The following is a 144,179-nucleotide window of genomic DNA, read 5'->3' on the forward strand; positions in this document are numbered from 1 at the left end:
CCCCTCCACTTTCAGGGACACACATGCTTAGCTTAGCACAGAAAAACTCTGGATGACAGAGCTTCACTAGAATCCCCATGATGGTAACAGGGTGCATGAGTTGTGCTGTAATTGGTCTTCCTGCCTCAAGACTCTCCTCTCCGACCTATTTCTATACAGCTGCCAAGCTGATTTTCTTAAAGCACATGTCTGCTGACTTAATTCCCTTTTTATTAAACGCCAAGGGCTCTCTTCTTCATATTACTCTCTTCCACATACAGTCTAGCCAAATTTGCCTTCTTGCTGTTCTTCACACAGGGCGTTCTATCTCCTGGAGACTTTGTATATCTCCCATACATGGAATACTTTTCCTCCTCACCTCTGTCTCTCAGAATTCCTAACTAAAAGCATAATCATTTTTCAAGTTGGCAATTGGAGAGGTTAATTCTGATATTAGGAGGAAGTCAAGGCTTCCCCACTCAGGAGTAATTTTCCCTCACAATTCCTGGTACTGGGTGGAGTCTCTGATATGACCCCATGCGCCCCCTGGTGGTCTCATGACCTGAAGCAACAATTTACTGTAAGCAAGGAAGATAATTGTGTATGCATATACATGAGCAGGTGTGTGTGCATTTAGCAGTCCTTCTGTCTTCTCTCCTCAGTAACTTTTGTAATCCCACTGGGCTTATACTAAGGCAGATAGGAATCCTTTTTCAGCATTTCTGTTATTTGTTACTTCTCGGTGCTTCTTTCTCTCTCCCCTTGACTAACCTACTTCTCAATTAAAAACTGAGAAAAAGAAAGAGAAATAAAAACTCTTGTAATGGATCAACATAGTCAAGCAAAATAAATATACCCAGTGGCCACATACAAAAATGTATGTGTCTGTCTTGCATTTTGTTCAAGATGTGGGTTCCATGCTTCATCATAGGTGATTAAGGTTAGACATTGCATTCATCAGAGTGCTTAAGTCTTTCAAAGTTGTTTGTTTTGTTTTGTTTTGTTTTTGCAATGTTGTCATCTTTTTTTATAAATTGTTCTCCTGGTTCTGTTTACTTTATTTTGCATCAGTTCATACTACCCCAGGATTGTCTGAGATAACTTCCTTTGTCATTTCTTATGGCGCAATAATCTTCCATTGCATTTTTTTTTGCCATAATTTGTTCTGCAAAGCAATCTAAGCCACCATCTTAGATTCTAATTCTTATCTCTCCTCTTCCTTCCTTCCTTTTTATTTCCCTCTTCAGGACTGAGAAGTTTGTTTTGCTTGTGGTAATTCCCTTCCCTGTATTATCCTCCCTCTTAACATTTCCCCTCCAGATCTTTCCAGATATTTCTACACTGAACTCTTGAGTCTTTTTAACACTCCTTAGTCTGTTTCAAGTGAAAATGAGGTTTATCTGATCTCCACTCCCTCCATTCTTCTCTCCTTGTTTACATATTATTCTTCTCATATACTCTAATTATAAAAATTAGCAAGTTCCACTCCCATCTTCTTCCTTTCTTTACTTGTGTATTTCTCCTTTTACCATCTCTTCACTTAAAACACTCAGAACAGAACTAATTCACTGCCAGGTCCTCTTTTTTTTTTTAACTTCCTCCATACCTTTCAAAGACATTAAGGTCCTAAAGGGACACATTTCTTCTCCTTCCATTAGAATGTTGGCATAACATCATCAAATGGCTCTTTCCAATTGCTGAAATAAATTAAATATCTTTGTAAGTTTCTCTGGGCTCTTGTGTTTGAATTCTAAAGTTCCTGCTCAGCCCTGATCTTTCCATCAGAAGTTCTGAAAGGTCCTCTATTACATTAAAGATCTATTTTTTTTTCTTTAGGATGATCATACTCAGCTTTCCAGAGTGAGTCATTTTTGGTTGTAACCCTATTTCTTCTGCCTTTCAGAATATTGTATTCCGAGATCTCTTCTAGTTTATAGCTTTAGAAGTGCTAGATCTTAAATGATCCTAACTGCAGTTTCTTAATATTTAACTGCTTCTTTCTAGATGCTTATATTATTATTCCTTGGACATGGGAGCTCTGAATTTTGGCTGTATTGTTTCTGGAGCTTTTCTTTTTAGGATTCCTTTCAGAAGGGGATTGGTAGAGTCTTTCTATCTTTACTTCACCATCTAGTTCTAAAAGATCTAGATAGTTTTCCTTTATGAGTTCTTGAATAACAGTGTCCAGACTTTTTTTTTTAATTATGGTTTTCAGGTAGCAAAATGATTCCTAAATTATTTCCTTCTTGACCTGTTTTCTAGGTCAATTGCTTTTAATATTAGATATCTTACATTTTCATCTATCTTTTCCATCTTTTGATCTTAGTCTAAAATTTCTTAATGTCTCATGAAATCAATGATTTCTGTTTGGTCTAGCCTAGTTTTCAGGGAGTCCTTTTCTTAGGTAAGGTTGATGACTATACCTTCTAAGCTACTTATTCTCCTTCCAATTCTTTCCTCCAGAGTTTTAATTTCATTTTTAAATTTTTATTTTTAGTTTATGGAATAAGACAAGCATTTCCATAACAGTATATGTTATGTTTAAAAAAGATGATTGCATATGAAACAGCAAACTATTATGTACAACTTGCTATTCCTTTTAAATATAAAATAAAGTTATCAAGTAAATTTTTTTGTTTTCCCCCTTGTTTTCTCCCTCCCCCACTCCGCCCTAGAGATGTCTACCATTAAATACAAATATGTACACACACATACACACACACATATATGTAAAATCATTCTATACATACTTCTTTTATCAGTTCTTTCTCGTGATGCAGATAATACCTTCATATGTCCTTTGTAGTTAACTTGGATATTTATAATAGTCAAAATGACTTATTTCCGCAAAGTTGTTCTTAAAACAATAGTGTTGTTAATGTATATAACATTTTCTTGGCTCTGAATTTTTCTTAATTTCATTAAAAAAAACTCTATTCATTTCTTCTAGGTATACTCATAGTACTTGTGGACTGCTGATTATGGACTTATATATACAATAATTTTATTCTGGTTGGTGTTTTCTTTGATTTCCTCAATTCACCAGCTTTAGTTTCTGAATTGGGGCTTTGTACCAGGGCCATCCTCTGCTCTTGTTGCAGTTTTGGTTGGGGCGATCTTCCCTGCTTGGTCTCAACCTAAGTCCCTTGGCTTGTTGGCCTAACTTCCACTTCCCAGGGTTAGAGTACCCTAGAACTTTCAGCTTCACAGCATTGGATATACGGGGCCCTTTCTATGATCTCAGGACAGAATGTTAGAGACCTTAAAGCCCATTGGCTTCGATTGCCCTTGTCTGAGTGCCCTAGTTCCACATTGGTCAGTATCTCACAGGTGGGAGATTCTAACTTCCCCGCCCTGAAGCTTTTTGACAACCCTGGGACTTTTTCAGAAGAGCCCTCTGCTGTTGCTCCCTCAGCAAAGAGTTTTTCAGGCTATATGTGCCTAGGCATCTCTCCCCCTGCTTTATTGTTAACAATTTTCCCTTCAACCTAGCCTGAAGTGGTTGGTTTGCTATAATAGTAGACAAGATAGGCAGATTCATGCTGGGAGAACCTGAGGAGAGGATGAAGTTGATGAGAACAGAAATGGAAACAAGATTGAGGACACGGGCTAATTTGGGCCTTCCTAGTTATTGTCATAATACTCCATGAACCAGGGCAATGAGGATTGAAGACACAGAATATCTTGCTATCATAGACAATGGATCTCAAATGATAATCATCTTCTGGTCATTTATGAAAAACTGTTGCAGAATATACCTCTATAGCTTATGCAGAGGCTAGGTTTCTGTGGATTGATGAGTATGTCTAGCCATGCTTCCATGATCACATAGTGAGCTTGGATTTTCCGGAAAGTTGTGAGGAGTCAGCAAGAAGGTAGATACCACAGTCCTTCTGTGTCCAGATCTGGCAAATGTTTCTGGGGTTTCAGCATTGATCAGAACAGCTTCAGCCTTTTTAAAGCACTGGCAAAGTATTATAGGCAGCAAGTTGGAGTTCAGTAGACAACCCATATCTCCCTTGCAGAAACTTCTACTAAGATAGAGAACACTGTTGGCAGAGAGCACCACTGAAGCACTAAAAAATTCCAGCTCAGGGGCAGCTAGGTGGTGCAGTGGATAGAGCTCCTGCCTTGGAATCAGGAGGACCTGAGTTCAAATCCAGCCTCAGACACTTGACACTAGCTGTGTGACCCTAGGCAAATCACTTAACCCCAATTGCCTAAGCCAAAAAGAAAAACCCTCCAGTTCAGGGATGAATACAGAAAAGTTCAATCCTTGAAGAATGGAAGGACTATCTAACTCACTGTGTAGGTCTTTGTGCTCTTACTACATGAGTATAACCTCATCATTCTTTTTTTTTTTTTGGTTAGGTAATTGTAGTTAAGTGACTTGCCCGGTGTCACACAGCTAGTAAGTGTCAAGTGTTTGGTCTGAGGCCAGATTTGAACTCAGGTACTCCTGACTTCAGGCCTGGTGCTCTATCCTCTGTGCCATCTAGCTGCCCCCTTCATCATTCTTTAAGATCTCATTAGTCTTGGTACTTCACCTTGTCACTACCCTCACTGATTGGAGGTTGGGGCCATGAACTGCAAACCTACAATTAAGGAGAGAGCTCAGCACATACATCTCATTTCTTACCTAGCTACACTATGGGGGGGGGCAGCTAGGTGGCATAGTGAGTTGTTGTTGTTTGTCCTTCATCCCCAAAGAGTACTATGACATCAGGATGGTGATGCCATGACTGCAAGTGAATTGGGTTTAAGTGGAGGGAGGGCTGTGCAAGGTCACCAGCTTCACTTTCTCCTCCAGAGCCATCTGGGTCCAGTGGCAAGATATAGATCAGGATGACTGGAGCTGGCCCCAGATGCAATGGGAGACCTTGGTCTTTTAAAGTTAAAGTTTTTCCCAGGTCTCAGTTTGATTGCAACAACACCTATTCAGCAATTAAGGCTAGGTAAAATAAGGCAAAGAATGGTCTCTTTTACCTGGTCAAAAAAAATCATCCTGGGAGGGGAAGACCCTTAGGGTTTCTGGCCAAAACAGAAATCATTGCTCTTACACTCACTCTGAGCCATCAGGGTCCAAACAATGACCAAGTGAGGCTTGGGCTGGGACCTATTGGCCAATCAATGAGTGCCAGAGTGATTTGGGTTTAAGGCATGGTCCTTAAGGAAGAAATCTAGCCTGTAAACCCCAAGATATCTTGAGAGGTTTCAGTGATCAAAATTTATATTCCTTTGGGCAGAGCACCCACAGGTAAGGGTATCATGCCCTATGTAAACAGGAGAGGAGGAAGGGAGAGAAGAAGGGGAGGTGGAGAAGAAAAGAAGGAAGGAAGGAAGGAAGAAAGGAAGGAAGGAAGGAAGGAAGGAAGGAAGGAAGGAAGGAAGGAGGGGACTGTGTTGCCCAACTGGAACTGACTAGTTGGGTCCCCAGTGGGACAGCTACTACTACTCACAGGTTGTTATTTGTACTTCTTCTCGAAAAAGACCATAACATCAGGAAAGTGACGCCATGACTGCAAGTGAATTGGGTTTAAGTGAAGGAGGTCTGTGCAAAGTCACCAGCCTCACTCTCTCCTCTGGAGCCATCTGGGTCCAGTGACAAGATATAGATCAGGAGAACTGAAGATGCCCTTTCCACTCCCCTTCCCTCACCCCCTACACTGTGCATAGAGTGCTGGTCCTAGAGTCAGGAAGATAAGTTCAAATCTGGCCTCAGATACTTACTAGCTATGTGACCCTGTGCAAGTCATTTTACCCTGTTTGCTTCAGTTCCTTCATCTATAAAATGAACTGAAGAAGGAAATAGCAAACCAATCCAGTATCTTTGCCAAAAAAAATCCCAAATGGGGTCACAAAGAGTCAGACACAACTGAAAACGACTGAACAATACATCACTTGAGGACTTTTGTGACTGACTTCAACACACCTCCCTGTCTGGGTGCCTTATCCTACTTTCCCTACCCTACCCTCTTCCTTTTGTGTGTTTCCTTCCCTGTCAGATTATAATGTCTTCCCTGTTAGACATAATAGGCATTTAATAAATGTTGATAGATTGATTGATATTCATATCCCCAGTGGTTAGCACGGCCCCCAGAACATAGTAGGTGCTTAATAAATGTTTATTGACCATGTGGGACATGTCCAAGTAATAGCCCACACAATCCATCATCATGACATCTGATTTTTTTCCAGAGCCATCTTGGAAAATTATACTCAGAATTTAGGGAAACTTGGAGAGACATGTGCACTAATGCAGAACAATGAAAGGAGAACAGTTTACATAATAATATAAAGGGAAAGAACACTGAAAGACATCAGAGCTTCAATCAATGCTGTAGCCAATTGTGACTCCAGAGAACTGCCAGGGAATTATGCCTCTTTTCTCCTCAGTGAAGTGGTGGAGAAATAGGTGAGGATTCATACATTTGCTGTCAGACGTGGAGAATATGATTATTCTGCTTAACTGTACATCTTTGTCACAAAGGAGAGTTACATTGGTGGGGAGAAGGGAATGGGAAGAATTATTAAAAGTAACTGTGATGTGAAAAACAACACAGAGGAAATTGATCTCAGAGATGAGACAGTTAAAATGTAAACTATCTTCTACCTTGGAATCCCTTGTGGCCTTTTCCTATAGCCAATTATACTCTGACAAACAGTAACCCAGGGTTACACCTATACTCCAACTTCTACATTCCCATTTACTTGCTGCTAAACAAACAAACAAACAAACAAATAAATAAATAAATAAATAAATAAATAAATAAATAAATAAATAAATAAGCAAACAAACAAATAAATAAATTATTATTATTAATAGAGGCTAGGTCTAAAGAGTTTTGCCAAGATTCATAGAAAACTCACCAACTAGCTCTGATTTAAAAAAAAAACCAGAACATACAAGCTACTAGATGTTTTAATTTCTTCTAGTCTAACTGATATGCTGTTTTATCAAAGACTCACAGAATATGACCAAATTTCTTCAATCCAAACACACTTTTTATGTATTATCACTCTAGTTCATCCACTGGCCTTTAAAGACACTTAAAGAATTCAAGTATTTTTTCATGCTTTATCTAAAACCTATAATTGATTTGAGAAATATTTTCATCTGGTTAAAGTATAAGGATGTAGAATCTTGATACTTTCCTTAAGTGGAGTGGGGTGATTATCTATGCTGAGCCCTACCCTTGCAAGTATAGAGTGGGGTGGGGTTACAAAAGAATAATTTCAGTAGCTGGGAATAGCAAAGAAAGCTAAGGATAATTAAAAGGGGGAATATTTAAATTGTTATTCCTTTCTCCTTATCACTTTCTCATCCTTAACATTTCCTTGCCAATTGTTTATATGCCACCTACAAACATGCCAACGTTTCTCCTATATTTAATAAACTCTTCAGTTGACCCTGCTATTATACCCTGAACTAATTCTAAATCTCTTTTTTTCACTACTTAACTCCTAAAATGAGTATTCTACACTCATTGCCTCTATTTCTTCACTTTCTACTCATATTTCAATCCTTTTCAATCTGCTTTTTGATCCCACCCATTCATGGAACCTTTATTCTCCCCAAGGTTATCAAGAACCTTTTAACTACTAAATACAAGGATCCTTTCTAATCCATTCTACTTAATTCTGCAACTTTTGACACTCTCCCTCACCCTCTCATCTTGGATACTCTTTTCTCTAGTCTTCTATGACACACTTCTCTCCTTATTCTTTTACCTATGTGACATCTCTTTTGAAGGATTCTCCTGAAATATCCTCATCCACCTTCTACCCACTAACTGTGAGTATCCCCCAAACAGCTGTCCTGATCTCTCTTCTCTCACTTTCTCTTAAATTCGACCTTTTATTTCCTCTTTCTGTGCCTCTGTACAAGCGTTGCTTGACCCATGACCAAAAGGTGCTCCTTTCTTACCTCTCTAAGAATTCCTAAGTTCCTTTGGGGTTCAGTTTGGGTTTCAACTCACTTTCTTGGTCCAAAATATTGATACTGCTCCTCTTCCTGAAATTATCTTGTCCTTATTTATCTGTGTACATGGTATTCCTCTTGTGAAATATGAGCTTTTTGAGGGGTAGGCATTCTTTGATTCTTATTTCACTTTGCATTACTAGCACTTTACATAGTACCTTACACATAGCAGGCAATTAATAAATATTTGAATAGCATAATATGACAATGGGAATTAACCATGATGATACTCAGTTCTAAAGGGAAAAATAGGTTAAATGTTGTTCAGTCTCTATTAAGACAGGGAAGTATAAAATACCTTTGTAAAAAAGTCCTTTCAAAAATTCTGGCAATCAATTGACAAGTATTTATTAAGCACCTTCTATGTGCTAGGCGAAGATCTAAGCACTGGAAATACAGACAAAAACAAAAACAAAATAGTTCCTGCCCTCAGTAAGCTTACATGTCATTGGGGAAAATATATACATATATTAACTGGCTTCACTATCCTTGAACAAGATAAGGTTCTAGGGGTATCCGGGAGGGTTGGGGATTTCTATCAGCTTGAACCCAATCCATTGTGTTTCCTTCCACCAATAACTAACCAGGTCTTCAGTTCCATTTAACCACTTAAGATGAATTGTTTTTTTAGAAAGGGATATTTACTTCAAAGCTGTAGCAAGGACAAAAGTGCAAACACTTCTACCCCTTGGGGGGAGAAGGGGTTACACTCTTCCATATATTATCTCGGTCTCTCAAACACAGACTCAGACTTAGCACAACTTTTACATAGTGTTAGTCTCACCTAGTTCATATCCAAATGTAGCCTGACTTCTGGAGGAGCCCTTATTTCAGCTACCTCTGGACCTGGTCCCTAAAGTCCTCATTCCTCTGGGTGTTGATGCTGAATTGACTACATATCCTGGCACTGATTCCTATTCTGGACTCCCGGAGACCACTCTCCTGACCTTTAGAAACTCCAAATGAATCTCCTTGATCTGAAACAAAAGAAAAAACGATGAGGCAAAAGACCAACCTCCATTTTCCCAGGGCCACATGTTAGTCTCAGCACTCTCACCAGATGCTCTCTGTGAAGGAGTCAAATCAAGAGAAATCTAGCTAGAGAGAGCAGTTGGGGAGAATGTCCAAGACTCTCATCAACTGGTGCCTTTTGAAGGCACCGGGTTCCACTGACAGAACCAAAAGATAAAGCTTCTTCTTACCACATTATTAATAGACTGAACATATGCTCAAAAATCTCTCCAAGGCACTCCATTACAAGACAGACACCCCAGCCTCTTCTACATGGGGAATAGGAAGTGCTCTGTGCCTGCTTGGTGTGTTGTATTATCCACAATAAATACCTTTACTTGATTTGGAGATAGCCTGAGAGAATTCTTTCAAGATGATCTTGCACCCCAACATTTTGGGGTGCTCCCCTGAACCTCATCACAAAGACATGGAGACAGGAGGAGGAATGTATTGTACCAGTGATGGGGTATGGGCCCTGGAAGCCCACATCCTGACCTTTCCTTGAACTTTCCCACATGGCCAAGTCTCTGGCATTCACCTGAGGCATCGATTCATCCCAGTAATGCTTTCAACTGGCCTTTCATTATGTCCCCACACCCAAACCTTCAATTCTCTGTTACCTCTAACCTCACCTCCAGACCACCATCTTTTCTTAATTCCATCTAGATCCCTTCTGTCACCTCCCAGTCACCTCAAGCTATTGGCCACATAATAAAAAGCTCAGTTTCATCTACCAAATTGCTTAGATTTCTCAAGTCTGGCCTGGTTATATTGGCATCACAAAGAATCAGATTCTTAAGATTTGACTCACTAGGAAACTCACTCACCCCAAACGGTGTTTTAATAAACTTTGTCTCTGACTAAAAGAAGGCTCGAGTTGAATTCTTTTGAGGCATGACCCGCATTTTCTGCCCATGAATTTCAGGGTTCCCAGCACCCCTAGAATGCAACATCAGGAAGAAAAAGAATGCCAGAGTGGTAGGACTGCAGAATATATGAAGTAGAGTGATACAGTTACTAAATGTAGTGATACATAGAGGTAGTGGTAACCAGATTGTAAAGGACTCTAAAGGCTGAACAGAGGAGTTCAGATTGGATCCTAAAAGCAATAGAAACTCACTGGAGCTTCTTGAGTGGGAGAGTGACATGGTCAAACCTGTACTTTAGGAATATCACTTTATAAACTATTTAGTATATGGACTGAAGAAAGGAGAGACTTGAGGCAGTGACCAAATGGGAAGTTACTACAATAGTTAACACAAGAGGTAACCAGGGCCTGAACTAGAGCGGTGGTTGTATAAATGAAGAGGAGATGAATTAGAGAGATGTCGTGGAAATAGAATTGACAGGAGCTAGCAACTAATTAGATATGAGGAGTGAGAAACAGTGTGGGATTAAAAATAATGTCATGCTCGCAAACGCAACTATTCTAGGGGCAATGGGCAACCACTGGAGCTTTTTGAAGAGAGTAGTGATATAGTAGGACCTAGGCTTTGGGAAGATATTTTGACCATTTTGTGGAGGACGGATTAGAGAGGAGAGAATGGAGGCAGGGAAATCACAGCACAGCTTTCGTAAGTGCTCCTCCTGCTTTCATTCAGCCTCCTATGCAGAGCTTTAAATTCAGATTATAGAAAGCCTTCTACTGGAAGGGTACCCTCCCTACTCAGTGCCCTTGGCACTTTGAAGGGCCAGGTCTGAAGCATCTTGAAGTTTCTCTTGCTCACAGCTCTCATTTCCCAAGAATGCTTAAATAAGACAAGTTGGAGTCATTTCCTTTCATTAAAAAAAGGAGGCACGGAACATTCTCTATAATTGGCTTCACATTGTAGCTGCTAACTGGAGAAATAACTATGCAGTACAGTGAAGGACCTGACTAATTTTTGACTTAAAAAAAAACTTCCAGAAGGCCTAGGTACATTAAGTGGTATTTAATTGGTACAGATGACTAATGAAATTCATCACTCATAGCACAGCACAGAAGGGCAATACAGGTGTCTCATCCTTCACAGAAATAGATAATAGTGAGGCTGGAGTCTTATAAGATGAAGTCCTTGGCGGGGTTTGCTTGGCCCTTCTCTTTGGCAAATAAGCAGGAAAATGTGTCCTCGGCTTCCTTATCCCCAAAACGTGGAGACCTACCACACACTGCTATGGGAAAATGAAGCATACATTACTCCTGATTGGCTGAGAGACATCTGAGCTTGCAACAACATGAACCTGCATAATTGGAAAAGGAACTTTATCCATATTTGGAGAGATTGCTGGGAGAAGTGGGGAGACAGAGACAGAGAGGACAAAGAGAAAGAGGGATGAAGGAGAAGGGTAGGGGAGAGGAGAGAGACAGAGACAGAGGCAGAGAGAGAGAGAGATTAGTAGATCTCCCTTGAGCTGCAGATGTGTAGGAAGGCTAGAAACTAAGAGCAGACTCCTGGTGAAGTACTTCTCTCTCTTTAGAAGGTGATATGTTATCTTGGTCCAGAAGAACTTCTCTACCCTTTTTTTACACTTACATCTACTCTAATCTGCAGAATTTAACCAATTTCTGTTACTGCTTATTTTGACAAAGAGGCGTATGCTAGCTCTTTGAGATTGTTGTGTGTGTATTTATGTGGGTTTGTGCGTGTGTGTACCAAAAATGTTTGGTGGGAGAGAGTTAGGTTGACAAGAGTGAGCTAACTGTTTCTGTCTGATAAAAGGCATTTAGGAAAAGTAGCTTTTATTCTGAGCCTTTTATCATGCCCCTAGACTAGAGTTATTTGATGCATGGCAGAGAGACATTCTATTGATGTTCAGTCATTTCAGTCATGTCCAATGCTTCATGACCCAATTTGGGGTTTTCTTGGCAAAGATATTGGATATTTCCTTCTCCAGCTCATTTTATAAATGAGGAAACTGAGGCAAACGGGATTAAATGACTTGCCCATGGTCACACAGCTAGTAAGTATCTGAGGCCATATTTGAACTCAAAAAGATGAGTCTTTCTGACTCCAGGACTGGCACTCTGTCCAATATGCCACCTAACTGCCCATATAGTGGAAAGCTACCACTTATACACACGTACAATATTTGTAAGCCCAACAACTAAGAGAGTGCTTGCACTTAATGTTTCGTGGGTACCTATCCATGATGAACTTACTAATAAAAGATAATTCTTACATGTCAATACATCAAGGACTTGTGATTTCCTTGGTGTGGGAAATAACATGGACAGAAAGAAATCCATCCATAACAAAGCTCTCAACAGGAGAGGCAGAAGAGAATCTAAATTTTCCTGATGCTCTTTCCATTGTCACCCATAATACCTCCCAAAGATTTATAGATGTGAAATAACTTAATAGAGATAAAAGGATTTGTATAGTTAGAGTTCTACTAGAGATCCCAGTTCCCATGCCTTAAAATCTCAATCAACCCTGACCTGTCCCCTGAGAAGTTATTTCCAACTACCCACTGGGTCTCCTCCTTAGACTTAACCATGTTTAAAACTGAACTCATCATTTCTCCCACAAAATCTATTCTTTCAGCCCTCCTTATCTTTCTATGACACCATCATCTCCCAGTCACAAATTATTATAGCCTTATGTTTTTTATGCATTATGTTTGACTGCTCCCTCTCCTTTGTCCCACATCAGTTATTAAATCCTGTTGATTCTACACCTGTGACTATTGTTTCCATTAATCTCATCCTTATCCCTCCCATTGACATCATTCTAGTTCACGCCCTCCTAGCAACAGATTAATAAATATAATATAATAATAATTCACATAGTGCTTACTATGTGCCAGGCACTATACTAAGTGCTTTGTGATTTTTATTTTTTAATTTGATCCTCACAATAAACTTTGAGAGGTGAGTGCTATTATTAGCTATTGCTATTTTACCAATGAGGAAACTGAGGCAAACAGGGTTTAAGTGACTTGCTTAGGGTCACACAGCTAGTAAGTGTCTGAGGCCAGATTCAAACTCAGGTCTTCCCGACTCAAGGCCTAGCACTCTATCCACTGTCCCACCCAGCTGTAGACATATAAATTAATAAGCATTTATTAAGCATTTACTATGTGCAAACACAATGCTAAGCAATGTGCTACAAAGAGATAAGTAAGACAGTCCCTGCTCTCAAGGAGCTTGGATTCCAATAGGGAGACAACACATATGTAAGGTTTTGGCTGCAAGTCAAATGGAAAAGTCCTATAATCCTTAGGGTGCAACCAAAACAGATTGTATCTTCTTTAATGTCATTTCCACTGATAAATCCCATCAGTTTCTGATGTTGAACCATTTGATAATGCCAAAGATTTTCTTTTCAAGGTCTTCAGTAGCTGGGGCTGCAGCACCAGCAGGAGTAGTAATCAGGCTGCATCTTCACAGGGGTTACTTCACAGAATGATGTCTAAAGGAACTGGGCTGGAAGCATTGCTATCCCCAAGGTTCTTGGGTTCAGGTCTTGGGCTGTTCCTATTAGTGTCTGAGGGGAGATGGTGGTCAAGACGGCACATGTTGCCTGGTATATGTTGCCTCCTGTCTCTCCCTCAAGGTGACCTATCGATTCAGCTAGGCTGCCCTTGTGTGTCAACTGGTTGCCTGGTTGGTGGCAATAGTCAGCCCCTTCTCCACAGGAGTTGCTTCTCTGGATGATGGTTGCAGGGGCTGGACACAGAAATAGGTATGGTGGTCTGGTGGATGCTGCTACTCCCAGGGTTCCTGGGCCAAAAAAAAAAAAGGCAATACAGTTTGGCATTCAATTTTTGTCCATTCCAATACTACAACTTCTAATTCATTCTATTTTTAAGTTTCATTCATACCTTCTACTTTTAAATCACATTTATTTCCAAATATACTCCTCCACAATCCCCCACCTAGTGAGCTTTCCCTTGTAACAAGATTAAAAATAAAAACAAAAACAGTTTAGCAAAATCAACCAATACATTGATAATATATGGCAGCACATGCAACATTCTATCCTCAAAGTGTATCACTTCTTCAACAAGGGAAGAGAGAGGTTTATTTTTTTGTCTTCTCAGAAGCTAAGCTTGTTCTTTATATTTACATAACACATAGCTCTTTACATTTGTGGTCATCTGCATTGTAGTTATCTTGTGTGCCTTTTTCCTGGTGGATTGCTTATTTCACTCATATGTCTTTCCACATATCTCTGAATTCTTCATGCTCCCCTTTTTTTTCTTATGGTACACTAGTATTCCATTACATTCCTATACAACAATTTGTTTATCCATTTCCTAATTGATGGGCATCTACTTTGTCCCCAGTTTTCTGCTACCATGAAAAGTGTTGCTATGAATATTTGGGCACCTATATAACTTTTTTCTTTCTTTGACTTACCAGGAGTATAAAAATCCTCAGTAATGGGATCTCTAGGTCAAAGAGTATGAACATTTTAGTCACTTTTTCCTGTCATAAATCCAAGGAGGCAATGTGGTATGCCAGAAAAAGCTTGGACTAAGGAGTTAGAGGATTTGAATTCAAATCCCACTTCTGACACTAATTACCTGTGTGATCTTAGGATAATCATTTAACCTCTCTGGATCTTAGTTTCCTCATCTAAGAAATTAAGGGATTGAACTAGGTGACTTCAAAGTTCCCTTCTTACTCTAAATATATGATCCTATGCTATCATCATCAGCAACAAAAGTAATAAACTGGAGACTGGATTAAGAACTATGCCATGAGACTACATTTTTGATGAAAGAATTTTATTCTGTTAATTTGATAAGTACTAATTAAATGACTAGTACAGCTGAGGTCCCGTGTGTGGGATTTGCACTGAGTCTTGAAGGAAGCCAGGGAAGCCAGGAAGTGGTGGTGAAGAGGGAGAGCATTCCAGGCATGGGAAGACAACCAGCAAAAAGGCAGAGAAAAAAAAGATGGAATGTCTGGTGCTAAAAACATAAAGGAGTCCATTGTCCCTGTGTAATCCTTGGGGGGAGAAAGTATAAGAAGAGAGAGGGAGGAAGGGGCCAGGTTGTGAGCTTTAAAAGAAAAAAGATTTTATATTTGAAAATATTGTTGCTGTCATTGTTGTTCAGTCATTCAGTTATATCTGACTCTATGTGACCCTGTGGACATTGTCCATGGGATTTTCTTGGCAAAGATGCTGAAGTGGTTTGCCATTTACTTCTCTAGTGCATCTCCATTTTACAGATGAGGAACTGAGGCAAATAGGGGTTAAGTGACTTGCCCAAGGTCACAGAGCTAGTAATTGTCTGAAGTCAAATTTGAACTCAGATCTTCCTGACTCCAGGCCCACTGCTCAATTCACCACATTCCCTAGCTGCCTCATTTGATAATATAACACATGATAAAAAACAAAAGCTATTACAAACTATTCCTCTATACCTCAGACATCCCCCCACTCTTAGTGAAAGACCTAGACTCCACAGAAAACTGTGGCCATCTATCATTATTAGTTCTTCATCTCCCCCACTCCATACCTCAAACCTCCCCTTATATTTCATTATCAAATATTCATACATTATTCAATGTCATAACATACATATAAAGCTTATAAACCTTTCGATACTACATAAATCAGCCATTTATAATTATTATGTGAAACAGGTTAGTGTCTCAGTGGATAGAGAACAGGGCTGGGAATCAGAAAGACATGAGTTCAAATGTGGTCTCGGAAACTCACTGGCTGTGTTACCTTGGGTAAGTCACTTAACCTCTGTTTGCCTCAATTTCCTCAACTGAAAAATGAGGATAATCATAACACCTACCTCCCAGAGTTGTTGTGAGGACCAAATGAGATAATATTTTAAAGTACTTAACACAGTGCCTAGCACATGGTAAGCACTTTATAAATACTTTTATATTATATTGTATTGTATTATATTACATTACATTATTTTACATTGTGTTGTGGTTGTAATGTTATGTTACGTTATGTTGTTATGTTATCATATTGTAACATATGGTATACCATATCGTATATTATCACCCACTCTCTTTTCCCTTGCTCCAGCCTCAGGGAAAGATATGGCCCTTCTCCTTTTGAAGACCAGAGGGCTACTTATGCCCTTGATCCTTAATGAGCTTAGCCTTTCTTTGCTTATTATTCCAAATAATTTATTTAACATCAGAATCAGTGGATCTTTAAATGTTTGGTGGAATTCACTTGTAAATCTATCTGGTCCTGATGCTTTTTTTCCTAGGAAGCTCATTTCTGGCCTGTTCAATTTCTTTTTCTAAAATAGGTTTATTTAGATATTCTGTTTCCTCTTCTGTTAATCTAGGCAGTTTATATTTTTGTAAGTATTCTTTCATTTCACTTAGATTAAATTTATAGGCATATAATTGGGCAAAATAACTCCTAATAATTGTTTTGGTTTCATTTTTATTAGTGGTACATTTACCCTTTTCATTTTTGATACTAGTGATTTGGTTTTCTTCCCTTTTTTTTTATTAACCAATGGTTTATCTATTTTATTGGTTTTCACATAAAACCAACTCCTAGTTTTATTTATTAATTCAATGGTTTTCTTACATTTAATTTTATTAATCTCACCTTTAATTTTTAGGATTTCCAATTTGGTGTTTAATTGGGGATTTTTAATTCATTCTTTTTCTAGTTTTTTTTAATTGCATACCCAATTCATTGATCTACTCTTTCTCTTTTATTTTTTTTTATTGATGCATTTAGTTACATAAAGTTTCCTCTGATTAGTGCTTTTGCTGTGTCCCATAGGTTTTGGTATGTTGTCTCATTATTATCATTCTCTTTAATAAAATAATTTATTGTTTCTGTGAATTGTTCTTTAACCCACTCATACTTTGAGATTAGGTTATTTAATCTCTAATTAATTTTTAGCCTGTTTCCATGGTCCCTTATTAAATATAATTTTATTGCATTATGATCTGAAAAGGGTGCATTTAATATTTCTGCTTTTCTACATTCAACTATAAAGTTTTTATGCTCTAATATGTGGTCAATTTTTGTAAAGGTATATTCCTTTCTATTCCCATTCAATTTTCTCTGATATCATGGTATTTTGTCCTGATCTTATGTACTTACATTCTCATTTATATTTGTTTGCATTCACGTCTATTAGATTATAAAGTCCTTCAGATTGAGAATCTCTCTCTAGCTCTTGCTCTCATTCTGTGTGTCATAATCATACCATCTCAGACTCTCAAAGTTGTAAGAAATCTCAGGGGTTATCTAGTCCAGAATTCTCTTTAAAATTCCTGACAAGTAGTTATTCAAGTTCCATCTGAAGACTGCCAATGTTGGGGAACCCATAATCTCCTAAGGCAGATCATTCCAATTGGGGTAGTTCTAATTGTGAAGATTTTTCTCCCTTACATCGAAATGAAATCTTGTTCCTACTTCTACCCTCTGAGATTAACTACTTTAGAACAAACCTAATTGCTCTTCCACATGAAAGTGCTTCAAGTACTTAAAGGTGACTATCATGAATTTTCCCCACTACCCAAGTCTCTCAGACCTTTCAGTCAGCTCTTGCATGGTATAATTTAAAAGCCCTTACCATCCTGGTCACTGTCCTTTAGACATGTGCCACCTTATCAATAATCTATCTAAAATGTGGTACTCAGAAGTAAATATCATTCTCCAGATATGGTCCAACAAAGATAAAATACAGCAGGAGTTTTAGCTTCTTCCTTCTAGACACTACGATTCTATTAATGCAACCTGATTACATTGGCTTTTTTGGCTACCATTTTTCTCATGTGAGTCATTGTTATTAATATACTACAACCTACTTACACCTAGCAGATATCTTTCCACTGCCCTTCAGGTCATCTGCAATTCTTATTGTTCTGAGAACATGATGTCCCATGATTAGGACTTATACAGCATTACTAGGAAAAAAATATTAGTATTAAAAAGATGAGCTTTTGTGGAGAGAAGCAACTTAGAATCATTGAAAGGATCTCATAATTTCCCACATTCAATGTAGCTCTCTCTCCTCCTATTAAATTCTAGACCCCCAATGTGTGTTATTTATTTGTACTAACCATTCTAAAAAAAATACTGATAGATTAATTCAATAGGTTGTTCATCTAACTGCATGTCACAATTTGGGTAATACGCATTTTTTCAGCCACTTCTAACAATTCTTTGTATATTATTAGAACAATTCCTTTAAAAATGTGTCTTATTGTTGCCTTTTGTTTTTATTCTTCAGTCATGTATGTTTATATTGTACCACCCACACACACTGAGCCCCTCTCTATAAGAAAGAAAAATTTTAAGCAAAAATAACCATGACAGTAACTGTGGTAATGTATGGAACATTAGAAAGCAATAGTCCTCCACTGTTTTTTGTTTTTGTTTTTGTTTTTTTTCAAAAGGAAGATTTGGATAGAGCACTGGCCCTGGACTTCAGGTGCAGGAGGACCTGAGTTCAAATCCAGCCTCAGACACTTACTAGCTGTGTGTCCCTGGGCAAGTCACTTAACCCTGATTGCCTCAAAAAAAATTTTTTTTAAAAGAAGGTTTATCCCATTTTCTGCTATCTGGGCCTTTTTTTTTTTGAGGGACATGGATCTGATTGAGGGGACCTTGTAGTATGTTTATTACAATCATAACAATGTCATACATAGACAGGAGAATCTAAAGAATTTTACCATCTTTAGGAATGCCTCTTCAATTTAGTCATTCAGGATATCCCATTCAGTTTAGTTTAACTTAGTTGTGTTTCTGATATTCTCTAAAACATCAGTGAACTCCTGTGGCTAGCATTGATTCTTCTGAGGGTTGTCCATGATTTGCAGTCATAAAGCAAATGTAGTCAAGTTATATATCTTGTTTGCTAGAGGTAATCATTGAACAAGTTATCTTTGTGGTTACATCTCACTTCCCTTCCAGTCACCCAGGTTTGTTATCTCAGGCAAACCCTGACTCTCTCCTCTCTTCATCTTTAATATTTAAGCAGTTGCCAAGTCTCCTGACATCTGCCTCCATAGTATACCTCACTTCTGACTCCTTTTCTCCACTCACAGAGTCATGGCCTTCATCATTTCCCACATCAACAATGGAAAGAACCTCTCTCCCTACTTCCAGTTTCTCTTCTCTCCAATCCATTCTCCACAAAGCTGATAAATTGATACCCTTAAAACATTGATCTGACCACATTATTTCCCTGCTCAAGAAGTTATAGTGGGGATCGGTCATGCCTTTAGGGTAAAATACAAATTCCTGTTTGTCTTTCAAAGTCCTTTACACTATAGTTCTTTCCTACAATTCTGTATCATGCACTTTATGTTCCAACCAAACCACCCCACTTGCTGTTCCCCAGCATTCCATCTTCTATGTCTGATTCCATTCCTGGGCACACATTATTACCGCCTCCACTCCTCAGCCTCCACCCCTCAGCCTCATGTCTGCCTCATAGAATCCCTAGCTTCCTTCAAAGCTCAGCCAGACTGGCACCTAACCAATCTCCCACTCCCCTTGCTAGCTAATGTCCCTCCTCAGGAATTACTTTGTATCTACATTATAGATATTCTATATTCAACATTGTAGATATTCTGTAATTTAATGTTCTTTTTACATGTTGTTTTTCCTCTCTGCCTCCCCCTCCCTCCCACCCCAGGAGAATCCCAGCAGAGGTCTGACACTTAGGAGTACAAAATAAAGACTTGTTGAATAAATTAATGATTTTCCTCCATAATCTTTTTTTTAACTTTTTGGTGAGGCAATCAGGGTCACACACCTAGTATCAAGTATCTGAGGCCACATTTGAACTCAGGTCCTCCTTACTGCAAAGCCAGAGCTCTATCCACTGCACCACCTAGCTGCACCCATAATATCTTTCCAATGAGCCTATATTCTAAACTACTGTGTTACCTTTTCTAAATGTTTGGGGGCTGAGACACATTACCTCTTCTTTGAACTTCCTTGCTTTGGTGACTATTTCATGTTGGTTAAACTTCTCACGTGGGTGTTCCTTGGAAGGAGGAAATCACAGGTCCAGTCCATATTCTGATACTGAAACTCTTCTAAGAAATGGTGATAATCAGTCTATGGTTTTACTTTTATCCTATTCACCATTCCAGTAACTTTCCAGAATGCAGTGCCCCTCCCTGGTTACTAGTTCCCTATGTGTGTTCTTTCTGTCTATATTAGAATGTAAACTTCTTGAGGGCAGGGACTGGCTTGCTATTGTATTTGTATCCCTAGTGCTTAGTACGGTGTTCAGTACATAGTAAATGCTTAATAAGTGATTTTCGTTCATCAATCCATTTCTCGTTTTTTTCAGTCAACAACTTAATTAAATGGGTCAAGTTGAAGCTGTTGCAACTGTAACCTAAGGACAAATCCATACCACAGGGAGACAAGATTATTGAGGATCTTGGTATGGTTATCATCAATTAACTAGAATATTTGATTAACCACAATCCCTTTCCCATTACATTCTTATGCCGTACTGCATAAGAGAACTAACTGTAATAGACTGCCTTCATTCGACCCTTAAAATATCTTTTATTGATCTTTTAGGTTGTGTCTGACAATTCAATCTATCTGGGCAAACTAGGTAGAATCTGAACTCTTCCAGGATAGGCTGAATTCTTGTTTTTTTTTTTTAGTATCATTTAGGATGGCCTGAAAAAAGGGCACGGTTACTTAACAGTGTATGTTAATGTGATCTCTTAAAATGAATATTCAATCAAGGACCAGTAAAGGCACTTCCTATGGGCTGTCTCACCTCTGGGAGTCTGTACTTGTAGTCTGTTGTGAGTCTGCAGCATTTATCTCATCCCTGAGAAGAGACCTAAGTGGACAAGCCCCATTCACCTTTTTTCCTTGCAAGTTCATTTGCAAGTTCACTTCACTTTCTAACCCATTGAATAATCTCCAAAGGCCCACTGAGACCCAAGCATAAAATTGGTGCAGACAAGCCTCTTTATTGGGCAGGTGATTTAACAACTGTTCTTTTCCTCCCCTTTATTGAAACAGCCTTGTAAGTATTTGCAATATCAACCCACAAACAGTTAGTCTGTGCCTTGAAACCAGCTAGCTCATCGAAATTCCTGGCTCATCAAAATTTTCTTTTAAAAAAAGTAAAATTGTAATATCCTGTTGTGGGAGTTATTCTGTTTACAGCAACAAAAGAACAACATGGTTTCACTGGAACACCAATAACCTTTGCTTTGGGCAACATTAATAATCTTGAATACAACGCTATTCATTCTCTAAAAGCAATTAGCTTTCTACATTTTACCCTTCTGAAAACGGAAGAAGTATCTTTGGAGCGTATATTGAGGTGGGATCTTATAGACTCTCAGATTTCTTCTTTCGAGGGTCACGAGAGTTGGTTTTTAAAAAAAAAAAACAAACTGGAACAGTCTTCCTGGCTGGCATGGGTACGTGAAGATCTCATGCTGTTTTACTTAACAAATGAAGCCCTTAATAACATGAGTAAAGTATGCTTCACACAACCAGCTCTCTTTAACCATCTCAAGAGGCAGTTGGGACAGAAGACAGGAAAGAGGAAAGAAGGTTAAAGGGGAAGAAGAGCTGAAGGAGGTAAGGAGGGAGAAGGAAAGAAGAAAGGAAAGGTTGCTAAAGACAGGCAGCCAGGAAAGGAGAGACGACTAGGAAAAAAGAAGAGAAATAAACAAGTAAGGCAGTGGAAATGCTAAATGGTAAGCAAAGAGAAGAGTAAGAGATATATATGTACGTGGGTCCGAGGATGTGAGTGATTGCAGAGGGGTGGCAGGGGTGTGTGTGTATGTGTCACGGTTTGTCGGGGGGGCGGGAAGGGGGCTAAGGCAGAAGAGCATTTCAGTTATTTTTGGAAGGGCTTTAGTTTCATACCACTTCTCCCACTCTTCTCTCCCTCCAGTCTCTGAAAAGGGGGTAAGAAAGCCATTCCAATTTCAAATTCCCCAGTTAAAGCCCCCCTGAAACGGAACGGACATGAAAGAAGAGGAGCAGAAGGAAAGAGAGAGGAGTGAAAGAAGACGAAAGCGAACATAAGCGAGGATACTTCAAGAGCAGGAAAAGAGAGGAGGAGGAGGAGGAGGAGGAGGAGAGGAGGAGGAGGGAAGAAGGAGGGAGCGTAGAAAGAGAAGAAGGGGGAGTAAGAGGAGGAGGAGGAGCAAGGGGAGGAGCAAGGGGGAGGATCGAGGAGGAGTAAGGGGAGGAGGGTAGAGGAGGAAGGAAGAGGAGGAGAAGGAGGAGGAAGAGGAGGAGGAGGGAAGAACAGAGGGAATAAGGAAGGAGGAGGGAAGAGCAGGGGGAGTAAGGGAGGAGGAGGAGGAGAGACGAAGAGGCAGGGAGAGGACGTAGAGTGGACTACATCTCCCAGGGTGCACGGGACCGGTGGAGCCTGCGCAGTGAGAGCAGCGGCGGCGGGTCTGTTCTCCGCCGAGGAGGAGCCGGGCAGAGGAGGGGAGACAGTGGGTGAGAGTTCAGAGTTCAGCAGCAGCAGCCCGAGCCCATGATTCCCATATGCCCTGTAGTTTCCTTCACCTATGGTGAGTATAATTTACCCCCACCGTGAGCCCCCGTCGCCCCTAGCCCTCCTGACGGGGATGGCGAGATGAGGGGGGGTGGGGAGGCGGGGAGGGGAGGAGGCCTCGGGGTGTGTGTGAGGCGGGAGGAGGGAGGAGGCGGCGGCTGCTGCGGCGGCGGTCTGGGCCCCGCGGGCGAGGGCGGCTTCTCACCGAGCGTGTCTCTCTCTCTCTCTCTCCCCCTCCTCCCGCTCCCGCCTCCCTCCCCTCCACCGTCCCCTGTCCGGTGGCTGCGCTCTTCCGTGTCTCCCTCCTCCCGCCATGGGACCCGACTCTCCGCGGCGCCCGCCGCAGTGCCCAGCCGGCTGGGGGAAGATGCCAAAATGGCGACCGGCAACTACTTTGGATTCACCCACAGCGGGGCGGCGGCGGCGGCGGCTGCGGCCCAGTATAGGTAACGGCCCCCTCGTCGTGCTGCGCCCCTGCCCCGGCCTGCCCTCCCCTGCCCCCGCCCCCGCCCCCGAGTGGCCGAGGCCGAGGAGGAGGAGGAGGAGGGAGAGCGACCGCCGGCTCGGGCCTCCGTCCGCCGCCCCCCCCCCCCGGCCGCCCGGGCTCGGGGAGACCCGAGGCGAGAGAGGCCCCGGAGGAGGCGGAGGACTGAGCCGCCGCTGCAGGCCTGCAAACTAAGATGGCCTCCCGAGGCCTGGGCCGGAGCGCGGAGCCGGCGAGCGGCGGCCGGCCGGGAGGAAGCGCAGGCTGAGCCCTCCTGCCGCCAGTCTCCTCCTCCGCCTCCTCCCCTCTCTCCTCCTCTTCCTCTGCATCCTCTCCTCCGCCCCTCCTCTTCTCCTCTTCCTCCTCCCTCTCTTCGTCCCTTCCTCCCCATCCCCTCTACTTTCTCCCCGGCATCCTTTCCCCACTTCTCTTCCTTTGCATCCTGTCCTCTGCTCCTCCTCTTCCCTTCCTCCTCTGCTCTTCTCATTCCTTTCTCTCCTTCTCCTCCACTTTCTTCTCACTATCCCATCCATCCCTCTTTTTCTCTTCTTTCTCCTTTCCTCTCTATCCCCTCCACTTTCTCCTCTGTATCCTTTCCTCACTTCTCTTCTTCTTCACCCGTTCCTCTGCTTCTTTCTCTTCTTCCGTTCTTCTCTATCCTCTGCTCCTTTTCATCCATTCCTCTGCATCCTCTCGTCTGCTCCTCCTCTTTTCCTCTCCCTCCTTCTCTTCATCCATTTCTCTCTATCTCCTCTTCTCTTCCTCCTCTGCTGTCCTCATTCTTTTCTCTCCATCCCCTCTACTTTCTCCTCTTCATCCTTTCCTCACTTCTCTTCCTCTTCACCCCTTCCTCTGCTTCTTTCTATTCTTCCCCTCCTCTCCATCCTCTTCTCTTCACCCCTTCCTCTGCATCCTCTCCTCTTTCCTCTCCCTCCTTCTTTTCATCTCTTCTTCACCCCTTCCTCACCTCCTTTTTTGTTTTCCTCCTCCTCTCCTCTCTTCATTACTTCCTCTCCATCCCCTCTACTTTCTCCTCTTCATCCCCTTCTCCCCTCTCTTCTTTTTCCTCTTCCTCTTCTCCCCTCTTCTCTTCTTCATCCCTTTTCTCATCTTTTCTACTTTCTCATCTCTGTTCTCTCCTCCCCCTCTTCCTCTTTATCCCTTCTTCTACTCTTCTTCCTCTTTTCCCCCTTCTCTTCTTCATCTCTTCCCTTCCATTTTCTTCTCTACATCCTCTTATCCCCTTTCTCTTTCTCTTGATCCCTTACTCTGCTCCTTCACTTTTCCCCCTTAATCTCTTCTCTATTCCCTCCTCTCCTTTTCTTCTTACCTCTCTATCCCCTTTTCTTTAAGTGGAGAGGACTTTGGGTTAAGGCACCTTGGAAGGTGACCCAGATCACCCACCAGCCCTCTATAAAGAATGGGAGGAGAATGGTGTTAAATTTCTCTTAAAACAGTACCTACCTCTCTGCTTTCACCCTCCCCCCAACTTCCCCTTGCCTTGCCATCCTCTTGTGGTGTTGGGGGGGGGGTGGGTGGGAATCTGTTGTTTTCCCTGAGGCATTTTTTCCGTCTTTGGAAGCTACTTTGGTGGCCAACTTAACTCTCAGGATAGTAAGACTCGGTGTTAGTTAAGTTCCCTGCCAACTTGAGGCATTTAGGCATCAATTTAGACCAATGGAATTGTTATCCTGAGAAGTACACACACACCGGAAGTGTTAGGGTCCACTAAACCTATAAGGCACCTGTATTATAGCAGGTGAGTTTCCAGATAGGATAAGAATCTCTCTTAGTCTTACTGTCTTACCATCTTATTAAATATGTATAGTGCAAGCATTATAGTACTGAGTCATTGAGATGCATCTAGCATTGTCTATTATTTTAGGAAGATACTTTTAAAGTTTCAGCAGCTACAAATAAGGAAATCTGCCTCAGAAAATAAATGAGTAGGCCTTAGTGTAAAATCACTAAGGGTTAGGGATTCAACCTGTGGTTTCATTGGTATTGGGAACTCTCCTGAAAGAAAAGCAAATATTGGTTTCTAAAGTTTGTCCTAACCTTTGTGTACTTTTATCTTAGCAAAGATCATCAAAAACCTAGGACTGATTTCCATCTTTACCTTTGGATTAATCTTAAAACTTGTTTTTAAAACTCTTAAAACTTGTCTTTAAAATATTTTTAAAATTCCATTTGAGTATTAGCTACAAAAAAAAACCGAGAAGACAGTTTTTTCATTAAACTTTTTCAGATAAACTCAAATATAGAGAGGCAGTATAGTAGTGGGAGAGTTGACATGGAAGTCAAGAAGACTCACATTCTGGTGTGACACATACTGGCTTTATAATGCTGAGCAGGTCTCTAAGATTGGAGGTTGCAAGTGCCGGTTTGTTTTGGTAGAGGAAGTTCCTTGCTAAGAGAACTCTACAAAGATTCAGTTTTTTTTTAAACTAATGACATAAAATGTAAATATTTGTCAAACATTATAAAGGCCCATGACACTGTGTTAACCTCTTCACCTAACTGCAATCTGAGGAGTGGTAGGAGATTTTAAAAACCCAACAACTTGAACATGTTACACTATAACAAGTTCTTTCTTTTGTGTCATCAGCATTTAAAAACTAGCAAAAGTTGCATTTGATGTTAACTGTTGAGTACCGAGATGTTGCTTGGATGGAAATTTTCAAGACATATTTGGAACTTCCAATATCCTTAACTACCAAAAAGGTTGCAGATGAGAATCTGTATCAGGAATCAAACTACCAAGTACTGAGTGTTCTAAAAGAGGAGGGGATGACTCTTTTATGGACTTGTATAAAGAAAAAGGCCACTTTTTTCTGGTGCCTTAACTCATTAGGTGCTAATTCCATTGGAATTCTAATTGTTAATTGATCCACTTGTTTGTGTGTGAGAGAGGAACTTTTAAAAATAGATTTTTCTAAAAAGTTTCGAACTGGAAATATGCAGCATGGGAAGAAATTTCACTTAGGATGTACTTAGTCATTATTTATCTTTGGATATGTTTACAGACATATAACTGTCTCCTAAGATGTTAAACTAATTCTTTAGAGACCCTCATATGGAATATGTTGCTATGACCTTGAAGAATTAAAAAGATGTGATTAAAATTTACCAGCCATTTCACATATTTGTGAATATTTCACAAAAACAGTACCTTAAATTGTACTTAGGTTTGTTCACATTATCAAAAATAGTTAAGACAGCTTGACTTTGTAATCCCACAATAAGGTAAACTACAAGGCGCAAAGGAAAGCGTGCCAAATTTAGAGTCAGAAAAACCTAGGTTCGAAACTCAGCTCTGCCACATGTGTGGGTGTGACCTTGGGCAAGTAACTTAATTTCTCCAGACCTCTGTTTACTTAACATATAAAATAGTGGGGATTGCATTAGAGGACCTTTAAAGGTCCTTTTTAGCTCTAAATATGCTGAACCTACATAAAATGAAAATTGCTTGTACTCCACAAGTATTTTTAAACTAAACAGTTAATGAAATGCATTTTTATATCAGGAAGCTTGACTAAATATTTTCTTGGCAGGAAGACTAAAATAATTTGGCCTTAAGAATAGAATTGTACAAATCACAGTTAATACATTTAATAATTGTTCTTCCCTGACATTAATGCCATTATGAGGCTGTAGAAATAGTAGATGTTCGTACATTCACCTCTTGTCCAACAAGATCAAATCACGGGGTGGGGGGATAGAGGGAATGTAAGCTATTCATATGTTCCTTAAGATATCTTTGCATAAAGGATTTAAATATAAACTTTCAAAGCTGAGTATTCACATACCTTACATAGAAACATAGACCACTTATTCATGCTATTATCCTGAAGGACTTTAACTTTGCAAAGTAAAAATACGGAGGGTCCCAAAAATCTTAGTGCAGTTTTAAGCTTCAACAGTTTTTGGAACTTCCATTATAGGTATAGCTTTCTTTTGGGGGGGTGGGGGGGAAGTGGGGAGATAACAATATGGTCGCAGATAAGTAAATACAGGATACATGCAGAATAGATATATGGTGATATGGTTTAAGGGGAAGGTGATCAGTAACAACTAGGAGAATCAAGAAAGGTCTCTTTGAGGATGTTGGCGTTTGAGCTAAGCCTTGAAGGCACTAAGGAGTTGGGTTCTAAGAGTAGAGAGTGAAGACGGGAAAACATTTTAGGCCCAGGGCTCAGATAGGTTGCCATTCTGGGTAATTAGAAAAATAGTAATACCTTCAACAGAAACAAGGAATTTAGGAGGGATAGGGATAGGTATAGAGGAAAGATGAAATCTGTTTTGAATATGTTGATTTTGAGATGCCTGTGGGATATATAGGTGGAAATTTTTAGTAGGCAATTGGACATAACAGGAGAGTAAAAATTTTATTCTATTTGTCACACCTATTTTTGATGAACATTACATGGTAATTAAAGGCAATCTTGGACATATTTTACTCATTTATGACCTCTATTTTTGTAATATTTAAGCCAATGTATTAAGCTACTTCACATCCTCAGGTGCTGAGAAAATTATTTCATGTTTTTGCTGATATAACAGTTGCCACCATCAGTGACATGAAATAATCATGGAGAACAGGAGAGGAAACCAAAGGACTGAAGAAGAAAAATATCTCTAAAGTTTTAGAAGGGAATAGTCAGAATCTTTAAACTATCAAGATCAGGGGTGGGGAAACTGCAGCCTGGAGGCCACATGTAGCCCTCTAGGTCCTCGGTTGTGGTCCTTTGACTGAATCCAAACTTCATAGAACAAATCCCCTTAATACAAGGATTTGTTCTGTAAAACTTGGACTCAGTCAAAAGGACCTAGGAGACCACTCCTGCACCAAGGAGCTTGACTGTGATTCCTGGGGAAATTCTAGAATAGATATTAAAGAAAAGGTTAGTGAACAGCTGGAAAAATAAAGCGGGGATTACAGAAAATCAGTATGGCTTTATCAAGAACAGGTCATGCTAGACTAACTTTGTTTTCTGTTTTGATGGAGTTACTAAATTAGTGGATGTGGAGTGCTGTGGATACAGTTTTTTCTAGGTTTAAGCAAAGCAAGTGTTAAAGTGTACTTATTCTTATGGATCAATGACATCAAATTAGTTTCAGAACTGGTTGAATGATTGAACTCAGGGTAGTCATTAATGTTCTATGTTAACTTGACAGAAGATCTTCAGGGGAGTGCCTCAGGGACTTGTGCTTTGTTTTCTGCTGTTTTAATACTTATATATTTTTATTCATGACTTCACTAAAGGCCTAGGTGGCACACTCCTCAAGTTTGTAGAAGACAAAATTCTGGAGAAAGCATACATATAACTGGATGACAGTCAAAATCCAGAAAGATCTTGACAGTGTAGAGAAGGGGTTCTTAACTTTTTAATGAGTCATATGGACCCCTTTGGAAGTCTGGTGAAGCCTGTGGACTCCTTCTCAGAGCAATATTTTGAAATGCATATGATACAAAGGAAACCAATTATGTTGAAATTCAGTTATCAATATATTTTAAAAAGCAAAACAAATTCATGTACTTGAGGTAAGAACCCCTGGGCTAGAGCTACAGGCTAAATCTTGTAAAATGAAATTCAGTAGGGTTAAAAATAAAGTCTTACACTTGGGTTCAGAAATAAGCTTCGTAAGTTCAGGTCAGGAGAAGCCATAGTTAGTACTTTGAGTGAAAAAGATCTGATGGTTTTAGTATACTTCAGGCCTAGTATAAGTCAGCTGTTCATTGTGGCGGCCCCGAAAGTTAAATTAAATCTTGGGGTACCATTTTTGGACTCATAACTTATAGGAATGCAGAGGTAATAATATGTCCTTTAAGCAAGACCATAGCCAGACCACTTCTAAAGCATCATGTTCAGGTCTGGGGACCACAGTTTAAAAAGAACATTGGTAAACTGAAGAGCATCTAGAGGAGTGCAACCAAAACAGTTAAATAACTTGAGTACATACCATGAGAATGAGTAAATGGATTGGGGTGGTTTAGTGTGGAAAAAAGAAGACTCAGGGAAGATATTATAACTTTCTTCCAAGTAATTAAATCACCCCACTTTGAAAGAGGAATTGAGCTTGGGGTTTTATTGGGTGAAGGAGTAGGAGTGATAGAAGCTGAAGGCTAATGGGCTTAGTTGTCAGGAAAAACTTCTCAACAAGTAGAAAATTGAATGGACAATCTTAAGGTGGGGGAGAGGGTGTTCCTCATCATTGGAGTTCTTTGGACAGAGGCTGGTTGACCACTTATTAGTTATATTGAAGATTCCTTTCAGGTATGAATTGGACAAATGACTAATGAGGTCCCTTCCAACACTAAAATTCTGTGACTTCCAGTTCATTTTTTTTCCCTTTCTAAAATTAAAAGCCAACTTTTTTGAGGGAAATTCCTTTACATTCACATTTTTATTTTGAAGCCCATTAAAAATAGTGAGGACTATTTGACAAAAATATTGAGAAAACTGGGTGGCAGTCTGCTAGAAATTAAGTGTAGACCAACACTTCACATTATACACCAATGCACACATGACCAAGATATGTGAGGTCACATCATAAATTATAGGAGTAAGCAAAAAATTACCTTTTGGGTCTATGGATAGGGAAGAGTTAATTACCATCCATTTGATAGAAAGGATCACACAGGATTAAATGGATTTATATAAATTATAAAAGATTTTGTACAAACAAACCTAATGTAGTAAAAATGAGAAGGGAAACAGATAACTGGAAAAAATCTTTGCATCAAGTTGTGATAAAGGTCTCTTATTCAAGATTGATAAGGAACTGATTCAAATTTATAAGACTAAGCCATTTCACAATATACATGATCAAAGGAATAGGCAGGTTTCATATTTCTTTTTCTTTAAAAAAAAATTTTTTTAAATTTTATTGATTTATTTTGATTTATCAACAATCACTTCCATATGCTTTTGAGTTACAATTTTCCTCCTGCTTCCTCCCCACCACCCTCCCCAAGACCACGCACAATCTCATATAAGTTATACATTTACATTCCTATTAAGCATATTTTCACATTAGTGAAGTTGTAAGTAAAATTTAAAACCAATAGGAGGAACCATTAGAAAAAGGAAACAAAATTCAACAGAAGAGGGAAAAAAAAATGAAAGTGATTCAACTTCCATAGTTCTTTCTTTGGATGTGGATAGCATTTTCCATCACAGGGCCTCTGGAGATGTCTTAGAACCTTGTATTGCTGAGAAGGGTTAAGTTTATCAGTATTAGTCATCACACAACGTGGCTGTTATTGTGTACAACGTTCTCTTGGTTCTGCTCACTTCACTCAGCATCAGACCATACAAGTCTTTCCACTTTTTTCTGAAGTCAGCCTGTTCATCATTTCTTACAGCACAATAGTATTCCATTACATTCATATACCACAACTTGCTCAGTCGTTCCCCAATTGATGGGCATCCTCTCAATTTCCAATTCTTTGCCACCACAAAAAGAGCTGCTATGAATATTTTTGTACATGTGGGTCCTTTTCCCATTTGTATGATCTTGTTGGGATATAGCCTTAGAAGTGCTATTGGAATAGTTTCCCTGTCAGATTTATGGAGAACGAACAGGAGACAGAGAACATTATGAAATGCAAAATGAATAACTCTGATTACATTAAAGTGAAAAGTTTTTGCACAAAGCCAGTGCAACTAAGATTAGAAGGAAGGTAGAAAATTGGGAAAGAATTTTTACAACCAGTCTCTCTGATAAGGGCCTCGTTTCTAAAATATATAGACAATTAAGACAAATTTATAAGACTACAACCCCAATTGATAAATGGTCAAAGGATATGAACAGACAGTTCTCAGATGAAGAAATTAAAGCCATCTATAGTCATATGAAAAAGTTCTCTAAATCATTGTTGATTAGAGAAATGAAAATCAAAACAACTCTGAGGTACCACATCACACCTATCAGATTGGCCAACATGACAAAACAGGAAAATGATAAATGTTGGAGAAGATGTGGGAAAATTGGAACACTAATGCATTGTTGGTGGAGTTGTGAAATGATCCAACCATTTTGGAGAACAATTTGGAACTATGCCCAAAGGGCTATAAAAATGTGCATACCCTTTGACCCAGCAATAGCACTATAGGGCTATATCCTAAAGAGATCATGCAAATGGGAAAAGGACCCACATGTACAAAAGTATTCATAGCAGCTCTTTTTGTGGTGGCAAAGAATTAGAAATTGAGAGGATGCCCATCAATTGGGGAATGACTGAACAAGTTGTGGTATATGAATGTAATGGAATACTACTGTACTATAAGAAATGATGAACAGGCTGACATCAAAAAAACATGGAAAGACTTATATGGTCTAATGCTCAGTAAAGTGAGCAGAACCAAGAGAACGTTGTACACAATAACAGCCACGTTGTGTGATGACTAATATTGATAAACTTAACCCTTCTCAGCAATACAAGGTTCTAAGACATCTCCAGAGGCCCTGTGATGGAAAATACTATCCACATCCAAAGAGAAAACTATGGAAGTTGAATCACTATCATTTTTTTCTCTTCCATTGAGTTTTGTTTCCTCTTTCTAGTGGTTCCTCCTATTGGTTTTAATTTTTACTTACAATTTCACTAATGTGAAAATATGTTTAATAGGAATGTAAATGTATAGCCTATATGAGATTGTGCGTGGTCTTGGGAAGGGTGGTGGGGAGGAAGGGGGAGAAAAATTTTAAACTCAAAAGCATATGGAAGTGATTGTTGATAAATCAAAATAAATTAATAAAATTTTTAAAATGAAAATAAAAAAGACAGTAGCCAATGACTATAGTAATCTACTATTTGATAAACTGAAAGTTGGCAGTTTTCAGAGGGAAGAAATCTAGGCTATGAAAATACTCCAGATCACTAATAATTTTGAAATGCAAATTAAAGCAGTGTTGGCTCTCACTTCATACCTATTAGACTGACAAAGATGCAGAAGAGAAAAATGACAAATGTTGCGGCTGTGGTTAAGTGCATGAATGCGCTATTGGTGGTGCTATGATGTGGTCTAGGTGTTCTGGAAAGCAATCTGGAACTATATCCAAAAAGTTAAAGTATATTATACTTATTTTGTGCTTATGGCTGTATCACTATTAGGCCTGTACTCCAAACAACTCAAAGAAAGAGGAAGCAAATCTATATGTAGAAAAATATTTATAGCAGCTCTTTTTGAAGCCAAAAATTGGAAAGGGATTTTCCTCCTTTTGGGGAATGTGTCTGAGCAAATTGTGAAACGTGAATGTAAGGAATATTATTATGCCATTAGAAATTATGAAATGGGCAGTTTCAAAGGGAAAAGGGAAGACAATTATGAGCTGATACAGAAATAGAATAGTGATCACATAGAGAAAAAACAACTTTGAAAAACTGTAGAACTCATAAATGCAATGACAAACCACCAGTCGCAAAGAATGAAATGAAACAGCTTACTTGCTGTGATGAACTTAAAATGCAGAAGAGAAAAACATGCCTTTTTGGACTTGGCCAATGTACTTTGTAGGGCTTATACTGTGTTGAGGCCTTTTTTTTCTTCCAGTTATTAAATAAGAAATTGTTCAATTGAGATGGGGGAGTATATTGAAAAGAATAGATTAATAAACAAATAATTCTTAATTGAAAAAATAAAGATAAACAATTTTTTAAAATCAAACATACAGAGAAATAGCTTTGTATAGTGAATAGAGAGCTATCCTTGATGGGAAGACCTGGATTCAAGTTCCTATGCTGACATGTTGACTGTGTAAATGTGGGCTAGCCACTTTAACTTTCAGTTGTCTAAGTCAAAGTAAATGCGGCAAATGTGGTTGGCAACACTGCCAAATGGGAGTGTGACTTGAACCAGGTTAAAATATAATTAGGACATATTTAACAAATAAATATTAATAGTAGGATATAATGTTAATATGTAATTTTCTAAGTCAATATGCAGATCGATAGGATTCCTTATGTACTGTGAGGGGGCCTGTGATTTCTACTTAAGTTTGACATGACTGGTTTAGGCAACTCCCTGAAACTATTAAATTGCCGGAAAGATGCACACTTCATTTGGTTGATAGAGAGAATTTTCTTACCCTGGATTTGCCTATACCAGTGAAGTCACGGATGCAGTCATTATCCCCATAAAAACATCTTTCTGGGAGTGCAGTAGTTTTTGTTTGTGGGTGAATTGCATAGTTCTGAGGAACAAATCTCAGTGATGTAAAATGAAAAGCTTTTTTTTATAACAGGTCTAATTCATTTCTAATAATGGGTTTTAGAAAATGAACTCAGAGGGTACAAAGTGTTCTAGAAGTTTAGATAACCAGTAGAGACAGTCCTACATAGAAAAGGATAATTCTAAGTAGGGGGAAAATTAGCTTTAATTTGAGTGCCCTGTTAGGGCCAGCATTTTGCTTTGCAATGACAGCATAAATGGTCTGGTTTCAAATCCTAGCTCTTCTACTTAACACTTGCAGAATCATAAGGGAGGTCATTTACTCTCTCTAGGCCTCAGTTTCCTTATCTATATATAAAATTGGAGGTTTGGACTAAATGACCTTTAAAGTCTTTTCTAATTCTAGCACAAATTCCATAGATCCTAAGTTTGTTCTTTTGTCTCACACATAATAATTCAGTATGAATATTACTGCCTTTTCAAATGTACACTTTCAAGAAAGTTGTCTTTTAAAAATTATTTCTTGGCAGGAATTTTAACTTTTTACATTACCTTGAATGTGCTCTGATTGGCCCATAATGAAATGTGTTAGATGACTTTTTACTTTGAGTGGATTTTATTTTTTGTGGTCATCACTTGAAATCCAGTCCAGCCTGCTGAAACTAGACATTTGTTGATTCTTCTGATACCTGTAAAGGACAAAATGTGTTTCAGCTTTCCAATGGAACTCTGAGTTACTCAGATCCAGTGAGTTTAGTTGTGTTGATTAGTGAATGGGCTCTTTTTTTTTTTAGATGATGTAAGGGTTTTTAACAGTAAAGAATAAGGGTAAGGTGAGTAAGATCATTTTGTAAACTTGATTGTTAACTTTGAAATTGACAAAACCAGGTAAACTGGTTTGGGAAACCATGGTGATGGAAATTTACTGGCTTTACAGATGATTTAAAAGTACTTCTAGTTACAGCAGTTGTTTTATTTATTGAATTCCAGGATCTTAGGTACAAATTGTGTAGAAACTTTTGCAATAATTTATCAAAATTTTAAGTTTCTTCTTTGGTATTAATATTAATAATATTAATAAAATTAATTCTTTGGTAGAAATGTTGTGCCTTGTGAGAGACCTTCCAGAGAAGGGAAAGATAGATCGTTTCTGTGTCTTTTAGTTTTACTTTTCATATGTAAGACCTCATCTACAAAGTGGAGTTCTGAACTGTACAAGACTTTTAGGAAAACTCTGAAGTTTGAGGAATGCTAAACATAGTTTTCATAATCACAAAATTAATAATATGTTAAATGTACATTGTTTGAGACCTAGTTGGTATGATCTGTTGCCATTAATTTTTTCATTTGAAGAAGTATTTTCCTTAAAAAGCAAGTAAACCTGGTTCTCAATCTTGAGTCAGCCTATCAAAGTAATAAGACAGAGCCATAGCAAACTTCTACTTGTCTTACTATAGTAGTTAATATAAATAGTTTCCAGGAGATTTTAAATGAATTCGTGGATGCTAATCATAGCAGGTGATTAGGAACACTTTAATCATCAGTAATGCACTTTCTGTGGTTGTCCACAAATTGTCCTTTGATACTAGAGTTAAGAGGGAGAATGAAGGACTGCATTTACTTTATGTTTGTATGTCTGAGTATATTTCTGAGTCTCATGGATGTCACATAAAATTCACTTTGCAGAGACCAACCAAATAAAATTTAAAGCATCATTTCATATTTACCTTAAATTTAATGTCTTCTCGTGTGTGCTGTATGATACATGTACAATATATGTATAATCAATTCTGTGAGGTCAAAGGTTTTATAGATCTGTTTTATAGATTAAATACAGTTAAATATTATAGTTGATAAAAATTAGAACTTTTAAAGACAGGAAAGTTAGGAGGAATTTTTTAAATTCTAAAATTATTGACCTACAGGTTTGATTTAAGTAGCTTTCCTGATATATTTAAGTTTTTATTTAAAGGTAGGAAAGGTTAGCCTTCTTTAAATTTCTACACTGGTGCTTCATGGAGGTGACTTTAAATTTTGAAGGCTGTGCTAGTGGAGTATGGGTTCTGGTAGATCCTACCAAGATAGAAAGCCATTGACTCCAGATTGGGTGTTAGAACTGATATGCCTGTCTCCAGAGGATGATCCTGTCTGATTTTGGAAAAGCTCATCATTAGGTTGGCCTCAGGACGATTTTTATGTTGTGTACCAGAGGTATCAATATTGTGACCCACAACACTCCTGAGTGTGGTCCAAGCTGGTTAAAAATACAATTGGGAAAGTAATAAATATGTGAGTTTCTAAGTCAGTATGAGGACCACAGATTTCCTTATCTGTGGTTTAGTGGCCCCTAATTCTATTTAAATTTGATACCACTGATGTATACTATGAAGAAGTAAATTTTATTTTTTTAGGCTTATGGTAACCTCCCCAGAAAAAAAAAGTTGTATATATGTATTTAGGAAAAGTCAGAGTTATGGGTTTCTGAGTAAGAAACAGGTTTTTCTGTTGAAACACAGTAGTGTTGTAATGGACCTTATGCAAAAAATGGTAGACATCTGATCTTTTTGAGTTTACCTGACAAAATAACACATTCAGCGCACACTTTGCTATTTCAGTTTTTTAAAAACTGTCCTGTACTTTGTAATTAATTTGGAATGGGATGGTTTCTGTATTCAAAGCTTTTTCATTTGAACAGATCCATAAGAACTGATATATATAAATAGTTAAAGCAGGCTGAAGGCAGTCTTCTGTAAAATATTAATCATTGACTATGTGATACCTTGTTAACAGCATGGGCTAAAATTTTGATGTTAAATTAGAAGCTGTGGCATAGTTGATAGAGAGCTGGCCTCAGAGCCAGGAAGACCTGGGTTTAAGTATTGCCTCTGAAACATTGGCAGCGTGATCTGGGGCAAGTTGCTTCCTTCTTATTGAGCCATCGTGTAGTCTTGGCAGTTCTCGCTAAGACTATAAGTTGTAGAGAAGATGCCTGCCTGTTTTAGTAAGCATTCCTCATCTCAGAGTTACCTATTTCAATAAAATCACAGATTGAGCTTTAACTCAATATAATTTGTAATGTTTTAATTTATATAGTCAATTAACAAGCATCTATCAAGTGCTTACTGTGTGCCAGGTGCCATTATAGGTGCTAATAATATGAAGATAAAAGGCAAATTATCTCTACCCTCCAGAAGCCTACATGCTATCAAGGGAAACAACATGAACATGTATAAATAGAAACAAAACTATATACATAGACTACATACATACTTATATACATACTATATACATATACACTAAATATATGCTATATAAGTAGAAACCAAATATATACCAAAAAAATACAAAGGGAGTGAAGTTAACATAAGCTAGGAGGGCCAGTTAAAGTCTCATGTAGGACTTGGACTGAACTTTGAAGTAATCTGGGTACTCTGAGAAGTGGAGATGTGAAGGTTAATTCTGTGTATAGGCCTGAGCAAAGCCACAGATTCTATTTTGGCTGGACTATATATAATAAGTTTGGAAAGATAAGCTGGACCCAGCTTGTTAAGGATTTTTAATGTAGGAGGGGTTTGTTATTTGATCGTAGAGGCAAATGAGAGCCATTGGAACAGAGGAGTAACATCAGACCTGTGCTTTAGGAAATGATGGATGCTTATGTGAAGTATGATTAGAAAGGCAAAGAGTCCAATTAGGATATGGTTGCAGTAGTTTAGGAGAGAGGTGATGAGGGCCTGAATTAAGAGTGGTGGTGACTGTGAGAGTGAGAGAGAAGAATATAGGGTAGGGGGTGAGTAGTGAGGGGTTGTTGTTATTGTTTGTCCTTCATTCTTGAAGAGGACCATGATATCAGGAATATGATGCCATGACTTGTAAATGAATTGGATTTAAGTGAGGGAGGGCTGTGCAAAGTCACTTGCCTCACTTTCTCCTCTGGAGCCATCCAATGGCATGGTATAGATCAGGATGGCTGGAGATGACCCTAGTGAGGGATAGTGAATATTCAAAGATGACTGGTTGTGAACCTTGGATACTGGAAAGAGTTATGCTTTGGACTCGTTGAATTTAAGATGTTTCTGAGATATGCAATTGGATATAACCAATAAGAGTTGATGATGTAGAACTTATAATTGAACTCAAGGGAGCTGATGAGATCATAGAGAGAACATAGCCTCAACCCACAATTAGGGAGTAGGATCAGTGGTCTGATAGGCAGGAGAAAAACTGCCAGAGGAGAGGATGGTCAACAGTGTCAAATGCTAACAAAGGATGACTGAGAAAAAGCCATTGGATCTAGTTATTAAAATATCATTATTAACTTTGGAGAGAACAGTTTTCAGTTGAGTAAAGTTGAAGCTACATTTCAAGGAGTTGAGAAATGAAAGCAGAGGAAGTAAATGCAACTGAATGGAGTTTGTCTGTGAAAGGGAAGAGACATGGATGTGGGATGTTGGGAGAGGAAATGGGACCAAGTAAGGTTTTTATAAAGCTAGACGAGACTTGGGTATATTTTAGATAGCAGGGAATTGACAGATAGGGAAAAGTTGAAGATGACAACTTAATTCAGTTGTAATGATATGAGAGGAAGTTCTGTACTTTGCGGGAATAACCAGAGAGCTGAGGAAATTGGGTCTTTAAATACTTCAGTCTAATGTACTGTCTGCTTTTGCTTTCCACAGTTATCTCTTTTAGACTAGTAATGATACTCCATCTAACAAAGATAGTTGAAAAATTGTTATTTTGCAGTGGTGATAGAACTCCTTTCAGTATAATGCATTGTCTAAAGAGAGGAGAGTCTCTCACTTGCAACCCTTCTGTCCTCATTTACTTGCAAGTTTCAACAGTATGTACAGAATAGGTTCAGTTCAGAAAACAGTTATTAAACAGTTATTATTTATAAGGCCTGTATTAGGCCTCTAGAGACTAAGAAAAAAAATAAATAAGTAGTCCTTGCCACCACGGAGCTTACATTTTACTTGGAGTTTGAAGTAGGTATTATTGTGAATAAGTACAAAACATTTCAGGATAGAGCTTGCAATAAAAAGGAGGAGGAGGGAGTATTAGGGAAAACTTTATAGGGAGAGGTAAATCTGAGATGTCAGCCTTGCCAGAAGATAAAGCTTTTAAGGGGAAAGATGAAATAAGATTGTATTCCAGGAATAGAAGATGACTTATATGAATGTGGGTGGTGAGGTATGGAATGTCACATTCAGGGAATAGAGTCCAGTTTACTTGGAATATGTATAAAGAGGAGTAATGTGAAATAAGGCTGGAGTTATATTTATTAGTAGAGGGACCTAAAACTAAGTTTTGTTAGTTTGAGAACCATTCGCAAACATAAAAAATTAAACATATTCTAAAACTTGTGCAGTTAGAGCTCAACAAATTTCCCCGTAAAAATAAATAGCTAAGTTCTCAGGATAAGAAGCGTATGGTGTTACAGTCAGTATATTTATAAGGAAAAAAATTTGAGTGCTTTCCTCCTGCCATGTTGGGAATGAAAAAATTCTTAGCAACAACAGAAATTTATTGTTTCCTGCTGTAGTAGCTGTCTAGCCCACTACAACACAAGAATATTTGCTCTCTGAAGAAAGCTAGCTCATGGGACAGACCAGATACATGGGACATGTGTAAGTGAGATTAGTGGAATACAGACGACAGCCAAGAGTAGGGGGCAAAGAAGAGGACTGAAAGCAAGGCCCAGGACTGAGAATTAGTTAGATCCATTAAAGCCAGATGTAAGATTTAGAGCTAGATTCATAGGTCTGAAAGGAGGGTATTGATAGGGTTCAGTTACTTTTCCTGGGTGTAGGAGTCCTATTCTGGGGCTTTTCCATCTTTACCATTCTGCCTCATACATTGGTACTTATAATAATAATTTGTTTTGTAATTGACAGTTAAATACTTGGCGTGTAAACTTAGAATGAGCTGAGGTTGAAGAGTAAAAGGTAAGGACAAAAAAAAAAGGATTTTTGCAGGGTTTTTAAAAGCTGCATTTAGGGGAAAGAAGAGGACTAAGGAAGGGATAGGAGCCAATCAAAGTGAAATGGTTAATGAAAGGAGAACTAAAGCTGCCCAAGACAGAACTCAAGGTAGATGGGACCACAGTAAGAAATCACCAGTGTGCCCTCAATGAATTCATATCCCAGGATACTGAAAGAATTGGTGGAATGTCTTTGCAGAGCTTTAGTTAGTGATCTTGGAAAGAATGTGATGGAAGTGCTGCAGAACTGGTGCAAATAACCTTTTTTTTTTTTTAAGGGAATAGTGAATCTGCCAGAGAACTTGAGTTCAATTTCTGGCAAAGTTCTAGAAAATCTGCATTACGGGGATGCATAGTGAATATGTAGAAGAGAGGCAGTGATCATAAAAAGCCAGTGTAGGGTGGTCACAAACAGACCATCTGGATTAATCTCATTTTCCTTTTTGACAAAGATTACTAAACCAGCAAATCAGAGAAATTGTAGAAATAGTTTACTTAGATTTTAGCAAAGCATATGACAAATCTTCCATATTTTTTTATGGGTAAGATAAAGATGTGGCACAGATAATAATGCAGTTTGGTATGTTTGGAAACGGTGTAATAGCCTGACCCATAAAGGAGTCATCGACTGCTAGATGTCAACTTTGAAGGAGTCTTTAGTGGAATGCCCCAGGACACTGAGCTTGTTACTGTGCTAGCATTACTATTATTGCCTGGGGGGAAAAGTATTGGATTGGTTGGCATGTTTATCAGATTTGTATATGACACAAAGTTGGGAAGGATAGCCAACATATTGACATTTGGATGGTGAAATCAGAATCAAAACTATTTCAGAGCCAAAACCAGTAAATTAACTCTTAATAAAAATGAAATTAAACAAGGGCAAATGTAAAAATCTCACTCTTGGTTGTCTTCATATTCCTAGTACTTAGCACAATGCCTGACACATGGTATGAGCTAATAAATGTTTATTGAAATAAATTAGGTTCTGAAAAAATAAACTTCAAGAACAAGATGGCAGAAGAGTGACTAGGCAATATTTTATAATATCAAAGACTAAGGAGGTAATAATCTTTACATAGATAAACTGTAGTTTGTCTAGAGAAAGGAAACTAGAATAGTGTAAGAACTGGAAAATGTGCCTTAAGAGAATTGGTTAAAGTAATTGGGAATATTTGGCTGGAACAAAAAAAGATGATTTTGGGAGGGGACACGATTGATAGTTACCTTGAGTATTTGAAAAGCCAGCCCACATGGCTTGCTCTGCTGGGCAGAACTAGATAGAAACAATATGTTGAAGTCTCTTGAGAAGTGGAATCAGCCTTGATATAAGGGAAAACATAACTATTAGAACTGACCAAAAGCTAAAGACCTTCTAGCAAAGATTTTATAACACCTATCTAGTATATTGTGGAGTAAATGAGTTGAACCTGATGGCCTTAGAGGTTTCCTCTAACTCATATTCTGTGACTTACCTAAGGGAGGAAGAAAGTGAATTTACTTACTCTTCTACACCCAAGGGTCATTGTTTAAACTTATGCTGTCATTAAGGTTATTGTGAATATCATAAGGTTTGCTTGGTTTGGTGTTTTTTTTTTTAAATGGGAGTCATGCTAATATTATAATTAATGAAAATGCCTGATTTTAAATAATTCAGCATAAGCAATATGACAAGTACAATTAATGATTTTGCTCATTGAACTTAGGAAAAGCTTGTAAAAGTCAGTAATGGTATAGATATTTAAATTAAGAGATAATGAGGTTGGGCTCAGAGAAATTTGTCACAGAAAATGAGGCCTAAACACTCTACTATTCCAGATGTCTGCCTGAGTTGTGTTAGTAGTTCCACCCCCATTGCATTTAATGACGACAGAGAAGACTTCAAATTGTTCTTAGGCCAGCATGGAGCTAGGGAACGCTGTCAGAGCTGGCTTCAGGAAGGTTTTTTTAGTGTTCTAATATGTTCTAGCTCTTGAAATATTTCCTCATTTTACTACAAGATACAGTAAAACCTTTCCCATTATTCTCCAGGCTATCTAGAGACCTTATGGGCTAGGACCAGAGAAAAAAGTATTTTTTTAAAAAAATCTGAACCAGAAGCAATCTGGTTCGAATTGACTGCCTTATGCCCACTGTTTCCATTCTGCTATCTTCATACTCTCCTTTTTGTCCCAGGACTAATAACTGCTTCTAGCTCTGGATCTTGCTATTATAGACAATGGCAAGTATTGGGAAAGAGACATGGAAGTTTAGCAGCAATACCAAGAATCTTAACCTATCTGAACCACTGTGTCGCATGCAATCCAGAAGAGACACTGCTGAAAAACTAAAAAACTACCTAGGATATTAAATATTTTGTTTTATTTTTTGTGCCTTTAGAATTAGTGGAGCTTTTATTAAATAGCCAAGAAAAGTATTTTCAACCTCAAATTTCCTCCATATATTGCATTTAATTTGTTAATCCTAATTTCTTGGTATGGATTTTCTCACTCCATTATCAGAGGAGGATGCATCTTAATGAAAATTGCATTAAATTACTGTGTGACCTAAAGCATTATATGAGTTGAACTTGGTAAAGGTTCTAGAACAGTAAGTGGTGTTTTATAGTATAACACCACATTCCTATATTTTGTCTTTATGATTCATGACACTGTTTTTCTTAAATGTGTTGAGGTGAAGAATTAATATTAAATGGGGTTAAATTTATTTTTCCATTCTGTAACATAGCCAGCAGCCAGCTTCGGGTGTAGCCTACTCTCATCCAACTACAGTTGCTAGCTACACTGTCCATCAGGCTCCAGTAGCTGCTCATACAGTTACTGCTGCCTATGCACCAGCAGCCGCCACAGTTGCAGTTGCCAGGCCTGCTCCAGTAGCTGTTGCAGCTGCTGCAACAGCTGCTGCTTATGGAGGTTACCCCACCGCTCACACGGCAACAGACTATGGTTATACCCAGAGGCAACAAGAAGCTCCACCTCCACCACCTCCAGCCACTACACAGAATTACCAGGTAAGAAAACTGATGCTTTTGAATCATGGACAAGAAGAATTGGAAAGGGCCTTAACTAGGATAACTAGTTAAGCTCCAAGGCCTATTGTCTTCAGAATCATTAGGGATATAAACCGTGGAAGCCATTGGAGAGGTTTTGTGTAAAAACCTGTTCTGCTTTAATTTAAGGACAGTGTTCAATCTTATGTGTACATAAAGAACAGTTCATGAAAATCTTTCATGTATTTGAAAATAAATAACCAGGTTGCCACTTAGCCTACTGTTTAACATAAGCAAAACCCAAACCCCTTGAATATCTTTTTTGTAAGATTAATTTTTCATATCTTGGATAATTTTGATCTCTCATCTAGACCTCTCCTACTTCAGTATCCTTTTTAAAGTGTGGTATAAGAAATATGTCAATCATCCATTATATTTGCCATCAGGTATTTGAAAATATACTGTTAATAACTAATTTTTCATTTCCATGCACAGGTTTGTTTATTGTTTAGTTTGTGAAGCTATAGTCTGATATGCCCAAAACATAAATTTTAAAAAATCACAAAAGGAACTTTGCCAAAAATAGCCATAATAAGGATCTCAAAGAGTTTTATACATTCTGGAAAGGAATATTAGATTGTGGTGGGGGAGTGTGGAGGAAGAGTGAGGACTGCATATGCTTTAGAAAAGTGATTTGCATTTGCATCATTAGATAAACAGCAAAAAAAATTGTAGATTGCTCACAAATCTTCATTGTATATGTTTCTATAGGAGATGATTTAAATTGTTTATGAATAGATCTGTAGTCTAATTCGTGTATACTGAATAGGCAAATTTGACTTTTAATGTAGTCATTTTGTTTTTTCCGTGACCAAATCTCATTGATAGGACCTATATTGATGGACTTCGTGATGAATTCAGTTCCAGGTGTTATAATGAGTTCTTGTGTGTACTCATTCTGATTTTGTTTTCTTTTATCAACGTTTTCTGGTAAACTTTGCTCTTTGCTTTGTCACCACCTTTTGAATATTTTCTTGTGACAAGATTTTCTCATATTCATTTTTAAAGGACTCATACTCATATGTGAGATCTACTGCCCCTGCTGTGGCTTATGATAGTAAGCAGTACTATCAACAACCAACAGCAACTGCCGCTGCTGTAGCTGCTGCTGCTCAGCCTCAGCCTTCTGTTGCTGAATCCTACTACCAGACAGGTGGGTTGGGTTAAAATAACTTTCTTAATGTAAAGCATTGTACTATGTACAATTTGTTGGGGGCTCCAACTTTATCTGTGAAGAGATCTGATTTTTAATGCTATGAAGATCCCTTATTTTTGACTTCTATCACAGAAGAGATGACTTGAATTTCATAGAAGGTCCAAATTGGCAACTTCTAATCATACTCATCATACCTCTATAAATGTCTCAGATATAAAAAGGGGACAATGTCTTTGACTTTTAGCCATGCCCTTTTTTCTTGCTAGAAGTAAATCTATAAGAGTAACAGCTGAAATATTAGCTGTTCCTGTGCTTAGTTATTTAGGGACCCCTTTGGTAATATTTTGTTGGTTCCTACTTTATGAATCTCTTGCTTTCAGTTATTTTTTCTCCCCAAAACTCAGTTTTACTCAAATTCCAAATACAGTTCTAGTGGTTTATATTACTGTCCACAGCAGAAACTGTCTCCAAATGAGTGTGCCTGTCTGGAAATTGGAAAGTAGGATTTGTCTAAATGCAGAGAAATTTGGTTTATGTTTTTAAAGACATTGGTGTTAACTTTCAGACTTTTTTTTTTTGAGCTCACAATGATATAAGCAGTGAAATCAATACTTAGGGTTTTCTTCTGAATATAACAAATTGATAAGATAAAGTTTCTTAAAAACATAGTTTATCTGACTTTTCTAGTATTGACAGTTCAGTTAACTTTTATTTTGCTACAATGTTCTGTTGCAAAATGATACCATTTCTAATGATAATATTTGTATAGCTGTGATATTACAGAGCCTGAGTTGGTAGATTCTACCTATGCTATTTATGTATCTAGTCCAACCTGTACTTGGAAGAGAAATTTCCAATAGGTGTATCTCAAACTTTTTGCTTAAAGGCCTCTTTTGAGGCTGCATCCTTTACTTTTGGAGCAGCCCATTATACTTTTGACGTAGCTCTAGTGGTTAGAACTTTTTCCTGAAATGGAACCTTAAAGTTACCTTCTGCAACTTCTACTCCTTCCCAGTTCTTCTCTCAGGGGCCAAGCAAATCAAGTCTTTTTTCTTTTTCTTTTTTTTTTTTGGTGAATTAATCGGGGTTTAGTGACTTCCCCAGGGTCACATGGCTAGTAAATGTCAAGTGTCTGAAGCCTGATTTGAACTTAGGTCTTCTTGGCTCCAAGGCCAGGGCTCTATCCACTGCGCCACCTAGCTGCCCCCAAATCAAATCTTAATTCCTTTTCCACATGACAGCCTTTCAAATACATGGTCAAAGCTGTCACATCCCCTAAAAATTTTTTCTAAGCTAAATATTCCAGGTGCTTCAAGTTACTCTTATTTAACATGGTTATTTGCTTCCTTACCATCCTAGTCACTTTATTCTGTACTCATACCAGTTTGCCAAAGTATCCTTCCTGAAATGTGCCTTGAATAGTACTTAAGAGGCAGAGTATATATAGATATATAGTAAGGCTATAATTTCCTTTGTTGTGGTCATTCTCCTGATTGAGCCTAATACTGTATTACGCTTTTTACTTATTTTTAATTCACATTTTAGATGGTATATAAAGAAGGATTTTGCCTCTTGTGGTATCATAAAATCTCTTAATTGTTATGAGCATGCTCATGTTTTTGTACTTGTAGTGATAAAGGTTTTTTTCTTCTATTTAATGGTTTATCTAATATCTAATATCCCCCCTTTCCCCTTCTGTTCAGCTCCTAAAGCAGGGTATAGCCAAGGTGCAACTCAGTATACTCAAGCCCAGCAAACTCGGCAAGTGACAGCCATAAAACCAGCCACACCAAGTCCAGCAACAACTACTTTCTCCATATATCCTGTATCGTCCACTGTACAACCAGTAGCAGCTGCAGCTACTGTAGTGCCATCCTATACCCAGAGTGCTACTTATAGTACCACTGCAGTCACTTATTCTGGTAAGTATGATATATGGTCGTTTTAAATTAATGGTTAAACAAATTAAAATCTTTTGTTGTCACAAATATAAGTTTGTTCATGACATCGTGTTCTGCTATACAAATCAAATAGTAAAGATAACTATTATACTCTATAAATATAAGATGTTAGTGGTAATGTTGTAAATTGTGACAGAACATAACTCTTCCCAGTAAGAGAAAAGTTCAGAGACTTTGTATATGGTGACTAGATATCAAAAACTTGCTTTTGTTGTCGTTCTGTCCTTTATGAATGGTAGACAGCTACATAGATTTGGAAAAATGGGACAACAAAAACTTAACCTATTGTGTTGCCAATAAGGGAAAGCTATTTAAAAGGAGAGTAGCTGTCATTTTAGGGGAAAGGAAGTAGAAACTAGGTGGTGAGTAGATGAAATAATGTAAGAATGTGAGATAATTACCAACTTACACCAGCCTTGTATCTAGACTTTGGATATCTTGCTTTACTATGCTCATTCATCCTATTTTACTTATGCCTAACCTGGGCATCTAGGTGGGGCGGTGGATAGAGTGCCAGGCCTAGAGACAGGAAGACCTGAGTTCAGATTTGGCTGTAGACACTTGCTATAGCTGTTTGATCCTGGGCAAGTCACTTCATCTTGTTGGCCTTAGTTTCCTCATCTGTAATATGAGCTGGAAAAGGAAATGGCAAAACCATTCCCGATATCTTTGCCAAGAAAGCCTCAAATGGAGTCACAAAGAGTTAAACACGATTAAAACAATTGAACAACCACCACCACCTTTGGTTAGCATCACAAGGTCTTAGACTTGGCTGAGACTTCAAAGGCTTTCTAGTCTAATCGGACCAAACTAAGAATACTCTAATATGGTCATTGAGTCCCTGACCCAAATCCCTCAAATAAGGTGGTGAAGCAGCTTCTTTCATTTTGGAAAGTTCTATTTGTTAGGAAGTTTTTCCTTATATCTAATCTAAATTTGGTGATCTGGAATTTCCATTCATTGTTTCTGGTTTTGCCAAGTAAAATAAGTCTAATCCTAATCCCTCTTCCAAGACAATTATTTGCACATTTGAAGACATCTATCATTGTATTCCCTAAATTTTGTCTCCTCAGTCTAAATATGCCCAGTTCTTTCACTTAGTTAACAAAGGGCATGTTCTTTACTCCTTTCACAATCCTAGGAGCCCTCTTTGGACATGATTCGGACTATCTTTGTTAAAATGGAATGACCAATACTAAACAGAAGGTTCCATTGTGTCCTAACAAGGTCAAAATATATCAAAACTATTGCTTCCTTTATTCTGGTAACTATACCTCTCAGTTCACTAGCTTTTTTTGGCTGCCATGTCAAAGATTGCTATTCACTAAAACTCCCTGAATCCTTTTCCAGATGTATTATTCCCTAGCAATGCCTCTACCATAGTGTAGTTGGGAGGTTAACCGAAGTATAGAACTTTGCATTTATCCTTGTTAGATGTTTGATTTAGCTTAGTCCATCACTATTTTTTTTTAATTAACTCATTCATATCTTAGCTATCACTCCACATTTTGTCATCTGTAAATTTAATAACTGTGTCATTTGTCTTCAGATCGTTGATAAAGCTGTTAGATAGTACAAAGGATCCATGTCTGTCTCCTTTCAACCAGTTTTAAATCTAACTTTGCTGTATGCTGTCATCTAGCCTATGTCTCTTCCTCATCCACAAACATAACAGATGAGGCAAATATGCAAATCTACAGCATTCCACCAGCATAGTTAATCTCCCCAAAAAAGAAATTGGTAAATTTAGTGTAACCCAACCCATAATGGCTTTTAGTGATTACTACTTCTCTAAGTATTCACATGTAATTTCCATAGTAATGTGATGTAAAATTTTTTTAGGAATAGAAATTCTAAGCTCCTTTGTAGTTTTCAGAGTCATCCTCTTCCCTTATTTGAACATTAGGATATTTGCCCTTCTGTAGTCCCATGGCATGTCTTTTTATCTCCAAGGTCTTGCAGATATCAGCAGCAGCACTGCATTTGCCTTCTGGAATATCATATTCCATGCTCCTCCATCCTTAATGCAGAAGCTGCTAAATCCTGTGTAATCCTAACTGTGACTCCATGCTGTTTGAATTATTTCTTTCCGACTGCTTTCTCCTTGACCTGGTAGTTCTGGAATTTGGCTATAGTGTTCCTGGAGGTTTTCATTTTGGGATCTCTTTTAGAAAGTGTGATCAGTGGCTTCTTTCAGTGTCTCTTTTACCCTTTGGGTCTAGGATATTAGGCAGTTTTCTTTGATAATTTCTTGAAGTAAAATTTCTGCATCCTTTTTTTGATCATGGCTTTCAGGTAGTCCAGTAATTCTTAAATTATCTCTCCTGGATCTATTTTCCAGGTCAGTTGTTTTTCCTCTGAGATAGCTTACATTTTCTTTATTTTTTTTTCATTCTGTTTGTTTTATTTGATTGATTCTTGATATTCTCATGTAGTCATTAGCTTTCACTTGTTTAGTTCTAATTTTTAAGGAGTTATTTTCTTTTTGTTTGTTTGTTTGTTTTTTGGCTAGGCAGTTGGGGTTAAGTGACTTGCCCAGGATCACACTGCTAGTAAGTACCAAGTGTCTGAGGCTGGATTTGAACTCAGGTCTTCCTGACTCCAGGGTCAGTCCTCTATTCACTGCGCCACCTAACTGCTCCAGGAGGTATTTTCTTCGGTTAGATTTTTTACCTCCTTTTCCATTTGATCAGTTCTGCTTTTTAAGGAATTCCCCCCTCCCCCCCAAGTAAATTTTTGTACATCTTTTTCTATTTTTTGGTTGTTCCTTCGTCAAAATGTTGAGTCTTTTTTCATGATTCTCTTGCATCATTCTTATTTCTTTTCTCAATTTTTCTTCTTTCTCTTTTATTTGATTTTTAAAGTCCTCTTTGAGTTCTTCCAGGAGTTCTTTTTGGGCCCAAGATTAATTCTCCTTTTCACTTGAGGCTTTGAATGTAGTTATTTTAACATTGTTGTCCTCTTCTGAATCTGTGTTTTATCTTCCCTGTCAGCATAATTACTTTCAGGTTCTTTTTTAATTTTTTTTGTTCATTTTTTCCAGCCTATTTTATTACTTTTAAAGTTGAGCTCCTAGGATGGAGGGGCTGCTGTCCCAAGCTCCTCATGCCTGGGGCTGCAGGCCTGGCTGTTAGTCTGCTATTGTGTAGGTGCCACAGGGGGCTGGTGCTGTGTCAGGGCCACATGGGGCCTAACCACTTGCCTGGTGCTGTGGTCTGTGGCAGGGCTCATGGGGGGCTTGGTGCTGCTCTTAAGATTGCCGGGAGCAGGGATGGGGGGATGGGACTGGCCTCTCACCTGCTGCTGTACCAGGGCCACAGGGCCTTCTTCACTGACTTACATTGGGGCTCAGGACCTCTCAGGACCTTTCTGAGGCAGGGCCTGTAGCTGGCTTGCCTGGATGTTTCCTGCTTTGGACTGTGCTCTCCTTTTACCTTAGTGAAACAGACCTTTCCTGTTGATCTTCCAAGTTGTCTTGGGCTGGAAAAATCACCCTATCTTTTTGTTGGTTCTTCTTTTGCAGAATTCATTTTGAAACTGTATTTTATAATTGTCAGAGGTGAATTTGGGAGAATTCAGGTGATTTCCTGCTTACTCCACCATCTTGCCTTCTGGAAGTCTATCAGCAGAACTTCAGCACTTATATCTGCTATTTTTTTCAATATTCTAGAGTGTTATTTGTCTAGACCTACTAATTAGAACTCATTGAAGGCATCTATATGTTGCCAGACCATGTCAATTTATTTGCGACTATTTTTGTTGTGTCTTACCCAATCCAAAGATTATTCTCCTTGGTAGAAACACTTGAAGCAGTGGCTTTCTCATTACCATCAGCCTCAGGGAGTAGTCCCATCCTTTCTTTATTCTGCCTCTTCCCCTAATGTAGATCTTTTTAAAACTACCTTTTAATTGTCTATGTAATTTATTAGAGCAACATGGTTTTAAATAAGGTTTTAGTGGCGCAGTGGATAAAGCACTGAGCTTAGTGTCAGAGACCCATCTTCAAGTCTAACCTCAAACACTCTCTAGCTGTGTGACCTTGGGCAGGTCACCAAAAAATAAACAAACAACAACAAAAATATCAATCTCTATTTGCCTCAGTTTCCTCACCTGTAAAATGGGGATAATAATAGCATCAACCTCACAGGGTTATTGTGAGGATCAGACTAGATAATGATTGTGAAGCACTTTGCACAATATCTGACAAACAATAGGCACTATAAAAATGCTTATTCCCTCCCCTTGGAGTCAGGAAGACCTCAGTTCAAATTTGACCTCAAATACTTGTTAGCTGTGTGATTCTGAGCAAATCATTTAACCTCACTTAGCCTAAATCTCCTGTTCTGTATAATGGAGATAATAGATAACCTACCTCCAAGGATTGTTGTGAGGATAAAATGAGATAAAATTTGTAAAGTGCTTAGCACAGTTGACTGGTACATAATAGATGCTATGAAATATTGGTCATCATTAATATTTATTATTATTATTAGTGTCATTATTACTGTTACCACCTTTAGCTGATTCTGGGCATGAGTGTTCATTACATTTTTAGTTGCTGTCTTCTGTTTTTTTATATAACCTACATTTTCCAGTGTGTCTCTCTACCCTTTTCCTCCCAGAGACCCATCTATAACAAAGAATGAAAAAGACTTAAACTTTTTTTTCATATGAAGTCCAAACTTATATGCTATATTCCATATTCTTAGTCCCCCACCTCTGTGAAGAATGGCATGTGGTTGTCTTCTCATCTCTTCTGTGGAGTCAAGATTGGTTATTATAATGTCACACCATCTAGTTTCACCTTCATTTCCATTTATGTTGTAGTCATTGTGTGTGTTGTTTTCTTGATTCTGCTCTTTTCACTTTGCATCATTTATATGTCTTCCCATTACATTTCTGTTCTTCATACAACACAGTTAATATTCCTTTATATTCATGTACAATAATTTTTAATCCTGACACAATTCTGCCATCTACTCCTGTATTCAATCTGACATTTGCCCTCCTATTTTTTATATAAGTTTTTTTTAATTTGAATTAATTTAAAAGTATTTATTTATAACTCCTACCCTAGGTGCTAAAGATAAAATATAAAGACTATTACAATTTCTACTCTCAAGTAACTTATATTCTAAGTGGGAGACAACAGGTACATATTTAAGTATGTAGTGTAAACATATAAAAACAAATGCAAATCAGTAGAAAATAGGGAGGGAAGGTTCTTGCATTTAGAGGTGGGGGAATGATTTCAGCAGAGGTTTCATGTAGAAGTGGGGCTTGAGCTCAGTCTTGAAAGAAGAGAGGAATTCTATATGTGTAGTTGTTTTTCCTCAGAATCATTTCTTGGTGTGTTTAGTATTTTGTTCCCAAAAGATTCTCGTCTTTATTGAACCAACTTCCCTACAAAATATTAGTCCATTTCTACCTACCTTTTTTTCCAACCTCCCCAAATTTAGTGTGCATGTTGATCTATATATGGCTTGCTTCTTCTGTTCTATAAAGAACTCTGTGGTAGTCACTGTCACCCTTCATTTCTTACTATTTTCTTAGTCAGAATTAGGTTCAAAATAAGTTCCCTTTGTTGTTTTCTTATTTTTATTTTTATGCTAAGTTTAACCACCCAAAAAGTATTTCTATATAAACGGCATAACACAAAAAGAAGATTAAATAGGAGACCTTGAATTGTCATTTCATGCAGCTTTTTTTTTGCCAGGGAGGAAGGGGGTGGAGGGTATAAATTCCACATATTACTGTCAGAACCGTTATTTGTGCTTCCTTCTACTCTTCTGTGCATTTAAAAAAAAGTTTTAGTGGCCTTTTTGGATGTTTTGCTGTTGCTAAGTGCTTCTCTTTCTTCCAGGCACCTCCCCTCATTAAAAACTAAGAGAAAGGGGGGAAAACTACCTGGTAAGAAGTAGCATAATCAAGTAAAATGAATTCCGCACAGTGGCCATATCCACCATGTACGATTCTTTTTACGCTTTGAGTCCATCTTCTTTCTCTGGAGATATAATTGGTCATTACATTGATCAGTTTTGGGGTTTTTCCACAGTTGTTTTTTAGGCAAAATGGTGGAGTAGAGGAAGCATTTAAGCCGAACTCTCCCAACATTCTCCTTCAGACCACTCTAAAATAATGCCTCAAATTGAATTCTGAAGCAGCATAGCCAATAAAAGGTCAGGGTGAGACATTTTTCTAATCCAAGACAACTTAGAAAGTCAGGAGAGATCTGTGACACTGGAATGGGAACTGGCCAGGAGCACAACCAGCAGTAATACCAACTATACAGCTTGGAGGTGGTGGTAGTAACTGCACTTTGGGGAGCTCTTGCTGCCCAGAGACAGTAAGGAGATTGGACAACTGGTCAGAAAGAGATCACAGGGTACTCCTGTCCTGGCACTGGGCACAGGACCGGAAGCTGTTTAGCAACTCTATTGCCCATTACCCTGTTCCAGGTCACAGTTCTGGGGTGTAGAGGAATGTGTGCAGTCACAGCAGAGTAGACTTTGATTGCAGTTCCAGATCAAAGGGAGGGGTGCTAGCACTTGTGGTTTCAAGGGAACAGGGCCTCTACCTGGACCTGAGTGCAGATGAGGAGAGAAGTAACCACACCTCTCCCTGGATCACATCACCTTGAAAGCAATGAAAACTTATAGACAACCTCCCTCCCTCCCAGAACTAGCTTTGAAAGCAGGTCAAAAAAGCCTGAAGCTAGGGGTAGTGGTCAGCGCCTACCCCAAGTAAGCAGAGCCCAACTTTAGCATAAAATTCAGCATCAAGAAATAAGCTGGAAAGATGTACAAAAAACCAACAAAATGGGAACCTGATCATAAAAAGCTACCATGGTGACAAGGAAGATTAGGACACAAACTCAGAAGACAATGCTGTTTTTAAAAAAATCTTCAGGCAAAACCTCAAAGAAAAGTGCAGATTGGACACAAGCCAAACAATTTCTGGAAGAGCTAAAGAAGGAGATTTTCAAAAGAGCAAAAGAAAAATGATTTTAGAGATTAAGAGTAGTAGAGGAAAAAAATTTTTTTGCAAGGCAATCGGGGTTAAGTGACTTGCCCAGGGTCACACAGCTAGTGAATATCATGTGTCTGAAGCCAGATTTGAACCTAGGTCCTCCTGACTCCAGGGCTGGTGCTCTATCGACTGCACCACCTACCTACCCCTGTTCTAACATTTCTTACTGTCTCATATAGTCATTGATTACTGTTGGGTTGATTCCAGTTTTATAGTGTCTGTCACTTGAGTAAGGTTTACCACTTTGTCTTTCTAAGCTATTCTTCCATTATTTCCTCTAGACATTTTATTTCATTTTTAAATTTCTTACATCGTTCTTCTAGGTATTCATATAATCCTTGTAGAAAATCCATTTTTCCCCTTAAGTCTTTAATCTTCAAACTGCTTTTCAGGGGATGCTTTGATTTGATTTTTTTAATAACTAATAGCTCAGCTATTCATAAATTCAGTCATACTGTATGTAAACAGAGTCAAATTGCAAGTTGGAATTCCGTGTAGAAGAGGTCTAGCAGGGCAAAGACCAAAAGTTGAGGAGGTATGTGGGAACCAGTGAGAAGAAACGTGTTGGACTGAGGAAAGAAATAATGTGAGAAAACCTTTATAAAGAAGTTTTGCCCAGTTCATTTTCTATTTGTACTTATCTCCATTGTGACTATCCTCCCCAACTGCATACCTCCCTTTCAGACTTTATTTGCATAGTCACATTTTGACATACATACACACGTTTACTTTATACATAAGCTCATGTTTATTTTTTTCTGGATTTAGAGAAGAGATATACCTTACCATTAGACAGTTGTTTATATACAATTGGTCATGGGTTCAACATATATAAACCTAAACAGCAACAAATTAGAGGAGAGAGATGCTGTGTTAAAAAAAATAGAGTATCTTACTTGTAAAGAATAAAAGATGTCATTTTATGTTTATGTTTGAATGGCATATAAATTGATGGGGGAGTAAGGCAGGAGGGTAGGGCTTGCAGGAGTTTTTCCCTTAGACTTGTGCTATATTAGTGTGAGGGAACTCCCTGGTGTAGAAGTGCCTCCCACTAATACAGATTGACAATTCCTGTGTAATTTATAGTTGTAGAGAGTTGCCCAGTATATTGAAAAGTTAAATGAATTGTGCGCTTACACAGCTAGTATCTATCAAAAAGTAGGACTTAATTTCAAGGATAATTATTTATGCAACAGCCATGATGTCTTTTAATATATAAGGCTTTCTTAATTTTTGCATATTTGAAGTAGTATAACATAATGGATATAGTGCTGGCTTTTGAATTAGTAAGACCTGAATTCAAGTCTTGCCTTTAACACATACTAACTATGCTACCTTAGACACATTATTTAATTTCTTGGGTGTCCTAGACATGGTTCTTTAAGACTGTAAATTATAGAGCTGCGTTTGTGAAAGAAATGCTTCACCTATCCAATAAAATCATAGGTCCAGAACAAAAAGAAATTATTTTTAGTATGTTATTTCCCAAGAAGAATACTGAGTTGGTGATTTATGGGAGTTTCGTGTCTTATTTTGTTTTGTTTTTGATGAAAATTACTTCCTAGTTATTGGTATGTGGGCTTCAGATGGAAAGATAAAATGTGACTTGCTATATAGATGGCTTTGAAAAGTAATTTTACCTGGTTCACTAAATAATTCCTACTATTATGAAGATTAAAATTTGGAGGCTGGGATCAATTCCTCCCTCCCACCCTCCAGTTTAGGGAATACTTAACCCCCCTTTAATTTGAGATTCCCTAAGGATGTCTATACCTAGTACAGGTATACAAAAATTGAAGGTCTGGTCACTGAATCTCTGTCTCCACTCTATTTCTCCTATCTCTAGCTAAAGAATTCATGGTAGTTGGACCTTTAGTTACAAAGCCCAAGCCGTCTTGTTTTTGTCAGAAACCCCAGTCCACCCTCCTTTCCAACTCATCAGAACATTTTTTAAAAGTGGTCACATGTCATTTTACAGATTTTCAACTACAGTTACAGTGCCCTATACAGTATTAGAAAGCATACCTCTGTGTTAAGTTGATGGAAATGTTTAAGATTGTGTGTGTGTCTGTCTGTCTGTCTGTCTGTCTCTCTCTCTCTCTCACCCCCCCAGGATTTTGCATTTAAGAGAATTTGTAGCCACATAAGCCAGTCTGAGAAAGTATGGGCTATCAATCTGGATGTGGAAGTATCCCCATTAAGCACAATTGGTATTCATTAAAGTATATTTGTACCTTCTGTGTTAGTGAATAACTGAATGTATTAGGCTGTGTGTGTACGCATATACACAGAATTGAGAAAGAGTGAATAATAGTTTTCTTTTGGTCAGTCCAAAAAAAAATGCAGAAGTTGTGTTTTGCTTTTGAACCTGTGGCATTCATTAGGATAGTAATTTTTATTCTTTTATATCAGACCATTTTAGGTATCTTTGATTGGTGGGCTCTCTCAATTTTTTCAGTATATTCTTTTCAGAGGCTTTCTACTCCTTCACATTTCCTGTTTTCATTTCTTACGTAAACAGAACCTTCCCTCATACTCCATTCTATTATCCAGCAACATAATCCAACAAACAAACCCGGTTGAGCTTTTATAAATCACTCACCTTCATATCATGTGGTTTCTTTGCCTTTCTAGGTTCAGGATTACTTGACTATTACTTCTCAAACTCTTACCTATCTCACCTTTTCTCCTGATTTATTTTATTTCTTGTTTTGATGGTAGATGAGATAGAATGATAGATTTCAAACATCAGAAAGGGCAAAACCAGGAGAATCAGATCTCTTTAAGTAAAAGGTATCTCCTTCCTCTTTGCTCTAGAAGCATTTCTTCTTTCCCTAACATATCTCTATCTCTCAATTCCCAAGAAAGAACTGCAAACCAAATATACTGTAAATTGTCAAGTTAGCAATTTTCACTTTTAGAGGTTTTAGGTTGTTAACAGAATTAAATATTATGGGGATGAATGAGTTGTTTTGATTTCAAGTAGACTTCTTAGTCACAAAGCCCTTTTGTCATTTAAAAGAAATTTTAGCCAAAGCTATCTTATTTAAAACAAAAAGATTATTCAGAGAGAGCTAACAGAATGTCATGGGAATGTCATAGGAGCTAGGACTTAGAATAATTATTCTGGAACCCTGTGCATTGTTAACCAGATAGAACTTATAGCGTCTGTTCAACTTGGGGACAAGGCAGAAAACCCTTGTTTTCTCTTGTTCCTTGATAATATTTTCAAAGCCATTATGACCTTTTCATTGTAATTAAATCCTTTACTTCAGGCAGGCCACTTCTCAGGCCCTCCACAAGCTTTTTATGTTGATTCATGCTTAACTGTATGCCTTCACTCATATTAAAGAGACCTTTCTCCCTGTTTAAATCTTACCCCTCCATCAAAGCTCAGCTCAAGACTACCATCTCTGGAGCTATTTTAATATTAATTGATGTACAAATTTTTGAACTCCTGTAGCCTATCTCAGACTTTGCCATTTGATTGTATTCTTCCTTAAGGTTGCTAATTATGTCAAGTATATATCCTATAGACCAAACTTCTTTGAGGGATCATATCTTATTTAGATGCTCCCAGCATATCTAGCTTATTTCTAAGTACAATAGGTAGGCATAATTGTATAGAAAAAGGTAAGTAAGATTCCTCTTGAGTTCCATAGAAGATATACAGTGTTTAAAATTGAATATTATAACCTATTAACTGAATTTCGGTAACATAATTGATAACTTAAACTTTTTTACTGAATATTTGACTTTTATAATTACATAAATAATATTTGTTTAATTTTTATTTGTAAGGTACCTCTTATTCAGGTTATGAAGCAGCAGTATATTCAGCTGCATCCTCCTACTACCAACAGCAACAGCAGCAACAGAAGCAAGCGGCGGCAGCAGCAGCTGCTGCTGCTGCAACAGCTGCCTGGACAGGGACCACCTTTACTAAAAAAGCACCATTCCAAAATAAACAACTGAAACCAAAACAGCCTCCCAAACCACCCCAGATTCATTATTGTGATGTTTGTAAGATCAGCTGTGCTGGACCACAGGTATCTACATTTTATATTACTGCAAATCTTAATGATCATATTTGATAAGTGTGGACGGCATTCTAAGTTTTTTTCCTGAAAATAGTAGCATTTTGCTGAAAACATTTTTCTTTGAAAGGAGTTACTGCTATTGAGACTTGAAAATAATAGCTTAAGGGAACAATGATGAATATTAATGTAAATGAAAGGACTATAGCAATTTATATGAAAGACCTTTTTTTAAGCTAAACTTCAATTTTTATGTCTGTTTTGGATTTTGTCTTCTTTCCTTACAAAATATGCATTTCTTTGGAGAAATCTCCCATTTTGGGAAGAAGGATATTCCTTTTTCTTGATCTCTCAAAGTTCTGTTTTATTCTTGGTGGAAATTTCATAAACTCATAGACTTTAGGAGCTAGAAGGGACCTGATTTCTTCGTTTTACAGAAGAGGCAACATTGTTTAATGTAATATTAGGCCATATAAACAAAGAAATGTGAAATAAGCAGGAATTTCTCAAATACTTTAAGAACCTTTAGTGAACCATTTTTAGAAGAGCTACAAGTTACCCCAATATAAAGATGAATTTCTTTATAAGTTGGAACTAAAATAGTGACTAATTTGTGTGTGTAGCATGTGGAAAACCATCAAGTTGCTTTATATTCACATCATGCACAGGGAAGGGCTTAGGGATTTTGGCAATAAGAAAAGTGCAGTGAAAGCTCATTCAGGGTGCTGGATAAATTAACATAGGAGACCTTTTGTTTTTCCTTGCTCTTTTTTTCTTCCTAACCAGTGGTTCTTCTTCTTTGTGTGATATGGGTATGTGACTGTCCCTTGTCATTATCAGACACATTCAAATCTATTCCCAGGCATAATCTGTTTTCCCTTTTTCTAAAGGGCCTAAAAATACAGTGAGAATTTAGTCACTAGAAAGTTTCAGGTATGTTTCTGGGAAGAGGAAGGCACATTTTCCTTCCCACTGTGTATTGAGTCTTCAAAACTTTAACTTTGTTTTAAGCCTACTGGATTAGGTATATTTGACTAGGTATTGTATTGCCTTTGAGTTACTAAACCCTTTGGCCATTAAAATAAAAAAGCAGCTATGAGCACTGACTGAGTTATAGGCACCCAATTTAAAAATATCTTGTACATGTGTATGACTGACTGCACACTGCCATCCATTTTCCATCCCAAGGGAGTATGATATCACTGGGGTTGAGTACACGTATGGTATGTGGGCTTCTGGAATGAGCATTTGAAGGGGTTCGGCCATGGAGGATAAATATGCAAGGCCTCAGTCTGGGTATATAATGAGATTATAGCCTTGAAACATGAGTATACAGGGGTTATATGGAGCCCTCAGGTGAGTGTAAGAGGAAATTATACTGTGAGAATACACATGTAAGAATTTTCAGAATGAGTAACAGAAATATGTCCTTTGAGAGAGGGTGATAATGGGATGAGAGAGATACTATGAAGTTGGTGATAATTATGTAAGAATTGGATATCCTTCGTGCATATATGAGATGTAAAGGCTAGAGCGTTTCATTTGAGAAAATGTTCTTAAGAGTGAAGTATATAATGCTAGGCATGACTATGAAATAGTAGAATGTAATGGGTATGGAACACCAAAAGAAATTATGGAATTTAGGGCTGGATTTCTTGTTAGTACTTGTTGATGAAAGATGACTACAAGACTGTGAATGAGTAGAGGCAGTAGGGCATTCATTTCAACAAATATTAAGCTCCAGTTATGTTCGAGATACTTTTAGTCTCTGGGAATAAAGAAACAAAAACAAGACAGTTCCTCCTCTCCTTATTTTCTCCTGGTCGAGGGCATGGAAGCCACAACACGCACACAGATAAGTAATTATAAAATTATTTGAGGAGGGAATGAATGCAAACCAAGACAGGGTGAGTAAGGTAACAAGATGGCCCAGGGTAGAATGTGAAGCATGGCTGAGTCTTGTCTAGATATATACTGGACTACCTACCCATACAGGTTTGCACTTAAAAATTTACCAATAGAGACAGCGTAGGGCCCAGGGCAGAAATTCCAAAACTGAATAGGTCAGGTCCCCCAGGATATAGTCTCTGGTATTAGCTTAGTCTAGGGGAAATAACAAGGAGATGGTTAGACTGATAAGAGAGTCTGAAGCTGGCTAGGTAGAGAGTACTAACATCTAGGAGGACATGTGTATAAGCACTGGACTGATGATCAAGAAACCTAATGTCCTAGGCTTATTTCTGCCACAAAAAAACTAATTTGGAGGTATTTTAATTTAACAGACATTTGTTGAGCATCTGTTTTGTGCATAGCCCCTGCTGGGTCATAGAATAGAAACAAATTTAAATAATATTGGTACTTTCGTATAATATACAGTCTTGTAGACTATGAGCTTGACCTCTCTGTTTCTTCATCTGCAAAATGAAGGCATTAGATTAGATCTCTAAGGTCCCTATCAGTTCTAAAAGTCTGTTCTGTGTATGAGTAGTGCTAATTCCTTAAGCTTTTTTCAAAGAAAAGACATAAATTTTGAAATCGAATATGAGGTGATTAAAGGACCGCTGTTAGCCTCTAAAGTCCTAGAAAGTATCCTAAAGACCCTGACCTTGGGCAAGTCACTAAATTTTGTTAGGCCTCAGTTTCCATATCTGTAAAATGAGTGGGTCTAGATAGCTTCTAAGGAAATCAATGATCCTATTATTTTGCTTCCTCATTCTCTTATATAAGTAAAACTTCTTTTATTCAGGTAGTACTGGCATTGAGGAGAGAATTGAAGATGTGTTGAAAACTTTTTAACTCACCTTTTTTGTTTGTTAATATTAGAACTGTTTCAAATTATTTTTTGTTCTAAATACACAGCATATTTCAGTTAGGTTATAGATTAAATGAGTTTTTGTGAATTAGCCTGTGAACTTTTTTTACCATTTGTAATGTTTCTGTGGGAAACTGAAGAGTTCCAAGCAATTAAATGACAAATAGCATTTTGGGACTCAGCCTATTTTGTAAGCTGGTATCTTTCTATGTTTTTGTATGTATTGGATTATAGCTAGAGTTTTTGTTGATGTAGAATATTTATTTATGGAATAGGAACATCATTTCCCTATTTGCTTTTGAATCTGTTGCTAAAGGTATATATACATTTGCCATCACTGTCTTGATTTAAAAAAGAGAAGCATATCCTTTCTTTCTGATTCTGAAAATCACTGCATTTTATTAGGAATCATAGTCTACAGAGCCACCAATCAGCTAGAATAAATTTGTCTCATTTGTAGGGAATTCTATAATCTAATCTTCAATTACTTCTAGAAATAGAGTTATCTTGACTTTTAAATGAGTGTTAAGAGATTTGTAAATTAGATAATACTGAATGGTATACAAATGAAGGAAAATGTTTTCTTTTAAAACAGACTTATAAAGAGCATTTAGAAGGACAGAAACACAAAAAAAAGGAAGCTGCATTGAAAGCTTCTCAAAACACCAGCAGCAGCAGCACCTCCATTCGTGGGACTCAAAACCAACTACGTTGTGAGCTCTGTGATGTGTCTTGTACAGGAGCAGATGCATATGCAGCACACATTCGTGGTGCTAAGCATCAGAAAGTAGGTGCCTTTTCTCACACACAGACACACACGCGTGCGTGCACACATATATATACCTACATACATACACCCCTTATGTCTTCATCTTTGGGATAGGGGTTTAAGTAGAAGTAAAAGCTGATTTTCAGATTTCATGGAGCTTAACAGTTTTGCTTCATAATTTATGTGATAACTATGGAAAATATTATCTCCACTTCCTTTCACTAAAATACCCAATTCATTACTGAACTTGCTCTTTAAGTCTACTGTGTGGAAACTGAATTAGAGGACTAATTTCATTACTTGGAAATTATCAGGTGCTAATATTTCCTTTCTGTTAACCTTGTATCTGATTGGATGTGACCTCGAATAAGTCATTTAATCTGTCTTTGCCTTGGTTTCCTTATCTAAGTAAGGTAGAAGCAGTGAGCATACATATTTGCCTCATTTTCATGTTGTGAAAATAAAAATTCTTTAGAAGTAAGGTACTTTAGAAATTTAAAATAAATCTTTTTCAAAGAAGATTAAGTACCCTATATGCACATGTGGATATACCAGGAATTCTACAGGCAAATTACGAATTTGTTATTTTTACTTTAAGAAGTTTAAAGCAAACAGTATTTTTTGAGCTGTAAGCTTATCACAGCTCCCTAATTTGACAAGAAACTGAGGCCTAGAAGTTTAATGAATTGCCTAAGGTTTACCCAGCTAGGTAATAGGCAGATATCTGGAGATATACATGGATTTAACAGGAAGCAAATATGTAAAACTATATACCATATGAAATTATACTGAATAGAAAGGGGATAGTTGGACTTCATTGTAAAGTGTTGTTTATTACTTTAAAAATATGCATACCCTACACAGTGTGTTGACTGATATTAATAAATGTTTTTTGTAGGTGGTAAAGTTACACACAAAACTTGGCAAGCCCATTCCTTCAACGGAACCAAATGTTGTTACCCAAGCTACTTCTTCAACAGCTGCATCTGCTTCTAAATCAACTGCCTCTACTTCTGGTATTGCAGCTAGCAACAGTACTGTGAATTCTTCAGTTGTAACTTCTGCAGTCAAAGTTCTTACACCTGCAACAAACACAGGTCTCAATACAGCATCAAACACTAAAGCATCAACTGTACCTGCAAGTATGGCTGCAAAGAAAACATCTACACCCAAAATAAATTTTGTTGGCAAGTATACTTGTCCATTGCTATGAAACTTATATTTGGAAAACTCAGAAAATTCACAGGATATTATTTTATATGACAACTAGTTGGAATATTATTTTTAGAACTAACGTGATTAACCATTTGTGCCCCATGTACTTGTACTTTTGTTTCTTCACCTGTTCAGCAGGATAGTCATTGCCAGTAGTATAAAAAAGAATCTTACCAGTTTTAAACCTGCTTTTACAAAACAGTAAGCAAACTAAGATTAGACTTCAAGTGATTAGAAATTGATAAAATTTTAAAGAGAATTAGAAGACGAGACTGTTTCAGCTTTCTTTCATCTGTCATTTGTTGAAATCAGCTTGGTCATCATGAATTTAAAAAATGGAAAATTCTATGTAAAAATTTGGTCCATTTGTAACATGGAGATACTAGCCAAACTAATGGGGATGAATTGTTAAATATTTTGAGTTTCTCAAAATGAAGATATTATGGATACTTTCTAGTAACTTATTCTGCTTGTTAATAAACAGCAAAAGCTAAATGTTTTAAAGACTCAAGTCCTTAAGCCAAAATGTCCATACTTACTAAGCAGTGGTATTATTATAGGAAGATTAATAGACATTCCAATTTAATTCATGTGAAATTTGTTTATGGTTAAAATTTACAAATTTATATATACCCTTTTTCTAGGTGGCAATAAGTTGCCGTCAATTAAAACGGAAGATTTGAAAGGTACCGAAAGTATTAAACCTACCCCTGCCACTTCTGCTGTACAGACCCAAGAAGTAAAATCAGACCCATCAGACCCAGTGACACCTACAACTCTTGCTGCTTTGCAGAGTGATGTGCAGCCAGTAGGCCATGACTATGTTGAGGAGGTATTGAACTGAGAATATGGTTATTAAAAAATTCAAACTATAGATTTGTTGTGAAAATGTATTTCTGGGGAGAAGACTTACTCATTTACAAATCTTTTTTTCATAACTTCTATGTTAATCATATTAAATAAAATGACAGTTTCAAAAAATGTGTTTACTACAGGTTGAAAAAGCTTTCAGTACCTTTGTTTTTCACCTTTATTGTTTGCCTCATAGCAGCCTACTTAGTGATACTTAACTATCCAGAATGGTAGAAATAAGCAAAAAAGCCTCAGTATTAGACAAAGCCTTGGCTTTTTACTTCATAAGAGAGGAAAATGGAGCTTAGTATTTATTATGTGTAAAACTGAAGTTACTTATTTAACAAGCCAAAACATCCTTGAGGATGAGAAGTTGGGAAACATTTAGTTTCTCAGTGTACTCACTTGTATGAGAGATTGGAAGAGATGACTTCTTTACTCCCTCTGAATTTGTGATTCTTTCAGCCTTCCAGATGAAAAAACAGTAGAACCCTACCTATAGGGGAAGTCTTCTAAAAGGAACACATTGAAGCAGAGAGAAATGTTATCTGACCACCAGAAACAAAAGCAACTGTGTTTGTTAAGTAATTGTACTTTGTAAAACATGGCTGTTTGAAATGTTTTCTTGTGTTAGGGCCACTATCATAAGGTGACCTACCTCAGTAGCCTCCAAAGGCATTGCTGTATTATAACATTGCATGATAATTTGTATTCTCAATAGTGACCCTAAATCATCAAGAAAATGTTATTGTGTTCTTTATCCACTGTATATTGAGAGGGGCAATGTATAATGCATTTTTAGGAGAAATTACACTAAAACACTATTACTTAATGAGAAACTATGCTAGGCTTTCAGGGGATATGTTAAGGTTTCCTGCTCTGAAGGAATTTACTAACTAGCAAGATAATTAAGCTATATCTGCAAATAACTAATAGTATATTTCAATTATCCTGAAAATTCAGTCATCTAAAATAACACATTTCCTAGTTTTATGCTGGATACATCCATAATACTGTACTTCTGAGGATCAGGATTAGGAGCACCCTTAAATATGGAAGTAAAAATTTAAACCTATCAGTAGTCCATATAACATAAAAATATACCAGGCAGCAGTATGGTTAATTGGAAAGAGCTTTAGTCTGAGAATCAGATGATTTGGATTCTGGTCTGAGTTCTGTTAATGACTAAGTGATGTCAGGTAAGTTCTCTGGGCTGCAGTGAAGCCTGAGGGGTTTTGCACTAAATGATTTCTAAGATGCCTTTTAGATTTGAGATTGTATTATTCTACTTGTTCTCTGAATTGGTTGTGGTAGCTCAAATTTCAGTAGTGACTCAGTTCGTCACGTATATAGATATAGTCTCTATATTCAAACCTAAATTTATAAATAAAGGGAAATTGGCATTGCCTAGCACAGGAGGTATTTAACAAGTACAGGCGTAATTGAATTATAAAGGAGGTCTTACAGACGACAAGCCAGAGTCAAAAGATGAATCCTTACTTAAATTCCTACATGGGCCATCCTATCAGGCTCCCAAGCAATTCAGACACTGTTTCCTTTCTCTGGCTACAATTAATTATTAATGAAATAGCCTTTCTATCATTAGATTATAGAACTTTGAAAATGAATGAATGATGTTACTTCTAACATAAAATAAACATAATATGTCTTCCTATTATTAATGTTCTTCATTTGTTTCTTTAGGTACGAAATGATGAAGGGAAAGTAATTCGGTTCCATTGTAAGCTGTGTGAGTGTAGCTTTAATGATCCCAATGCCAAGGAAATGCACTTAAAAGGGAGAAGACACAGACTTCAATATAAAGTTAGTGGTGATTGCTATTATTGCTTTGTATTTGTATCCTAGAAAACAAAAAAAAATCAAAATAGCACTATTCTGATCACGTGGGAGCTCATATTCTAAGGGATTGTGTGACCCACATCCATTTTCTCACCCAAGTTTACTCAACTTCCTAGGTTTTTACATATTTGAAACTATATACTCACCTGTCAGTCATGTTTTTCTTTTAAGGCTATGGAGCTTGATTTTATATTATAAAATTTTATTTATTTCTTGTTGGATTTTTTAAAGGGCGTACTAAGAAATGATAATTGCATGACCATAGAGTGTTTGAAAGATGTGAGACTCTCCAGACATTCATAGAGTCTTGGGTGTAATTTCTGCATACAACACTTTGGGGATCTAATTTGAGATACTATATGTATCTGAAAACTATAGTAATTTTACTGATTTTACTTAATTTCTTCCTAATTATTTTGAATTAGTGAGATTTTACTGTAGTGTTTTGCCTTCCATGGGAAATATTAAAAATATGTAACTAAATAAATACATAGATTGTTGAAAAATTGTGTTGAAAACACTAATGTAAAATACGTTTTAAAATATTTTTAGAAAAAAGTAAATCCAGATTTGCAAGTGGAAGTAAAGCCCAGTATTCGGGCAAGAAAGATTCAAGAAGAGAAAATGAGGAAGCAAATGCAGAAGGAAGAATACTGGAGAAGACGTGAAGAGGAGGAACGCTGGAGAATGGAAATGAGGTACTCTTTTTCACTTTTAATAAAATATGAAAAATTGTTCATACTTGCTAAATAATTTAATTGTGAGTAGCCCAAGAAATAAATTAGTGGTAATGGTGGTGTTTTTAGGCAAGGTAAGTTTACTTACTGTAAACTTTCAGGGAACATCTGCAGCAGGGATCTTTGTGTGTCTCTTTATTTATGTATGTATGTATGTATGTATTTATTTATTATGTTTAGTTTTCAACATTCACAAGATTTTGAGTTCCAAATTTTCTCCCCATCTTGCCCTTGTCCCACCCCAAGACAGCGTACTTTCTGAATACCCGTTCTCCTGATGTGCCCTCACTTCTATCCACATTGTGTCTCCTTAAATAACATATTTGGAGCTTTTTTAGCAAAATTAAACAAATGAGCCAATGTTACATTTCATGTTTGAGGAATCACTAAGTAGCCTCAGTTACTAGTAGGACTTGGAGCTAGATCTCTGGTGGTTTGTCCCCACTGATACTAGAATTGGCCTCTTCTAAATCACTACCATCATTGGATACTACCACCATCCTTACCCTCACACCCCCCAAGACTTGCATACTTCTTTCCTTTTTCTGTACTTCTTCCCTTTAGGGCCAGGTTTTTCATTCTTTTCAGTGACAATTAGCTAATCTGACAAACTTTTATTACTAATAAAATTGGGGAAAGCTGTAAGAGCTCCTTTAGGGTCTTAAAGTTTTTAGGTTACATATTTGCATTACAACAAAAACTTTCTAAAAACAAGTAATTTGGTCTTTTGGTTGTAGTGTATTAACTTTTATAAATTAAATCAACTAATAAAAATGTACAAACTAGTACAGATGAAGCTTTGGTATTGATTGGAAAACTACCATTTATTAGAATGCAAATATTCATTAAGACTTAATTTGATTTATATATTGGAAATGGTTTCAACAATTATGATAGACTTTAGAATCTTTGTATTGGTAATCAGATCTATGAAGAAACAATGCAAGTGATAACTGTTTCCTCTTTGAGGACAGAATAAGGAAGAACAAGCTTAATGGGTTTATGTTAAATTCAATTATAATAAACACATCCTGAATGGAAAAGTTGGAAAACATTAGATTGTTTCCAAGAAAATTAGTGTATGTAATTAATGTAGAGTAAAAATGTAAAAAACTTTTCCTGAGGGGTTTCAAATTTAATGATTAAATGAAGTACTGAAATTTTGTGACTAATCATAGGAACAGTTTTATTAACTCATTTGGGCCCAAGAGTCTAGTTAAATTGCTCTTATTTGTAGTTTTCTTAAATGATCATTATGCATTAAACTCTATGTGTGGTATTATACCTGTAACTCAAGAGACAGAGTGGTGCAGTAGATAGTGAGCTTGATCACAAAACCAAGAAAACCTGGGTTCAAATCCTGGCTGTGACACATGCTGGGTGTTTTGTCCTGGACAAATCATTTAGTTTTTCAGTATGCTGGGCAAATCTATGAGACCATAAGTCGTAGAAGGGGTGCCCACCTGCACTTTTAGAGAGTTCCCTATATCAGGACCTGTCCCTACTTATAGCACTCTGTCCTGGGCCCTCTTTTCTCTTTTTGTAATTTCATTTGGTGATTTCATCAGCTTCCATGAATTGTATTATCATCTCTATACTGATGCTTCTCAAATTTAGTTATCCAGCCTTGACCTCCAGTCTCAAATCTCCAGCTACCTAGTGAACATCTTGAGCTAGATGTCTCATAGACATCTTAAACTCAATATGACCCAAACTGAACTCATTATCTAAACTCTCCCCTCTTCAAAATTTCCCTTTTACGGTCAAGGGTACTGCTATCCTCCTAGTCCCCGAAGCTAGGTGTCATCCTCACCTCCTCACTTTTATCTTTCTCCTCTGATATGGACACCACCTGTGTGAGGCCCTTGTCACTCTTGCCTGTACTCTAGCAATAGCCTGCTGGTTTCTTCTGCCTGCCAGAAATCTCTTCTAACTTTTGTTTGTCCATCAGGCAGCTGCTAAATGATCTTCCTTAAAGTACAAATATGACCATGTCACTCCCATACTCAGTAAACTCAGTGGCTTAGCTCCCTGTCATCTCCTGGATCAAATGTAAAATCTTCTGTTTGGTGTTCAGAGCTCTTCGTAACTTTCCCCCTTCCCTCTGTATCCTCGATTACTTACTCTGAGATTCATTGAAACTGGCCTCCTTGTTAGTCTTTGAACAAGATACTCCATCTCTGAACAGCAGCCCTTTTTACTCCCTTTTCAACTCTGCCTTCTGGATTCCTTCAAGTCCCAGCTAAAATCTCACCTACTTACAGAAAGCTTTCCCCAGTCCCTTGTAATTCTGGTACTTTCTCTTGGTTGAATATTTCTGTTTTATCCTGTATATGACTTGTTTGTACAGGTTTTTTTGTGTTGTCTTCCCCATTAGACTTATAAGCTCCTTGAAAGTAGGAACTCTCTTTTACTTTGCTTTGTATCCCCAGCATTTAGCATAGTAGGTGCTTAATTTTTATTGACTATTGACATGTATCCTCCCATATAAGTCTGAATATAAGCCACATATTTCCTAAAAGTTTGGCCCATATGAACCTCGAGTCTAGCCTCCAATCTCACTGTTCAACAGGTAGGGCTCAAGCCTTATTGGTCTCAGTATGAGTAAGTTGGTGCTACAAAATAGTTAACACATATAATACTTCATAGTTTACAAAGTAGAGTCTCAGCTGAACCCCACAATAACCCTTTGCAGTAGATACTACAGCTGGTATTCTGGTTTTACAGATCACAGAACTAAGGCTTAGGTTAAGAGATTTACCCATGGTTATAGAGCTCTGATGTCAGAAGAAGAATTTGAACTAATTTTTGAGTCCTAAGCCCTAGCTACACTACATTATACTACACTCCACATCTACATATATGTGTGTATATCACATATGTATGTACATATACTTATATACATATACACACACATTACTCCTACCCTGAAAGTAAAAAAATCAATCTGTCCTTTAAAAGCTCTGAGCCAGCTGTCTGCATCCCCACTAGCATCTTATATATAGAAATTTCATTGCAAAAGATTGTCAGTTCTCCATCTCTGTCTTGCAAGAAACTATCATTATGACTTACTAGCTTAGAATGAGGAATGGAACAAGAAAGAATAAATGAATCTGAGATGGTCAGGGAGATTTAAAAGGAGAAAGTTGAGGAATGATACCTTTTCTCCATTCAAAGTCCCCAAGCATTAAATTTAGTATTCTTATCTCCTTCCTTCTCCTATGTTTTTTCCTTGCTACTGTTCCATAAAAGGATGCTTTCATCTGCACTTAGAAAATCAAAGTAGTGTGATTAGATGTGTAGAGAAGAATGTATTAGCATGAATCTTCCCCAGATTTTGTTTTTTGCTTTTCATTGGTCACAAATCATGACCTAGTGGCTAATCCAAAATTATTTTATTAGTAATGTATGTATTTTTATTCATAAGCATATAATGTAAACTGATTTTAGACGCTATGAAGAAGATATGTACTGGAGAAGAATGGAGGAAGAACAGCATCACTGGGATGACCGTCGTCGAATGCCTGATGGAGGATATCCACATGGTCCTCCAGGGCCACTAGGCCTCCTTGGGGTCAGACCAGGAATGCCACCTCAGCCTCAGGGACCTGCAGTAAGTTTTTGTTCTGTAAATTTTGGATGAGATAGGTTTAATACCATCTTAGCTTTAGGAGAAAGGGAAAACTGTTCTTGGGCATTATTGTTAATATTTTCATCTGACCTACCAGCTAGGTCTTTGGGTATATAAGAACTTCCTGTGGGTTCCTTGATGCTTCCACAGAACTTCTTTATTAGCACATTGACTTCCATTTGTCATCAACTTAAACAGGATTGCCTTTGAAATTTTATTTCTTCACATAAAAGGGTGCCTAGCTCTTGTTGTCTTCTAGCATAGAAGCGGAAAACAGAAACGCTACACTTTTAACTTTGACCTCAAAGTATATTCTAGCTCTCTGTTACAATGTCTTGGAGCCTTTTTGCTCTCCTGCTTTCCCTGATCATATGAAGCTCTATTGAATGTATGAAGAAATAAAGTATTAAAATCAAGGCATACTATACAAGTAGATCTCTCCTGATGAAAAACATTAATTTTAAAAGCGTGCTTCAAATTTAGCTCTCCTTTTCTTATCTGGAGAAGTCTGAGTCATTTGAGGATCAACAAGAGGGAAAAAACACATGGAAGTCAGGGACATGTACAGAGGAAAGAATACTAGTTCTGGAGTCAGAGGGCTAGGGTTCAAATGCTGCCTCTGCTACTTTGCTACCTCTGTGACCTTGGGTAGTTCACTTAACCTCTCCATTGGCCTCACCTTCCTCATCTGTAAAATGAGATTGGATTAGTTGGTATCAGAAGTCTTTTCCAACTCCAGATTTATGTTCTTATGTAAATACATTTCCCAGAAGGAAAGGATCCAAGAGTGGGGAGGGTATTTGTGTGTAGAGAGAAAGAGAAAGCTTTTTTTTTTTTTTTTGCTCCATCCGTCATTCTGACTTGTGGCTTATGTGTAGATGTGTAGAGGAAGTGGGGATCATGGTGGGTATCCTGAACAGTGGAGAGTTAAAGGAGAAAAAAGTATGAAAATAGCAGTTTGTAAAAAAAAGTGTACCAAATGTTTAACTTTTGTAGTTTTAGTTGTAATATTTATAGACTCCCCCCGCAAAAACGAATTTTATTTATTTCAGGAAAAATGCCTAGGATAGGTTTTTATACATAAATTATCTTAAACACTACATTGTGAATTGGCTTACAGGTATAAAAAAAGCATAGAGTAGATTTAAAAGTTTTGTGTGGCTTATTATTTATTGCTATTAAAAATATAAGATGTATTTCTGGAAAAAAAATTTTTTCTGGAAAAATTTAAATGTTACGATTTTTATTTTGGGGTGTTTTTTTAGTTATTAAGCATTTTATTCTCACCCCTCCCTCCCACAAAAAATTGTAACCAATAAGCATAATAATTTTTTAAAAGTCCTATATTAATACTGTCCAAAAACATATGTTTCATTCTGCGTGCTTAGTCTACCACTGTCAGAAGATGGATAGCATCATCAGTTCTGGAATCATGGTTGTTGGTCATTACATTGATCAGAGTTCTTAAGTCTTTCAGAATTGCTTATTTTTATATTATTATGGTTATATAAATTAGTCTTCTGCTTCTGCTAACTTTATTCTTTATCAGTCCATAGAAGTCTAACCCCAGGCTTCTCTAAAATCATCCCTTTCAGCATTTCTTATGGCATGTAGTATTCCATTATAGTCATATACTACAATTTGTTCACCCATTCCCCAGCTGATAGCACACCTTTTGGTTCCATTTCCTTGCAAATACAAAAAGCTACTATATTTTTGTACAAGACATTTTCTTCTTTGATACCTTGGGGTGTAGGCCTAGAAGTGGTGTAACTGGGTCAAAGGATGTGCATAGTTTAATAGATTTGAGGCATAATTCCCTATTTCTTCCCAATAATGGCTAGACTAATTCACAGCTCCACCCACCATGCAGCCATGTCCGTGTTTTTCCGTAGCCCCACCAGTATTTGTAATTTTCTCTTTTTGTAAACCTTAGACAATTTAATGGATGTGAAGTGGGCCTTAAAGGTGCTTTAATTTGCATTTCTCTGATTTATTGTTGAAAATTAAATATTGTTTCAACAGAAGCAAATTGTTTCCTTTGTTTAAATGAAGTAATAAAGATTTTTCTTCCACACAGCCTTTACGTCGTCCTGATTCATCTGATGACCGTTATGTAATGACAAAACATGCAGCTATATATCCAACTGAAGAGGAGTTACAGGCAGTTCAGAAAATTGTTTCTATCACTGAGCGGGCTCTCAAGCTTGTTTCAGACAATATGTCTGATCATGAGAAAAGCAAAAGCAAAGAAGGTGATGACAAGAAAGAAGGGGGTAAAGACAGGTATGTTTTTTTGTTTCGTCTCATTTTCAGTGAACAAAAAGCTACCTTCTCTTCCCCTTTATCTCATTGAAAAAAGAAAGAAAAATAAAATTTTTGGAACAGATATGCATAGTCAAGCAAAAAAAAATGTGCCTCGGTATGTGGGTTCATCGCCTCTCTATCAGGAGGCCAGTATCATGTTTCATAATGAGTTCTGTAGAATAGGTTGGATACTGTATTGATCAGAGGTTTCCCATCTCACAAAGATATAAACTGCCCAGATTAATGGAAGAGGAAATAGAATACTTAACCCCATTTTAGAAAAAGAAATTGAATAAGCCATCAATGAGCTCCCTAAGGAAAAAATCCCCAGGACTAGATGTATTCATAAGTGAATTCTACCAAACATGTAAAGAACAATTAATCCCAATACTATATAAACTATTTGAAAAAATAGGTAAGGAGCCCAACCAAATACCTTTATGACACAAATCTAAACCAGAGAAAGCAAAGAAAGAGAAAGAAAACTATAAACCAATTTCCTTTAACTACTATAATTGTAAAAATTTTAAATAAAATACTATCAAGAAGATTATAGCAAAGATCATACACTATGACCAGGTGGGATTTATTCCAGGAATAAAGGGCTGTGTCAGTATTAAGAAAACTATGAGCATAATTGACCATATCAGTAACAAACAGCAAACATCATATGATTATATCAATAGATGCAGAAAAAAGCCTTTGCAGAATACAACATCCATTCCTGTTAAAAACACTAGAAAGCATAGGAATCAGGAAAAAGATAAGTAGTAGCTATCTAAAACCAAAAGCAAGCAAAACAGGGATAAACTTCAAGCCTTCTCAGTAAGACCAGGAATGAAGCAAGGATATGCATTATCACCACTGTTTTTCAGTATTGTATTAGAAATGCTAGCTATAGCTGTAAGACAAGAAAAAGAAACTGAAGGCATAAAAATAGTGAGGAAGCAAAATTATCACTCTTTGCAGATGAGATAACTTAGAGAATCAACTAAAAAACTAGTGGAAACAATTAACAACTTCAGCAAAGTTGCAGGATATAAAGTAAATCTACCTATAAAGTAAACCATCAGCATTTCTGTATACTACCAACAAAACCCATCAGGAAGAGGTAGAAAGAGAAATTCCATTTAAAATAACTACAGACAGTATAAAATGCCTGGGAGTCTACCTGCGAAGACAAACCCAGGGATTATCTGAGCATAATTACAAAGCACTTTTCACAGAAATAAAGACAGACCTAAACAGTTGGAGAAATATTAATTGCTCATGAGTAGGCTGAGCCACATAATAAAACTCATAATTCTACCTAAATTAGTTTGCTTATTTGGTGTCAATCAAACTATGAAGAATTATTTTATGGAGTTAGAAAAAATAGTAGCAAAATTCACCTGGAAGAATAAAAAGGTCGAGAATATCAAGGCAATTGATGAAAAAAATTGTGAAGGAAGGTAGTTTATCAGTTCCAGATTTTAAACTGTATCGCAAAGCAGTGATCATCGAAACAGTCTGGTAGTGGCTAAGAACAGATTAGATACATAGCACACAGTAGTTAAATGACTATAGTAATCTAGTGTATAATAAACCAAAAGATCTCAGCTTTTGGGGTAAGAAATAACCATTTGACAAAAATTCCTGGGAAAACTGGAAAACACTTTGGCAGAAACCACACTTAGGCCACCATCTCATGCAGTATACCAAGATAAAGTCAAAATGGACATAAATGATTTCGACATAAAGGGTGATAGCATTAGCAAATTAGAGGGACATGGGAAAATGTACCTGTCAGATTTTTGGAAAAGGAAAGTGCTTATGTCCAAACAAGAGAGGAAAAGAGATTATGGAAAGTAAAATAGGTAACTTTAATTATATGAAATTAAAAAGCTTTTGCACAAACAAAATTACAAGGAGAACTGGAAACTAGGGGGAAAATTTGTAGCAGATTTGTCTGACGAAGTCCTCATTTATCAACTATATGGGGAATTGAGCCAAATTTATAAAAATAAGAGCCTTTCCCCAGTTGATAAATGGTCAAAGGATAAGAACAGACAATGTTCAGAAGAAGAAATCAGAGCTATTAATAGTCACGTGAAAAATGCTCTAAAGCACTACTGATTGGGTTATTGTTCAGTTATGTCTGACTCTTCTTGACCACATTTGGGGTTTTCTTGGCAAAGATGCTGGAGTGGTTTGCCATTTCCTTCTCAAGCTCATTTTACAGATGAGGAACTGAGGCACACAGGGTTAGGTGACTTGCAGAGTCACGGCTAATAAATATCTGAGGCCAGATTTGAGTTCAGTTTCTTCTGACACCAGAGCTGGCACACCACCTAGATGTCCCTACACTACTGATTAGAGAAATGCAAATTAAAACAACTCTTGAGATACTATCTCACACTTAGTCAGATTGGGTAACAGAAAAGAAGGTAACAAATGTTGGAGAATATGTGGAAAAAATGAGACACTAATGCACTGATTTGATCCAACCATTCTGGAGAGCAGTTTGGAACTATGCCCAAAAGGGTATAAAACTGTACATACCATTTGATACAGCAATAGCACTTCTAGGTCTATCCCAAAGATATCAAAGGAAAGGGGAAAGGACCTATTTGTACAAAAATATTTCTAAGACCTCTTTTTGTGGTGGCAAAGAAATGAAAAATGAGAAGATGCCCATCAGTTGGGGAATGGTTGAACAATACTGTGTTATATGATTGTGATGGAATAGTGTTGTGCTGTAAGAAATGACAAGCAGGATGTTTTTAGGAAAATCTGGGAAGTCATATATGAACTGATGCAAAGTGAAGTGAACAGAACCAGGACAGCATTATATATAATAACAGCAATCAAGACAGTCATTTAAGACAGTTACAAAGGACGCATTATGAAAAATGCTAGCAACTTCCAGAGAGAGAACTAATGAACTCTGAATGCACATTGAAGCATACTTTTAAAAAGTTCTTTATTTTTATTGCTTTATTTTGTTTGTTTTCTTTTGCAACATGGCTAATATGAAATGTTCTGCATGATCTCACGTGTATAATCACTATCAAATTGCTTGCCTTCTTGAGGAGGGAGACCTTGCAGGGGTAAGAGAGAGAATTTGGAACCTAAAATTTTTAAAAATGATTGTTAAATTTTTTTTACATGTAATTAGGGAATATTTAATGGAAATAAATAAAATTAATTTTACAAAAAGGTTTTCCATCTCCTACCAAAAAACCCTAAAACTTTTTCTAAAGTTATGTTTTTGTTTTTCAAATTTTTATTTTCAGTTCCAAATTTTCTCCCTTCTTTAGGTTGTCCCAGACCTATTGAGAATGCAAACAATGTGATATTCATTATACATGTGTAATCATGCAAAACATTTCCATATTAGCTAAATCATCCCCACCAAAAATATTCAAGTGAGAAAAATAAAGTGGAAAAATGCTTCAATTTGTACTCAGTTCCATCTCCCTCTGTCTTTGGAAGTAGATAGCATTTTTCATCATGGGTCCTTTGATATTATCGTGAAGCATTATATTGAAGAGAATGGCTAAATCTTTCACAGTTGATCATCCTTACAATATGCTGTTTAGTGTGTATGATGTTCTTTTAGTTCTGCTCGTTTCACTTTCCCTCAGTTTGTATAATTCTTCCCAGATTTTTCTGAAACCATCCTGCTTTGTTACAGCACAATAGTATTCCATCATAATCATATACCATAACTTCTTTAGCCATTCCCCAATTGATGGACATCCCCTCAGTTTCCAATTCTTTGCCACCATAAAAAGAGCTGCTATAAATATTTTTGTTCGTATGGATCTTTTTCCTTTTTCTTTGGTATCTCCCCTCCCCCCCTTTTTTTTTGTGAGGCAGTTAGGGTTGAGTGACTTGCCCAGAGTCACACAGCTAGTGTTAAGTGTCTGAGGCCAGATTTGAACTCAAGTCCTCCTGACTGCAGGGCCAGTGCTCTACCCACTGTGCTACCTAGCTGCCCTTTGATCTCTTTGGGATACAGACTTAGTAGTGGTATTACTGGCTCTCTTCTGATACTGCCATCACTCTGAGGCTGGCCCTTATCACCTTATCCAGGTGTGCCTGGACTGTTGCAGTAGCCTTCTACATGGTCTCTCTACCTCAGGTCTCCACATTCTAGTTAATCCTCTACTCCATATTCCATTAGTTCACTATTATCAGCAGCATCAAATATAAAACCCTCTCATTGGCTTTTAAAGCCCTTCATAATCTGTCCCCTTCCTACCTTTCCATCTTTTTAAACTCCTCCATGTACTCTTCTGTCTAGTGACATTGGTCTCCTTGCTGTTCCTTGCAAACAGGAAGGGAATAACAAACATGTATTAAGTACTGACAGTGTTCTAGGCACTGTGCTTAGCACTTTACAAATATTGTCTCATTTGAGCCTCACAACAACACTGACAGGTAGATAATCTTATTATCCCCATTTTATAGTTGAGGAAACTGAGACTGACGCAGGTTAAGTGACTTGCCCAGGGTTACACAGCTAGTAAGTATTTGAGGCTGGTTTTGAACTCAGGTATTCCTCTCTCCAGGCCCAGTGCTCTCTATCTGCTTTGCCTTTAGCTGGAAAATACTCCATCTCCCATCTTATGTTTTCACTGGCTGACCCTCTGTAGTCATGGATTGTCCTTTGTCTTTCTCTGTATCCCAGTGCCTGGCACATTGCTCATTGTTATTCAGTTGTGTCCAGCTCTTTGTGACTTTGCGGACCATATTGTCCATGGGCTGGTTTTTGTTTTGGTTTGGTTTGGTGTTTTTTGGCAAAGGTGTTGGCATGGTTTGCCATTTCTTTCTCCAGCTCATTTTACAGATGAAGAACCTGAGGCAAATAAGGTTAAATGACTTGCCCAGGGCATATAGATAGTAAGTGTCTGAGGCTGCAGGCCCTGTGCTCTATTCACTGAGCCACCTTGAGGACTTCTAAGGGTCTGGCACATAGTAGGCCCTTAATAAATGCTGTTGACTTGGCTTTGTTACTCAGCTGCCAAAGTGATCTTCCTAAGCTTAGTTCTGACTATATTCTTCCTTGCTGTTGCTGGAACATGACACTGCATCTTTTACTCCCTACCGTTGCACTGGCTGTCCCTCCCCCATTCCTTGAATGTTCTGTCCCTTGAATGCTACCTATTCTACCTGACTTCTTTAAGACTCAGCTCAAATCTTACTTTCTCCAGGAGAGGGCTTGCAAGGCTCATCTCTGTCTGTCTTCTTCACATAGCTATTAGTGCCTTCTCTGACATTACTATCTACTCTGAATATAGTTTGTATTATTTGTAATTATTTACATGTTTTCTCCCTGATGAGAATGTAAATTCTTTGAGAGCTGAGAACTTTTTTGCTTTTCTTTGTATCCCCAGTGTTTAACATAGTGTCTGGAAAAGGTAATACCTTAATAAATGGTTGTTGACTGACAAGTCGAATTCTAGTTCTGATGAAGCAGACTGCCCATTTTTAGTGGAAAATTTAATTGGGTGGCAAATTTTTATCTTAATTTATATATTGATTGGTACATAGATGTCCTTATTGGGGAAAAAGAGAATTCTACATTGTAATGTAATGATTTTGCTTCAGAGCTTTGAAAGGAGTCTTGCGAGTAGGAGTATTGGCAAAAGGATTACTCCTTCGTGGAGATAGAAATGTAAACCTCGTTTTACTGTGCTCAGAAAAACCTTCAAAGACGTTACTGAGTCGTATTTCAGAAAACCTTCCCAAACAACTTGCTGTAAGTATTGTCTGGAATGTTAATTTTTGCTCCTTTTTGGGTTTGGAGTTATTGACAAGACTGAACTTTATACCTAAACAACCAGAGTTACTAATGTGAGCTTTCTAGGCAAACTTTTTTTTTTCAAGCATGAATGCTTTCTGGCAATCTTTTTTTTTCCCACTGTTTAATTTTATATTTTGTAGTGAATGCATTTAGTATTATACAATCTTACCAGTTTACTTATATATGGCAAAACTAGAACATATGTTATCTTTAGCTTCCTTTTTTTGAGACTTGAATAATGAGGGGGAAGCCATCATTAATTGGGACTAGAAAGTAGCTATGTAAGCAAGCATATCTTTCCAGGCTTTTTTTTTTTTTTGAGGCAATTAGGGTTAAGTGACTTGCCCAGAGTCACATAGCTAGTGAGTGTTATGTGTCTGAGGCCAGATTTGAACTCAAGAGGTCCTGAGGTCAGTGCTCTATCCACTGTGCCACCTAGCTGCCCCTCTTTCCAGATTTTAAGCCACTAACTTCTAACCTCTTTAAGTGTATATTTTAAGTAAATGTCAGCCTGCTCTTCTGAGATCTTTTTGCCTTTTGGTGATGCTATCCATAGCTTACCTGTCTGAAAGCTTCTAATGGTAGGAAATATTTCTGATGAAACATAAGCACTCCAGATACTACTGATAAAGCCAATTCCTTTTTGTACTCTTGTTTAAAATTTTTTTTAATTTTCTGAAATTTGAGTTCTATTTAAATTTTAGTCAGTAGAATTGTTTGTAGCATTAACAGCATTTCTTAAATTCCTAGTATAGTTTAGGTTGTCCTGAAGCTTATGAGTTTTTTTCCTGATACTATCTCAGCTATAATTTTTGGGTCAGATAACAATTAGTCATCTAATGTGCCCAGCATTTGAGGCTTCTATTTTAAATATTGACAGTTCCACCTCCTTTCTGCTTTGGCACTTCCTTTAGTGACAGTTTTGCCTTGGTGCTGATATTGTTTTATTTAGTCCAGCCTATTAATTATCAGAGTGGAACAAAGTTGATAGTGCTACTACCAATGACCTTACTGAGTTGAGAAGTTAGTGAGTTGAGAAGGTGGCTAAGCTCAATATTGTAGAATGATTCCAGGGACTTGGTCCATGGAAGGATGGTGGGGCTTTAATGGTCCTTAATTCCTTGCAATAATGGATTAAAAAATTTGTCTCAGCCAGCAACTTTATGTGTTATCCCCATTCTTATGCAGGTGAGCAATTAGACTATTGGAGAGAGGCATAGGATCATAAACCTTGAGGCAGAAGGGACCCGAGGGGCTGTCTAGTCCAATATCCTTGGGAGTTTTTTGGGGGGGGGACAGGGAAAATGAGGTTACACAGTCACGCAGCCGATAAGTGTCAAGTGTCTGGTCTGAGACTGGATTTGACCTCAGGTGGTCCTCCGGACTCCAGCGCTGGTGCTCTATCTACTGTGGCACCTAGCTGCCCCCCAGTATCCTTGTTTTTCATGTGAGTAAACAAGGCCAGGAAAAAGTGACTTTCCCAAGATCCAACAGCTAGTAAGAGTCAAAAGTGGGATTTGAATCTATGTCCTCTGACCATCCAAATAGATTAGATTCATGGGCATTCTTTCCACAGTACTGTCTAATTTATATGAGCACCTGTGACTTAGGAGGGATACATTTTTGTGTTTTTAAGAGAAACAAAAAAACCATAAATGGAAATGCCAGTTGATATTTCTCTAAAAATCACTTAATTTTATTTTCTAAACAAATGCTTTTCAAACTTTGTGCCAGATCCCAAGGAACCCTTATGTTATGGTACTCTAGCACCAAGTGACTTTTCTGTTACAACACTGTAAGATTTAGAAGACGTTTTACAAATATTACCTCATGATCTTGCAAGAATTCCTTTCAGGGAGTCTGTAAAAGGAATTGTTTCTGGTTTGTGGTGAGATTACATTTTTTCCCCCTTACATCTTATTCTTTTTTTAATCAGGAGACAAATAACTACTTCTTTCTGATCATATTTTCACTGGATACTGAAGAATGAAAAGGGCAAAAGAAAGACGCCTGAGATAGAGTCAGGGAAACTATTTGTATTGCTGATGTTGAGGAAGAGATGAAAATTAGGTAACCTGTAGTCATTATATTACCAGTCTGTGGTACAAAACCCATTGTTCAGGTGCAGAATAGAAGCTTCCATTTTGAGAATAGATTTATCTCCTGGCTTCTGAGTGCGCATTTCAGACTGAGCCACAGTGTAGTCATTCCTGCATATAAGAAATAGCTAGAATATTCATGGTGAGGGATAAGGCAAAGAAATAATTTTTCTTGATAATTTTATGCCAACCTGTCCCTGCCAGGATTCTCTTTTATCCAGCTGGGTCAGAGCTATATCTCTGCTGCTCATAGCTGATTGACAAGTGCATTATGGCAAATTTACAAATTTGTGTGTTACAGAAAATTAGAGGCTGAAAAGCACTGCTATAGATATGATTACAGTTAGTTGAAGCACCAAGAATGCAAATAAAAAATTCTCCCTTTGACAGTACTAAAGATTTCAATTGATACCTTTTTTTTTTTATCATATAGGTTATAAGTCCTGAGAAGTATGACATAAAATGTGCTTTATCTGAAGCTGCAATAGTATTGAATTCCTGTGTGGAACCCAAAATGCAAGTTACTATCACGCTGACATCTCCAGTTATTCGAGAGGAGAACATGAGGGATGGAGGTTGGAAAGTTGTTAAAGATACTACTTTTCCAGTAACTGTATCTATTCTGTTTAAGATGGCATTAAGCCCTAGAAGGCAACATGCTGGCATTACATATATATTAGGGAGAATTGACTTAGTAGACATTTCTGTTTATGACCATTTCTTGAAAAGTAAATACTCTATTTGCTGATGTATTTTGTTTCTTGATCAAACTTCATAGCATGATTGATTTTGTGTTTGGTTTTTTTTTAATGGTAACCTCAGTTTTCTGGAAAAGTTCAAAATTATTTTTACTTGAACAGTTCAGGCATTTGGAAATTTTAGAAAAGTGATATTTGTAGAAAGGGGACATGAGTTTTAACTTTATAAAAGTTTTTGCCTCTGCATTATAATTTTTAAAACTGAAGTATTTTAGAAATAAAACTACTGGATTGTGAACTGGATAAATGATGTTTAATACATTTTTAAGAGGCATTGTTACACATCCGACTATAGCTTTTGCTTTTATATTAAAGTAAATGTCATTTCCAGTTTTCTGAGGTTGCTCTTTGGTCTGGAGTGCTTTCATAAATACACAGCCTCCTGACATTTATAGGTTTGAGCATTTGACCCAGATGCTATACAAGAAATATTATAATAAATGGCATAGTTAGTGAGTTCAAGCCCAAGTGAGAGCTTTTAAAATAAATTTACATTTATAGAATATGAAATCCTGGTGCCAGCAGTGTTGCTTTAGGGACTGTTCTGTAACACTTTCAAAGCTTCCAAAGCTTTTAAGCCAACGAGCATGATCATTGTCTGCAGTATGTTGGTTCTACTGTTTTATGGGTCAGATAAAATTTACTTTGTTTCCTTTTATGTTGTTTTCCTTAATTTATTGAAATTGAAGTTAGTCTATATCAGTATTACTGTTCATAATGTAGCCTTGGGGGAAAGATAAACTAATATAAAATACCATGCATATAGCAAGACTATTAAGAACTTATATATAAAAAATGGCACCAACAGTTTTCCATTTACTTTAATATATGAGGGGTTTTATCATAACAATATAATTTGTGAAGACAGATTTGTGATGACAGCTGCTTTATGCTTTGTTGTCCAAATTCTTCCATGCCCCAGGAACAAAGCTTCATTTCTTTTAGTGTGTTCATTGGAAATCTATTGAATCTCATGTGCTACACATTTCACTTCATTTCAGCATCTTTAAAGATAAATGGATTTTGTGTGAAGGTTGTTTTTTGGGGGGAGTTTTTTTGTTGTTGGTTTTTTGTTTTGTTTTTTGCCCCAATCTGGTCTGGTCATGAATTTTGTCAAGAAAATAACTTTTTTAATCAATCAAATCAAATCATATGTAATGTGACTTTTCACTTAAGATTTGGGAAGGAAACCACATAAGATTTTTTGGGGGAAAGCATTTTTTTTTCTAGAACACATCAAATTATAACCCAGTCAAGTTTAATTTGTTCTTTGCTATTTTATAGTAGAGCAAAAGTCTTTAGGTTATGAGCTGTAGGCATAATAACTTAAAAATTTAATAACTTACCCCTTCCAAAGGAAACAAAACTATTTTTGTCTGACCCACATTTGAGTTAGAATTACTGTTCTGAGTTTCATTTATCTGCTAAGTAAGTATTACTCTGAAGGGAAATAGCAAAAACAAAAATTATTAGATTTCACTTCAAGACACGGAGCTGGAAAATGGATATACAAAAATGTCAGAGATGTTTACACAATGTTGCCTCACTGCATATAAGTGCAGTAAATCATGTCTTCAGCTTTATTATGAAGATTGCTTCTTTCTTGCTGCAGAATAACGGTATGTGTGATTTTTCTCTTACTGCAGCTCCCAATGCTCTGTGTCTTAAAATGGTTTAAAGCCTTTAGCTTGCTTCGGGGAGTTAGTTCAGGTGGTAAGGAAGGCTTTGCCGGAAGAATTCTTGTAAACGAAGACTTTGCACATAGTTTGGAATCCTGCTGATGGCCCTATTTAATTCCCCATCCAAAAAAATAAAATAAAATGGCTTTTAAAAATCAAATTAAATTATTGAAATAACTGTTAATCGCATAGCAGTCATATTCTTCAGTAGTTTGCGTTTGACAGTTATCCATCGTTTCACAGAATTGATTTTAAATTTGATATGTTCAAAATGCTCTAACCCTTGCTGTGGAATCTTTTCTTCAGCAAGTCAAGTATGTGTGTGTGTGTTTTTTTTTCCATCCTTAGCTTATCAGGCCCGGTCCAAAGCCTTCTAGCAGAGGGAATTGATTCCTGTCAGGGGTTGCTGCCAAGACATCGGAAGGATTTTTGACCAAGGTTTTCAAAAGCTCAGTGTCACACCTGCCATATTGAATAAGGAGGGGTTTTGGATGCATAGTTCTAGCATTTTACTGTCCTTTTGTGTGTTTTTTGTTTTTGTTATTTTTTTTTTGTCCTGGTCTCTATCTTTCATAGAATTAAGCGGTGTTCACACTAGCTTTAAAATGGTTGACTGGGTTATGTAACCATGTTTATTGAAATTCATATACCTGTTAACTTTTAATTAGTACATAGTGTGGACACAGCATGTCTTCTAACTGACGATTAACCCCTTATTCATATATTTTTAGAATATATTCACATAGGGTAAGAATTTGCCTTTTGTTTTTGTAAATTAACCTAGTCTCTGTTGTATGTTAACTGGGTGTTAAGCAGCAAATATGATTTTAGCACAGTGACTTTTATTAAGGGGTTAATCCATTTGAAATGTAAAATGGGTACAAAAATCCACACATTAAATTTTATTTCAAATTCCCTAATAGATAGCCTTAATTTATGTTGAAATTGCAATAGGTGTCTTGGCATCTTTGGACTTAGAGTATTAGCTAAAAATTTCAAGCTCATTTATGCTGTCCTGCAATGATATATGGGATACTTCTGAACCACAATGTAAAATCAAGATTTTCTGCTTGTGGATTGGGGTGGAGGGGGAGGTTTCATATGAATTTGGAATAATTTACTACTATAAAATTTTAAATTAGTAGGAATTATAATCTACTTTCAATTCTGAGTTTGTTTTTTTTTTTTAAAGATTGCACAGTATCACCTATTTGCACTATAGTTTTAACCAAATAAATAAATAAGGGACCTTAAAGGCTTTTGGCACATTATACCCCTTGTTCTTTTCTGCTTTTTACTACTTTCCTGGCTGTGCTTTCCAGTAATCCCTTTTCCTTTCTCAAAAAATGTTCGAACTATCATTATACTCAAGTTGACTCCCAGAATTTGTCTTACTAGTTTTTCTCTAAATGTGTGTTTACTAATAATTTGCCTGAATATCTTAATTTTCATTATATTTGCTTCATAAAATCCTTTTTTATTATATATAGTCTGTATACTTCTTTATATAAAAATATTTTCTATTCCCAGGCTATCTATAAACTTTACTTCAATAGATTCTGAAAATTTGTTTTTGTTTCATTACCTGTTTTACCTTAATCTGGGTTGTAAGAATTAAAGAAATCCCAGATTTTATAATAGAAGTGATGAAATATAGCTTCTTAGTTGACATTTAAAATATATCCAGTATCTTTCTGAGAACTTATAATCATGAAAACAGTGGTAAATTTTCCAGTTATAAGCAGTACTTTAAATATAAAATAATATTTCATTTTTTTCTTATCCTATCACAGTGTCTTGCCCTTACTTGTTATATATTAATGACCTCAGTTATTTTTGTGTTGTTTTCTAAATTCACTTTACATTTAGTGATCTTCTGCTTCAGCATTACATATAATCAGTAACTTAAATAATGTAAAACTTTTCCAAATATAACCTATCTTTATACTGGGCTCACCAAACAACCCCCATGAGTTAGGCTACATTATATCTTTTAAGTTTGTTTGCTCTGCAGTTTTATAACAAGACTTAGGGAGGCAGCATTGTATAGGGCAAAATTTCAGAACTTAGCAGTATAGGACCTCTGGTCTAATCCTAGCCCTGCCACTTAATATATATGTGGTTTTGGGCAAGTAACTTAATCTCTCTTGGCCTCAGTTTTATCAATTATAAAATGAGGAGGTTGAGCTTTGATCAGTAAGGTCTCTTTCTACTCTAGCTTGATGAATAATAATGAGTTACCAGTTAAGATTTATTTCATTACCAAGTGTTGATATTCGTAGATGTACACATTCTTGCATTGACATATAAGGTAATTATTGGATTGGATATAGAACTGGACACTGTACCATTTTTTTAAAATTAACTTTTTCATGACTTGAAATAACTTGATTAGCCCTGATCTTTAGGTGCTGTTGCTAGTTTTTTCAAAAACACATTTGTGTACTCCCTCTAATGTGACAAATACTTATGACATAGTAACCTAGAAATTACTTATTAAATTGAGGTATACAAAATATACTTTTCTTTCTCAGTCAGTAAAGCACTGTGTTTATTGTATCCATCTTTTATTCTGTCTTTTTCACAATAGTACCTATTTCCCCCTCTTCTCCTTATATTCATCCTCTCTCTCCAACTATACCATGATATACTTTATGAGAACTCTGAGCGTTTTAAAAGGCATTTCACATTCCCTTTTCAATAAGTCAAACTCTCAAGGAAAAATATTTCTTAAACCTTTTTAGAATTTACTGTTTTCCATTCTTTAAAATCTTCCTTTTCCACGAATTCTAAAATCTCTTTCCAACCTTGTTCACAATGATTTCCTTTCTGAAATTAGGTCCAAAATAACCTGTAACCATTTAAGATGATGAGCAAATTCCATAAGTTCGTTGTAAATTCTACTTTATTGAAGTGGATTTTTGTGTTCCCTCTGTCTTGTGTTCTTTGTGCTGGTGCACTGTGTCCAACCATCCTTCCTTTAACATTGAATTTTGGAGGGGATTTATTTTCCTGGAATATTTATTTGAAATCTAATTACACTGTTGCAATCATTGCAGTGAAATAATAAAGCGATTGAGAGTTAAACTTCATTTTGCTCTCAACTTCATATTGGGTTAACATTCTATGAATTTAAAAGAATTTTGCTAAATATTAATCATTGGTTTCAAAGTGCTAGTAATCTCAAATGGCATGTGTGACATTGAAGCTACTTTAAGGAAGTGTCTTGCTCACCTGGTCAAACACCCATTCCTCACTGCATTTTGCCAATTCAATCCATTTTAGATGTAACCTCGGGTATGGTGAAAGACCCACCGGACGTCTTGGACAGGCAAAAATGCCTTGACGCTCTGGCTGCTCTACGCCACGCTAAGTGGTTCCAGGTTCGGAACATCATTTTACTTTTTTCTTGTAGCCTTATGAGAGAGAGTAGTTCAGTTACAGTATGTTTAACTGTATATAAACACTCAAAGGTTGCCCATGGCAATGCTACTTTAAATTAAATGATCAGAAAAAATGTTAACATAGTTCAGTACAGATCTGCTTTATGCAGCTATTGCTGATTTGACAAGAAACTTACATTTTGGGGTGTTTGGTTTTTTTGTGTGTGTGTGTGGTCATTGAGAAGGCGATGTTGAAAGCTTGACTCGCTCTGGATCACCATATGCTGTGTATTTATATTATATTCCATAAGGCTGCAGAGTACCTTTGCTTTAAATAATGGAATATGTGTTTAAAGCTCTGTGTTTAGTTTTAAGATTTTTTTTCCTGTTTCTCTAAGTTTATAAGTGTAGGGAGTGAAAGGTGAGGAAGCAGCTGTTTGGTTTAGTGACTTTGCAGTCTTGCAAAGGCACAGTAAAGAAACCAAACAGATTCCCTCAACCTTTCAGTCCCTAGACAGAACTTTTTAGCTCTTTACTTTATTCCCTTTATTTCTAATATAGGCAGATTTTTAATTTATTGTTATAAATGAACATAGGTCAAAGTTCACAGGGGATCAAGAAATATTATTCTTGTATAATCTGTGTACTCTGACTTAAAGTACATACAGCTTAAAGTACTAACCTTGGCATAAAATACTGCTGTAAATGGCAGCTCATGGAATGGAATTTTGGAGTGATTTGTTTCTGTCATTATAGCTGAGCTTCCATTGAACAGTGGTGTTTTAGCTTTTTTCATCAAGGGCTATTTTCAGTAGTTTCTAGGATTAATTAATTTGATTTTTGTATTGCTCTCAAGGCTAGAGCTAATGGTCTGCAGTCCTGTGTGATTATCATACGTATTCTCCGTGACCTCTGTCAACGAGTTCCAACTTGGTCTGATTTCCCAAGCTGGGTGAGTTGTTTATAACTTGTATGCTGTGAAAAATGTATTGGTGTGACATTACTGATTTTTTAACCTAAATCTAACTTTTTTATTTTCATTTTTTAGTCCTAAAAGTAGCATGCTTTTTTTCCCCTTTGAAAAACAACAGGAACTTAGATTTTTTTGTTTTAAAAAAAAAGTTTCATTTCTTCCAAAATAATTTACCACTTAAATATAAAGATGCTACCTTAACTATCTGTTTTTCTTTTTTTCTGTATTATTTCTGAAGAAGATATTTGTTATGGTTATTATAAACTTTACTTAGGCATACATGGTGTTAGGATTCCAGTGACTGATTTTGAATGATACTTCAATAACAGTATCTGCTTCATAGTCATTTCATTTTCTGATGCCAAGTAGCTTTCTACATTACCTGGAAGGCCATCAGTTCCCATCTGCACCTGAATAAGAATCCTCTCTACAACATATTGACAAATTGTCATCAGACTTTTGCTTGAAAGTTTCCAAGTTGGGGGGGAGGGGTGCGTTAATCTCCCTGGGCAACTCATTCCATGGAAGTTTTTCCTTAAGCTAAGCCTTAATTTGCCTCTGTAACTCCAATTTATTGTTGCTAGTTCTGTTCTCAGGAGTAAGACAGAACTGGCCCAGTCTTTGCCCAGTCCCTTATCTGTGTGACTACCCTTCAAGTGTCTGGAGACAGTTAGTGTGTCCCTTTGGAAGTCTTGTCTTCTTTAGGTTAATATCCTCAGTTCCTCTCAGTGATCAGGCATGAAGCTGAGGCTAGCCCTTCATCCAGCTTATCAATAGCCTTCTAAAACAAGTAGTTCTCAGAAACTGAGCAGAGTCAGATAGTCTCATCAAGGCAGGGAATAAGAGGCCTCCCGGGCCTAAACACTCTGTTTCTTTGATGGCAGCCTAAGATTACATTGATGTTAAACATCATTCACCTCTTCAGCTTCTAGTCGTCTGATATGTCCACGTGCTTTTCTATTGCACTTCTATCAGGCTGTGCCTCCTTCATCTTATACTTTGAGTTTGATTCAAAAGTATAAGACTTTAAACATTTATTCCCAGTTAAATTTAGTCTTCTTAGATTCAGTGTTTTAGCATGTCCTGATCTTTTTATCCTAACACTGTATTACTTCGCTATTAGACTTGTCAGCTTTGTGTTTTTGGCAGATTTGATAAGTTGCCATCCATACTTTGATTCATGTCATTGGGAAAAAAGTTAAACAGAACTCCAGTGGAGTACAGCTCCTTGGAATGCATTTGGAATGCTGTTACCAAATTGTACTGCTTAAGCACATTAGGTACAATTCAGTGCCTACTCTGGTACCTTACAAGTAGTAGATATTCAAATAATGTCTTTTGACCTTAACACATTACCAATAAGCATCATTTATTTGTTTGTTTGTTTGGCTAAGCATTGAGGTTAAGTGACTTGCCCAGGGTCACACAGCTAGTAAGTGTCAAGTGTCTGAGGCCAGATTTGAACTCAAGTCCTTCTGACTCCAGGGCTGATGCCGTGTCCACTGCGACACCTGCTTGCCCCCAAGACATCATTTAGATAAGGGGTTCTTGACCTTTTTGGTGTCGAGTACCCCTTTGACACTCTGGTTATTGAAGCCTATAGACCCCCTTCTCAGAATATTTTTAAATGCATATAGCAAAATGAATAGGATGACAAAGGAAATCAATAATATTGAAATATAATTTGTAGTCAGGAAAGCAGTCTAACGGTGGGTTTAATTATTACAGTAATTTTGAAGTAATGGTGAGTGAAGGTTATATTTTGAGATACTTTCAACCACTGTAACATAACTTAAAATAATTTATCTAAAATATTTCTGTTGGTGACAAAGTTACTGCTAAATACTTCTAATACTGTTGTAGTTTTTCATTTAATGAAGCAAATACTAAATTTCATTTCAAGGATGGTGAAAATAAAGATATAGAAATTTTCTTCCCCGTCCAACCTTACAGACTCCCTGAAATCTATCCATAGACCCTTTGAGGGTCTGAAGACCCCAGGGTAAGAATCCTTGATCTAGATTAACTGGAAAATAGAAAAGATTATGAATGTATTTTTCCAATTAATTTTTCTGGCCATCTAAGTAAAACAATATTAGTTAAAGTGTATAATGTGAAACATGAGCCCTTTTAGTTGACATTGTAGAAAAATTTTCATTTTCAAATCTCATTATTAAAATAATTGTAAGGGGCAGCTAGGTGGAGAAGTGGATAGAACACTGGCCCTGGATTCAGGAGGACCTGAGTTCAAATCTGGCCTCAGACACGTAACACTCACTAGCTGTGTGACCCTGGGCAAGTCACTTAACCCCATTGCCTAGCCAAAAAAAAAAATAATAATTGTACAGACATTAACTCCTCCAGAAGGAAAAACAGTTTATTCAAATTAGAATAGACTGTTTTCTACATCTTCTTAATGGTTTTTTTAGTTTTAAAGTCAGTTCAGAAGTGTTTTTTATGGATGTGTGAAATACACTGAAAACTAGTCTTGTTAGTTTGGGAATTAACTCCTCTTAGTATACTTCTTATTAGACCAGACAATTGACATTGAGTGCAGGTAGGATAACTAATTTGAGCTTATTTGTTTTTCCCTTTTGCAAATGTAAGTCACCACATAAATTATTTTAATCAGGTAATCAATTTGAACATACTGTTAGAAATTGCTGGAAAAAATGTTAATTCTCCATAGTAATCAGAAATAAAAGTGCAAACCTCTTTGAGATCACCTTCTTCCATCTTCACACAGCCATCAGATTAGCAGTAATAACAGAAAGCATAAAAACAATGCTGACAGGGTTGTAGAGGAAAAGATATACCTATTCATTGATGCTTGAATTGCAAACTTGAGAACAATTTTGCTCATTTCTTGTTTATCCAATGATTGTGTGGGGAATATAACTTGAAATTATTGTTAGAAACAACCAAAGAAGTCCTGTTTTCAAAGATTTATAGCAGTTTTATATGTACTTGTAAAAGAAAATAACCTGGAAACAGTCTAAATGTCCAGTAATAAAGGGAATGGTTGAATAAATTGTGGTACATTAATATAATACAATACTGTTTAGCAATTAAGACCAAATATAGAAATACAGTGGAATCTGGAAATAATTTTTACAAATAAAACAAAGTAGAAAAAGCAGAAAATCAAAGCACACTCTAATTACAACCACATAGAGAACAAGAACAATTGAATGAGAATAAATGGACTAAGAATTCTGATGGTGACTTAACAAGAATTGACTGAAAAATTGTTTTGTTGCTTTGTGTAATAAAATTAATTGCGATGTAAATAATTCCTAACTAAGTTTAGCTGTCTTGATGTTCATCTAGTTACTAAAAAAAAATTAATTTTTAAAATGAAGTCAGGGTATCCAAGGATGGGAGGACCTTTCCTTTTGCTATATTTATAAATGTCACAGTCCTAGAACTTTAATGATTTTCTACCAGAAAGTTTCACTTATTCTAAATTAGCAATTCTTTAATTTTAATTTCATTACTTACTATAAAATCTTTCATGTTCCTCTTATGCCAAGTTAACATATATTCTAGAATCTCTAAGCCATTATGTGTTCTTCTGTATTAAATTGTTATTGAATTATACTAAACCCTTCTTAGAGACTACATCCAAAAAAAGACATTTTTGAAAGCTGTAATTTCTTATATAGCTTTACAGCGTCGTTTCTTAAGCCAGTTACCTGTGCATCCATATGGTTGCTTTTAATGGGTATTATATATACATTTATGCCCATTATCATGTCTTGTAAGTTCATGATTTCCCTTTGCCTCCTTATGTCCTCATATATTTTATCTGCATAGAAGATTCAGAATCCTCAGTATTTGATACCAAACAGATTTGATTTTTAGTGGAGTTTTGACATGTAACTCCAGACTGTGTTCTGATGTTAGTGGAATGTGTTTAATACAGATTCTAAGGATCATGTCAAACGTTAAATGAATTTAATTTTTTCATTTGTGTGCAAGCTCCTTCTACCCCAAATATCATCCTTTTCACACTTTACTAGACCATTTTTATAAAATTATCAAAAATATAAACTCCCCAGAAGTTAATACTGAGTACAGTTTTTGTATAAATTTCTAGCCAGTAGGTATGCAAAATTTTCTATTTTAAATATTATTTATATTACTAACTAAAGCTTTCTAAAGCATGGAATCATTAACACTGATATTATTTATAAGTAAACTTTGCCATATGCCTACCCTGAACTCTTTGTTATCACTCCCACATTGTCCTTTCTAATAAATGCTGTGTATGACATTGTATAGGAGTGCCTTATTTATAAGCCTTGTAGGAGAATGAGACTGTTTCAGGAAATTTTCCTGTTTCTAAAATATGTTTTGAGTAACAAAATATTTGCTTGACCATTTTTGATGGGAATGTTTTTAAGATGTATTATTAGATACTTTGGCCTCTTTAAACAGAGTGTACAGAACAGTAATTTAACCTTTATTTGAAGTCTTAAGAGTCATTATTGTGAACATCAGTCAATTAGCAAGCATTTATTAAGCACTTATTATTTCAGGCATTGTTCTACATTCTGGAAATACAAAAAAGGGCAAAAACAGTCCTTGCTCTCAAATGTTTACATTCTCATAGAAGAAACATGTAAATAACTAGATATATACAAGGTATATGTATGTGGAAGGTAATATCAGAGGAAAAAGCACTAATAACTTGGGGGAAGAGAGGGCCAGAAGGGACTCCAGCAGAAGGTGAAATTTTAACCAAGTCTTGAAGGAAGCTAGGGAAACAAACTCAGGGATCAGCACTCCAAGGATGACAGCAAAAGCAGGAGGTGGCGCTGCGGTATTATTTTCAAGGAAACAGCAATTAGGCCAGAGTAGTTGGACCTTGGAGTACAAGAAGACTGGCAAGGTAGAAAGGGGCTAGTTTATGAAGAGCTTTAAATGCCAACCAGAGGGGGAGACGGGTGGCAGGGTTGACATGGTCAAATCTACAGAGAAATCCCCTTGGCAGTTGTACGGTACTTTCATGTTTTATTGATGCTTTACGTTTTGTTTTTTCAATATCACTTTAAATTAATGTTGTTCTGCCAAATAGACCTCCTTCCTTGTAATAGAGAAAAACAGTTATACAAAATCAACTAACACAACAGCTATTTCTAACATAGTCTAGTATTCTACATCTGTAGTCTCCAGTTCCTGTGTTTATAGGAGGAACATAATTGGGTATAAAATAAGAGCTAATAGATACCAGATGGGGGCTTGGGATAGAAATTGGGCCAAATATGTAGGGGCACTGACTTTTCCTGGTTCTTGGCCATGTGTTGCAGGCAATTGAAGTTGCTAGATAAATGAACCCCAGGAAAGTGAGGTGGCATTATATTTAGTGTTCACTGGTGCTAAATGATTCAAGATGCATGATTTCAGACCTAGCACTAATCTGAAAGCTAGGGAATCTCAAATTCCAATCATATCCTCAAACTTAACACTTTATGTTTTGAAGATTAGAATGCTTACAGATTTCAGAATATGTAAAATTAGACATAGATTATTTTGACCTGTATATAATTTGCAACTCTAGTTTTTTTTTTAGTCAGCTTGATAATAAAAATAAGCATATGATTTTAAAACTCTGCCTTTAACCTATTACTGTTTTCTGCACAAACATACTTTCATATAATTGTGATAACAATATGTACTTTCCATTTTACTTCTTACAGTTTTACTTCAGTAGACTATAAGCTCCCCAAGGACAGGCACTATTTAGTTTTTGTCATTGTGTTCCCAGTGCCTAACTCAGTGCCTAGCACATATTAGATATTTAATAGTAGACTTATTGAATACTTTGTATTGTTATTTGAGGAAGTATGATGCAGTGCAAACAGTATTAGATTTGGAAGTCTTAGATTTAGATTAGAATTAGATTAGATTTGGGTTTTTATTATTAAATTTGTGCTTTAGCTCTTCCTAACTGGGCAGGGCAACCTCTTTGTGTTAGTTTCTTTGTCTATAAAATAAAGGAACAGTATTAGATATAGAAGGACGCTTCTAGATCTGAAGCTGTTCTCTATTTCTGTATATTTATACAGAATCTCTACCAAATTTATACATAATCTACCTACACATTCCCCAATTTGGGGGCATTTGGATTGTTTCCCAGTTGCTTTGCTATCATGTATTTCATTTAACTGTTGTTTTACACATACTCTTTTTAATTGGTTTTTTTTTCCAATTCTAAATTCTTGCTCCCCACTCTCATTCCCCAACCCAATGAGAAAGCAAAACAAAATAGAACCCATTACAGATATGTATAGATATACAAAACAAATTTCCAGATTAGCCATGTTTACAGAAGAAAAGAAAGAAATAGAAGAAAATGCCTTCATTCTGCATTCTGAGTCCATCAGTTCTGTATCTGGAGATGGGTAACATGCTTCATCACAAGTCCTTTGTAACTGGTTGGTCATTGTATTGATCAGAGTTACAAAGTCTTTCAGAAGTTGATTATCTTTATTTTCACATAGTGAATTGTCACCACAGATCTCCTCAGACTCAGTAGCATTTACAATTTTTGTTATAATTAAGGCTATGTATTGTCTCTCTATATCATTTAGTGAAGCTTTTAAATGAAAGTAAAATATGAACACAAATTTCTGTCATGGCCAATTATTCATTCAGTAGTTTATTGTCGTTCAGCTGTTTCAGTTGTGTCCGAGTCTTTGTGACCCCATTTGGGGTTTTCTTGGCAAAGATACTGGAGTGGTTTGCCATTTCCTTCTCTGGCTCATTTTGCAGATGAGGAACTGGGGCAAACAGGATTAAGTGCCTTGTCCAGGTCACACAGCTAGTAAGTGTATGAGTCCAGATTTGAACTCAAGAACATAAGTCTTCTTGACTGCAGACCCTGCTTTCTATCCACCTAGCTGCCCTAATTTAGTAGTACTGGCCACTTAATTTTTGGAAAAGTGATTTATTAAAAAGATAATTTCCAAGATTGTCCAACTGTGTAGTTGCCACTAGGAGAGTAGGATAATATAAATCTAGCAGTGCCTCAAATGAAAATTACAGTTTTGTTGATTATAAACAATAGGAAAAAAATACCTTAATCTTCTTTAACTTAAAATGATCAGAATATTGTAATATCAAAATAATGTGCTTGAGTCCCTCAAAAGCCATTGAAATGAAATAATTTTAGCTTTTAAAATTTGAAATATTTTATGCACTTTCACTATATTTAACCTTTACTTATGGATGGATCTATGATCTTATGTGGTTATTCCTTCTACTAGCTTAGGTCACAATTCATCCATAATATCTCATCCTGTATGATTCTTTTTTTGTTCCTGTTTTTTCCATATAGCCTCTGTTGAGTCTTGAACCAAAACGTTTGTTGCTTTTGGTGATTGTGAATGCTAATTTTTTTTTAATAGTGACCAAAAATGATTTTAAGATTTTGTTTATTTGTTTTTGTAAGTACAAACCACAAAATCAGTGTAACATATACACCTTTATAGGATGCAAGTTGATGCTTATGTTTTCTATTTACTAGACTAGTTCTTAGTCTTCCATAGCACCTTTCATTTTTTATTGATTATAATTGTATTCTCGTTAGCACCAGTAGACAGGAATGCAATTTTTTTTTCGTTGACTATTAAAACATTAAAATTTTTTTTAGGCTATGGAGTTACTAGTAGAGAAAGCAATCAGTAGTGCTTCTGGACCTCAGAGTCCTGGGGATGCATTGAGAAGAGTTTTTGAGTGCATTTCTTCAGGAATTATTCTTAAAGGCAAGTTACACTTAATTGTTGATTTTTTTTTTTTTGAAAATCTGATAACTGAATAGGACTGAATAATTCTTAAAGGATAATGCATATTTTTTCAAACTTTCCATTTAATGGTGATATGCTACAGGTGGTCCTGGACTTCTAGATCCCTGTGAAAAGGACCCATTTGATACACTGGCTACAATGACTGACCAACAACGGGAAGATATTACTTCTAGTGCCCAGGTAATGTTAATAGCTCTTATAGCAAAAGCTTTACAGCCAGCTAGCTGTAAGGGACCAGGGTTAACCCTGTTAGGATCATAGGTTATAGCGCTCAAATGGATCTTATAGAGATCATTGATTCCAGCTCCCTCAATTTACAGATGAGAAAAGTCTGAGCCCCAGAGAAGCAGAATGACTTACTCAGGGTCACACAGGTGGTAAATATCTGAGCTGGTATTTGAACCTAAGTCTTTTTGACTCCCAAATCCAGCTGACACTGCCTGCTATGTTATTCTACTGCACTGTTAGATTGTCCTTGGGATTTCTGCCATTGCACTGTCATAGGTGAGATCATTTTAGATATTATTGATCCATCTGGATGTTACACTTGGCTGGAATATAATATAGATCTGTCTTCAAATGGACTTAAGTGAAATCACTTTGTAGTGAATTTCAACATTCAGAATTAGAACCTGGAGCTCTAGAGCATTTAGCATTTATCTTGTGTTCCAATATGGGGTTTATGTTTATTAATATGATGGTTATGCAGTCAATTCTCTATCATCTACACCAAGGCAAAGGAGAAGAGATGTGTACATTCGAAAGCCCATCAATAGCCCTACAAGTTTTACCTTCTGTGTCATATTTAGCTTAAACTAACCTGATTACCTTTCTCTGAACATACAGTTATTCTTGACAGAAGATAATCTCCAAAGTGTGTTAAGTGAAAAGGGAAAAGCACACCAACATTAAAAGTTTGTCATGAGTCATGCACATATTCATTCAGTCAGAGTGGACTGTATATTAAGGGTTTGATGTCAGGTCTTTGCAGATTAGGAAACTTTGAAATGTATCCATTGAAAGATGCCAAAGAGCTAAATTCCTAATATAGATGCAGGGAAGAAGAAGGATAGGTTTTATCATGTTGATGTATTCTAGAAAACCAACACAGATATCATAATTCCTTATCAAACAAGCTATTTGAATGCCTTAGGGCAAAGGTTTGAATATTGTACAGATTTTAGGTATTTATGAATAATAGCTATTATATAAATTACATTTTATTATACTGATATGCCTCAAATTTGGCTATTGCCAAAATAACTCCTCAGTTCTTGATGAGAATTTTTTAGAACTTGTTACATAGCTTAGAGATTCACTAAATGCAGAAAGGTGGATCTATGAAATACCATTAGTAAATTGAAAGAGTTGTATTAAATGATCTCTTAAGGTCCTTCCTGGTTTTTTGTGATCCTAGGTATGTAAGAGCTTAAGCTTTATATTTTGCTTATTACATTCTGTTTAGAACAAGCTTTTCCCACTACACTATCCATAAGACATAAAACTATTTCTTATGCACACAGAAGGATAAGGGTTTACCCTTTATACCTAGTGCCTGTACAATAGATGTTATCCTCAAAATTGGATAGGCTTTTTGCTCATCTGACGCAGGTACAGATTCACATATTAATAAACCTATTTAGTATTTTGGGTTTAAAGACTAGATCTGAATTTTCTAATCTGGTTTAGCTGGACTACTGTGCTTAAATAAAAATGTAGTACAGAGATGTTGAACATGCGGCCCAAACCATATTAAAATGTTATGGGGAAATATTTTTTAAAATAAATTGAAATATAATAAATATAATAAAACATACATAATATTAAAACATGGTTTCCTAAGTTAACATGAAACAGAAATATCAATATCTGCAGGGATACATATGTGTGGTTTTTTTTCTCTCTGCTCATACTCCCCTCCCCTGCACCTATTTGAGTATAATACTACTGCTATACATATAGGAGAGGAAATGAACCTGCATTCAGTTTTGGTTAGAATTTTTGTTCAAGTTTTAGGTTCCTCATCTAAGGGGAGAGTTTCAAGAAGAGAGTGTCACAAAAATTAAAACTGTAAAATTGTAATTATGAAGAAATAGTAAAGGAAATTGTTTTATCTAGCCTGGTAAAAAAGGAGCTAAGCAAAGATATAACAGCAGATTCTTACATAGGTGATAAGTTCCATCTCCTTTGAAGATAAAAAACAAGCTAAAATATCTTAAACTATGGCAGAAAAAAAATTACTAGATAAACAGATTTGTTCAGGGTGAAGGTATCAAATATTGAAATGGAAGGCTGTTGAATCTCCAAGGATATTTTTAGTTGTTCTACATCAACAAAATCTTTTGAAACAGATGTCTAAAATGAATTTGATGGCTTAATCTAGGCAAATAATGATAGAGCATTGGTTATATACATAGCTATTTGTTAATGAAATCATGGAGGCATAGATTGTGGGTAGGGTTGTTTTTTTTTTTTAATGAAAATTGGAAATTTTTTATTCATACATGCAAAGTTAATATTTGGATTAGATTCATCCCCATAAGTGAAAAATACTGTTTATTCAAACCTGATTGAGTAAATTATTTGGATAATATTTTCTCTTAAATATATAGATATGCTAGCCTTTGAAACTTGGAGGTTTTGGAGGAGATGAATCTTGTTTGTTATAGATAAGTATTGATACCTTGGGGGCTTGGGATTTTTAGTAATAATGTTTTGTTTTTTTTCTGAACTAGTAAAATTGCACTTCACAGTGGCTCTTTCTCTCAACAGTTTGCTCTGAGACTCCTTGCATTCCGTCAGATACACAAAGTTCTTGGTATGGATCCTTTGCCTCAAATGAACCAGCGCTTCAATATCCACAACAACAGAAAACGAAGAAGGGACAGTGATGGAGTTGATGGATTTGAAGCTGAAGGAAAAAAAGACAAAAAAGATTATGATAACTTTTAAAAAGTTTTTGTAAATCTTCAGTGTTAAAAAACAAAAAGGTGTGCCCAGCTGTTGGCTGTTTTTCATTCATAATAATGTCTACTTTGAAATGCTTATCAAAAAGTTAGAGGGTTAATTTTGCGGAAAGAACCAGGTGTTTCTGTGAATTTAAAAACTTTTAACGAATGTACAGTGTTAGGTATTTTATGAATGGAAAGACACCAAAAATATTTGTACTCAAATTAGGGGGGAGGGCTGGCAAAATATAAGTTTAGTTCAGATTTTTGCCATTATTTTACTCATATTTTATTAGCTACTTGTTAGAGATTCCCCCCATATCTGTGTCTTTTATTAACTAATGCATTGTCTTCTTAAATCTTAACTGTATTTAATGCAGCATTCGTGCTTCTGTTGCTACATGTATTTTGATATTTTTATTTAGAGGTTTTGTTTGCTCTTTGACACTAGTTGTAAGTTACTTTGTGTTATAGGTAATATACAGCTTCCCTCTCCCCTTAATATTTTACAGCAGAACTTTTTTTTGTAAAGTGAGACTGCAGGATATTTTTGTTTTCTTTTGTTGTTGTTCTATATGTGAAGGATTACAACACAAAAAATGTTACCCTGCCATTTGAGTGCTCAGAAATGAATATTTCTGCAGATCTTGTGGCATTTGTCTCTTTAGTGTGATATAAAGGTGTAATTAAGACAGATTTCTGTTATTCTAATCAAGTTTGCTGTTAGTTGTGCATTAGCAGTATAAAAGCTAATATATACCGTATGGTCTTGCAACAGTTTTAAAGCATCTGCATTATTGATAATAAAAGTGCATGACATTTTTGTTTTTAATATACGGACTTTAAAAACTTATCATTTTAGGTTTATTGCGTAGATCTTTGTACAATTGACTTTTGACATAGCAAGGCCAAAAAATAACTTTCTGAATATTTTCTTCTGTGCATGTTGAAAGGGCATTTTCACATTTAAGTGGGCTAAGAAGATATTTTCAAAAGAACTTTATCAGTGTGGACTAACACCAATAATTAGCCCTTAATTGTGATGGAATTTTCTCTTATTGGTGCCTGTGAGGTTATTCTAGCAGCTATTTCACTCTAACACAGTTCAGTGATTTCCTCCCTCATGCCCCAATAATTTTCAGGCTGTTAAAGTAAGATTGATAAACTATTTATTGGACAAAAAAAACACAAAGATTTTTATCAAAGAAAAACCCAGAAAATTATTTGATATGGCCATCTTATGTGCTTATGTCACCTTCAAAAAGCTAAATATTTTAGCAGTGGTGTAATGAAAGTGACATCGGATTGTTGATGTATGCGCTGGTACACAGGTGTCATTTTGTTGTCACAGCACTACAGTGAAATACGCAAATAAAAACTTAAATTCATTTAATGAGTTAAATTCATTATATGTTAGAACTGACATTTTAGTAGTTCTGTTTGTTCTATTTGCTATTTAGGTCAAGCTACTCATTAAAACTCAAGAATTGTCATTCACTCAACATTCTATTTCTAGCTCATAGCATTCCTGGCAGGTTTTTAAAAATTAATTATTAATACTGGAGATTTCTGAACATTTGTTTTATTCATTAGGCCTAATTTTATTTTGATTTAGTTGTTTGATTTTTAGATTTGAGGCTGCCCCGAATATTTTGAGAGGCAGAACAGTATAATGTGGGAAAAAACACTAGATAAGAAATTGAGACTTAAGTTCTAGTCTAGACTCGTCCACAAATTAGCTAAATGACCATGGATATTTTCTTCACCTGTCTGCCTCACTTTCCTCAATAAGAAAGTTTGATTCAATTCCTTTCATCTTAACTGCTCTTTTCCAGCTCTAAAATTCTGTGGCTAAAATTTTGTTTTGCCCTTCCTACATCTATCTCTTAAGGATACAGACAGGTTCAAAATTATTTTCAGTTCACTTCTAGAAATTTTGTACTTAATTCAGGTTAATCTGCAGTTGTAAGTGGAACATCAAGGCCATAGGTCCTATTTATATAGATCCACTACTTGATTCCTTTATGACCTATTTTTTTTTATTTTAATGTTCTTGTGTGTGAATAATCATTTGGATTCTTGTATCTTTGACCAGCTCAAATAAATAAGGTTAGCACATGAGGATTAACTAGCCACAGTTTTGTCAAGATACAAAATGTGATGGCCGACAATCAGTTTGCTGCATTTGTGGCTTCATAGATGTGTACTTTTTGAAAGCTCTATATATGACAGTATCATATAAGCCTACTTATTTGAAAGAAAAACTACTCCAGAAAAGAAGTTGTTGCATTTGTATTTTTTTTTAATAATTCAGTAATCCTTAAAGATCACCATGTGAAGTTTTGAATCAAAAGAGGATAGGACATGATACTTAAATATTCTCAGATTAGCTATTTTAACATGTTTGATAAATGAAATGTTTATCACTATGTAGTCCCTTCTTACATGTCCACTTGAATCCTAATCTAGCTTTTTCCCTTGCCATTTCAACATGCTTTTGAGATTCTGCCCTCCATCCCCCATTGTTACTGTGTGTCCAGGTTGTGTACATTAATTTTAATAACTCTAAGGAAATAAATATTTAGGAAGGTAAATATTCCCACCCCCAAATTCTGTGATGCAAATCAAAACAAAATGAACTTTTGATATTTGTACTACTTGGCTCATCTCCTTAACTTTGAATAATCAAGTTAATGGTGTTTTGAAAAAATCAATGAGGGAGTATTACTTGACTTTTGTATTTAAATAAATGAAGTCATTTCAACTCTGAATATTGGTCATTTTATTCTGGCCAGAAGAAGGGAAATAAAAGGAAAAGCACTTTTAAGATAATTTTTTTTCTTTGTTTTCAAAGCATGCCCACAGCAACGTACTAAATTGTTTGAACATTTTCTGAACTAATTAGAACAACGAAAAATCCCTCATGTTGAGTCACCAGGTTTTACCATACAGTTCTAGTGCTGTATACTTTTTTTTGAAATTCAATGTATAGGACTTTAAATGAAAACTTTAGTAAATATAATAAACTCCTATTCATAATCTGAAAAAGTCTCAAACATAATTTGTTTTGTAATTCTCAGTATTTTGGTGGATCCATGATCATCTCATTGGTGTGAGTACACTCCACTAGTGCAGAAAGATCCAACTGTATATATTTTGTCAATTTTGTTCTCGAACCTTGTTGCAAATTAGAGATCCTAATATAAATGTCAGTTAATCATACACTCATTCTCTTAACCATTCTGGATTAATGAGTTTACTATATTATAATTTAGTATCTATTTTGTATATTCTTCCTACTTGCGATAATTTGGGTAACCCTAAATTATTTTTCACATTCTTGAAGCTAGGATTGTTTGAAGTGATTCGTGAGTTTCTACAAAATAGTTTTGTGTAATTATTGCTCTGTGGTAATACAATGTTTCTAAAGAGTAGATAAACATAAAAGCTAAAGATACAATTGCCTTTAGCCTACCAAAGTTTATTTCCAATAAATATATCAATTTTAACATTTTCTAGCTGGAACAAATTATTTCATACAGTTAATAGTGGTATAAATATCTAGGTCCATTAAAGGCTTTGCCACAGAACAAAGTCTACCATGTTTCACTAAGATTTGAATATGGCCCTAATGAGATTATGTAGTTTGACACTTATCCCAGGTTCAGGCCAAAGTCACAGAGAGATTTGTCACCAGATGGCTGGCCATTCAGTGTCAAAATTTTTCATCTGGGCAACCCCATAATGAATTGGGAACTTGAGCTTTTGTATACTCAACAAGCCTATAATGATCAAGCCAGTTGTTTGAAATATCCAAATATAGATATATAATGGGAAACATTCTCAACTTAGCATAACTGATGAAGTACAAAGAGCACTTAACTTGGGAGCTGGAAGAGCTGGGATCTAGGCCAGGTTGCATAACTGGGGGCAGCTTATCTTCTGTTTACTTCCTCATCTATAAAATGAGGGTAAACCATAGATGAAGTTGAATGCTCCTTGCACATTTAATATTATGTAACTACATATATTAAAATGACCCTTTCCTCCACACTTCCTCAGTAAAACAACAGGAAATTAATGTGAAGGACAACACTTGTGATATGCTATATGGAACATAGCTGCTTTATTTTATGCTCTTTGATTTTTCCTCATTTTCAAAACTCATTTAAAATGTATGGTTAGAAGAATGAATGCCAAAGGGGATGGTTACCTCTTAATGAAGAACATTTTTACAATCCATTCCAAAATATCCATTATTTATTGAGTTATAGCAGCAACCCACAAGTACTTTAACTGCTGAAGGAATTTTGCTATAAATAGGCATGTAGGCCCAGCAGTAAGTTTCGTTTGCTTATGCTTAGTATTCCCCCATCACTAGAGTAACTTAGAAAGAAGTTGCCTGTTCAATTATAGATAGTCTTGCCAGTACTATTCACTGTCAGTGTAAGCAATGATGATACGTACATGTCAGCATCAGACCATCAATCCCATTTTTCTAGTTTACTAGCAACCAAGTAATAGACTAAATTTAAGTGGATGTCAATGTGGCAGAAATGGATCACTACATTTGTGAAAAAATAATTGAGACCATATTCATCAAAACTCTAAAAGGTGTCACGAAATTATGTTGTCATGAAATTAACGTGTTATTTCTTACTAAATTTTTAAAAATACATTGATTAGTCAAAAAAATAATAAAAATATTTCACAGACCTTCAAACCTTCAAAAGAAGAAAATAAATGGTTATTCTAGTCAGAAAAGCTCCATCTCAGCATCACTACACTAATTTGATTTTTAAATAGGCCTTCTACCTGAAGTGCTACTGAGTTCCTCGTGGCTTAGTGGTAGCCCTAAGTTCTTGAAGGTTAAATGTCAGCAGAAGACAGGCCTGAGACAAACTTAATTGACTTTTTGACGAAGGCCCACTTCATCCGAGTTAGTAGAAGCTTGTAACTAGAGGGTTGACCAAGAGCTAGTGAATTTTTTTTTCAGCTACCAAAGCCAAATGATAGAGAAGATACTCATCCCAACAAAATCAGCTCCTTGAATGTAGGCCTAGGCACTATGGTGTAGTGGAAAGCATTATTTTGGAGTCAGGCTTCAGTTATAGCTCTTCTGCTTAAAACCTGTGTGACTGACTGAATACGCCAAACCTTTTGGGCCTTAAATTTCCTTATCTGAAAAATAAGGGGACTGGTCAAGATGATGTAATGTAAGGTTCCTTTAATTAAGCTCCAAATAACAGTCATACTTAAATTTGGAAAGCATCTTAATGTCCATCATATCCAACCCTCTCATTTTACAGATGAGGAAATTGAGGCCCAGAGAGATGAGGACACATGTGTTACCTAAGGGGCACAGCCAAGTTTTGAACCAAGGTCTTATGATTCCAAATCCGGTGTTTGGTTAAATTATTTCCAAACTATGCCGCCTGCGTTCTGACTCTCCTCCCAGTGGCATTTGGACACACCCACTGTGTCCCTGGGCTCAAATAACTGAGCTCTCACCCTATCTCCCCCAAACAAGGCCACCAAGCTACTTCCTAGCTGTCCCGTCTACCCACTAAGCCCCATTTTCACCTCTAGCTCTCCTTTATATGGTGTCATCTCCAGTTAAAATGTAAGCTTTTTTGAGGGCAGGGCCTGTCTTGCTTCCTTGCATTTTTATCACCAGCACTTAAGACAGCGTCTGGCACACAGTAGGTATTTAATAATGCTTTGTTTTGTCCATTCACAGCTCCAAATCCTATGATCCTTTGCTAATAATAGTTTCTGGGTGCCTTATAACAGCAGGCAAATTTAAATGTCATACATCAGAAAACTGTATGAGTCACTTCTATCATGCTTTTACAGCAACTTTAGAAGGGTGCTTAAGGAATTATTATGTAAGACTTGTCTTAAAAGCCAGGTCTTTGTATAAATTGAATGAGAAACATATCTCTCATCATGAAGGAAAATAGTACAGTTTTATTATAGATTAGGTCTTAGAAAGAATGGAAAATACCAGTTTACTTTTCCCATATATTACTATTATATGGTTACTTTAAGTCCTCTAGAAACAGATAAAAATTCCAGTTGTCCTAAGCAGCAAGTTCAAAGCCTAGCTCTGTCACCTGACTTGTGTGACCTTGAGCGAGTCACAACCTCTCTAGGCTTTAGTTCCTCACCTGTAAAATACATAATTTGGATTAAATTATTCTGATGATCCTTGTCAGTTCTAAATCAGTTTTCCTATCACTGGACAGGAAGTTTTACTTTTGTCAGTTTTGAGGAGTGATAATCTAGGCCACAATCCAAGAGCTTTATCAACAAATAATAGGATTGTGACAAACAGAGCCTGTGCTGGAATCACTGACTCATTAAGAAGTGTATGAAAGGACTGAAACAAGTGACAAGAGGATGTTTTTCCCCTGTGTAAAATTAATGTAAGGACTGCTTCAACCAGAAGGGGCTTAAATATATTTGTTTCCTTCCACGTGATGCTAGCAGATCCTGAAATAGATATTTTTTTGAGTAAATGAATTAAAGCTGTCCCATGGTTAATCTTCACTATAATTTAATTGAAGAGATTAAAAATTAGAAGACAAAGGGTCAAGAAGAAAAGATCAACTTCAAAATGCAGAAAATAACTGCATTTATACATAAAAGAGTTAGTGACATAAAGAACATAGTAAATATTGTTAATGATTAGGAATTGTTTTCATCACTGCTATTAAAAGCAAGGAATTCAAAAGAGCCAGATTTGGAAAGTGAATACTTGATTATGAAAGTGGTGTTCTAAAATGGGACTTGCCTTTCTGGATTCCAGCTTAAAATATATACAGCTATGGTAGGCTTCTTATCAGGGAGTGAAGTAAACCAAACACAAACAAGTAAGAATGAATTTTCCTGAAATCTCATACAATCAAAAGAACTTTAAACAAAGTGGGGAGGGGGAAGAGAGGGCATTCAATTCAACACTGAGGACACACTACTATGTGCAAGTACCTCGTGCTGTGCCTGTGGAAAAGATGGAGACTGGCTAAAATGATAGTTCAAATAGATAGATTCATAACTGGTAAAGGGCCAAACTCCAAAAGTAGTCCTTAATGATTAGATGTCATCTCGGAAGGTGTCCGAGGAAGTGTCTCAGAAATGTGGTGCTGTGCTAAGAACCTTTCCGTAAATGATCTAGATAAAGGTAAACTACATCCTTATCAGATTTGCACATTGACACAAAGTTAGAAATGTTAACTAACGCTGGATGACAGACTCAGGATTCAAAGAAATACTGACAGGCTCAAAAAACTAACTTCACATGTGTATGATGGCATAGGCCTGGTTCAACATTAGTCTGAAAAAGATCTGGGGAATTTGTTTAGTAGATTACAAGTTCAATAGGAGTCAATAATGTAAAATAGCAGCCCCAAAAGCTAAGGTGATTTTGGGCTACATTTAGAGAGGCAAAGAAATAGTAATCCTGTATTCTGCCTGCCAACATTATAGGAAGGATATTGATAGGCTAAAGAGTATCGAAATGAGGGTGACCATGATGGTTAAAACCATGCCAGTCGTTTGAAGGAACAAAACTTTTAACCTAGAAAAGACAACATTTAGGAGAACATGACAGTTGTTTTTCCCAAAAGAAGAACTCTGAACAATGGGTAGAAATTGCAAAGGGGCAAATTGATCCATTCATCAGCAAGCTCTTAGAAGGCACTTAATACATGCCAGGCCATAGGCTAGGTGCAGGGCACAGAAAGACAAATGAAACCATCCTCTCAAGGACTTTACATCCTATTAAGAGAGACAAAGTATGCACATAGTGGTGTCCATAAAGTGAAGATAAGGTCATCTGAGAGGCACTGGGGGAGCATCAGGAAAGGTTTCATGTAGAACACTGTGCTTCAAGTATTAGAAGGAAATGGGGGATGCTAAGCGGTGGCAAGCAAATGAAATACCTTCTAGCCCATGTTGGATGCTAGCACAGAGGCACAGGGATGAGATGGAGGGACATGGGTGACAACAATAAAATGGTTAGTTTGGCTCTACCAGAGTATAGGTAAGGGATTCATGTATAATATGGCTGGAAAGTTAGGTTGGGACCATATTGTGAAGGGCTTTAAATGCCAACCAAAGGTAATTATATTTGATCCTAGAGCTAATAGGGAGTCATTGGAATTTTATTAAGTAGAGGAGTGATATGGTCAGAGCTTTGTTTTAAGAAAATCACTTTGAGTGGAAGAAACATTGGAAAGGGAAGAGACTGGAGTCTTGGGGAGACCTATTAGGAGTCTTGCAATAGTTAAGGTGATGAGGGCTGAATTATGTTGGTGGCTATGTACATAGGGAGAAGGGTATGGTTATCGTGGAAGTAGAAAAGATGATTATCTGTCAACTGATTTTTTTCCCACTGTTTTAGTATCTGTGTGAAGTGAGGGAAGGTGATTAGTTGAAAATAACCCTGTGACTGCATACTTAGGTCCCTAAAAGGATGATGGTGCCCACTATAAGAAAAGAAGAAATCAGAAAAGGAGTTTTGTGAGAAAAATCATGAGCTCTATTTTAAACAGATGACTTGATAGAAGAAAAAACTTCTCTAAAATTAGAGCTATCCAAAAATGGAATGGGATGCTTAAGGAAGTAGTGGGCTCCCCTTACTGACTGTCTTCAAACAAAGGTTAAATAACCACCTTTTGGGCATAGTATAGAGGGGATTCTTATTCAAATGCTTGCTGACTTTAAGTACAATATGAATGAGGCGGCTGCTGAGTTTCTTGCAGCTGAAATTCTATTAATTAGAACAGATTAAATTGAATATTTTGACTAAAAACAATGCATTACACAGTACAGTTAGAAATGGTTTTGCAAAACTCAGGAGCAATCAGAACATTGAAAGAAAAATCAAGAATATGATGGAAAGTATATAACCTGGGGAATATTTCTGAACCTTAAAGCACCTGAGGCGGAGCTGCCGCTACAACCATACATCTCAGGGTCTATAGAAAAACCCATCTCGGTAATTCCAATTTAGATACGGACCTTCTAAAACTATGAAACAGGAAAGCAAGTGAAAAGACTGTGTTAGAAGACCTCGGTTCGAATATCTGAAGGGTCATCCTGAAGAAGAAAGATTGGACTTGATCTTCTTGAGCCCTGAGGACAGAACTAGCAATAATAGGTGAATGATACAAAGTTGGATTTAGAAATGAGGTAAGAAAACCTTTCCTTATGTTGGGACAGGGCCACAAGCAGAATGGGCCACCTTGGGAGCTGGTAGACTGCTCTATACCAGCAGTCTTCATAGGCCGCCACTTCTGGGACAGGTTGTAGAGGAAATTCTAGTTCAGCTATAGAATTTGTACCACGTGGTCCTAAAAGTCCCACCCAGGAGCAACTAGGTGGTGCAGTAGATAGAGCACTGGCCCTAGAGTCAGAAGGATCTGAGTTCAAATTTGGCCTCAGACATTTGACACTAGCTGTGTGACCCTGGGCAAGTCACTTAACCCCAACTGCCTCACCAAAAAAAAAAAAAAGGGAGGGGGGGCAGCTAGGTGGCACAGTGGATAGAGCACTGGATAGAGCAGAAAGTCCCTCCCAACTCAGATTCTACGAAAAGGCCCTGCTCCTTCACTAAGTACTTGACTTTGGATATAATCGAGGGAGTCTTAATAAAAATTTGAAGGAAAAGACCGGAGTTTTCATTGATTTCAGTAAGAGCCAGCAGCTGAGCCTGGTACAGATGTTAGAAAAACTGTGGATCTAAGTAGGGTATTGTCCCAATGTATTTTATGTGGGTTAGACTGCACCTAGAGAATTCAATCTTCAGTTCTGTGTGCCATGCATGCAAAGGCTATGGACAAGCAGCTGAAGTCCAAGGGTGGGTAACTGGAGTGGTGAAGGGTCATATGAGGCAGTGTTTAATGAAACTGAGAAGAAATTAGGAAAGGTTGGATTTCTATCATCAAATCCTTGAAGGTCTGAGATGAGAAAGAGATGAATGAATAAAATGAATGTAGTAAGTAGTAGATAACATTTAGATCGGGTGGGGAACCTGTGACCTCGAGGCCGCATGTGGCCTTCTAGGACCTCAAGTGTGGCCCTTTGGTTGGATCCAAACTTCACAGAACAAATCCCCTTAATGAAAGAATTTGCTCTGTAAAACTTGGACTCAGTCAAAAGGCCGCCCCCAAGGACAGAGGAGGCCACACGTGGACTCGAGGCTGCAGGTTCCCCACTCCTGACTTAAATAATACTTCAAGGTTTGCAAAGCACTTGATGTATGTCATCTGATTTGATCTTCACACCAACCCTGTTGGGTAGAGGCTATTATAATGCCTGTTTTGCAGATGAGGAAACTGAGGCTGAGAGAGGTTAAGGGGCTTGTTCTGAGTTACATAGCTAATGGTTGAAGCAAAATTTGAACTCACGTCTTTCTTCTTGGCTTCAAGCCCAGTATTCTATCCACTACTATATCCTAGCTGCTCTGATTACATATATGAATAAACCAGTATTTATCAAGCATTTAGTGGGTACCAGGCAATAGCAAGATGCTAGAGAAGTAAGTAAAATATCCACAGCCCTCAAAGAGCCTACATAGAGGGCAGGAAAAAGGCAACACATATAGGAGAGAGGTGAACAGTGAAGATGGTTTTGGTCTGGGGAGCTGAAGGAATGGTGAGTTGATTCCTTTTCCAGAAGCAATAGGTGAAAGGGGATGGGATACATACATACCAGTCAGCATGGCAGATGGCTACTTGGCCTGAGAGTGTAGCTGGATGAAACTGGAACCATGGCCTGGTCTTGGGCCAACTAGATATTGCGGGATAGAAGGGTTTGTTCACACCCATTCTCCAATTATTCAGCCCAAAGGCATGAGGGTCAAAACTGAAGAGAATAATTCCCAGGAGGCAGGATCAAAACAGTGGAATAAGAGGAAGCATTTTTACCTATTTCATCCAGCAAAGCTCCTCCATAACAACCCCAAAAATGCACCAGACCAAGTCTGATTGGGAAAGCCAAAGGAAAGTCACAGTGAGTCATCTGGCCAACTCAGGGCATCTTAGAAAGACAGAAAGCAAAGGGAGCATTCCAGTTCCCAGGGGGAAAAAGGAGACCAGGATGGGAATAACTGGAGCAGAAAGAGACTCCACAAGATCCCCGAACTAGAGCAGGGTACAGGAATACATCTGGTAGCAATATTGCCTACTTGCCCAGTTCTGGTTAGCAGATCCAGGACACAGAGGGGCAGTCTTGAGGGAGCCTGGGTCCTACCTAGTTGTGTACTGAGCAAGGAACAAGTTCAAGAAATATAGCTGTGTGTCTCCGAGCCTGGGAGCAGCAGGGACTCGGTTCTGTCCTCTAGTCCAGCATCTAAGTTTGGAATGGAATAATCAGAGCAGCAGTTTTATATCAAAGGGGAATTAGCAGTTCATTCACACTGAATCTGCCGAGCCTCTCAGCAGGCTAACATTGACTGAGTCTAAAATAGTCTACTGAAATTCAACCAGGCACAAGCTAACTGAATCAAATTTGGGTTGTAAACTTGCAGAGCTCAGACTGGGATGGCCATGAACAAATCTCTCCCCAGATCACACCCATCTGGGAGCAATGAAAACCCACGGGTCACCAACCTGATCTGTGAAAGCAGTGGAAGGACATAAAAAGATAGACCCTTGGACCACATCCTCCCCCAGAAGTGCAGAGAGCCCAACATTAACCGAAAGTCCAAAGTCAAGAAGCAGGCTTTAGGGGCAACTAGGTGGCACAGTGGATAGAGCACCGGCCCTGGATTCAGGAGGACCTGAGTTCAAATTCGGCCTCAGACACATAACACTTACTAGCTGTGTGACCCTGGGCAAGTCACTTTACCCCACTGCCCAACCTAAAACAAAACAACAACAACAAAAAACCCCCAACAAAATAAGAAGTAGGCTTTTAAAAATCTGCAAACAACAACAAAAAAGAATTGATAATAAAGAACTATTATGATGACAATCAATGTTGGAATGGTTATGGAAAGACAGGCATACTAATGCATCATTGGTAGAGATGTGAAATGGTGCAACCATTTTGGAAAGCAATTTAGAATCTCGTAAACAAAGTACTAAAATGTCTGTACTCTTTTAACAAGACTGAGCTTATAACCCAAGCAAAAAAAGCCCCCATGTACTCCAAAATATTTACAGCAGTACTTTTTGTGATAACTAAAAATTGGAAACAAAGTAGATGTCCATCAATTGGGGAATGGCTAAACAAACTGTGGTGCATAAACATCATCGATTACTATTATACTGTATGAAATGACGTGTGATGAATATATAGATGCATGGAAACATCTATAGGAACTAATATACAGTAAAGTAAGCAGAGCCAAGAAAACAATTACAAAAAATGTAAATGGAAAGAATTACACACCAAAAAGTCAAAAGTAAATAGAACAAAAGTATAAAGATCAAGTGGGACTGAAATGAAGAGATATGAGAAGACACTCCCAACCTAATCCTTTATGGAGGTGAGAGGTCCACAGGCGTTAAACACTGCACATGCTTTCATACTTTTTCAATATATCAATCAGTATGCTGACTTTTCTGTTTTTCCTCCTTCAAAATATACTATTTGTCATATGGGATGGCTTTCTGGGAGGGATAGAGATACCAAAGATACTATGGTGATGTGAGAAACATAAAATATCAATAAAAACTTATTTTAAAAATAAAGTAAAAAAGACATATGTAGCAACCATGATCTCAGACAAAGCAAAAGCAAAACCAGACCTAATCAAAAGAGATAAGCAGGGAAACTGTGTATTTTTTTAAAAGGTGCCATATACAATGAATTAATATCAATATAAATATAGATGCAGGCATCTAGGTGGTGCAGTAGATAGAGCACTGGGCTTGGAATCAGGAAGATTCATCTTCATGAGTTCAAACCTGGTCTCAGACACTTACCAGCTGTGTGACCCCGGGGACAAGTCAACTAACCCATTTTGCCTCAGTTCCTCATTTGCAAAATGAGCTGGAGAATGAAATCACAAATCAATCCAGTATCTTTACCAAGAAAATGCCAAAATGGGGTCACTGAGAGTCGAACATAACTTAAACAACTGAACAACAACAACAAACATATATACCAAACGGAATGGCATCTAAATTCTTAAAGGAAAAATTAAATGAGTTAGAGGAAGTTATAATAGTGAGGGACCTGAATTTACCTCCCTCAGACCTAGACAAATCTAACAAATTTAAGGAAATAAATAGAATTTTAGAAAATTTAGATATATCTTGTATGGGAATAGAAAGGTGTATACCTATTTCTCAGCTGTGCATGACACCTTCGTAAAAACTGACCATGTATAATATAATGGCATAAAAACTTCACATACAAATGGAGAAAAGCAGAAATATTAATGCGTCTTTTCCAACTACAATGCAATAAAAATTCATTTAATAAAAGGTCTTTGAAGTATAGGTTTAAAGTTAACTGGAAACTAAATAATTTAATCTTTTTTTTTTTTTGGTGAGGGCAACTGGGGTTAAGTGACTTGTCCAGGGTCACATAGCTAGTGAGTGTTATGTGTTTGAGGCCAGATTTGAACTCAGGTCCTCCTGACTCCAGGGCCCATGCTCTATCCACTATGCCACTTAGCTGCCCCCTAAATAATTTAATCTTAAGGAATGAGTGGGTGAATAGAGCACCAGCCCTGAAGTCAGGAGGATCTGAGTTCTAATCTGGTCTCAGACACTTGACATTTACTAGCTGTGTAACCTGGGCAAGTCACTTAACCCCAATTGCCAGAAAGAAAGAAAGAAAGAAAGAAAGAAAGAAAGAAAGAAAGAAAGAAAGAAAGAAAGAAAGAAAGAAAGAAAGAAAGAAAGAAAGAAAGAAAGAAAGAAAGAAAGAAAGAAAGAAAGAAAGAAAAGGAATGAGTGGGTCAAAGAAGAGGTGGAGAGGGAGGGAAAGAAAAATTTAAAACTCAAAAGCTTATGGAAGTGATTGTTCATAAATCAAAATAAATCTATAAAAAACATGACTAATGTGAAAATATGTTTAATATGAATGTATATATAGAACCTATAATAGACTGCATGCCATCTTGGGGGAGGGGAGAGAGGGGAGAAAATTTAAAATTCAAAATCTAAAAAAAAACATTACCCTCACTCCTAGCTAAACACAAAAATAAAAATCTGAAAATCAAAGGAGAGATTAGCAAAAAGAAAGCAAAAAATTCATTGTGTTAATAAAGCTAGGAGCTGTTTTTAAAAAAATCAAATAAAAGCTACTAGCTAATTTGATTTTTATAAAGAAAACCAAATTCCCAGTATTGAGAATGAAAAAGGTGAATTCACAACCAATGAAGAAGTAAAAGCAATTATTAGGAACAATTTCTCCCAACTGCCAATAAAACTAACAATCTAAATGAATGGAAGGATATTTACAAAAATATAAATTGCCTGGATTAACAAACAGAAATAGAGTAAGAAAAAGAAATTGAATAAGCTATGGATGAACTCCCAAAGAAAAAACCTCTAGGGCTAGATAGATTTACAAGCAAGTTCTGCTAAACTTAGAAAAAAAAAATCAATTCCAATACCACATAAACTGTTTGAAAAAATAAATAAAGAAGGAATCCAACAAATTCCTTCCATGAAACAAATATAGTCTTGCTACCTAAACCAGGAAGAGTCAAAAGAGAAAGAAAACCATAAACCAAGTTCTCTAATGAATGTTGTTGTAAAAATTTTAAACAAAATATCAGATATTAGCAAGGATATTACAATGGTATACTGCAAAGATCGCATACTATGATCAGGCTGGATTTGTACCAGGAATGTAGGGCTGGTTCAATATTAGGAAAAACATAAACGTAATTAACCATATTAATTACAAAAACAACAAAACATCATCAATAGATACAGAAAATGTTTTTGACAAAATATAACACCCATTACTATTTAAAACAACAACAATAACAACAACAACAACAATGCTAGAAAGCATAAGAATAAATGGAGATTTTCTTAAAATGATAAGTAGTATCTATCTAAAACCAAGAGCAAGCACCATCTGTGACAGGAATAAGCTAGAAGCAAAGTTGCCCATCACTGGAAGTGTCTCTCAAATACAGAGTGGATATCATCTGTCATGGACATTGTAGCAAAGGTCATGAAAGCTATATAGAGAGACAGACCAGGCAAGAAAAAGACCTAAGGAAAAGTAGCTATTATCTGTTAGCTTCAGGGTATGTCTGTTATCTCAAATCTAACAAAACTAGGTTCCTGAGAGTTCTAGAAATAGGAATTTTGTGGAAGGTACATTTTTGGCATGAGTTTTGAGCCAGAAGAAACAACTTAGTCTAAAGTAAGTTCTTAGCCTGGTGTCAGTGAGCTTGTTTTTTAAAAAATTATTTTAATAACTGGACTTCAATATCATTGGTTTCCTTTGTAACCCATTGTATTTAAAAAACATTATTCTGAGAGCCTGTGGGGTTCACCAGATTGCCTGAGTCCAGGACATGAAAAAAGTTTAAAATCCTTGGTACAGAAGAAAAAGTCTTTTAGGAACAGGCATGAAATTTTGGAACTCAAGGAAGTGATTTCTGGCCCCAGACTCCTTCAATGGGGCCATATGGGCCTCCAAAGAGACAGGAGCACAGGGTAGCAAAGTCAAGATCACTATAAACAACAGATTCCCATCAGGCTAGGAAAGTTGCTTCAACAAGCCCAGTAAGACAGAACAGAGACTTGAACTACTGACATTTAAAGGAAAGCGCAGCAGAAAATCACCAGGGTCTGTCTAGAAAAGAAGCCCTAGGGAGAATCTTATCACTCATTCTAATTCAGCTTTTAAAGGAATTATTTCCTTTAAGTGATTTTCCCCCTCTTTTACCATTAGGCCAATTCTATTTTTTAAGATGTTATTTTCTTCAGCATTTTTATTATCAAGTTGTTAATTCTCTTTTCATAATTTTCTTGTATCACTCTCATTTCTTTTCACAATTTTCCTCTACCACTCATCCCTTTCTTTAATACTACTAAGAGGTACCAGAATCCAACAATACATTGTTTATAAGAGACACACTTAAAACATAAAGACATATACAGAGTTAAAATAAAGGGATGGAGCAGAATCTAATACGCTTCAGTTGAAATAAAAAAGGCAGGCGTAGCAATCATGATCTCAGACAAAGCAGAAGCAAAAACAGACCTAAATTAAAGGAGATAATCAGGGAAACTACATTTTACTAAAAGGTACTATAAGCAATAAAGTAAAATTAAAAATCTTTATAGCAAGTGTCTCTGAAAAAGACCTCATTTCTCAGAAATATATGTTGAATATACAACTGAGTCAAATTAATTTTTAAAAAAGTCATTCCCCGAATGATAAATGGTCAAAGGATAATAACTGGCAGTTTTCAGAAGAAGAAATAAAAGCTATCTGTAGTCATATTAGAAAATGCTCCCAAAAAATGCTCCAAATCACTGTTGATTAGAGAAATGCAAATTAAAATAACTCTGAGGTACCACCTCACACTTATCAGAAATGACAAATGCTGGAGGGGATGAGGGAAGAATGAGCACACTAATGAACTGTTGGTGGAGGTGTGAATTGGACCAACCATTCTGGGAAACAGCTCTGAACTGTAGTTAAAATGGGACTTAAATTTGGAACTATGGCTAAAGGGCTATAAAACTGTGACCTTTGACCCAGCAATATTACTACTAGATTTGTACTCCCAAAGAGAGAAAAGAAAAAGGAAAAGGGCCTATGTGTACAAAAATATTTATATCAGCCCTTTCTGTGGTGGCAAAGAATTGGAAATTGAAGTGATGCCCATCAATTGGAGAATGACTGAAAAAGTTGTAGCATACAATTGTGATGAAATACTACTGTGCTATAAAAAATGACTGGGGGGGAGTTCAGAAAAACATGGCAAGATCTATATGAACCGATGCAAAATGAAGTGAGAAGAACCAGGAGATCACTGTGCACAGTAACAGCAATATTGTAATGATAATCAACCGTGAAAGACTTGGTTACTCTGATCAATACAATGATCCAAGACATTTCCAAAGTATTCATAATGAAAAAATGCTATCCACCTCCAAAAAGAAAACTGATGAACTCTGAGTGCAGATGGAAGCATAATTTTCTCACTTTATTTCACTTGGTTTTTTTTAAAAAAATAGGGCTAATATGGAAATATGTTTTGCATAATTTCACATGTATAATTGATATCACATTGCTTACCTAACTCAGTAGTGAGAGAGGGACAGAGAGAGAAAGAGACTTTGGAACTCAAAATTTAAAAAAGAAAAGAATGTTAAAAATAAATAATAAATACAAAAAAAACCCCTCACTTTGGTGGTAGAATGGAACAGAAGGTAGATTGGAGTGGGGAGAGATTTGAGATAGGTAGACCCACCAGCAGACTATTGCTGTAATCCAGGCATGAGGTGATTCAAGTCTGCCTCAGAGTGGTAGCAGTTCAAAGGAGAGAAGGAGGCATATTCAAGAGAAGTAAATTCTAAATTGACAGGCCTTGGTAACAGACTGGATATGGTAAGGGGTAGGGGGAGATAAGGAGGAGTCCAAGATGACTCCTATGTTGTAAGCCTGAGAAACGGTGAGGATGGTGCTGCTCTCTGTAGTAATAGGGGAAATTAGGACAGGAGGGTTTAGGGGGAAAGATAATGAGTTAAGTTAGGACGTTAAATTTGTCTACTAGATATCCAGATTATGATGTCTGAGAGGAAGTTGGACATGCAAGATTGGAAGACAGCAGAAAGTTTGGGTAGGAAAGGCAGACTTGAGAATCATTAGCATAGAGATGGTAATTAAATCCATGGAAACTGATAAGATCACCAAATGAAGTAGTATAGAGGGAGAAGAGAAGAGGACCCATGACTGAACTCTGAGGGATACCTATGGTTAGCAAGTGTGATCTGGTTGGGGATCCAGCAAAGAAAATAGAGAAGAAGCAGTCAGATAGACAGGAGGAGAGCCAGAGAGAAGGGTTTCCTAAAAACATAGAGAAAAGAACATATCAAGGAGGAGAGAGTAATCCGCAGTATAAAAGTCAAAAAGAATGAGGACTAAGAAAAGGGAACTGGCTTTAGTGATTGAGAGATCATCGATAATTAAGAGCAATTTTATTCAACTGATAAGGTCAAAAGCTGGATTGTAAGCAATTAAGAAGAAAGTGAGAGGTCCTTGGATGTTCTCTGAGCCCAATGGGAGGAAGCCCCAAACAGAAACTCAACATGTGTATTTGCAAGAAAGAGAGATCTTTGACTCTCATGGAAACTTCACTGTTAGAGTTGATCTCCACACTGAAAAAGGTCTCTTCTGAGCAGCTGCGCCCAGTGGTGCTTCTACCAGCATCCGTGAAGACATGGAGACAATGATAAGACCCACTACATGGGGAAAGGTGTCTCAAAAGCAATTGAGCACATCAATAGAACTATTGATGTGACCCTGATTAGCAAGAAATTGAATGTTATGGAGCAGGAGAAGATCAACAAATTGATGACAGAGATGGATGGCACTGAGAATAAATCTAAATTTGGTGCAAATGCCATATTGGGAATGTCTAACTGTTTCTAAGGCTTGAGCTCCCTGTTCTGCTATATTGCTGACCTTGCAGGCAATGATAAAGTCACCCTACCTGTTCTAGCCTTCAACGTGATCAATGGTGGCTCCCATGCTGGTAACCAAGCTGGCAATGCAGGAATTCATGATCTTCCCTGTTGGAGCAGCAAACTTTAAGGAACTGAGGTCTACAACCTGAAGAGGGTGATTAAGCAGAAACATGGACAGGACATACCAATGTAGGGGATAAGGGTGGCTTTGCTCCTAACATCCTGGAGAATAAAGAAGCTCTGGAGCTGCTAAAGAATGCTGTTGGTAAGGCTGGCTATACTGATAAGGTTGGGATTGTCATGGATGTTGCTGCCTCAGAATTCTTCTGATCTGGGAAATATGACTTGGACTTCAAGTCTCCTGATGATTCCAGCAGATACATCTCCCCTTCTGAGCTTGGGGACATCTACAAGAGCTTCATCAAGGACTATCCAGGGTGTCTATTGAAGATCCCTTTGACCAAGATGATTGGGAAGCTTGGAAAAATTTCACTGCTACTGCAGGCATCCAGGTGGTAGGGGATGATCTCACAGTGACCAATCCCAAACATATTGAAAAGGCTGTGAGTGAGAAAGCCTGCAACTGCCTCCTACTCAAAGTGAACCAGATTGGCTCAGTGACTGAATCTCTCCAAGTGTGCAAGCTGGCCCAGTCCAATTGGTGGGGAGTAATGGTTTCCCATCATTCTGGGGAGGTGGAAGATACCTTCATTGCACACCTGGTGATGGGTCTCTGCATTGGGCAGATCAAGACTGATATCCCCCGCTGATCTGAGCGTTTGGTCAAGTATAACCAGCTTCTCAGAACTGAGGAAGAGCTAGGCAGCAAGGCTAAATTTGCTGGAAGAACTTCAGAAACCCTTGGGTCAAGTAAGCTCTGTGGCCAGGAAGCCTCAGAGCTCACAGGCACCAGTCACCTCTGTAGACTTCTGCTCCTGTCCTAAAAATGGGCAGCACCAAGTACTAGACCAGTTTTGTTTTGGAGGCAGGGACCTCAGCTGCCTAACTTCCCTCTCACCTCCACCTTTCAGTGATGTCCTCATTGCTTCATTAGAACTGTCTTACCAGAAACTACCTGATCATCCAGCACTCTTTTGGAAGACCCTTATCATCTTGTGAATGGGATAGAATGACCTGCTCTCACCCCCAACCCTGGTGTTGATGTGTGGAGCCATGTACTTGTGATGCAGTGCCCAACGAGACCACAGGCCAAGTCCTTAGTGGCTTCTATGTGCAGAATAAAAGTATTCAGTGACCCAGTGGAGGAGGAAGTGGAGGAGGAGGAGGAGGAGGAGGAGGAAGAAGAAAGTGAGAGGAGAGGGAGTTAAAGGACCTATTACAGACGACCCTTTTGAGGCGTTAGCTTTAAAGGGCAGAAGAGATATAGAATGATAGTGGTATGGAAGGATCAAGTGAGGGTTTTTTCAGGGTTGGGCAGATATGGATATATTTGTAGGTAATAAGTAATGAGCTGACGGGGAGAGACTGAGTCACAGAGTGGGGATGACAGAGGGGGAAATCTGTTGAATGAGAGGAGAGGGCATGGGATGAGATCATTTGAATAAGTCAAAGGGTTAGACTTGGTAAATATGGCCACTTCATTATGTGAGATAGAAGCGAAAGAGGAGACAGTAAGTGGTGAAAGGTACCTGAGTGATAAGAGGCAAGGAAGAGGGGAGAAGAGGGAGATCATGACAAATGGCCCCAATTTTTTCTATAAAATACAAGGTAAAAGTCTCCATGGATAGAGTGAAGGGATGGGAAGCCATAGGAGGTTTGAAGAAGGATGAAATGGTTTGGAAGAATCTCTGCGAAGAGTGCGATAGTGAACTGATAAGGGAAGTATAATAGGATTGTCCAATAGCAGTGAGACCCCAGTGAGACTGTGTAACATAAATGTGTAATGGATCCAGTCAGAACACATGATCAGACATTTAAAGCTCAAAGGGCCTGTGAAGATCTGTCCGATGATCTCCAAACTTCTTAAATCATGTACCCCATCTGAAAAAAAAATTAAGCATGACTCCCAATATATGTATGTTTGTAAATTATATATGTATTACTCCATTTTCCATCAGTATCTCAGCTTGGCTTGCCTCCATAGAACACCATGCCCCAGGCCAGGTACCTCTTTTCAGCTTCCTTCTGTGTGTTGTCTTCCTCCATCATATTGTAATCTCCCAGAGAGCAAGGTCATCTCTCTTTTTCTTATTTATATCTCCAGCACTTAGCACGTGCCTGGCACATAGTAGGTTTTTAATAAATGAAATGAAAATTGAATTACTACCATACTAATATGTATATAGTAACACATACACACAAAAATTTTAATGGATTCCATAAAATACAACAAATGTTTGAAATAATATTTATTTTATTTATTTGCTCTCACCAAAAAAATTATTAATGCTATTTCTTCATGAAAATACGTTTCATTATTTTCACAATCTCGGTTTAACACTTTGTGATACGAATTCAAAGTTCTGTTTTTCAGTTCAGTTTATCTCATTTTTCTGTTTTAACAGACGTCAGAGAGGAAGGACAGAGGAAGGATGCTGAGAAGATGATACAGTAACTGATTAGTGAAATGGCATTATTTTCTTCTCCATCTCATTACAATAAGGAATTTTCCTCCTTCACCCTAAGACAAATTTTTTAAAAGTCTAAATTTCCTTAAGTGCCACTTGTTAAAAGAGGCCTTTTCAGAATCCTCCAGCTGTTAATACAACCCTGCCTGAACCCCCTTTTCTTTCGCTCAGAAATCATACTTATCTTGTACGGGTAGCATTCCTTTCCTCATTTGGTGGGCAAATGAGAGGGATGCCTGAACGTCAGGACAGAACTCCTCAGTGAATTCAGATACAAAGAGCACAGAGGTTGTGTCTGCCCTGAAGGACAGTCTTCATTTCCCCTTACCCTAAAGAAGAAAGGAAGGGCCGAAATATATCAAGAAATGAGAAGTGACAAAGCACTGCTAAGGGAGAGGATGTGAGGTCCGGCGCTGATGGGATGAGAAAAGTCCACAGCAGAGTTTGTTTTGAGAGCGTCTGAGCAACAACTAAATAAAAGGAAGTTTGTGAAGTTTACAGATTTCTCCAGTTGGAATTGGACAGGGGTCTGCAGCACAAAAGAGCTAAATTAGCTACTGGAGCTGTTGTTGCTGGCAAGAGGCTTAAGATGAAGGAAAAAGATTTTACTGACATAGAGTATAGCTCCCCCAAATCGGGAAATAATAAATTAACTGAACTGACCAGGACAGAGGATGAGCCAGCAGTTTCCTGGCCCCCTGATATTTAGCAACTTAAATGGATGTTTAGTTAAATGAGATTGGTTCTAGCTTGCTCAGAATTCTTGTCCCCAGAGTAAGCCTTCCATCAGTAATGGTATACTGGAAAGGGTAGGAGTCAAGGAGTCAGGAGACCGGGCTTCAGAGGTGTGCTGGGAAATGTTTAGCAACTGGCTTTCCAGTATGACACTTTTTAGTTTAATCTCATTATTAACATTTTCTTCATCATTTTCGTAAGCCTAGACAATCAACAAAACAATCAAGCCCTGATTTGTAGCAGGTTTGAGAAGTATAAATGAATGTTCACATAGAAAACGTAACAATTGTCTCTGGCGAGCCTGTATTAGCTGACTTCAGTACCCCTCTGCCCGGGTTTTAGTTTTTACAGCAAAATATTGGTGTAACATGGAATGCTATTTACTTTCCTGGGCCTCTTAGTTTTTTCATCTATAAAATCAGATACTTAATTCAACCAACATTTATAAAGTATCTATTCTATGTCATGCACAGTATTCAGTCAGCCTGGAGTAGGGGTGGGGACATGGGAGTAGGTATAAAAACCAAGCATGGTCCCCACCTTCTTAGAGCTTAAAATTTATGAAATCGTGACTAGGGTCCCTTCCTTTTCTAAAATTCCATGATTCTATCATCATATGTTTCTCTCACTTATTAATAACACTCTCCTATTGTTCTGAAATGATCTTGTTTCCTTCCTCTTTCGTAAGCCAGCCCACACTCCCTCCCTTTCTCTCTGATATTTGGTTCGAAATGCAGGGAGGAAGAAACAAGAACTTAGAAGGTAAAGGTAAAGCTGGGAAGGAAGTCTGGCAAAGCACAGCTGTCTGTGTTCCAGCTGTGTCAGGGAAGGAGTTCAAAAACCCAAGCCAACTATGTGTTGATCTGTAAGCTTAGAAATTGCCTTGTACATGAGAAGGGTCCCAAATCTTGCCATTTCTTTGCTAGAACAGCATAGTAAGGTTCTAGCAGCCTTCCTTCTTTCTTATCTGTTTATCAGTCTGTTCAAGTATTCAAGGAAAGAAATAGAAAATTCTTTTAAAGATAAAACATGCATCAAGGGCTAAAAGAAAAAGAAAAATTTCTGTAGCAGCATAATATAGGTAATCCAACACAGAAAATGAAGAAAGTACCAGTAGAGCCTGGGAAAGAAAAACATTTATTGTTATGCTGCTGAAAGTCTATTTCAAACCATTTCACTAATCAACCCAACATGGCATTGGCAGGTGTTGGCTTAGTACCCACTAGGGCACTCAGAGCACCATTTTCCCATGACCCCTTCTGAAAGCCACCTTTGTTTCAAGGCACATTACAGGTCAGAAAACACTTAGCTGTCAATGAAATGTTTAAGTCAACTATAGAACACATTAGTTCAAAGCAAGAGCTGTTTAGTTAAACAACATAGCAAAATGCATGATAAGATACATACAAGGGCACACTTTCCCATGGGTTACTAGAGGGGACACCCACAGGGAACACATGTGACCAGGGAACGCTAGTGGCTAGAGCAACTCACACCTCGGATACTGATGCTCACTGTCCTGCACTGTGGCCAATATCCTCCCTCTGGGGACAGCACCACACTTCAAGTCACTTTCCAATGGAGCTCAAACACTCTTGCTCTCCCAAATCACTCACTGGTAGGACATCTCAGCTGAACTAATTTCTTCTGCCATCTACTGGTCTTCAGCATCTATGCAGCCTCTCGCACACAGGAGAGGGTTTTATCAGTTTTCTCAACTCAGAGGCCCAACATCTAATTCAGCTTTTTTGTGCTACATACTCCTGCCGAGTTACCAACTGGAGAAGTCTGTACACATTGTGAACTTTCCTTTATCTGGCTGTTGCTCAGACTCTCTCAGAACAAACCCTTTGCTGCAGTTAAGTCCAAAAATTTCACCTCTACCATGCCCCTGTGTCTCACCTTCAAATCATCTCAAGGACTTTATTTAGCAAAAAAAGAAAAGAACCTAAGTTGAGCTGAGCTAAGGAAATTCTTTTCAGCCCCCAGGATGGCTCCAACAATGTTACTAGTTGTCGTACAAATCAACTTAGGAGAAAGACTAAAAAGTATTGGGTAGAATTTATAAAACTAGTGACTTTTGCTCTACCCAGACCTCCACTACCCTCCTTCCCAGCCACCTTTATCACTGCACTGCCTATACACTTCTATGTCACCCAAACGTGCTGCCATATCATCCAACACATTTGGAGGATGCAAAAGAGTTTACATTCTATGAAAATACATACAACATAAATACAAGGTTAATAAACACAAATACTGAAAAGGATTGAGGACTAGATTGCCACTGAGCAATTACCAAGGCCTTTTAATGACTTCAAGCTTTATCCTGACACAAAGGCCCATCATCTTAATAGTTCCATCATATGCTACAAGTCATGGAACACAACAGTCTCTGAAGAGCTAAAGTTGAGGATGACCCAAAAGACAATGGAGAAGAGAAGGGTAGGCGGGAGCAAGCCACCATATGTCACCAACAAGGAATTGTGTAGAAGTATTGTCAAGGATACAATCAAAGAAATGTGGGACTGGAAAAACGAACAGACTAGTCATGTTGTGAGAGTGGGATGTAACCAACAGACAGTCCGTATCATCCAGTGGTAGCCAGGCAATGAGCAGAGAATGCAAAGAAGGCCCTAGGCAAACAGAGTGGACCCTCTGTGTTGAACTTACAGAAAAACATGCTAAGAAGTCACACAGGAGAGTCAGGTACAAATGAATGGGTGGCTAAATGAATCAGTCTTTGAATGTTTATTAAGTTCTTACTATGTGCCAGGCACTGTGCTAAGCTAATCATTGTAGGGACTACCCATATTGATGAAATCATAGATCACTTAGAATATTGGTATGTAAAAAGATATTAAATATTTAAAGTGGAAAGAATACTAGGATTTGGAGTCAGAGGACCTGGTTTTAAACCCTAGATCTGCTATTTATCACTTGTGTGACCCTGAACAAGCCCCTTCACCTCTGTAGACCTGTTCTTTCTTCTAAAAAATTAGGAGGTTGTCCCATCAAATGCTCTGAACCTGGAGTCTATGAACTTTTTTTTTTTAATATTGTGATAAGTCTATCAAGTATAATGGTTTCCTTTATAATCCTATGCATTTTATTTTATGGTTTCAAAAATGTTATTCTGAGACAGGGCCCATAGGTTTCATCAAACTGCTAAAGAGGTCCAGGACACAAAAAGGTTAAGAACACCGGCCTACATGATCTTCAAGGTCCCCTGTAGCTCTAAATCAGGTAAGGTAAGTTGAACCTTGGGCCTCTAGGGAATGAGTTAGAAGATAAGTATATTTCAAGGAGGAAGGAACACAGCAAGAATGTCTGTTGATATGGATGTGAAGTGGAGAAGACAAAATCCTGTTATTACTCTGGACATAAGTCATTTCAGTTCCAACGCTGGCCCATAATAGCAGTCTTATTGCTCAAGGAGCAGAGTAGAGAACATTCTGCCTCATTATAATTGGTTGATTCCTGGACCAAATCAAATTCTATTTGATGCATAAATGTCAGCCCAGCAACAACTCAACATTTACATAGCGATTTTTTTTGTTTGCATAGACTTTTTTGTTTGCACACACAGAGGTGGTGGTAAAATGGTAAGGGAAACACCTAGCCCCAAGAATTGTGAGTGTGCCTGACAAGGGATATTGGGTGTCAGTTCACCTGAAATATTGCTTCCACCCTAATGTTATTGGCTGAAGGGAGAATGATAACATTCTCAATCAGCACACTCCTTTTGTTCTCTTCATCTTCCCCCTTAACTTGAAACTATCTGACTTCTTGCACACTATCATCTACGCCAACTGTTGCTCCCTGTCCTCTGCATCCTGTCTCCCGGCAATCTGCCCCTGCACAAGCTGTCCTCTGTATCTGGAATTATCTCTCTCTTCATCTCTGCCTCTAAGACTCCTTCAATTCCTTCAAGGCTCAGCAGAGGTGATTCCTTCTGCTGGAAGTCTTTCATGATCCCCTTCCTCCAGTTGTTAGCACTCACCTCAAATTATCTTACATTTACTTATATGACTATATGCTACATCTTTCCCACCAACTTCCCTTGCTCCAGAAAAATGTAAGCACCTTGAAGGAAAGGATTGTTTTTGTTTTTGTCTCTGCATTCTTAGTACCTCAAACAGAGTAGGTACTTAATAAATGTTCACTAAACTGACTTTCTTCCCAATAATTCTGAGAGATAGGGATTATTATCCCATTTTACAGATAAGGAAACCGAGAGCCAAGGGGGAAAAGTGACTTACCCAATGTCATGTAGCCAGTAAATGGCCAACAGAGACCCAGATGTCCTGACTTCAGAATGAGAAAAGGCAAGGGAGCCTGGGAAATATAGAATCAGGCTCTTGAAAATCACCTACTTCTCTACCTCATACCTCTCAGATTGGCTAATATGACATAAAATGAAAATGGTAAATGTTGGAGGGGGTGGGGGAAATCGGGGACACTAATACACTGTTGGTGGAGCTGTGAAATGATCCAACCATTCTGGATAGTAATTTGGAACTATGCCCAAACTTTCACCCAGCAATACCACCACCAGGTCTGTATCCTAAAGAGTTTTTTTTTAAAGGAAAAAGGATCTATTTGTAAAATATATACATATATTTATATTTATAGCAGTTCTTTTTGTGGTAGCTAAAAATTGGAAACTGAGGGCATGCTCATCAATTGGGGAATGACTGAACAATCTGTGGTATATGATTGTAATGGAATATTATCGTGCCATAAGAAATGACAAGCAGAATGATTTCAGAAAAACCTGGAAAGACTTACATGAATTGATACAGAGTGAAGTGAGCAGAACCAGGAAAACACCGTACACAGCAACAGCAATATTGTATGACAATCAACTGTGAATGAGTTAGCGATTCCCAGCAATACAACAATCCAAGACAATCCCAAAGGACATATGATGAAAAATGCTATCCACCCCCAGAGAAAGAACTAATGGAGTCTGAATACAGACTGAAGCAAACTATTTTTCACTTTTTTCCTTTCTTTTATTTTGGCTCAAGTTTTCTTCCACAAAATGACTAATATGGAAATATGTTTTACATGATTGCACATGTATAAACTATATCAGATTGCTTACCATCTCAGGGAGGGGTAAGGGGAGGAAGAGAGGGATAGAATTTTTTTTAATTAAAAAAATTTTTTTAAAGAATGTTAAAATTGTTTTACATGTAATTGGGAGAAAATAAAATATTATTTTAAAAAGAAAAAAAAAGAAAACCACCCTACCTCCCACCTCCTACCCTTACTTGTTACCTCCAGTCCACAAATAATCATTTTATTTTGCATCCAGGCATCTATTTGTATCTCTGCATTTCAGTTTATAGCCTTTCTCCATCAAACCCTCCTAACAAGATCACGTTGTCCTCATTCACCTTAAAACTCATGTTAGTCTAAGCTTTAACTGCATCCTTGCTTCAAGCTGAAATCAGCATCTCAGCAAAAACAAAACCCAGCAGCTCTAGACCCAGGAGGAAGGGCACCTGGTCCCAGGTCTTGAAAACTTTTATAAACATCCCTAATCCCTGGGTTGAGGGCAAAGGTGTAATAAGATGTGATCAATGAAAGGCATTACTCCAAGAAAGGAATTACAGGAAGGTCAAGTTCCCTAGTTCATGTTCAAGTCAGACAACCTCCACAAAGCAAGTGGGGGACATTTCCCATGATGCCAGGCCATTAAAGGTGAATTTCTAGGACAGGGAAGGCCCTGAAATTTCTCCCTTCCCCTGGAAGAGTGGGAAGAAAAAAAAGAAGAGCAGGTTTTCCCATAGGTTGCTGCTCTAGGTAAATGGACCCTTGTTCCCAGGGTAAAGTTCAAGGGCACAGTTATTTAGAGCTGCTGGGGGCCTTACAGGAAGAATGGATAGTCTAGAACTCATAGTATAAATAAATAATGTTGGCTCCGATGTCCAGCCTTCAGGATTACTGGCTTGCTTCAGGGCATAAAGAATGCAGCTTTAAAGTTTAGCAAAGTTTGTCTTGGGGACAATCTTCACAAAATGACTTACCTTTTCTTTACTCCAAGTAGACTTTCTAGGAGTAACCTTTTAGCCCCAATAAGTGGAAAACCCAAAGTCCCAGATAAATTAGTTTGCCTATAGTCCTCACCTTAGTTGTACTGCAGAATCAAATGGTACTTCAAATGATAGAAGCACTAAAAAAAACCAAAAAGTATTAACAACTAAGGATAAAGTAAGGGATTTGTATAAGGCCTGACACTGAGTTCACAACAGAACTAAGGCAGTTAATAGCAAAGTGGCTAAAGGGCTGGACCCAGAGAAGAGCTTCAGACACTTCCTAGCTGTGATAATCTGGGCAAGTCACTTCCCCTCTCTCAGCTTTAGTTTCCTCAACTGTAAAATGTGAATAATACTAGCACCCTACCACATAGGGTTGGTGAAAAGATCAAATGAGATAACATATGCAAAGCTATTTTCAAACCCTAAAGTGCTTTATAAATGCTACCTATTGTTATTATTGTTAACCTAAGCAAGAAGCCACATCTCCAAAGTCCCAGTTCAGTACTCTTTTCAATAGACTTATCAACATCTCTAGGGCTTCCCAGTCTAAAACACCTCTCCCCACCCCGGTCTCCACTTCACTATATGGTAAACTCCACCAATGAATAATTCAGAACCTTCAGGTAGGAGCTTGAGTGCTGGGTAGGAAGTGGAGAAAGCAAAGCGGCATGGCATGAAAATGACGAGAATGTATTCCATGATAGGAAACTTATAGCATTACTGCAAGAATACTAATGTCCAAAATATAGATTGTTGTTTTTAGGAGGAGCTTGACAGTCATCAAAAGCCCTTCTCAATTTCACAAATGTAATCTTTCTTTCTCTTTCTCCTATTAAATTCTGTGCTCAGTTACTTGCCCATTTGTAGAGCCTGTAGTCTATTATTGCTTGATAGGCTAGCTCTGTGGACTGACTGCCCATCCAGTTGTATAGCACAGCCTGGACAACACATATCCTTTGTCCATTTGGTTTTTCTTCTGTGGATGGTTAGGTCAAACTCTTTTAAGTGTAGGGATATGGGTTTTTCTTTTTTTATTGTTTACTTTTTTCTTTTAGACAAATATTAAAACTTAAATACATAACAAGAAAAGAAAAAGAAACACATTATAAACTTAAAATATTAAACTTAGATACAAAATAAGAAAAAAAAATCTGTCATGTGCACAACAGAGCGCAGGATAGGATTCAGAATATACAGCAATAACTTTCCATTTCAAGAAAGCCTATATATTAAATACTGCATGTTATGTTGAAAGCTATCTTTGCTTCCTTGCAGGTTTTCTTTTGTTCTCTGCTGTACACTTTTTACTTTGTTCTTTTATTCCCCCCTTTTCCCTCCTCTTCCCCCAGGCTACAATTAAACATGGATGTATTTATATATATATACTGATATATACATACACATATACATATATACACATATACATGTATTCTTTCCCTAAAAGATTCTACTCTTAATCTTTGTTTTTATATTTGTTCATATGTCTTTTTTCATATTTCTCGTAACTCCTCTATTTTACTTCTACTCACTACCTTGCCTTCCTATTACTTAATCTATTTATTTATTTATTTTTTGGTGAGGTAATTGGGGTTAAGTGACTTGCCCAGAGTGACACACAGCTAGTAAGTGTTATGTGTCTGTGGCTGGATTTGAACTTAGGTCCTCCTGACTCCAGGGCCAGTGCTCTGTCCACTGCACCACCTAGCTGCCCCTACCTCCCCCCTTCAGTGATCCTTCCCCTATCCTCCTATTCCCAAGAATCTAAATACCCTTCTATATTCCCCTTTTAACCTATTCCCTCACCTTCCCCTCTAAAGATTCCTCCTTCATCTTCCCCCCATATCTTTAGAATTATTTCTTTTGAAATTTAGAAGACATTTATACTCTTCTAAATGTGTATGTATTTTTCCCTCTTGAACCCATTCCTGAGGCAAGTAGGTTTCCAGAACTAACAGCTCCCCTCCCTCATCGAATTCCTCTGTATTGGTTCTTCCTTTTGCACCTCATTTGTATAAGATAATTACTCTTTAGCTGTTCTATAATGGTTTTACTTTTTGAAGTCACATCATACTCAGGTTTACCCAGATCTTTCTTATAAGCTACCTAATTACTAATAACAATCACAGACATGGGTTTTACATTTTACATACATAAAAGGTAAACAGTCTATCCTTATTGAGTCCCTTGTAATTGGTCATTGGTATGTACCTCATATTTCTCTTGGCTCTTGTATGCCAAATCTATTAAGTTCAGGTTTGGTTTTTCTTTTTAACAAAGTCCTGAAAGTCTGACAATTCATTAAATGTCCATTTTTTTCCCATTCAAAATTATGCTTAACTTTGCTGGGTAGGATATTTTCGGCCAGAAGCCCAATTCTTTTGCTCTTTGATATATAGTATTCCAAGACCTGCAATCTTTTATTGTCTCCACTGCTGGGTCTTGTGTGATTCTAACTGTGGTACTGCCATACGTGAATTGTTTTTTCTTGTTGTTAATAATATATTGTCCTTGAGCTGGAGGTTTCTGAATTTGATTACAATATTCCTGTGAATTTTCCTCATAGGATTTCTTTCAGGTGGTGATCAGTGGATTTTTTCTATTTCTACTTTCCCTTTTATTCTAATGCTTCAGGACAATTTTCTTTAATTATTTCTTATTCTTTTTTTGATCACAGCATTCAGGTAGTCCGATTATTCTTATGTTTTCTCTTCTTGATCTGCTCTCCAGATCAGTTGTTTTTCTTATGAGATGCTTCACATTCTCTTCTATTTTTTCATTTTATATATATATATATATATATAATACATATTATATATTATGTTACATTATATATACTATATTATATATATATATATTATATTATGTTATATTATATATATTATAATTTATATATATCTGCACGTATTTTTTTTTCTTGATCTCTTATAACTTTACTGGATTCCCCTTGCCCAATTCTGATTTTCAAGAAGTCATTTTCTTCCTTAAGATTCTGGATCTTGGGGCAGCTAGGTGGTGCAGTGGATAGAGCACCAGCCCTAGAGTCAGGAGGACCTAAGTTCAAATCTGCCCTCAGACACATAACACTTACTAGCTATGTGACTCTGGGCAAGTCACTTAACCCCAATTGCCTCACAAAAAAAAAAAAGATTCTGGATCTCCTTTTCTAATTGGTTAACTTTCTTTTCATAATCTTCTTGTTTTTCTTGGATTATTCTTATTTTTCTTTTTAGTTTTTCCTCAATCTCATTTGATTTTTAAAGTCTTTTTTAAGTTCTTCAATGAATTATTTTTGGGCAGGTGATCATTTGACACTACTCTTTGGGGTAGAAGAGGGGTTTTTTGCTTCAATATCCTCTTCTGAAGACCAATTCTGGTCTTCTCTATTCCCATAATAGCTCTCTATGGTTGCATTCTTTCTCCTTTGCCTGTGCATTGTTTTGTATTAATTTAGTTTTTATAATCACACCTAGTCCTAGGGTATGGGGGATGGTGCTTCTGGCCTCAGACCCTCTTCAGTTCTTCCCTCTGACCTTGATCTCAGACCAAGATCTCCCACCTCCTGGAAGTGCCCACAGTCAGCTGTGTCCTGCCCCACTGCTTCTGCACTCAGGTGCGAGCTGGTCCCTTCTCACTCCGCAGCTCTATGAAGCACAGCTAGGTTGGCGTTCCTTGTCAGCAGAGATTCCCTCAATCTTCCTGGGCTCAGATGCCCAGCTCCCCTCACTGTCCTGGCAGGTAAAGTTCCTATGGCTGGGGCAGAGGCAGCCTCCCAATCCAGTTAACCCCACGGCTTGCTGCTTATTGTTTAAGTGGCCCCTAGACTGGAGGTGTTTATTCTTCACAGGAAGGAAGATTTTTCTTCAGATCATCTTGGATTGTCCCAGGAGGACCCCTGTTCTGCTCCTACTCTAATTTATTTTCACTCTACTCTATGTTCATCCTGAGGTGCTATTTTATCTCTTTTGTGGAGGAAAATCTTGAGAGCTTGAAATTTTCTGACCCAATTCTGCCATCTGCCCAGAATCCTCTCAGGATATAGGTTTTTCACTGATCCTGTGGTGACTTATATAGATAGTCTCAGCTGGTACTTTGATGCTGGTCCCATGACTTTACCATGGGAAGTACTGCTTGGCTGGTCTCTGTTGGCCTTGTAGTGTCTGCTGAGAGTAGTTTCATTTAGTATCTTCTGGCCTTATCTCTTAAGGACCATCCTAACCATCTCAGGATTAGGTCTATCCTTTTCAGCCTGAGTAAAGATTGAAGCCTTCCATTACATCCACCTCAGAGTTACTTTTAGATACTCCTATGTACCTCTCTGGTTTAGAATGTAAATGAATTTGAGCCAAAAGAAAAAAAAAAGATAAGGAGATATGGTCATTGTTCTTTACCCATACAGCCCATGTTCCTGTCTTTATTGAAATGAATGAAAAATCATTATTAAGTGCTTACTATTTGCCAAACACTGTGCTAAATACTGGAACTACAATACCAAGCAAGCAAAATCTTTCCTCAAGAAGACTACCTCCTAAAAGAGGAAACAACAATATAGGGGAAGTGGTGGCCAGGAAAAGATGATTCCGCCAGGGAAGTGAGAGGGATGATGAATGGAGTGATGGATAACTGATTGACAGTCCTTTTCAGAAACGACTGCTCTAGCAGCTGCCACTATAAAGGAGCAGAGTGTTTGCAACACTATTCCAGGCTTATGACCAAGAATAATTTACCCAGAAAAACTGAGTAAAATTCTACAAAGCCCCTCCTCCCCTCCAAAAAAAATCTTTGATGAAATAGAAGACTTCCAAGCAATCCTAATGAAAAGATCAGAGTTTTTAGAGAGCCAAGATGGTGGAGTAAAATCAGCTTGAGCTCTCCCCCAAACCTCTCCAAATACTTGTAAAAAATTACTCTAAACAAATTCTAGAGCATCAGAACCCACAGAAAGATGGAGTGAAACAAATTTCCAGCCCAAGACAACCTGGATGGTGGAGGGGAAAGGTCTGTTGTGCTGGGCTGGGAGAGTTCAATGTGGACCACATGGGCAAAGATGGGACCCCAGCAAACCCAGAGCATGCCTGGGGTGACTGAATCACAGGTTGCTATGGTGGTTTCCAGATTTCTCAACCCACAAACACCAAAGACAACTTTGAAGGTCAGTGGGAAAGGTCTGTCAGACTTGGGTGAGAGAGGCACATGGTCCAGCCCTGGCTCTAGCATAGATAGACTCCTGATGGCTGGCCACAGCAGCAGTGGCTGCATCCAGAGCACTCAGTCCACAGACAGTAAGGAGATCAAACAACTGATCAGAAGGAGATTACAGGGATCCCTTTGCTGGTGCTGAGGCAGGATTCTCTTGCTTTGCCTATACTTGGATGCAGTCCTGGGTGGCAGTCTTGGGGTGAGGAGGAGCACTGGCATAGCAGAGCTTGTGGCAACAGTGAAGAAGAAACCCTCCTCTCAGTTCTAGGGCAGAAAAGAGTGTTTGTGGTCACTCACAGACCAGAACACAGAAGAGGACAGGAGTAAACACCTCTACTTAGATCATACCACCCTGGAAGAACTGAAAACTTACAGGTCCCTAGAAGTATCTCTGAAAACAGCTGCACAAAACTCCTGAAGCTTTGGACAGTACATCCTCCATACTGGAAGCAGAGCCCTACCTTAAATAAAGAGTTAAAAAGTCAAGTAATAGGCTGGGAAGATGAGCAAACAGAGGGAAAAAAACTCAGACTATATAATCTTACTTTGGTGACAAGGAAGATCAAAACATACAACCAGAAGAAGACAACAAAGTCAAAGCTCCTACATCCAAAGCCCCCAAGACAAATATGAATTGGTCTCAGGCCATGGAAGAACTCAAAAAGGATTCTGAAAATTAAGTAAGAGAAATAGAGGAAAAATTGGTAAGAGAAATGAGCCTGATGCAAGAAAATCATAAAAAAAAAGTCAACACCTTGCTAAAGGAGACCCAAAAATACTGAAGAAAATAATACCTTAAAACATAGCCTAACCCAAATGGCAAAAGAGGTCCAAAAAGCCAATAAGGAGAAGAATGCCTTAAAAAACAAAATTGGCCAAATGGAAAAGGAGGTTCAAAAGCTCACTGAAGAAAATAATTCCTTAAAAATTAGAATGGAGCAAACAGAAGTTAACGACTCTTTGAGAAATCAAGAAATTATAAAACAAAACCAAAAGAATGAAGAAATAGAAGGCAATGTGAAATATCTCATTGGAAAAACAACTGACCTGGAAAATAGATCCAGAAGAGATAATTTAAAAATTATTGGACTACCTGAAAGCCATGATCAAAAAAAGAGCCTAGACATCATCTTTCAAGAAATTGTCAAGGAAAAGTGCCCTGATATTCTAGAATCAGAGGGTAAAACAGAAATGGGAAGAATCCACCAATCACCTCCTGAAAGAGATTACAAAAGGAAAACTCCCAGGAATATCATAGCCAAATTCAAGAGTTCCAAGGTCAAGGAGAAAATATTGTAAGCAGCCAGAAAGAAACAATTCAAGTATTGTGGAAACACAATCAGGATAACACAAGATTTAGCAGCTTTTACATTAAGGGATAGAAGGACTTAGAATATGATATTCCAGAGGTCAAAGGAGCTAGGATTAAAACCAAGAATCACCTACCCAGAAAAACTGAGTGTAATTAATTAAGAGAAAAAATTGATATTCAATGACACAGAGGAATTTAATGCACTCTTGAGAAGCCAGAGCTAAACTGAAAAATTGATTTATAAATACAAGATTCAAGAGAAGCATGAAAAGGTAAATAGGAAAGATAAATCATGAGGGACTTATTAAAGTTGAACTGTTTACATGCATACATAGAAAGATGATATTTGTAACTCATGAGACCTTTCTCATTATTACGGTAGTTGGACAGAATATATATAGACAGAGGGCACAGGGTGAGTTGAATATGAAGGGATGATATCTAAAAAAGAAAATTAAGGGGTGACACAGGAATGTATTGGGAGAAGGAGAAAGGGAGAGGTAAAATAAGGTAAATTATCTCACATAAAAGAGGCAAGAAAAAGCTTTTACAGTGGAGGGAAACAGGGGAGAGATGAGAAGGAAAGATCTCATCAGATCTGGCTTAAGGAAGGAATAACATACACACCCAATTGGGTATGGAAATCTATCTTACCCTACAGGAAAGTAGAGGGAAAGGGGATAAGAGAGGGAGGGGTGATAGAAGGGAGGACAGATTGGGGAAGGGGGTAATTGGAAGCAACACTTTTGAGGAGGGACAGGGACAAAGGAGAGAACAGAATAAATGGGGAGCAGGATAAGATGGAGGGAAATATAGTTAGTCTTTCACAACATAACTATTATGGAAGTGTTTTGCATGACTGCACATGCACAGCCTATGTCAAATTGCTTGCCTTCTCAGTGAGGGTGGGTGGGGAGGGAGGAAGGGAGAGAATTTGGAACTCAAAGTTTTAGAAACACTTAGGAACTGTTTCTGCATGCAATTGGGAAATAAGATGCACAGGCAATGGCGTATAAAAATCTATCTTACCCTATAGGAAAATAGTAGGGGAAGGGAAAAAGAGAAGGGGGAGTAATAGAAGGGAGAACAGCTGGGTGAAGGGGGAATCAGAATGCAGGCCGTCATGGAGTGGAAGAAGGGGAGGGATAGCGAGAAAATTTGGAACTCAAAATTTTGTGGAAGTGAATGAATGTTGAAAATGAAAAATAACTAAATAAATTGGAAAAATGTTTTTAAAAAGAAAAGATCAGAGTTTTGTAGAAATGAGCAAACAATCATAAGAAATTTAACAAGGATAAACTGCTTACATTCTAAATTAAAAGGAGATGATACAGAACTTTAGGTCTAGGAGTGGAGTTTTTTTTGTTCATGTTTTGATGATCTCAAAAGAAAAAAGGAAAAAAAAAGGAATAAACTAGGGGAAAGACAAGAGTAAATTATTTCACATAACTTGGTTATAAGTAGAAGACTGCACATACAAAGAAGAAAAGATGGAAGATCAGATTGAATGTCATTTTCATAGGAACTGGTCAAAGGAGGGAAGAATAAACACACCAAGTTGGGTGCAGAAATATATTTTACTCAACAGGGAAACTAGAGGGAAATGGAAGAAAGGAGAGGGGGGAATAAGAGGGAGAAGAGATTAAGGAAGGGATTAGTCCTAAACAAAACAAACTCTTATAACCCTGGAGGGTGAATTACGAAGAGATTTAAATGGAAAAAAAGAAAGGAAAAGAAGCTCTGCACAAGGGAAAGAGAAGAGGGACTAGGGAGCAGAGGCAGATTGTACCAAATTAGAACAATGGTGCTGGAAAATCTTCGGTCCCTTGGGGACCATAGCGTCTGTCCCTTAGTAATGCAGAGATTCATACCAGGAGGTCCAACTCTAGAATCCCTTCCCCCAACGAACTCCTACCAACTCAGGCAGAGCAAGGGCAGAGGCCATGCTGGAGAACAAAATGAACTGGTCCTTCCATATGTGAAAACGGGGCAAATGACTGGGTTTAGGTTTCCCTTCTTTCCTGTAGCTTGGAGAGGTCAACCTAAAAGAGAGTGAATGTTGAATGCAGCTGAGATTATCAGGGAAAATATCTTTGTAGCAAGTTTTTCTGATGAAGGTCTCATTTCAAAGATATATGACGAATTGTTTCAAATTTGTAAGACTAAGAGCCATTCCCAACTGATAAATTGTCAAAGGCAAATAGGCAGCTTTCAAAAGAAGAAACCTAAGCTATCAATAGGAATATGAAAAAATGGTCCAAATCATTAGAAATTAGAGAAATTCAAAGTATAACCAATTCTGAATTCTACCTCACACTCATCAAATTGGCAAAGTTGATTAAAAAAATGTTGAAGAGGTTGAGGGGAAACAGGCAATTAAATATACTTCTGGTAGAGCTGTGATTTGGTCTTGACATTTTGGAAAGCAATTTAGAGCTATGCCACAAAGCTCTAACTTGTACATGTTCTTTAACAAAGCAATACCACTACTAGGCCTATATCTCAAAGAAGTAAAATAAAAAAGAAAATGACCCATACACATAAAATGTGTGTATATATACATACATAGATGTATATTATATGTGTGTATGTGTGTGTATTCATCTTGTAGTGACAAAGAACAGGAAATTATGGGGCTGCCCATCAACTGAGGAATGACTGAACATATTATGATATATAGGGGTAATGGAAAATTAATTTCTTCATCTGTAAAATGGAGATAGTAATAGTACCTACGTCCCAGGGTTGTGAAGATCAAACATATACAAGGAGCTCTATAAGCCTTAAAGAGCTTTTTTGAAAAAAAAAATACTAGTAATTATTATTTCCTAGGCAGTGTATCTTCTAGCAGAGAAATGAGATTTACTGAACAGTGACAGCCTTGGAAGTTTCCTTGAAAGTAACTCCAAGAATTTGAACTTCTAAAGAGACAAGAAGTCATCACCAGCCCAGAAAGAATAGGGCTGGTCCTCGGACTTCCAGAAAAACCTGGAAAGATTTACATGAACTGATGCTGAGTGAAGTGAGCAGAACCAGGAGGGCATCATACACAGTAACAACCACATTGCGAGATGACCAATTTTGATGTACTTAGCTCTTCTCAGCGATGCAAGGATCTAAGATAACTCCAAAAGACTCACATCCAGAAAAAGAACTATGGAGTCTAAATGCAGATTGAAGCATACTATTTGCTTTTTTTTTTATTTCTTCTTTCTTGTAGTTGCTTTCATTGGTTCTAATTCTCCTTTACAACTTGACTAATGTGAAAATATGTTTAATATGAATGTATCTGTAGAGCCTATATCAGATTGCACACCATCTTGGGGTAGGGGGAGGGGAGGAAGGGGGAGAAAATTTGGAACTCAAAATCTTATGGGAGTGAATGTTGAAAACTAAAAATAAATAACAAAACAAAAAGAATAGGGCTGATCCCATGGCATTGAGGCTAGAGGGAACGGAAATAAAGTCATGACATTCCATGATCAAGAGACTGGGACACAATAAGTGTTAAAATGATTTATTTGGACGGTGAACATTCCATGGGAAAAGTGGTACCTGTCCAGCAGCCCCCAAAGTAGGCTTGCCTTCTGTCAAGAGTCTAAGGCACAGGATGACACTGTGAGCCTGGAAGGGCTTGTGAAGAATGTAGGGGTGAGGTGAATGAGGGTGAGGGGAGGCTGGGTGTGAACAATTTCATTGAAATTTCAGTGTTGTTCTAAATGGTAACTTCAAGTTCAACTCCCTTTTGAGTGCTTTATGTGTCTTCTGAATCTTATTGGGACTTCCTGTGAGTCCTTGACGTACATTTTTTTTTCTGTAGGGTAAAATAAATACCCTATAGGCATTTGTTTTGTAGGCATTTGTAGGCATATTTGTTGCCAATATGAAAGCGAAAATGAGATAACTAATAAAATCACCCAAATGATTAAAGTTGTGAAAGTTAAATGCAGGAATACTGAACATGGACTGTATTTTAAAGAAAAGCAAACTACATAATAGAAATCTACTGTTCAATGTATGTTTCTAGTCTATTATATATATACTATTATGTATAAACACAAGATGTGCATTTCCATATATATGGAAATGTGCATCTTCTATGTTAGGTTCAGAATTTTTTAAATTGCAGGTGTGAAAAATAAATATTTCTTGTTTGATTAAAATAGGGCAAGAGTTGTACAGAGCAGAAGGCAATGTATGGGTTCACTGTTACAAATACATTGATGAGAACACAGTTCTATTAAAGTGTCAGAGTATGGGAGATATCTTACTATAGGAAAACCTTTAAAATTCCACCTTACATTACCAAATAAAATGTTTATTTATCATCAACAAACAAAAACATTTTCAATAGTCTATTCTGTGCATCTTTCAGACAATTTGCAGCTGTAAAGTTATGATATGCTATAAAATGTCTTTTGCAAAAGTCCACCTCATTCCTTTAGCAATGATATCCTCAATATTTGTGTAGATTAGTCTCATAAAGAGTTTGGAAACACCACTTACAAGATAAACTCCAAAAAGATACATGACTTAAATATAAAAGGCAACTTGATAAATTAGAGAAAAGAAATTACTTTTGTCATAAAAAGAGAAAGAGTTCATGGCCAAAGAATAAAGAAGATCACAAAAGATAAAACAGACAATTTTGTTTACATAAATTTTTTTAAATTTTGCACAATCATAACAAATACAGACAAAAGTAAAAAGGAAAACATTTTTAAATGTATTATTTATTTTTAACACTTTTTTTTGAAATTTTGAGTTCCAAATTCTCCCTCCCTCCAGCCCCTTCCCTACCCATTGAGAAAGCAAGCAATATGATTTCAATTATACATGTGAAACTGAGCAAAACATATTTCCATATTAGCCATACTACCAAAAAAGGAAATAAAAATAAAAAGAGTGAAAAACTATATTTCCATTTGTAGTCAAAATTCATCAGTTCTCTTTTTGGAGCTACATAGCATTTTTCATCATGGGTCCTTCAGAATTGTCTTGGATTACTGTCTTGATCAGAGTAGCTAAGTCTTTCACAGTTGGTCATTATAACATTGCTGTTACTATGTACAATGATCTCTTGTATGTGGGTCTTCCCAGTTCTTAAATCATCCTGCTCATCATTTTTTATAGCACAATAATATTCCATCACAATCATACACCACAACTTGTTCAGCCATTCCCAACTGATGGTCATCCCTTCAATTTCCAATTCTTCGCCACCACATAAAGAGCTTTTACAAATACTTTTGTTATATACAGGTCCTTTTCCTTTTACTTTGATTGCTTTGGGATACAGAATTAGTAGTGGTATTGCTGGGCCAAAGGGTATGCACAGTTTTGTGGCCTTTTGGATACAGCAGCAAATTGTTCCCCAGAATGGTTAGATCAGTTCACAACTCTACCAAGAGTGCATTCATGTCCCAATTTTTCCACATACCCTCCATCATTTGTCATTTTCCTTTTATTTCATGATTGCTAATCTGATAGGTGTGAGATGGCATCTCACAGTTGTTTTAATTTGAATTTCTCTAATCAATAGTGATTCAGAACTTTTTTTCATATGACTATAGATAGCTTTGATTTCTTCTTTTGAAAACTGCCTTTTCATCTCCTTTGACCATTTATCAATTGAGGAATGGCTCTATTTTTTTTATAAATTTGACTCATTTCCCTATATATTTGAGAAATGATACTTTTATCAGAAATACTCGCTGCAGGAGCAGGTAAGTGGCGCAGTGGATAGAGCTCCGGCATTGGAGTCAGGAGGACCTGAGTTCAAATCTGGCCTCAAACACTTGACACTTACTAGCTGTGTGACCCTGGGTAAGTCACTTAAGCCCAACTGCCTCACCAAAAAGCAAAAAAAAAAAAAAGAAAAGAAAAGAAAAAGAAAGATTTGATGCGAATATTTTCCCTCAGTTTCCTGCTTTCCTTCTAATTTTGGCTACATGGCTTTGGTTTTGTTTGTGCCCCCCCCAAAAAAAAGCCTTTTTAATTTCATGTAATCAAAATTATCAGTTTTTCTTCTCATGATCTTCTTTATCTCTCGTTGGTCATAAACTCTTCCTTTACCCATAGATCTGACAGGTAAATTTTTATCCTCCTCTAATTTACTTATGATATCACCCTTTATGTCTAAATCATGAGCCCATTTTGACCTTATCTTGGTATAGGGTGGAAGATGTTGATCCATACCTAATTTCCGCCAAAGTGCTTTCCAATTTTCCCACAAATTTTTGTCATATAATAAGTTTCTTTTCCAAAAGCTTGAATCTTTGGGTTCATAAAACACTAGATTACTACGGTCATATACTACTGTGTATCATATACCTAATCTATTCCACTGATCCACCACTCTATTTCTTAGCCAGTACCAGATTGTTTTGATGACCGCCACTTTATAATACAGTCTTAAATATGATACTGCTAGCCCATCTTCCTTCACATTTTTTCCACTGATTCCCTTGATATTCTTGACCCTTTGTTCTTCGAGATGACTTTTGTTATTATTTTTCTAGATCTATAAAATAATTCTTTGGTAGTTTGATTGGTATGGCACTGAATAAAAGGAAAATACTTAACTGGGAAAAATCTTTGCAATAAGTTTCTCTGATAAAGTTCCTATTTTCAAGATATATTAGAATATATTAGAATTAATTTTTAATTAATTGGAATAAGAGCTATTCCTTAATGGATAAATGGTCAAAGAAAGCAGCCTTCAAAGGAAAAAATTCACACTACCAACAATCACATGAAAAAATGCTCCAAATCACTAAGAAATAGAGAAATGTAAACTAAAGCAACTCTGAAGTCTCACCTCACACCCATCAGACTGGTGAAAGTGACCTGTTGGAAGGGCTGCAGGAAAATGGGGACATTATTACATGTTAGAGCTATGAATATGTCTAGCCATTTTGCAAAGCAGTTTGGAATGATGCCTAAAAAGCCACTAAATGATACATATACTTTGACCCTCCAAGATCACTAGGTCTATATTCCAAAGAGATCAAAGAAAGAGAAAAAGGATCCCTATGTACTAAAATATTTATATTAATTCTTTTTGTAAGGCCAAAGAACTGGAAGTTAAGATGATGCCCATCAACTGAGGAATAGCTGAACACATTATGGTAAATAAATAGAATGGGCTATTATTGTGCCATAAGAAATGACAAAAGAATAGGCAGCTTTCAGAGAAAGAAATTAAAGCTATATATAGTCATATGAAAAAATGCTCTACATCACTGTTGATTAGAGAAATGCAAATCAAAATGACCCTGAGGTACCACATCACACCTATCATATTGGCTAACATGACAAAGCTGGAAAATGATAAATGTTGGAGAAGATGTGGGAAAACTGGAATACTAATGCATTGTTGGTGGAGTTGTGAACTGATCCAACCATTCTGGAGAGCAATTTAGAACTATGCCCAAAGGGCTATAAAATTGTGCATACCCTTTGACCCAGCAATATCACTTCTAGGTCTCTATCCCAAAGAGATCATAAAAATGGGAAAAGGACCCACATGTACAAAAATATTTATAGCAGCTCTTTTTGTGGTGGCCAAGAATTGGAAATTGAGGGGACACCCATCAATTTAGGGAATGGTGGAACAAGTTGTGGCCTATGAATGTAATGGAATACTATTGCACTATAAGAAATGATGAGCAAGCAGACTTCAGAAAAACATGGAAAGACATATGAACCGATGTTGAGTGAAGTGAGCAGAATCAGGACAACATTATACACAGTAACAGCCACATTATATGATGACTAACTTTGATAGATGCAGCTCTTCTCAGCAATGCAAGGATCTAAGACTACTCCAAAAGTCTCATGATGGAAAATGCTATCCACATCCAGAGAAGGAACTATTGAATCTGAATGCATATGAAAGTATACTATTTGCTCTCCTTTTCTTTTGTTGTTTTGTTTTATTGCTTCATTCTTGTGGTTCCTCCTATCAGTTCTAATTCTTCTTTACATCATGATTAATGGGAAAATATGCTTAATATGAATGTATAAGTAGAGCCTATAACACACTGCACACTGTCTTGGGGTGGGAGAAGGGGAGGAAGGGGTAGAAAATTTAAAACTCAAAATCTTATGAATGTTGAAAACTAAAAATAAATAATTTTTAAAAAAAGAAATAACAAAAGACACTGTTCCCAAGAAACATGGGAAGAAGTATATGAGTGATACACGATGTAATGAGAATAAGGAGAACAATTTATGCAAGAGCAGCCATGTTACAGACAAAAAAAAACCTTTGAAAAACAAGAACCAAATGATAGGGAAATGAAAATTAAAGCAACTCTGAGGTTCCATTGGCAAAGTTGAAGAAAAAAAAAAAGGAAAATGATAACTGCTAGAGGGGCTGTGGGAGATGAGTGCATTCATGCACTGTTGGTATACCTGTGAGCATTGGTTCTACTAACAGTGCATGAATGTACCTGTCTACCCCAAAGTTACTAAACTGTACCTGTCCTCTGCTCTAGGAATGAGAGATAAAAGAAAAAGGAAAAGGTCTCATATGGACAAAAATATTTATAGCAGCTCTTTTTATAGTGACAAACAACCAGAAACTAAGGAGAATGTCCATCAAATAGGAAATAGCTGAACAAATTATGGTATATAAATATAATGGAGTACTATATGAACAACAGTTTCAGAGAAACCTAGGAAAACCTCTATAAACTGATACAGAATGAAGTGAGCTGAAGCAACCAATCAATAAATCAACATTTATTTAATGCCTACTATGTGCCACACACTGTGCTAAGTTCTGGGAATACAAAAAAGAGGCAAAAGAAAGTCCCTGCTCTCAAGGAGCTTATAATCTAATCGGAATGATTTCTCCTATAACATTAATATTATAAAAAACAATTCTGAAAGACTTGAGAACTCTGATCAACACAATTATCAACTATGATTCCAGGGGCCTGATGATGAAGAATGCTAGCCACCATCTGAGAGAGAATTGATGGACTTGGGCAAAGAATAAGACATTTTTTATGCACATGGCCAATGTGGGGATTTATTTTGCTTGGTTATACATAGGTGACACAGTAATATGAAAAATGAGACACATGTTTTTGGCCAATAAAGTAATTTGTTGTTTGTCCATGTTTATTTGTTACAAGGATTCTCCCTTCCTCCACCCCTGATGAATGGGGGAATGAGGAGGGAGAAAAATAAAGGTGGCACAGTGGATAAAGTGCCAGGCTCAGAGTCAGGAAGATTCATCTTCCTGTGTTCAAATCTGACCTCAGACACTTACTAGTTGTGTGACCCTGGGCAAGTCATGTAACCTTGTCTGCCTCAGTTTCCTCATCCAGGACATCACCACTATTTATTGTGGCATTTAGCTATTTCTTAACTATTAAAAAACTGTGCTACCATTTTAATTAGGTTCCTATCTTTTTTTATGTCACTAACAAAATTTTTGAGGGTTGTACCTCTACTCTATTGTCCCCATAAGCTCTGTGGTTTTTATTAAGTGATTTTGCACAGCCTATTGATTTTTAGGAATGTATACACATGTCAAGTTATAACAGAACTGACTTATTGAGTTAGGGTTTTTATAGAATTATGGGGTTTTTTATCTTTTCACTGGGCAATCGGGGTTAAGTGACTTGCCCGGGGTCACATAGCTAGTAAGTGTTATGTGTTGTGTGTCTGAGATCACATTTGAACTCGGGTCCTTTTGACTGCAAGGCCAGTGCTCTATCCACTGTGCCACCTAGCTGCCCCTAGAATTATGTTTTTTAAAAAAGGCTATGTTAGTCTTAGCAAATACCTTTCTGCTAAGGGCACTCCCTCTTTTGACTGGGTCTATGATAAACCAGGGATATCTCCTCTCTGGATTTGGTACCAGATAAACCAGGTAACTCTTTCCCTTTCAATCTGGTTAACGAAAGGGCATTCCCTTTATGAATCTAATCACTAGATCTGACTTTTTTGAGAAATTGAACATATTTTTCTATCTAGATATAGTCTCTGATCAAAAAGAGAGTCCCAAAGAGGCTAAAAATACCAGATCTAGGACATTGTTACAACATGAATTATTTATGTTATAAGACATAAAGAGGCCTTGGTTCAGTATATTTTTCCACCAGCAGGAATAAAACAGTCAAATTAAAAAGCTATCAAATGTCATACCTCCTCCATCAAACTCTAAGTGAGCCCTCTCTCCATCCTGCCCCTGTCTCACTCTCCTCCTGGTAACATCCTTCAAGTGTCCCAGGATCTTTCCCCCTATAACACCTTTTGTCCCAAAGGCCAAAGTCTCTTCCAGGTCTCTCAACTGATTTGAGGGTGCTTTTCATGCTGCTTACCCCATTTTTTTTGTTTGTTTGTGGCAGTTACCTAAGGTGCCAGATTTCCTAGTTGTCATTGTCAATGAAGGCAGGATATTTTAAATCATGTTTATCTCCAAAACAGTTGTACAAATATATTTCCATACTTCAAGGTGCCAAGGTTTTGTTTGTTAGCAGGCACATCCTTCCACCAGTGAAGATTTTTGTCTTTCCCTGCCCTAGTAGATAATTTTCAACAGAAGCTACAGTCAAAAAAGTAAATCATTCTGCAGCTCCTGGTGCTGAGCCTCTCTGAAATTAGTGGCTGGTCCATGGAAAAAAGAATCTACTGATGGACTCATACTTGAAGTCTTTTCAACTTGGCTGACCTGCCAGATCCAATTCTACATCGACATTATTTTCAAAGTCCCTGGTTCACTTTCAGGAACCTTCAGACCTCCCAAAAGGAGGACTTTAGTAGAGGCACTGAATAAATATGGTTTCAAAATCAAATTATAGTTACACTACTTTAAAGACTTTTCCATCTTTCAACTCTTCTGGGACAAAAGCAAGGCAAAATACCACCTATGAATTTTAACAGAAGAGTTAAGCCAGCCAGCCAAAGTTAAAACAATTTTTACTTTAAAATAAGATAGTTCATAACCCCATGGTTAATACAAGTAGCTGACTATATCATTTAACGGGTGACTTGTGGGCAGGGAACATGTCTCGGGATTTCCTATTAGGTTGCAAGAGATACATTAATGTGAGTGTTTTGTCAGTACTGCTTTCATAGTAGTGATGGTGATGGAGACAAATAGAATGAAAGGATAGTTAGATCTTTTCCCCCTCTAGCTCTGTAATTTAGCTGAACTCTGAAAAGCTTCCTCTTTCTTAACAGGGCTAAACATTCTGAAGAAATCCTCACAGAAACTGAAGTTGCCTGGCTTGGTGCCTTGATTGGTCTTCCCTTAGTGTCTGCCAAAGAAAAGAAGACAGTGAGTAGATTTCAGTATTCTGCAGGTGGGTAAAGAAATGAGGAAGCTTTTGACCACTGACAGGGTCCAGCGAGAAAGGTTTCCTTGCACAGGTGGGATGAGGTTGCCTGGCTGCTGATTTGCATCCCTAAGTTGTAGGTTTTTTGGCATCTGGAGGAGCAGATTTAGATCGGTTGCTTTTTACTCTTTACATTGAGGATTACATTATGCAAGGGGCTTTCATAACCTCTGTCTTTCCGTGGGGTGTGTGTTTGCACGTGTGTGCATGCATGTGTGTCTGTCTATCTGTCTCTGTTTTCAAATGCCATCTTAACAATCAGCCTTTCAGGTTCTCGGTGAACAGAGGAGACCAGGCCTAGAACAGGTCAAACTGCACTAAGTACAAAGATTACATTCCCCAGAGATGATGGCATAGCTTGCACTTTAATTTTCTTGGGGAATGCTATCATGAAACTTGTTTTTACAGAAACAATGAGAACAACAGCCCAGTTTTCCACTCTGAGATCAATAGGAAACTAGTCTGTGGGCTTGGGCACAATGGTGGGGGAAAGACCACTTCCTACTCCTCTGTGGCCAGTGTTCTGCACTCAGGCCCAGCCAAAGACAAACTTGTGAAGCTCCTCTTCCGTGCCTTCTTCCCCTAGCCCTGGGCAGATTTTAATACCCAACTGAGAAAAAAGTCTTCCCTTGCTAAATAGCCTAAGATTCCAGCTAGGGATTTCATTCCAGGCTTAAGGCTTGATTCCTGTTCAAGTGCAAAGCACTGTTAAGAGAAACAGCACTTTAACTTTTTCTTAAAAAATTAATAATTATTTTCTGTTTCTTACATCACCATAATTATCCCAAGTGTCCTTCCCTCTCCCATATGACAAATATTATTTTCTTAGAAAGGAAGAAAGTCAGCGTAACTGATCAATACATTAGAAAAATCCAGATTATTACAGTAGATGTAGAAAGACCTTTTGACAAAATACAATATCCATTCCTATTAGAAATACTAAAAAGCACAAGAATAAATGGAACTTTTCTTAAAATGATAACTAGCATATGTCTAAAACCAAAAGCAAGTATAATCTGTAATGGGGATAAACTACATGCCTTGCCAATAAGATGAGGAGTAAAACAGGGATGCAATATTATACTAGAAATACTACTGTAGCAATAATACAAGAAAAAGAAATTGAAGGAATAAGCATAGGCAAGTGAGGAAACAAAACCATCTTCTTTTGCAGATGATACAATATTATACGTAAGTGTACTCTAGAGATTCAAATAAAAAACTAGTCAAAACAATTAGTAACTTCAGCAAAGTTGCAGGTTAGAAAATAAAACCACACAAATCATCAGCATTTCTATATAGTTCCAACAAAATCCAGCAAGAAGAGATAGAAAGAGAAATTCCATTTTTCTTTTTTAGGCTATTGGGGTTAAGTGACTTGCCCAGGGTCACACAGCTAGTAAGTGTCAAGTGTTTGGTCTGAGGCTGGATTTGAACTCAGGTCTTCCTGACTCCAGCACCGGTACCTTATCCACTGGGCCACCTAGCTTCCCCAAGAAATTCTGTTTAAAACAACTGAAGACAGTATAAAATACTTGAAAGTCTACTTGCCAAGACACACCCAGGAACTATAAGAATAAAGTTACAAAACACTCTTCACACAAAGAACAATAGATCTAAATAACTGAAGAAATATTAACTGCTCATGGACAGACCAAGCCAAGACAATAAAAATGATAATACTGCCTAAATTAATTTATTTATTCATTGCTATAACCAATCAAACTACCTTACAGAGTGAGAAAAAAATAACAAAACTCATATGTTGGAACAAAAATTCAAGAATATCAGGGGAATCAATGGAAAAAAATAGGAAGGGGGCCTAGAAGTACTAGGTCTTTCCAAGCTTTGCTGTATTCATCACACTCATAATTTGTTACAGCATAGCAATAATTCATTAGGGCAGCGAGGTGGTGCAATGAGTAAAGTGTTGGATATGGAGTCAGGAAGACTTACCTTCCTGGGCAAGTCCCTTAATCCTGTTTGCCTCAGCTTCCTCATCTGTAAAAATAAGCTGGAGAAGGAAATGGCAAACCACTCCAGTATCTTTGCCACTAAAACCCCAAATGGGTCACAAAGAGCTGGACACGATTGAAAGAACTAAACAACAACATTCCATTACATTCATTTACCATATTTTGTTTTTCCATTCCCCAACTGACAGGTAACTACTTTGTCTCAAAGTCTTAGCTATCACAAAAAGTTCTGCTACAAATATTCTGGAGTATATGAGGCGGTTTTCTTATTGATGGCTTAGTGAGGGTATAAGCCCAGCAATGGGGTTCTCTGGTTCAAAGTATGTGGATATTTCAGTCACTTTATTTGTACAATTCCAAGTTGCTTTCCAAAATGGCTATTATCATTTCACTGCTCCAACAACAACATATTAGTGT

General features: G+C 37.2%; 1 protein-coding gene and 1 pseudogene across 4 annotated transcripts; both read left to right on the forward strand.

The window, feature by feature from the left end:
- Positions 1 to 22,176: 22,176 nt before the first annotated feature.
- Positions 22,177 to 98,693, forward strand: ZFR (zinc finger RNA binding protein). 4 transcript variants are annotated; one of them, XM_020995220.2, is made up of 20 exons: positions 22,181 to 22,436; positions 22,767 to 22,866; positions 41,793 to 42,075; positions 43,123 to 43,267; positions 44,974 to 45,192; positions 56,062 to 56,309; positions 59,705 to 59,896; positions 60,777 to 61,065; positions 61,738 to 61,925; positions 63,650 to 63,769; positions 64,358 to 64,503; positions 67,993 to 68,155; positions 70,254 to 70,459; positions 76,076 to 76,226; positions 78,804 to 78,945; positions 84,093 to 84,190; positions 85,047 to 85,142; positions 92,821 to 92,932; positions 93,057 to 93,154; positions 95,747 to 98,693. In XM_020995220.2, exons 1-20 carry the CDS (start codon positions 22,400 to 22,402, stop codon positions 95,924 to 95,926), a joined length of 3,213 nt encoding a protein of 1,070 aa, XP_020850879.1. In that variant the 5' UTR covers positions 22,181 to 22,399; the 3' UTR covers positions 95,927 to 98,693. The 4 variants fall into 4 exon arrangements, with proteins under 4 accessions (XP_020850906.1, XP_020850879.1, XP_020850897.1 ...); XM_020995238.2 differs by lacking the exon at positions 59,705 to 59,896; XM_020995230.2 differs by lacking the exon at positions 22,767 to 22,866 and having other exon boundaries at positions 22,182 to 22,436.
- Positions 98,694 to 114,435: 15,742 nt separating this feature from the next.
- On the forward strand, positions 114,436 to 115,422 carry LOC110214364 (alpha-enolase pseudogene; annotated as a pseudogene).
- Positions 115,423 to 144,179: the final 28,757 nt, after the last annotated feature.

Source organism: Phascolarctos cinereus, unplaced genomic scaffold (assembly GCF_003287225.1).
Source record: "Phascolarctos cinereus isolate Bilbo 61053 unplaced genomic scaffold, phaCin_HiC Scaffold_4;HRSCAF=312, whole genome shotgun sequence".
Lineage (NCBI taxonomy): Eukaryota > Metazoa > Chordata > Mammalia > Diprotodontia > Phascolarctidae > Phascolarctos > Phascolarctos cinereus.

Coding starts and splice junctions, on each gene's coding strand:
- ZFR (XM_020995220.2), top strand. CDS start 22,400: ATGATTCCCATATGCCCTGTAGTTTCCTTCACCTATG. Junction 59,897..60,776: donor GTGGTGCTAAGCATCAGAAA/GTAGGTGCCTTT, acceptor TGTTTTTTGTAG/GTGGTAAAGTTACACACAAA. Junction 85,143..92,820: donor GGTCTGATTTCCCAAGCTGG/GTGAGTTGTTTA, acceptor AATTTTTTTTAG/GCTATGGAGTTACTAGTAGA.